Raw genomic sequence first — 133467 nt, 5'->3', positions numbered from 1 at the left:
TATCTTTTAATGCTTCTCAACATATGCATTAACAAAGCCACGAGCTTGAACACTGTTCAAAATGCATGTTAATCAGTGGAAATTAATCTCTTTTCGAAAATGATTCTCATAAATACTTAGTGTAGAAGACAATACATTATTTTTAGAAGTAATAAGCAAGTGCTGAGATGGAACAATGTGTTAAGAAGTCAATTAGATCGTCATTCTTCTTTCTTGACACCTATGCCTTTAGAAACATTAATCGAACAGACTCGTACGTTGTATAATTTATTATCTCACTCTCTAACAATTTTATGATATAAACAATGGTATATCATGAGATTAGCGAAGTCAAAATTTATTTCTTAATGATGTTTTCTACTTTATCTTTCGAGATATAAAGTGTATGGTATCACGAAACACCCAACAATTCATTCAATTTTAACTTAGTAGAATGGCTCTTGTTTACTGAAAATTATTCATTTTTAACAAAATTTATTGAATAACGCTCCTCTAACGCAACCTCTACAGTGTGAAAAAGCGTTTATGTATCGATCCCGTCCGTCGTTACTTCATCGTATGGAACTCGTGTTTTCTTATGATTAATATTATTATTCATTAAGTAAATTTGGTAGCCACGACCTACATTTTGATATTTTAAAATCGAAATCGTAGGCGTGAAGTTAGAAAAATTGATATTTATAAGATTAAAATGAGCGTAAAAATACATTAAATTCCCTCTTCCGTAATATATATATATATATTTTTTATGTAAAATCTTGCATTTAAGTTAAATTAAATCAGTTACAGGAATTGTCTTTTTTAAATATGTCAATTTTTAACAATGCTTTTGTAATTTTTAATTGTTCGATTCAGTTGTAACAATAAAAAAATGCATTAAAATTGAAATTTACAATTGTCATTTTTACAAGAAATTTACAATTTTCTTTTTAAAAATGTAAAAAGGACAAATTTATCTGAAAGTTGACAAATTTATGCAACTTTTTATTATATATTTTTCGTATATTACAGCCGAAAATATTAAAAAAAAAAATTTACAATTCTGATTCAGTATTAGATATTTGTAAAAAATTGTTATTGATTATACAGTGCATTCAACGTTAGGTAACGTTAAATCGAGTGGTATTAACAACATAGCAGTGGTTTATTACGCGTATCCTTTCAGTTGAAGAGATCCATTCACGCAAGAAATCCTCATCCCAAACGTTAACCAGTTGCGGAAATAAATCGTTTATTGTATATAAACTACACTCGAATAAGTAAAATCGAATTGTATAACTTATATTAAAATATAAATAGTTGTATATATTATACACGACCTCGTTATAAAGCAAAGCGTATTGATTGTATATTGTTAAATTGAATTACATATATTATCATATAAATTCGTTCAATTAAAAGTTACTGTTCAAGCAAGACATCTAATTAGCTGAAGAAAGGTAGCGTTATATTGAGTTTAATCTAATAGTGAGAATGCCAAATCGAATTATTTTGAGTAAATTGATTCTTGATACATAAAAAAGCAATGTTACAGTTTTGTTTTAGAATTAGGCCAACGGATAAACTATCAAATCTCAATTTAAATACACTAAACCGAAATATATATCTATAAAGAGATAGGAATTGTAACCATTATGTATTAACGCTATGTAGAGAAGAACGTTATAATGAATTTTGTACGGTATATAGAGAGATTTATAATACGAGAAACTGGTTAATACGATTTGATACTAACTTTTGGCATTCGTGTTTTGTGACTTTACACCAGGATTTTTTTACTTTGCCTGCAGTTGTTTAAGTGATGTTAGATTAATTATATAAATATATTATTATTACCGCGCGCACACAAAGAATGTATGGGCAATAACAACAATATATTATTGTCAAGCCAGTGTAAAACATTGATGTTTATAGTTTCAAACAATTTTTTAATTTTTCTTGTTCAAAGTGAGCTGGGGCACCATCTTGTTGAGTTTGAACTTTGACAACGGGCAAGCCACGCTGAATTTTCCGGATTTCTTCACGTGTTTAACACCTAAATAGGGATCAGTATCCTATAGAAAGTCGTCCCGGGAGGTACCCAAATCGGAAGATCCCCCTTATTACTTCAATTAATCTTGCTGGTAAACAGCAGCACTTCTATCTGGAAAGTCAGAGCAAGTTGATATTCCATTGTTTCCACGTATTTTTCAGCAAAATGCGCTTCCTTCGATTAAAAAAAAACGATACATTTTCCAGTGTCTTTTTGCTGTTGAGGTTTCGTACACCATAATGCTTGGTGGATTTTTCACACATTTGGAGGTGAAAGCGTTAATCCAGGCTTCTCCAGATGACCTGGCAGTTTTCATCTTCAAATAATTGATCCTGCATTCATTTTTCTAATGTCCTGGTGGCTAGTTGATGTGTTCCTTTGCCCATTTGAGTCTTTTAAGAAAATTTTTTTTCAATCTCTTTGACCATTGCTTTGCCTTGAAGTCACGATCAAGGCAAAGCAATTGTTACAGACATGCTTTTTGTCCAAGGTAAAGCAATGGCTTTACCTTAGACAAAAAGTACATGAACTAAACGTAGATCATTTTATTGTCTTTTGTGGTCATGCTATTCATGCAACCGAGTATTAACAACGTTATAACGAGTTAACCTGCACAGAACACGTTAAATCGAATTATTTAGCATGAATTGAATCTCGATACATGATTCTAAAACGGTGTTTTTGTGTAAGCCAACAATTTAAGCTGCAGATTCCAATTTAAATACGTTAAATCGAACTGTATACGCTTTATTATTCATAAATCCTTACAAGTACAGATTAAAAAAAGATTAGCTTTAAATAGCGGTGAGCGTTATAATAAGGTTTTAATTGGATAATATTATTTAATACTACAATAATAGAATGCATTAAATCGAACTATATGACGTGGAAATAAGTGTTATTATAGATTTATCAAGTCTCCACTCCCTCCCGTTATAACTTGAATTTAGTGAATAACTGACCAGTGTTTAAATAAGCGGTTCACCTTTTCTTTAAAATCGATTTTGTTAACATCAAAGCTAATTTGTAGTTTGTTTTTCCTTTCAAAAGAGAATTGTGTATTTTTAACATTATATCGAGTTACCTAACCTTGAGCACGTTAAATCGAATTGCACATTATATGTAAATCATAAATCATTTAAGATTATGTTACAAAATACACAATGTACAATATATAATCCATAGAAGTAAATCTAATATAGAATGAACGCTACATAGGGATGAGCGTTATACAGAGGTTTTATTGTATTACATAATATTTATACACTACAATAAATAGTATGCATTAAATCGAATTGTATAAGTTGAAACAACTATATTTATGAAGACTAAACCTTCTTTATAACGTAAATTCGTTATTTTGTGAATGTTAGACGTTGAATATTTCATCTTTCATTTCAAAATTGATTTAATCGTTATCAGTGTTGTTGTGTGTTTTTTACATTCATTCAAGAGTGAACTGAGTATTGCGAACGTTATATCGAGTTAACCTGTATAGGTGACGTTAAATCGAATTATTTAACAGACTAATTATTGACATGTACTCAAAACTGCAGTTTTAGAACCAAGTCACCAATTTAAGTGTTAAATAACAATTTAAATACGTTAAATCCAAATACAGTTCACAAATCCTTGTAGATACGATTAGCGTTACATATAAGGATAAGCATAATAACGAGGTTTTTCACAGTATTATTTTATATGAAATACGTTAAAACAAGTTTCGAAGGATGTATTTCACGTTTACTTATCACGTTTCCAGACGTTGCTTGTCTCAATCCCTGTTATAACGTCATTTCATCTATTTTAACGAATGTTGGCTCAGCATTTAAAAATTGATTTCGTTATCAACAAGGCTAATCTGCAGTCACCTCACACCCAAAAGCATCATTCAAAAAAAAACTCAGCTAGTGGCCAATTATAGGGGTGCATTAGTATTCCATCAGCGTTAAGTTGCAGCAGAATAGAACAAATTGCATCAATATTTAGAACAGCGCTGACAATTCCATTAGAAAAATCCAATATATTGTTTTTTCCACTGTAAAGAATTGTCTTTAAACTATTGTTTTACACGAAACAAACTTTCAAAAAATACAATTAAATTCAAATAAGGTGGAGAAGAAGGTAGAAGAGGAGGAGGAAGAAGAAGAAGAAGAGGAGGAGAAAAAAGATCAATAAAAATTCCCTCATTAAAATAAAACTAAAGAGGAAAAAAAAATCAATAATTCTTATTAAAAATATTATTTTTTATTATCTAAAAATGAATTTAGAGGTAGCTTTTTTAAAATTATATTTATATAACTTGCTTCTCAACAAAATTAAGATTAATAAAGAATATTAAAAAAAAAAAAAAATAGAAATTATTACGATATCGTCACAATTCCGGGCTGCAATTTTTAATCATCTTTCAATTTAAAAATTCACGTAACTTCCGGTCCAGACCGGAATTTCGTATATAATAGTTAATCGCGGCATCCGATCTCTAAGTTTTCCATATCTAATGTGGATTTTTATTAGTGTCTCGCCCCTGTAAATCACACTTCTCCTGATAGCAATCAAGTCATGCCGGTCATCTAATCGAGAAAACGTGGAATTGAAATCGCGTGACTTCCGATTCAGACCAGAATTTCGTGTACAGTTAATCCCAATCTCCACTTCTTAAGCTTTATATATCTGGTCTCGATTTTAACTATCAGTGAGAATGTACAGGTGTGCAATCTGAAAATTTCAGCCTAATAAACCAATTGAATTGAATACCTTTTAGAAAAGCGAAAAAAAATCCATTTATGTAAATTGAAAATACGTCAAAGTCAGTCTAAAAAATATATATATATTTCTTTTCTTTATATAAATAAATAAAAAATAAAAAAAAGAAAGTTAATAATGTTGAAAGGCAAGGAAGAAACTTTGTTCAGAAAGTTGATTTGGATCGATAAAATTCGAATAAATCCAATACTCGATATTGGTTTTTTTTTCTTTTAATGAAAAAAAAAGAAATTCTGTGAAAAATTTATTCGTAGAATTTGATAATTGAATAATTTATATATTTTTAAATACATTTATTTACTTTTTATTTTAGTTATTCATCGATAAATTCGAGATTCGGAGATGAATTGAAGATAAGATCGCATTACATTAAAATGTAATCATTTTTCGACATTCGCGAAACTATTTCCTTATATATATATATATATATAAAATAGAAAAAAAAATAACTTAAAATTTAAATAGAGTTTTCTATTTTTATTTCGATTTTTAACTCACTTTTCCGTTTCCTCTCAGGCTCTTTTCGTATTATAAAGAATTGAAAGCTGTTATGAAATTAATTACGTAAATATGTACATTTATTCTTAATTTCACGGCTGTTATACAGTGAACATTTTTACGATCTTCGAATTTCAATGTGTATTAATCTATGCTTGTGTGAGGGGCACGATTTTGTTCATTCACTTTCAAGCTTAATAACTTGTGTTCCTTTTGTCAAAATTTTCTGAAATTTTGCAGGGAGGTTTGCGTGTTAGGGGGATTGATAATTTGAAATTTTTATGGTTAAAAGGTTGAGGGGGTGGAGAGATAGAGAGGGTCACGTGTAACGTCTTCAGTGGAGTACGACTAAATACAGATTTTATTCGATATTACCATTTACGATTTTTTTAAAAAATAAAACTCGTCTCTACCCTTAAAATTAAGCTTTTTGCTATTTTACAATAATAATAATAAATAATATAAAAAGTTTTTAAAATAAAATCACAGATGGTGCCACCCGCAATTTGAACTCTTGCCGGGAAAGTTAGGCAACTTTGATCCAACTAAATCTTAATTTTGACGAAGTTTTTTTTTTTTTTGTAATAATTTACAGGTTAATTTATTTATTTCCTTTATATTTTATCTTAATTTTTTATATTATTTCCTTCCACGATCGTTATTTACTTCCTATCCTGATCTCTTGTATTAATCTTGATTTATACCATAATTAACTATTTACTTTTCTCTTTAACTGTCTTTTGATTTATTAATTCTCCTAATCTTCATTTATTCTTTAATTTAACTTCGATTTATTAATCTTTTGAATAAACATCAATTTATTTTCTTTTAATCTTTCATTCTATTATTATAATTTTAATTATCTGATCGTTTTTTCCCCCCTCTTTATTTTAGATTAATTTTCATAAGCAAATCTTCATTTCGTTCATACCGTCTTAATTTACTTCATTTATCTCCTTTGTCTTCATTAATTTATTTTAATTTCATTTACTTTACTCATTCATCGTAAAGTTGGTTTTTCCTCTTTTCATTTTAGTTATAATTTATCATTTTTTAATTGGCTTTCTTATATAAATATATACACTATATTTTTCTATTTCTAAATTTAAATTTATTATTATATTTGTTCATTTCTCTACGTTATTATAATTATATATTCATTATTGCAATAATGAAAATGAAATATTTGATTTGTTTATTTTTAACTGTTTCAACTGTTAAGATTTCATTTAAAGGAATAATTTTCTACATCATGTGAAATATATATTAATCAATGTCCTATTATAAGCGATGAAATATAGAATTATTTTTAAGCAATTTATATATTTTTACATATAATATGCCAACATTTCATGCAATTTATATACTTTTGAATACGCAGTACACTTAAAATATGTCTTTAAATATATTTTAATTCTTTAAATCTTCTATTTTCTTTTTCTTGCAAACTTCATATTATTATTATTATTATTATTAAAACAAATCTTGATTAATTAAGGCAAACTTATCATTGCCCTCTTTCATTAAATCACGATTCTCTTAATGTAATCGCACCGTAAATTTCTTTACATCATATAATATTTACACCGACGGTAATTGTAAATTCTTCATGAATTTCCCAGAAGAATTAAAAAATAAATGTAATGAAAATCTCGAGTGAAAGACCGAGTAAATTGTATTTAAAATTTATATTCCTCTGATGAAATTTTTATCCTAATATGTATAATTATACTTCCACTCCAATATTCTTCGTAATTTTCTGTTGAAATATTAAAAGAAAATATCTCTGTGATTATGTTTTCTTCCTTTCCACCTGAATGTTTCTCAATCATTTCTTTTTCCTCATCTCTTATCGCTTGATAACTCAAGCTACATCCAACTTTAACTAAAGAGATAAACTTTCAATGGAAATTTCGGATGATGATAATTTATTTAAAAAATTTTTGACCCATCGAATTTTACATATTTTTGGATTCGGGAAATGTCGAGAAATGCAAAAAAAAAAAAAAAACTTTGGGAGGATTTTTCTGTATGCATGGATGTTAGTGTGTTTGGGAGCACGATTTTGTTCGCCTTCTTTGAAGCTTAATAACTCCTGTTCCCATTTGTCGAAAAATTATGAAATTTTGCAGGGAAATTTGTATATTAGGGGAACCGATGCCGTTAAATTTTGGTGGTTAAAGGTCGACGGGATGGGGAGATAAAGAGGGTCACATTTCGTACCTTCGAGTGGGTTCGTACCATTTACATTCTTTTATTATTATTATTATTATTATTATTATTATTATTATTAAACCAAGTCTTCAAAATTAAGTGCTTGCTACTTTATAATAATTAAAAATATAAAATTTTTAGTAACGTATAACAGATGGCGTCACACACAACTTTAACTTTTTTGCCGGAAAAGTTACGCAACTCATTACTGGATTTTTTTTTTTGCATGAAGTAAATAAATAGTGAAACATTACAATTAATATTAATAAATGAATTTATATTATTATTTTGTATGCTTATTTTTATTCTTAAACAAATAAAAATTACGTAAAATTTTATTTGTAGGATGATTCGAAAGATTTGGTACATAGACAAAACCTTACTTTACTATGCAGTTCCTTATAAGCAAGGGCCGTGACAGACAGACAAGGCATATACAGGAGCGTATAGTTTAGTAAAAAGGCCCGAATCAGTGGTGAGATTCAAACTGCTCGCACAACCAGTTTTTGAAAGTTCCTCAGTTCGACCAATCAGAGGTGTGGTTTACTTGGATACGGCAATGTAACACATGCCTTCCAGCTATGATAGGGGAGTGCCTCTTATGAGGAATTTCAACTGGAAACTGGCTCCTCTTATTCAGATGTTCCAGTGGGCTGCCCAGGAGGACTTTCTATGGGAAATTTATCAACCATGCTGTTTACATAATTAAGTTTTCTAAGCGACAAGAGAGAATGTTTAATCCAAAAAAAATGGAGTGACAAGTTTTACTTGATTTCTTTCGAGGAAAACGAAATTCTCAAAGGCAAACATTCAACAAGCGACGTAATTCCTAAATCTAATATTGCTAAACCGGAAATGAATTTCCAATGTTTTTCCTAATTACTGAAGCACGAGGCAGGTCGAAGAATTCCAAGACAACACGAGGATGTGTCTGTCGACAATAAGAAATCAGAATGTTTTTAATGATCAAAATTTGATTCATTAAGAGAAGTTAAATAAAAAAGAAAACGAATGCTGGACTGAAAGTTACAATAATCTTTTAATTTTAAGAAACTCACGTGGTCCAGACCGGAAGTTCGTATACTCATTTAAGCGGTTTCTCTGGTCTCTAAGCTTTCCATTTCTAGTCTCGATTTTAGTAGTCTTGCCCCCGTACATTACACTTCTCCTGATAACGACCGAGTCATGCCGGGTTCTGAAGAGAATTTTGAATTGCAGTGGGAATGAATAGATCTTTAATTTGAAAATTACAGCCCGATAAATTAATTAATGCATAACTATCTTCAGAATGAACGTGAGCGTAATTATGTTCATAGTTTATTTCTCTTCCCCGACTAAAATCTGCAGTGACGCTTCTGCTTATAATTCTGTTATCTGACGTCAAACGTCGCATCACCCACCAACGAAACGTTGATTTTAGATGAAAGTATTAATAAATCAATGTGTTTGAAGTGTGTTAAAATAGTTTTATATTACATTCTTGTCGAAATTAATAATTATAATTAAATTTTATTGTCCGGATTTGTATGGAACTACAGTTTAAAAAACGTTGTATTAATTCCTTATGGGGCCCAAAAGATAGACTTGATTTCAATTAAAACAAAAAGAAAATTACCTATGCAGCTGTTTAAAAAAGTAAAAAAAAAATATGATCTATGTGAATGCCATTTAATTAATTGAATTCGCATATATAAATGCATTCCTCCCACTCGTGACAAACTCGTGTTACGTGCACAAAGCACGTCACTTCAGCTGTCTGTTTTGTGTGGAGTTTTAGTTCTTGAATAATCTTTAATAGATAATTAATTATTAGGTTTTCCGAAGTTTATAACAAGGAAAATCTCGTGTTTATAACTTCCAGAAAAATTAGAGATAAATGACTTTTTAAAAACAGAAAAATAGAAAATAATGCGTGTTAAGTAATTAAATTTCTATTTTAATATAGATATGTTAATAGATAATCAGGTGTGTGTGTGTGTTTGATAAAGGGTTCTATACCATACAACGTATCCCCACTAAATTTGGCGTTACAGTGGGGATACGTTTTATAAAGCAGCTAGTGTTTTATAAAATGTAATTTATATATTATCACACTTTAAAATTTGTCTTTAAATGATATTCGTGTACTTCATGAGTCAAAGTTCATGTACAAATTGATACATATATACAAATTGAATGTAAACAGCCATTAACGATATGAATACCAATTTACTCAATGAAAATGATATTTCGTCTCATCTAGAGAGAGAGAAGAGAGGTGGAAAGAGTAATAAGAGAAGGCGGGAGACAGAGAAAGGATTAGAAGAAGGGGGAGGGAGAGGAAGAGGAGTGGGGAAGAGATAAGAGAGGGTGAGGAAAAGGAGGAGGAAGGAGAGAGGAAGTGAGACAACAGGTGGAAAGAGAAGAGGAAGAGAATGAGGGAGGAGGTGAGAATTTAAATATTCTCTAATGTATCTTGAGTAAGATTACATATCTCGAACGGAGATAAACTCAAATATAATCTTCCTTTCCTATATTTAAACTACATTTATATGGTTTTCTGATTACTCAGCAAGTTATTTAGATTATGTTTCCTATTTTTTTCATTTAATTGAAATATGAGATTAAAAATCGAGAAATGCATTAGTACGATTCAGGAAAAAATTCGGGTTTTAACCTGTAACAAACCTCATAAATTTTATTTCATAAATCCCTTACAAAATCTGATTAAAACTTCCATTTCTTCGAGAAATTATTTAAAATAATATTTAAAATAAAGAAAAAAAAACAGACAGACTTACGGACGAACTTCAACTTAACTTTTAATGCGCTCTTCACTGCGTAATAATTATCTTTTAAGCATCAAACAATTTAAATTTATTGAAAATAAATGATAAATAATTTTTAAAAAAGAATTTAATTTTTTGAATTTTTTATTAAATAAAATTAAACTTTTATTATTGAAAATTACTTTTTTAATTACATTAAATCGCTTTAAATAAAAAATTAAATTGATCATCATTTTATTTATTATTATTATTATTATTATTATTATTTTAAATTTAAATTAATAAAATACAAATCTAAATTATTTATTTGGTATCAAATATAAATTTTAATTGCCATTTTATTATTTAAATTATTTTTAAAAAAACACATTTAAAATTTAAAATTTATTCACTTGATTTTATTTTTTAAATTCCAATTCGATTCTTGTTTGCAGATTAAATAATATATAAATAGGAATAAGTATAAAGCTTTTTAAAATTTATAATTTAGCAATTTAAAAATTTATTTATTTTTTATTTTTTTAAATAAAATTTAAATAAAATATTTTAAATAAAAATAAAATTTTCACAATAATTCTTAATTATGATTGATTAAAATCGTTTAAAATGTAATTAAAAATCAATATTTTAATGGAATTAAATTCATTTTTTTAATTATTTTTCCGTTTAAAATTTATTCACTAACTGATAACGATTTGGAATTTAATTAAAAAAATAAAATAAAAATAATAAAAAAGACAATTTAAAAAATTTTATTTGACAATTTATTTTCCGATAAAAATTGAAATAGAAAAGTAAATAAATTAAAATGTAAATTTCATTAAATTGTGTTTTTAATAAAAGAACAAAACTGAAATAAATTAATTTAGAAAAATTTTAAAATAAAAACAAATCAATTTCTTTAAAATTGCGTTTTTTTCCAACAATAAACTGAAACAGATGAATATTTAAAATGAAAAAAATAAAATTGTAAATTTATTTAAATTGCGTTTTTTCCAACTGAAACAAATTAATATAGGAAAAATATATTTTTTTTAATTCAATTTTCTTCCGAATTAGCTTAAATAAAATATATAAATACGAGGGTAATCCCAAAAGTAAGGTCTCTTATTTTTTTAAAAATACAAAGAAACGTTTATTTTCAATAATGTTCATATCATTTTAAAGCTTGAACATTTATCTATTTTTCTACATAATCGCAATTGCGATCGATGCATTTTTGTAGGCGCTGTGGCAGGTTTTGTATGCCCATGTCATATCAGTTCGCCGTCATGTCGCGGGTACCATCTTGCGCACACCTTCCGATATTAAAACTTTTCCGTTAAAATCCTATGAATGGTACTTTGGGGAAACTCCAGGAACCAAAATGCAGAGATCATTCAGAGTGATTCGCCGATCTTCACGCATGCTTTGCTCAACCGTCGCGACTGTCTCGTCGAAAATTGACGGTCTTCCTCTTCTTTCTTCGTCGTGAATTTCAGTACGATCAGCTGCAAACGTCCTCAAGTGGTGTAAAGACACCACTTGAGGACGTTTTTGACATGTATGCACGACTCGCCATACACTTCCGTCAATTGGCGATGAATTTCAATCGGTTTAACACGACATGGCGGCGAGCTGGTATGACATGGGCATACAAAAATTGCCACAGCGCGTACAAAAATGCATCGACCGCAATGGCGATTACGTAGAAAAATAGATAAATGTTCAAGCTTTAAAATGATGTGAACATTATTGAAAATAAACGTTTCTTTGTATTTTTAAAAAAATAAGAGACCTTACTTTTGGGATTACCCTCGTAAATAATTTTACAAAATGTAAATTTGTTTAAACTGTCTTTTTTAATGGAAAAAAAATTAATAATAATAAACTTGAACAAAAATTAATTTTAAGGCGTATTTTAAAAATTAAAAAAAAAAAAAAAAAAATACACTTCTTTTATGGAATAGCTTCTACCAGTTTACTGCAGTGTACAAATAAAATACAAAGCTACGCACTCAAATAGAATTAATTGTTCGATAACTGCAAAACACAGCATACAATTGTGTCTCAGACAGGTATGTTTAGTGTGGTACAGGTAATGTCACCAGAGTATTTTAAAATACAAATATCAATGTCTTATAAAATGCCTTGCAGAGGTTCACCGTATTCAGAATTTTCAGTGTAACTGTAGTTTGGAGGTCTTCGAACGCCAGGCGTGTCTGTATGATGTGATCAAAGGCATCAGGAACTGATATTCGAGAAAAATAGCTTCATCGGAAAGTAGGATGGCCGTTTCGCCGAATTTTCCGTCATCTAATCCGGTTTCAGGCTCTGTATGCCCCAGACAATGGGCAAACGACAGTTGCCTGGGGACCCCATCAACAGGGGGTCCCAAACCAATCTTTTATAAACTCATTACTGTACTAAGAATATCGAAATTTAAATTTGGGCCATATCTGGGGACCCTAGGTTGCTGGTGTGGTGCAGGCGCAGGGTGCGCAGAGGTCGCGTCATTAAACGAACGAGAATAACGGGGGATTCTCTCAAAATTCCCCCAACAAAAATGTTCGAAGTCAACATTATATGGGGTCCCCTAATTCAAATTTGCCTGAAGCCCCCATGAATCTGTAACGCGCCACTGGCCCCAGACTGACTATCGGGAAAGATGTCACATGTTACAAGCACGAATAGCTGCAACGGCGCCTTTGTCCACCATTCATAAACAGTGGAAGCTTCGCATCTATCTCTTCCTACTTCTACCCTCTCTGCCTGACTTAGCGACGAATTCCGGTTCAGTTTGGGAATAGACGACCACTTTGTTAGTGTGTGAAAGGCCACTGCTGAGCACTTCAATCTCTCGACTGTTGAGTGGCACACTGCCCTCGTTGCTGGAATGCTGGCCTGGGAAGCTATCTTGTGTGATGGTCATTCTCAGTAGGGCACTGTCGGCATCGGCACATTTGTACAGAGGGTTCACGAAATCCTGCACCCTCTCGTGTTTCCTTTGATGTCAGAGCTAAAAACAGCTATTTTCCAGCAACTAGGAGTTCTCTGAAATTATGTTCCAGTTACATTGCCACAATTGCTTGGCCTGCTCGTTCTTGGATTTGGTCGTCCAGCGAGCATCTGTGCGACCAGATGAGATGCCATTTTGGCCATTTGCGATCGTGAGAAATCTGGAGTGGCACTTTTACAAGAGCATGGAGGCCTATTTATGCTCCTACAGGCCGTTATTTATCACTATCTTCATAACATTTTTCACCTTGTTGGCGCGTAAATTTTCTGACAATGCGTATAATAATTACACTCATTGTACTTTATTTTAATAAAAACAACTATAATAAATTAATTTTTTTAAATGGCAGGAAAGTTGTCTTTTCTCAATAACAAAAACCCCGAAACAGGCACAGATTAATTTAAAAAAAAATATATATATATATATATACAGTACGGCGGTCGTGCTAATTCGAACTAATTGAGACCAGTCTTAGTTCGGATTATCAGGGGTATGATATTAGAGATGTGATGCTTACTTTTTGAGGCCATTTTTTACTGTTTTAAGATACTATACAGCAGCAAATAGATGTTAGAATTATTGTTAAGTCAAGCAGGGTCACAGAAAGAATGAGCAGCAATGCTCACAACACATGAGTTATGTTTATTTTACACGTGAACTGCAAGTGTACAGTAGACAAGTCCATTGTTTTAGTTAGGGAAATGGTAGAGGCTGGCTATTCGGATTACAAGGGGTTCGGATCAACGTGTATACTATCGTATACAGTACTTTATTTTTCAATAAAGTAGATTATAAATGTACTAAAAATTACTTTAGAAAACGGGGTGCGCATTATACTCCAGCAAATACGGTATATAAAATATAAATTTTGGATTTTTTACCTTATAATGTCAATCAACAAATCTAAAATAAAGAAACAGATGAATGTAAAAAATAATAAAGAATTTAAAAAAAAAAATAAACAAACGGTAATTTTTGTCTTCAATTTTTAAATAATACGACAAATAATATTGAATTTAATTAAAAATTTTCAGTTATGTTATTGAATTCATTATCATTTTTTTTTAAAAAAAAGAAAAATTCTCTCTTTTGACAAAATAAATGAGAAAAAATAAAATAAAAATAATAAAATTCAGCATATTTTTACGCACATTTTCTATTGTAAATATTCCATCAAAGAGTAAGTTTGATGGGATTTTTAATGATATAAAAAAAAAAGGAATGCGATTTTTAATTAAATTAAATCATTCATTATTCAACGTGTTTCTACATTTAAAAAAATTATTATTATTATTATTTTATATACTTTTATATTAACGATAAAAGTGTCAGGCTTATTTTCTATTGTAAGTTCTTGGGGCATGTTTAACAAGAAATTTTCAATTTTTCGATCAAAACAAAACTTGATTTTTAATTAAATTTCCTATTTTTAAATCAATAAATAAGAATTTATTTATTTATTTTTCTTTTCTCTCGCTTCATAAAACTATTTTAAAATGTTACGAGATGTATTTAGTAAATTTTTAATGTTTATATATAAATTTAAATAGTTTAAAATATATATACAAAAATCTAATACTCTACGTTTGTTTTTACTAGAAAATATATGAAATTTAAAATGTCAAACGATTCCCTCCTCCTTATATTATCCGAGACATTTTCTAACTCCATTAAACTCGGTTGAAATAAAATATAAGAGAATAAAAAGTCCACTAGCAAAAAGTATGTATTTAAAAAAGTTAAAAATATATATAAATAAATAAATAAAAAAATCTTCTTTAAATTTATTTTAATAAATTACTTGTAAAACTCTTATAATTATAAATTGTTCTGGGGTTCAATTAGCGTAGCGCCTAAGATGAAGATTTAGAATTATTATTATTATTATTATTGTTATTACCCTATTGTTAAAATGGTATTGTTCTAAATTTATCTTCTAGTTTTGACCTTCTCCATTTGGAGTAGCATTATCTTAGGGAGAAGAACCCATTTATTGATCAGTAAAGGTATAGTTAATACAGGTGTATGCAGCTCACAAAATTGTTCCTCTTCAGTAACCAGAAGGGTTATATTTTAACATTATTCAACCTAGAATAAATTCCTATTCTTATAATTTATTAAATTATTCGCTTAAGATAATATTTCCTTTAATATTTTACACGGGATAGGAGGAGAAAATCTGTGCTTTATGTCATTTATCTAATCTATTATGATGCTTAAGAATGTCCCTTTATTAGCTTTATAACTAAACATAATACGAAAAATACTGTTATTATAATTAAATATGCATTAAAACTTGCCTAAACATAAAAATAATTCTTCGGAAAGGAGCTATTTTCGGATTAAAAAACCCGTTTGAAGCGGAAACCTTCTAAACCGGAAAAAAAACATTGTGTATAATTTAAAGTTTTAAATTATATATATATATATATATTAGTTTATCTGTAATTAAAAATTTACAAAAATGAAGGTTTATTAATTATTTAAAATGAGATAAATTGCTTCAATTTTATAATTTATACAACAATAAAAATATATTAAAGTTGTTTACATTTTCAAGTTATTTATGGATTCGTGTTTAACGAGAAAACATACTTTATGTATTAGATAATGTATAAAAATAATCTATTTTTATTCGGTAGCTCGTATGTCTAAACGAATGTTTTAACCAAACTCGACCGTAATAAATATATAAACAATGCCGTGTAATTGATTAAAAAAAAAATCAAGCGAAATTGAGAAATATAAAACACGTTTAAGTAAGAGAAAAATTTTAATGAAATCGATTAAATTTAATTCTTTGTAATTGATTAAATTTAACTCCAGCTGTTGTAAATGATAATTAAAGTGAAATTGATTACAATTAGTTTTTTGTACGCGATAAATTTTAATTCCGAATGTCGTAAATGACAATTTGGATAATGTTAAAATATGTTTAGGCAACTGAAACATTAGATAAAATTGATTAAAATTATCTATTTGTAATCGATTATTTTTAAATTTTAATTGTTATATACTGTAATTAAAACGAAATAGATTACCATAAAGAAAAAAAAAATTAAATGAAACTGATTATGGTTGAAATATATTTAGGTAACTGAAGTTGATTACAATTAAACTCGTTGTACGTAGTTAATTTTAACTCTAAGAATAGTAACTGGAAATTAAAGCGAAATTAATTTTCAATAAAGGGTGAAACAACGTGAAGATTACCAAATGTGCTACAATAAATTTAGATACGATTAAAATAAATTATAAGCTAAACTAAATGCAAATAATACTAAATTCATATATAATTAATCATCATAAATGTAACCTTCATAATTCAGTTTAAAATATATAAAATATGATTTAAATTAGCTTAGAAAAAAAAAAAACAGGTAACAATGCATTTCAAAGTCTTATTCTATCAAATATGGGAAAAATTTAAGTACAAAAATCCTTTCTTGGTATAAAGAATCGTGTAAATTTTTCAAGAACACAATAAAAATATTAATTGCACAGCTTTTAACACGTCAAAAGGCAATGGCGAGAGAAGAATGTGTACCTTAACGGTTGGTAAACAGCTCTGTGCATTGAATAGGAGAAAGATTTGAAAGGAAATGATCGTTAGGACCATCTCAATAAAAGGTTAGAATATTCGTAATAAACGATGACGTCAATCGGATCGATAGTAAGAGAGTTAAAGCTGAAGTGTTGAGTATCTAGCTTATTAATTTAATGATATTACTTGATCGATATTGAAAACTTTTATAAAACATTCTCGAACACTGGATATACTATTTTTAACATGGAGATTTTTATTAATACATACAAATAATTGCTTTCCTTAATCGATATATGAGGCATAAAGTCATTAAGACGTCTATTCCTATAATAGGGATTAGTTAAATGAGAGTTCTACTATATTTATACTTCATAATAGTTTCGAGAAAGAAGCGATAATGTTCAGCCCGTAACAGAGAATTAATGACGCTGAACTTTTGCTGTAATTTCGTTTTACGCGTGCGTAGTAATTTTTGAAACGAAATAAATGAAATCGATCACGTGATTTCTATTATTTAAATAAAATTCAAATTTAATTGTTAACGATAAGAACACGCTTAAGAAACTGACAGATTTAAATGAAGTTCGATTAAACTTATCTTTAACCGATTAATTTCATTTCTGATTGTCGTAAACGATAATTAAAGTGAAATTAATGATTAAACGCGTTTATGTAATTGACAAATTTAAATGAAATTGATTAAAATTAAATTTATCGAAGAATGACGAATCTTGTTGGAAAGAGGACATTACAGGCGAAGATTTCTACTCTTAAAAAAAACAATTTAAATCCCATATAAATTTGGGATTATAAAGAACGCATTTTTTTAAAACACACGACTATGTCTTAAGTTTATTTATTACTCGACATTACTTGCTTAAAATAGCTTTTAAATATATTCTAGAAATAAAAAATCAAGTTTAATTTTCTGTTATTATGGTTCTCCGTACTTTTAAAGACTTGGCATTTGTTCATATCGGTTCTAATATCGACGATAAAAATTGCCTTGAAGTGCAGAATACTCAATCACTAAACGTGATGTTGCATCAAGATGAATGATCTCATTCCATATTTAATAATAACTCAATAAAATTCGAAATAATCGAAAAAGGGAGGGAAAAAAATGATTTTTCGAGACGATCAATTGTTTAAACATCGACTAAAATCCGTAGATTTTTAATTAATTATTTTCATAATTATAGTCAAACTTCGATTTAGCACCACCGTTTCTTCGCCTGTGAAAATCGAGTGAGGTGCTAAACCGAATTACCTCGAATAAAGATAATTTGTACGTACTTCACAAGTTTGAAATTCGTGTGACTTGATGCAAAAATCGTAGTAATTCGTGGATAATGAAAGGTTTTTCTATTTCAGGGGAAGATCCATTCGTAAGTATACTCGTTTAAACCTTAAGAAGACAGCGAAGAACCGATTTAGCAAGCGTTATATCGAGGTTTGACTGTATAGAAGACGAATAAGAGGATTATTCCGGTTAAGAGGAACGTATGAGAGGAAGAAGAGGACATATATTTTAATCCTTTATAAAGTAATTAAATTTATTTATCATCATTTATACAGCACAACAAACATCGAGATATTCGCATTCACAGGAAAGAAACTACAGAAAGCTTTATAAATGAATAAATTTAAATATTCTGATAACATATTTAGAGTTATTTTTTTTCTTAAATTTAAAGAAATATATATGTATATATATATTTAATTTATTCTTTTAAACTTCTGATTTTGGCACTGAAGTATACTAACTATGTAACAACATTTTATTAAGTATTATATTTTTTTTTTTATATAGCTGAATTAATCTCAAACAAAGAACATTTTGATCTTTCAACGCCGTTCTTTATATAACAATTCTTATTATTTATTTTAAAATCCTAACAATAATAATCTTATATACAAATCTTCATCATCGTAACAATTATTATTATTATTATTAATTCTTTTTAATAATTTGACAGCATTTTGCAACTCATTCTGTGCGTTAATATGTGCATATTTAATTAATTTTGAAAAAATACAGGTTTATTTTTAATTAAATAAATAAATAATAAGCCAAATTAATAACCGTGTGCGTTTTATTTTCAAGGCTTTATTATTATTATTATTTTAAATATATATATATATATATATATATATATAATATATATAATGACAGGCCGTATCCCAAAAATTGGCACAATTTAATTTTGATTTAAGAATTTTGAAATTAATTTGAATTAAGTAATTGATCATTTAAATGATGATTAATTTAATTTTAATTGTGTTTTCTTTTTCATTTTATTTGAATCAATTACATTTTTTTTAAACTTTTTCTTTTGAAGATGCCGAAGATGTAACTGATGATTTTAGGAACTACTCGGTTACTATTTTTTGAAAGTGATCATCAAATTAAAGGCGTAACTGATCAATTTTAAGCGTAAATGTCAATTGATCATTGCTTTTTTTTTAACAAGCCTTAAAAACAATACTTCTTAAGATATATCAGTTACTTCCTTTTGTCGAAAGAGACAGTCAAATTATAGTAGTAACTGATAAATAATCTTTAAAAATCAGTCGTAACCAATGGTACATCTCGGTTACTTCTTTGATTTAGTGAAAGAATCAGCACAAGAAATATATAACTGATAAATTATTAACGTTAACGATCATCGAAACAAGACTTAAAAATCAGTTATAAGCGATAAAATTTTTCAAACAATTTCAGTTACATCTTTTAACTTTATTGAAGCAGGAATTAAAGTAGAAGACGTAACTGGGAATTTTTAAACATTAAAATTAGTAATACAACGAAACAGAACTGGGAAATTTCATTTTCTACAGTGCTGTTCCTCGAGTTACATCTCGAGACTCCATAAAAACGGATAATTAAAGTAAAAAAATAATAATAATAAGTAAATTTCCTAAAAAATCACCAGTTAACATCACTAATCGTAAAGAAAACTTTTTAAAATTACTTTTAGCATTAAAAAGAATCTTCACAGCTTTAAAAAAAATGATTTTTAATGATCTTTAAATAGCTTCAAGTATGGTTTTTTTTGGTGCAGTGTTTTTTATTGTTTGATTAAAAACATTAGTGGTTACTTTTCTTAAAAGATAACATTCTTTGAAAATTCCTTCATATATCAAATGGCAGTATAAATTTTTAAGGATTTTTTTTCTTTTTTGAATTTTTTGACAGATAAATCAATGATTGCTCCCAGCTAAGAAATCAATAAAAGCAGTTTTTGATCGTTCGCATTAAACTTTTATACTGATAAATGGTACAGTTTACTGCACTTGTAAGCTGTTTATCAAATTTTTAAAGAAGAAAAACGGGAAACGAAAAGGTTTTCTGCACACTCTTTTCTTAGAAAAACTAAAATAATTTTTTTTAAAAATATTTTAGAAGTTACTCATGCATAATTTTGTTCAATTTTGGCCGAAATCTGTGTGTTTATGTATATATATATATATAACTAAGTAACACAGTGATAAATAGTCGAGAAGTGCATAATTCTTCTTAAATTCTCTTACCTGATTGGTTAATTTGTATACATTTTTTTTTATTTCTCGACGAATTATTGTTCGTTTTATGAGTCACAGATTGGCAATTTTAGTTTTCTATTTTTGTTTGTTTTTTTCCTTTGTTCCCAACGTAATCGAAGAGACGATCTTCTTATTGCTCCTCTTCGATAATCACCCTTTTGAACATATATTTAATACACATTATGCACATGGATATCTATGTATATTTTTATAGATTATATTTCTTAGCAGAAAATGTTTAACACTGAAGAACATAGAGTTTTTTTCTTTAATTTATTATTATTATTATTATTTTAAAGTATAATCTTCTAAGAAAGAACTTCCTCGTTTTCCTAGATACGGTAGAACTAAATTACGTGTGCAAATGAATAATAATTAATTCTCTTTTATGGTAAGTGCTGAACGGTAAAAAGTTCTCTATGAAGTGATTAGACACAAAGGAGAAGAATAGAAGGAAAATTTGCAGGTGAACGTTTTCCTTTAACTTCTGACGAACACAAACTCGTTATAGTGATTCCAGCGGTTCTCTTCGGAATCCATACCCGGTTTTAACGGTTCGTTACCGTTACCGGAAGTGCCCGAACCACATGCAGCCATGCACCGAAACCCAGCTTCTTGAAGGTTATCGAATGCCTGCTCCAAGAAGTTATGTTTTAAGAAAAACCTGGCCGTGTATCGGTCATCGTTACATCGGTCCGGATCGCGTGATTCGTTAAGTGTGTCACCAAAAACTTCACGGCACAGCGTGACCTTACCGGATACCAGGATACGTGTCAGTTTACGAAATTTCACGTCTGCCAGACCGTCACGACCGAATGCGAATGTCCCTCTGTAACCCACTGTTATGTATCCGGTGTTGTAATTTCCGGGCGATGTCGGTGTCACCGCCAAATTACTGAACTGCTGGTTAATCGGGTAGCGGGTCGGATAAGCTGACGTTATGTTAGAGATGCTGGCCACCATATCCGGTAAATTGAAGTACTCGGCTTCCGCTTTTAATCTCTCGCGCTCGTGGAAATTCTCGGGTAGCACCACCTTCAAATTTCTCAGGTAATCCAGGATGTAACGGAAGAGTACACCATCGCGATCGATAAAATACTTGCCCTTCGAGTCTCTGATTATGTTGGAACGGCCCTCTTTACTCCCGAATATCTGGCCTAGTAGAGAATTCGGATCCTTTGTCAGGGTTTCCAGCGAGGTGCTGTAAAACACTCCTCCTACGTTCAACTCGATGACTGATGGAAATCCACCGACGACGTCACCGCCATTCGTAGACATGTTTCGTTTTCTTACCCCTCTTGGTGTCTAGATATATCAATTTTTAAGTTTGGATCAAGGTAGGTTACGAGTCCTCATGGAAACAGGTATGCTGTTCAGAATGACAGTCTAGCTCTATCTATGCCTAGTCACCAGCTGCGCAGGGGTTGTACATCAGGATTATTGATCCATTCACTGCCATCTGGTGTTCGTCTGTGTTAATTTTTTCTTCTTCTTCCTCCTCTCCATCCTCCCTCCGTGTGTACTTGGTCGTAAGTTGATGCGACTAATTTGGTGTGTAATTAAAGGGATGAACAAACGTTTGTTTAATTAAATGATGCTTCTCTCGTCGTCAAATCCACCCCCCTTCTAGAATCGGTTAACGTCCACTGACAGATGGTTATACTGTGATGCTGATGAAAGGTTAACGATAATTTAATATAAAAGACCTTACTGATCCTATTATAGGGATAAAGCACGTGATAAGCGTTACTTACGGGTTAAAATTGCCTAGATTGGATTTTATCGACTTGCAAAGCTAATAAAAGTAATTAGTAATCCTGGCGAAACTTTCCTATTGATTTTTCCTGACTGCATTCTGTTTATTTTAACTATTAAAAATTAAATTTTGCCTCGATAAAGTGGTGCTTTTTCTTTGTTTACAACCGAAAACATTATCGAATTTAATTAAATATCGGTGTAAATTTTTAATATCGAGTTAAGGATATTTGAAAGTTTTTATCCCACTAAACTCTATCCACTTTATATTTAAGCAAACACAAAATAGGGTATAAATCGGTTAATTTTGAATATTTTAATTTCTTTCTTTGTAATTCTACGGCAGGATATATCTTATACGAAAATATTTAAGTTTATAAAAAGTAGCTGTAATAGTTTTAAAGTTAAACGTACATTTGTTGTGTGTGTCGATAATTTAATAGCGATAAACGAGGATTTTTTGTGTTATTTTTAACACAAAACTGTTTGTAGGATAAATATGAATGCTTGTGACGTATTAAAAGTGAGAAAATGTAAAATTAAATTGAAATTTTATTAATTTTGATTTAAATAACATTTCAAAATGCCGTTTTCTCAGCCAGTAATTTAGTAGAAAATTTAATTACAAGTTAATTTAAATGATTCATCGCTGTATTAAATTAATGTTAAGTTTGAAAGGATCACTTTATTTCACTTATTTTTAATTTATTTTCCTTATTTTACTCATAATTCCTAGGAAACTTTTGAAAAAAAAGATATACAGTAAAACCTGTGTAAACCGGAATCGCACCGAATATTTATTTTCGTTTTAAACAGGTTCTTTTTTTAACGTAAGAAAATTCCCTCCGTTCCGAAGAATTTTTCCCCTTTAGACAGGTTCCGTTTTAGACAGGTTTTACTCTTTATATATCAGTTCGTCACCATATAAAAAAAGAGCATATAACTACTCTAACAAATTATAATTTTACTTAATATTTTATATAATAATTTGTACAGTTTTATTTATTTATGCATGACTTTTTAAGGCTGCATGCAGCCTTAATAATTTCGTGCCTGAAATTTTATATTCAGGCACAAAATTCTAAACAAAAAAAAATTTTTTTCCCTTCATTATTTTTCTTACAGGTACAATTATTAACATACAGGGTGGCCCGAAAGTTAGTTAACCAGGTTTTAAATCGTAAAAAGGGCCAAAAATAGCATTTCTTTCGCCCACAAAATCGATTAATTACTTACGTAATCACGTTTCAAACAAATATTTGAGTAAGACAGGAATTTCGTCTTTACGATGTTAACTGATTTTTGGTCCACCCTGTATAAATGTATAAAATATATGTTTAAAAGCTTTTATTGAAGTTTATTGTAATCTCTCTCACGTCAAAAAGTGTAAAGAATTTTCCTTTTATCAACCCTATTTTTATAAATATCATCCTTAAAAAAGATGGGCCCTAAACCTCTGCTTAAATTCTTACACTTTTGAATTGATTTCTACTTATAAAAAGGGCCTCCTATTATAACCTAAGGTCTTACAAGTCAAAATTCATTCCTATTATTACGAACCAAGCATATTTAGAGATGAATAAGAGAAAATAATTGCCATAATCAAGTGTATATAATTCAAAATTTACCGTTAATTTCGCTTAAAAGGATAAATTAGATTGATTGTAAGTATCATGGTGTAAGTTTAAATTAATAATTTCATTTAAAAATTTATATAGAATGATATTCTTAAATTATCAATAATAATAGAGGAGTAGAATTGCCTCATTTATTTTTAATTCGGCAGATTAATTCCGTTTCCCACACGAATTACAACAATTAATAATTCAAAATGTCAATGTTTTATTTATTTAAAATATAATAATAATTAATTAAAAATTGTTAAATATCAATACATTTTTCATATTCAAAAATAATTGCTCAGGTTTTGATTAAATCTCCCTTTACTAAGGGCAGAAATTGCTGTAAAATCATTCTCTTCATCAACCCTATCTCCCCACCCCGTTGTCCTTCATTTACCAAAATTTAACAGCATCAATCCCCCTAATAAACGAACCGTCCTGCAAAATTTCGGGAATTTTCGACAAAAGGCCCAGGAGTTATTAAGCTTCAAAGTGGGTGAACGAATCGTGCCACGTTATATTCCAGCATCTATCAATACTGAAAATATTATCAAATTCTTTAAAATTCTCTTTAAATTTTATTATTTTTTATAAAATAAAAATGTATTATCTTTGAAGACTCTTCGTAAAAATATAAAATTGGCAAAGCAGAAGAATTAAAGAATTCTAAGAAAATCGTTCTAGTTCACGTCATGAGTTTGCCCCGAATATCCTCTTCCCTGTATAAGTTGTCTGCTGTACGGAGAAGTTAAAGGGGGAAATTTCTTTATTCTCTAAAAATAGGATTTGGATGGATTTTTCAAAGATCTTATTAACGCTCCTAGCATTGATGGTAAAGCGGATAAAACTTCTTAGTAATAGAAAAGTCAATCTGATTAGTAAAACTATATATAAATCAAATCGTTTTTCTTCACTTGAGCTCCTATACATACCCCTAAAAACTTCATGTTTAAATTACAAAAAGTCCGGAAACCAGTTACGTAACTTTCCCAGCAAGAGTTAAAATTCTGTGTGGTGCCATCTGTTATGAGATTTCATTATAAAAAAATATTATATTATTATAAAACGTCAAAAAGCTTAATTAAAAATCCAACCCCACTCGAGATGTGGCGCGTGATCCCCTGTATCTCCCCACTCTGTTGACCTATAACCACCAAAATTTAACATGATCAATGACACTAATACACAAACTTTCCTGTAAAATTTCAGAAATTTTCGACAAAAGGCACAGAAGTTATTAAGCTTAAAAGTGGGAAAACATAACGTGTCCCCCACACACTAAAACCATACGTACAGAAAAAAAACACCCCCCCTTCTTTTTCACATTTCTCGATGTTTTGAGGTCTCCCGAGTCCAAAAATGTAAAAACAATTTTGGGGGGGTTATTTTTTGATCGAAGGCCATACTTTCTCTCTGTTATATATAACACCAGGTGTGTAAAAGTGTGAAATGAATAAGATTTTTGGTTTTACAGGCAAAGAAAAACTCGCTAAGTAAAGATTAAACGCTGTACGTGTTATAAAATTCAATATAATCCATTCAAAATCAGCGAGTATGAATATTAGTAAAGTGCAGAATTGTATTTATTAGATCTTAAGTTATTTAAATATGCGCATATGTATCGCACAGAATTACGCACGCTTACGTGAGTACATGTTTGTTTAAACTACAAACACAGGCAATTAAACAATGATGAAGTTGAGCATTTAAGCACCCGTTTAATTACCTACGGTAATTTTAATTGTGATTTAATTTTTAATGGTTTAATAATATTTTAAATCACAATTAACGGGTAATCACAATTTATGGAGATAATTTAATTACAATTAAAATTACCCCCTAATACACAACCCTCCTCAACTTTGTACAGTACATAATCACGATTTAATCACAATTAAATTGATTTAATCACAATTAAAATTAACTACGGTAATTTTAATTGTGATTAATGGTGATTTAATTGTGATTAAATTGTGATTATTGGTGAGTTAGTTTAAATCACAATTAAAATTACCATTAAAAACCTCCCCCATTACAATTAAGTTAATTATTAATTATCCCTTCCGTAAAGTTCATTTACGTAACTGGAAAAGAAACGTGATGCAAAACAGAGTGAACGAAATCTAACAATTAAAATTACATGTGGGCTCATGCAGGAAGTAGTAAGATTACGTCCTTGACCTAATTCGGCCACGTGACCAGAAGTGACGTATAGATCCCGTCACGCGTGACGTCTCATAAAAAAATGGGAGGGATCCGAGTCTATTTATTCAGAGTTAGTTTACGCTCCTTTTCTTGTTAAGATTGACATTCCTTTTACAGGAAATAAATGATATTTGCTAGTAAAAGGAAAGTTCTAAAGAAAGAAAGTATTGTTTATCTTTCAAATAAAGATAAAGAAATTTGATAAATGTTACTACTCAAACATAAAGTATATGTGTTTATATAGAACTTTGTACATAATAATAAACAGACAAAGAATCAATTATTATTATTTTCTAGTGTATAAATATTCAATTTTAAGTTTCACTCCACAAAACATTTGTTTATACAATAAGTGTGGGGTGTAAATGAGTACGGCGATCAGCCAAAAAATGACCCCCAAATTTTTACATTTTTGGATTCGGGGGACCTTGAAAAATTGAGAAATGCTAAAAAATTTGGTGTGTTTTTCTTTACGTATGAATGCTAGTGTGTAAGGACCACGCTTTGTTCATCCTATTTGGAGCTTAATAACTCTTGTGCCTTTTGTCGAAAATTTCTGAAATTTTGAAGGGGGAGTTTTGTATTGGGGAGGTCGATGCTGCTAAATTTTGGTGGTGAAAGGTCGACGGGGCGGGGAGATAGAGAGAGTTCACGTGTCGCTTCTCGAGTGGGGACGGAGTAATGAGGATCGTGCTCGTTATTAGCATTTGTAATTATTATATAATTAAATCATGTAAGATTTTTCAAACAAAATGTCGTAACAGATGGGGCCACAGCGGATTTTAACTCTTGCCGGGAAAGTTACGCAACTTTTTGCTCGATTTTTTAAAGAGTAATATTATTATATAAACTCTATTTCACGCCTTAATTTGTCCAGCATACTGTTTATTCAGATATAGTTTCAGTAAGCATTTCTTATTATACATTATTATATAAATTACAAATTTAAAGTATGCAAAGCACACCCGAGCGCTGTATAGTAGAGCTTATATAAAAAGCTACAATAATTAATGTAGATGTACAGGACTGCAAATATACAGATGCTATTATGTTCCTTCGTGTACAGCATACAGTTTATATGTAAGTATTCAGGGAGGGAGGAAAACTTGGGCTTGATTCCCTAAGCTTTTTGCATCTGATCTTGCCCCTGTACATCATACTTCTCCTAATAACAATCGAGTCATGCCGGCCATCTAACTAACCGAGTTCTCGAGAAAATTATGAATTGAAACCACTTGACTTCCGGTTCATACCAGAAGTTCGTATATACCTCCTGCCCGAGCTTTCCATATCCAGTTTCGGTTTTCATCTAGTTAACTCCGTTAACGAAGAACAGATAGCCAGACGTCAGTGGGATTGTATATGTCTGCAATTTGAAAATTGGGCTGAATGGGCATTATTGTGCTGCAATTTAATTGCAGTACAATAATTCCCATTCAGTACACTATATGTGATATAATATTTTAGAAAATTGTCTATATACTATCATATTTTCTATAAAATTTTAAAAATTTAATTATTACTTTTATATATAAATACTTTCCTGCTGTGAATATTCATTTGGAAATTATACTCTGGTGAATTATGGTTGAATTTTTATATAAATTTTATATTTTTTTACATAAAAACAATCTAACTATTTTAATAAATTATTTAAGTGATGCAAGAGAAAATAAATTATTATTCCACACAGGGTAATAACAACAACAATAACTTTTTAAACATTTTTTGCAAAATATAATTATTTTATACATTTAAAACAATATTAAATTTAAAATTTCGAAAAAATAAAGTAAATATATAAAAATATATGTAAATATTTAAAAGTAAAATTAACATTTTCACTTATCGCTCGACAGATGGCGACACTAACAATAAGTGCCCGTTAGATGAACAAGCCAATCAGAATTATTGAAATGGGCATAATTTTTTTCAAATCGTTTATTGACCGTTAACATTAAATTTAAAAAATATTTCAGTTTTTAAAAAATAACGTAATATTTCTGAAATCTTTAAAATATTTATTTATTTCATAAAATAAACCTAAAATTTTACAGTAAAAAAAAGTTAGTGTTTACATACACAGTATTGCAGATTTTTGGAAAAAAAATTTCCATCAACGGGTTGCGTGACTTTCCCGGCTGTTATAACTATTAGAAATATGATAATTTATTAATATATTATTTTAAAAAGTCGAAAGCTTTACTTTTGAAGGTAGAGACGAGTTTTTAAATATATTGTAAATGTCAATAACGATTAAAAAGTTCAGGTTCGAGTTATGACACGTAAACCCCCCCCACCTTTACCCACTGAAATTTAACAGCATAAATGCCCTTTATATACAAGTTACCGTGCCAAATTTCGTTTCTTAATCTTACATCTTAATCTTAATCTTCCATCCAGCAATATTAAACGAAACACAACACACACACACACACACAAAGGTATCAGGTTTTTTTTTACATTTTTGGGTTCAGAGGTGTCAAAATATCACGATCCCAAAAACCCAGTAGGTCGAATATGACAGGATTACAATAAAAAGCCGGAAATGTAACCCACGTTTCGTTATAACAGCCAGGAAAGTAACAAGAGTGGAGTGGAAAAACACACTGGTCACAGATTCGCCCCTCACCAACAGGGTAGCCACGTGAATTTTTCTGGAATTTCTCCACACCTCTAACACCTGAATAGGGGAAAATTTTTCGTAAGTCCTCCTAAGAGGCACTCTCCTTTGACAGATCGTCCATACACTGTCTTACCTTATTACATCAATTCAATCCAATCCCTGACCACTCGATTGCCTCATTTGTGGGTCAACCGAGGTGGATACATATAAAAAGGGCCCTTTTAGTGTCTACAGAGAAGAGTAAAAAAATAAATGAAGTAACGACGTATCAATTCAAAATTTTAAATTAGTGTAAATATGTCCGAGTAATTTTCATTTCTAAAATCATTCTTAAAAACAATATATGAAATACAAGACTTGAATGTTTGTTTCAAATGATACATTATTATATGATCACAATATAAGATTTATGATAGAGAGGGGGATTAAGTGAGAGAGAAAGAAGAGAGGAAAGAGAAGAACAGAAGAGAAGAGAAAAGAAAGAAAAAAAAGGAGGGAGAAGAGATGAAGCAAGATGAGAGAGGGGGTGAGATTATTTTAATTTCAAAAAAGACAATTTAAGTTTAAATTTTAAATTATTTATCCATTAAAGATTGAGAATATTGAAAGTTATGAATTTGTATACTATAAATGAATCTTCATTTAATTATTTGAGTGGGCATTTAGTTAAATACTTTACTCTTTGTTTACTGTACATTTACTGTACAGTTTGAAAATATTTATCTCTTATTTTGAATCTTAAGTGGGGGGAAAAAATTGAAATAACTCTCAGAGATAAAGATAATCTTAATACGATTTTAAATAATTTATTGTAAGCGATAAACATATAAATTATTTAGTTTAACTCCCCTCATTTATGACACAGAGCTCTAAATTCGCTTTTAATTTTGTAATTTATTTAGAAGAAAGATCGTTTTAGCATTTTTAATAGGGGGGAAGAAAGCCTTTACATCAAGAATTCGAAGCATTTTTATATATCAACAAAGACTTTGTAATTGTTAAAAATTAAAGAAAATTGTAGTTTTTAAATTTTAGGATCTCGCTCTTATAGAAAATAAATGACTTTTTTTTTTCAATTTTAAGAACAATTTATAAATGTTTAACGCAAGAAAACGTTATTAAAAGAATGTTTTTAATTGACTAATCTGCAGCGGGTAAACAACAGAAACTTGAAAGTTTATTTGATAGATTGATAAATATATGTGTACTAAATTTAACAAAAGCTATTATACTGTTGATAGTCGATCTATAAATTCTTATTAGTGCCTTTTCTGTTTGCTGTACTTCATTGTCTTAAGTATTTTTCAAGGAAGGATTTGTCATTACATCAATCAAGTTAATGGTGTCGAGTGCTTTGTGTGCCTTCCACTCTTTTCCAACGGGAAAATATTTACAAATGGTTCTCTTTTAACGTTAGTTTTTCTTTGTTTATACATTTGTTTGCAAGTCTATATCCGTGTCATTTATATTTCTTTGAGGGTTTAAGGACGGGTTGTTGCATGCAATGGCTTACGACATGAACTCGCAACCCACTTGTGCTTGAACTCAGATTATTTTGTTTGGATGAACGAGTAATTATTTATTGTGTCGTATTCACAGTGCTGGGCTGAAATTCTTAATAAAGAAATCCAGCAACGAGTTGCGTAACTTTCCCGTTAAAATTGCGTGTGGCGCCATCTGTTAAAAAGTTTTTAAAATAAAATCTCATACGTTATTATTATAAAATGGCAAGAAACGTAATTTTTAGGGTAGAGATTAGTTTTAAAAAAGAAATTGTAAATGCTAATAACGAGTAAAGTCTTCATTAAGTCTGACCCCACTCCAGATGTGACACGTAACTCGCTCTATCTTCCCATCCCGTTGACCCTTTAACCATCAAAAATTAACAGCTTCAACCCCCTAATACACATACCTCCCTGCAAAATTTCAGAAAAATTTGGCAAAAAGAACGAAAGTTATTAAGCTTTAAAATCATGTCCCTCACAAACATCCATACATACAGAAAAAACGGCCCAAAGTTTGGAGGCCTCTCTGAGAGGTCCTAATGTTGCCACAACAGTTAGTTTTGAAACTGAATATGTACTGTACAGTACGTGATAAAATATATTATTGTACTGTACATAAATGTATGATTTTATAATAGATTTTTTTAAATATAATTTATACGTACTAAAACTTTAAATTTTAAAGAAAATAAGTTTGTTTCAAGATTTTAATATTTATTTAAAACAAAAAAAAATATTCTAATATTTTGTAACTTGCGTAAGAAAACTTTCTTAAAAATATTCTAGATAAAAATGGCATAAATATCGCATTCCTAAGAAGAAAATCTATAAGTTAACAAGGAAAATGCATTAAAATTCAACTTCTTACTCGGCCATTTTGATTTTTATCTCAAAAAAAAAAAGGAAGAAAAAACTGTGCTCAACAATTTGAATTATAGATTTATTCAAAGTACTTCACACAGGAAAAAAATCTTAGCGGATTTTTTAATAATTTTATTCAATTTTATTAATTTTATAACTACTTTTTTGTGTTTCTATTATTGATTTTGTAATTTAATATACGAGAATTTTTATTTTTTTGAAGTTAAATCATCGATTTTGAATTTTTCTTGGACTTCTGCAAAGTGGCAACAATTTTCTTAAGTGCTCGAAAAGATCCACTACTTTAAATCGTAACATTGGATTTTTCCCAATTTAATCGTTCTCCAGGGGTTGATGTTTTGTCCACAATAAGTATATTGGATGTAGGGGGAAGTAAATAGTCAGTTGGAAAAATACAAGTGGATTATCTCACGATTGAAAAAAAAAAAAGTCACTTAACTCATCAGATAACAACCATTTCTTTTTTATTTTTTTCCTTGTAAAACGGAGGTTCTTATTGATCGGGAGGTTTATTGAACTTACACTAAACTTTTTCTATTGTATTCATTAAAAAACGCCTGGTTTAACACCGGGTATTATCAAGAAAGGAAAATTTTAACGTGTAAAATGCTTAAATCGAATGAAAAAATGTCGAAAAATTAGGACGTCCACTGAACCCCCTTGTCCGATTTGTTATAACTCTCCTCCCTTCCAGTGTGAACGTCATTTAGGGACAGCCCCTAAGAGGCATGTTCCTAAATGACGTCCAAAATTTAATAGCATCGATGGTATTAAATTTTGGAGCACAAAACTGGAGGGGGGAAGTGTGCCGCATCTCGAGTGGGGGCGGACTTAATGAAAATTTTAGTCGTTATTGGCATTTGCAATATTTGTAAAAACGTATCACTACCCTCAAAAGTAACCGATTGTCTTTTTGTAATAATTAATAATATAAAAGTTATTTTTTTAAATAATGTCTCGTTACACATGGCGTCACATAATTTTAACTTTGAGCTGATGCCATAGTGTTTTTTTAAACTTAAATATTTTTATAAATACAGATATTTATCATAAATTTAACAAAGAAAGCTTAAAAGAAGTAATTTTATTACTTAAATTAAATGTCCTAGTATAATGGATATATTGATAATTGACTATTGTATCTCAATAACGTCGATTCGTTCTCATTTAAATAAAATTAATTAATTAACATTAATTTAGTGGTGTATTGGGGTGTCACCATTAGAAGGGAGGTCAGAAATAAGTTTGTAGAATTTTCTTTCGCCGATAGATCTAGAAAGGGCTTATACACAATGACGATTATAGCCATTTTCGGGAAAGCAGATCCCTATTTTGGCACCTCTCGAGCTACCAAGAAAAGATATCTCCTGCGAATATTTTCTACAATTAACTGGCCCTTATTTAAGTGTCTGGCACGTGAAGAAAACCCGGAAAATTCCACGTGCAGTTTTCCGTCCTGTTACTGAGGCGCGTGCAACTACCATTGTTCATTGGTTTTATTCACTAGGCCAATGGTGGGCATACTCAAAAAATATTTTATTAATCGAAATGTACCAAAAATGCATAAAGAACAGATTAAAAATAACACATTATCTGTCCTCACAAGTGAAAACGAAAGCATTAAAAAACTCAAATATGACACCTCTCTAACGCTCTGTACTACTCTTTCTACTGCTTCTTTACACGTATTTATGTTTAAAATTAAACTAAATTGCCTTAGAAATTATTTCAAACGAAAGTAAAACATTGTTCATCAGGTAAACGGCAATTGAATTAATGTGCTAATTAAATAAGCTTAATCTTCAGCTAATTGTAATCTGGTTGTTTACTCAGATTTATTCAAAATAGCTGAGAAGAGTCTACGTGTTTTTCTAAATAATGAAACACACAAACCTTTCACGATAATTACTCTAATTAAGAGTTTAATTGTAAAGATATTATTGAATTTATTAGGATTGCCAAGCAATTAAATATCCTGTAATTTAAATACAATAAAATAAAAATAATTACAATAATAGTAGATTTACCTTTGTCATTAATTTGTAAATTGTTTAGTAGATGATTATATTTAATTGTTAAAACAAATGTATTGTTTACATCAAAATATTTTAAAATTTTGTGTGTTGTGTAATATGCAATTGTAATTAGTTTATATAAATGGAAATTTAATGGACAAAACACAATTGAAGAAACAAATTGTTTAATATTAGTTACAAGTGAAGAGCTATCTTCATTGTAATTATAATTGAATTACAGTTAAAATATACAAATTTAAATTATAGTTAAAGAATTAGATAGATTTATTTGTTCAGTATAAAGTTAATTAAATGGCATAAACAATACTTAAATAATAGATACAATACTAAAAATAAACAAGATAAAAGTTATTACTCGTTTCCATATATAAAGAACGTATTTGAAAAATATAATAATACCCTTAGACAAAATAATGTGTATTTGGCCCCATCTTTAACCAAAAAAATATTTCAAAATGTATGTAAGAGAATTAAAAATAACAACAACAAGATTCAGAGAATGTTTAACTGATTTACATTGATATAATTAATGATTGTATAGTATAACACTTATAGTGCACTCCAACCTCACAATATACAATTCTACAGGGTGGGTGGAAAGTAACTAGGTATTTAAAAATCGAAATAACTTTTGTAATAATAATTCAATCATAATACAATTTATGTTTTATTATACATAAATCAATAAACTTGGTGTGGACAGTAACTGAGAGAGAAGTCGCAGTGGAAAAAAAGATGGCCGACCACTTCTCTGTTTGGGAGCGAGCGCAGATTGCTGCACGCTGAGATATAGAAATCGACTGACTTCCCATATATACATGGTAGTTTCCTTATTCACAGTGTTATGTAGCTGAAACCAATAAGCAGATCGACACTTTCGACACAAAGTAAATTTATTTTGGAATCTTTTATGTCCACTACTTGTTTGATAACATTCCTAATATGTTTATTATAAATAAACTTGGTGATGTCATTTTTGCTTTTTCGGTCACAACTAGAAGACACTGCAAATGAAACCAGGCCAACGTTATCTTCTTACATTAGCAAACGGTGAAAATTATAAAAGAAAGTTGATTGATTGTTGCATAGAAATTCGACATAAAAAAAAAATTTGCAATGTAGAAACTCATTGCTTGCATACACTCTTCTGTATACAAGTCCCATACGCGTCATTCGGACCTGTAGTTGTGCCCATTTATTTATGTTGCGAATGACGATCCTTAAGTAATTTTGATATCATTCTAATGCCTTTTATATAACGTAGAATTATTATAAAAAGTTCAAAATTGACTTACGGTCTACACCATTCCGACGAAACAAAAGCACTTATTGTTCTCTTTAAAGTAATTTACTTCGTAAATCCTAGATTTCTTCTATTTTAGATCCCTCGCTTCTTCAAGCAATGTACAGTACATACATTTTCTTTAAGATTTAAATCTTGTTTATTAAATGCAGGTATCCCTCGTATAATACGATAGTTACGTTCCATCTAGCACGGATTTGCATAGCACGACGCTTCGTGTTATACGAAACAAAACACTAATAAAAAAAAACATGGTATTCGGTTCAAAAAGTTAAAATTTTTTTATGTATGACAAAATAAAGATTTGCTATTAATTAAAAATTTGTTCTAGCGGATTGCATTTGTTCAGTCAAGTAGCGAGCAATTTTTTAATCCAGCATTTGTGTTCGAATACCGAAGTGTTCGAGTACCGAGATATCGCCGTATTTCGTTCGTTATTTTTACTAATGATTACTTATTATCTACAGTTTAAAAAAAGCTTAATAACACTTACCTAAATATGTTTAAATAAACTTTCTAAATACGAAGATTAATCTATAAAAAACAAAACACGGTGACAGCCGTCGGGACTTCGAATTAGGCATTCGAAGTCCCGATTATTTCGTCTTTTGAATTTCGAACTAACGAGAATTTCCTGTGTATATATAACCCATAATGGGCTTACTTAAAGAGGCCCTCTTAGTGTCCAAAAGGGCGGAAAGAGATTTTTTAAAAAAGTAAAAGATGCCAAAAAAATTGCGTGGATGTGTGTTGGCATCTATTTCGTTTAATATCTGAGGATGGATGGGGTGAAGATTAGGAAACGAAATTTGGCATGGTAACTTGAATGTAAGGGGCATTAATGCTATTAAATTTTGGTGGTTAAAAGTCGAGAGGATGGAGAGAGAGGAGGGTCCCATGTCGTATCTCGAGAGGAATCGAATTTAATGAACATTATACTCCTTACTAGCAGGTAGGCCCGGCGTTGCTCGGGCAAAACTAACGATAGCGAAGATTAAGGTTATTACGTTATAGTCAACCTTACCCGTTTTCACAGAATGCAAGAATTGGGTCCCCCTGTTTCCAGACTAATTAGAGAATTTTTAGATGGGTCTAAAAATATGTTCGATTTCCCGCAAAAACGAAAAAAACTGCACCTGCGTCTTGTACGTCGCTTTCTCTTAACAATTCCACTGTTGACACTTCCATTGTGGATGGAAGTGTTAAGCCTTAATCCTGTCCCTCTCCCCCGTGGGGAGGAATTTTGAAAAATCCCTTCTTAGTGTGCGTTCTCGTGACGTAACCTAACTGTATACTAAATTTCAACTGTCAACTCCTAACCATTTGGGTCTGCGCTGATTATTATTATCATTATTATTATTATCAACTCGTCTCGATTATATATATAGGTTAGCATTTACAATTCTTTTTTTTTTATAAAACTCGTCTGTACTCTCGAAATTCAGCGTTTAACCGTTTTATAATAATTAATAATATAAAAATTTTTATGGAAACAATCTCATAACAGCTGGGAAAATTAGGCTATTCGTTGCTAGATTTTTTTTTAATATCAATTAAATCGGTTGTCTTATTTTGAATAAAATATTTGGACAGACGGATGATCTGTTAAGATATAAGTCTATCGCTCTGGGGGATCCGGGATCGAATATAGGAGAGCAACTACAGGAATTTGTCGAATATGTCGAGCCCTTTCCCTCATCATTCGCCCGCAATGTGCGCCTCGCCGAACACACGATGGATCTGATGAAAACTAAAAGGGGAGCCATCTTAGTGCCCACAGAGTGATAATAGTAAAAAATGTAAAGACCATATTTAGAGGTCAGTTCCCCTTCGGAAGTCTTCCAGGCTGGTGTGATGATAAAGGTTAGCATTGTATAAAGCTGAGAAAATTTTCGTTAAAATATTTTTGAGGTTTTGTCCTCCACCATTTTTGAGCCTACCAATTGCCGCCAAATGGATAAAACTACTGAACACTGGTAGTCTGTCGTGGGTTTGAGCCTGGCCAACGGGCTGGGCACGTGGAGTTTTCTAGGTTTCCTCCACATTAGTAACATTTAAATATGGGCCAGTTTACCATTGGCCCAAATAAACCAATTCATTTATGGCAGAATACAGGTTTTATTTAATTTTTCCAATCAATTTCTGCTAATAGTAATGTTGTGCTGCCATCTGATGAGATGAAAAGACATTTTAAATACGTATGAGACGCGAACAAAACAAAGCTTCACTACAAGATTCTGTAAATTTATTCTTATGATTAATTATAATTATTATAACGGTAATATATCCCATATCGTTGCCTGGAAGTTTGAATTAAAATGGCTTAAAATGAAAAATATTTCCGTTTTTATGTCATGCATGATTTTGTCTTGAATATAACATCGAATTCTTTAAAACATGTAAAAAGTTAGCATGGCAAGGTTTTTTTGAACTGTTTCTATCCCATGGGCCTGAATAGAAGGCTCTATTAGCGAGGCCCCATAGGAAAAAAACGCCCATGAAAAAATTCCTAGGGTTTTTTGTCCTCCCACATTTGAATTTGATTGGATTATTTGTATATAGCAACGCGACACGTGGGCGACCTGCCAAAAGAGGGATGTCTCCCGGGAGGACTTTCTAAAGAAAACTGGCCCCTATTTAGGTGTTACACATGCGAAGAAACTCAGAAAACTCCACGAGGCTAGCGCGTTGACCAGGCGCGAACCCACGACCAATTATCAGTGTTCAGTAGTTTTATCTACTCCAAAACTGGTGGGTTGAGATCATTTTGACACCGTTACGCATTAAGGCAACGTTTCTCATTGTAACGCACACACAATGAGAAATGTTTTTAAGTTATAAATTTCTGAAATTCCAGGAGCAATATTTGCTCTATTAATATTTTCTCTGATTTTTATGGTTACCTTACTTTTTAGCCTGCAAAATCAATAATTAATGCCCATGAAAACTAAGAAAATTCGAAATAAAATTAGTTAGACATGTGCATTAAGCTGTTTTTAAATGACAGGTGAAATGTTTCATTTACATGTTTGACAGCTTTAACAAAACAAACCACTGCAGCTGTTGAGTTCACAAGGACTAATTATAAATGTGAATTTACGAAAATGGCAATAATTAAAATTTTCTATTTACTATACACAATCGAACCTCTGAAGAACGGTCAATGACGAGAACATAAAAATTATCGCTGTTAAGGGGTTATTTTCAATGCAGTATCGTTTGACATTACCGAAAAAATGGCTACCGTTCACAGGTGGCCGTTGTTAGGAGTTGGCCGTTATTGCAGGTTCGACTGCGTAATAAAATCCAACAATACATGCAAGATATAAATTTTATAAATTGCAGTTGCATATGTTATCAAGTGTTAAAAATATGTCACTAAAATAAACAGATGTAGAGTTTCTGGTACGTGCAGAAACTAAATTAATTCAGTTTTAAAATGAAGTAGATATTCCAGAGATTTACCTCGTTATAACGAATTAAATTTATTAGAAATACTGGTTTACAGTACGTTCGTCTTACTAAAATTCAAGATGGACGTATCGGAGTCTCGTATAACACATACACACACACACGTGGCACCTTCATATAGAGTACACTAAGGTAAACATGATAAGATTCTTAAAATATAAATTATTTTAGAAAATTTTTTTGAAAATTTGATCCTGTAGATAGTGAAGGTTGTTGTTACAACAACATTAATGTTACTGCATTATCCACGTGTCTATAGCAAACATTCATATTTAACAGCTTCTATCTTGAAACACCTACATCAAACGTACGGTACAGTACATATTGTAATAATACTGTAATATTGTTGTGGGCCTTGCGCTACATACAGATCAAGAGATAAGGTGAGCCTTACATATATGTATGAGTTGTAGACCCTAAGTAATATTTATTTTTCAAGTATTTAGGAATTGAGGGCCTACCAGTGACCAAGCGGTTCCGTTCCCTAAACACTGGGAGTTCGGTCTGTGGGTCAGGACGGGCTGGCCACGGGGAGTTTTCCGAGATTTCTCCACATCTGTAACGCATGAATAGGAGCCAAGTTAATACTCAGACATTTTCTAGAACTAATTCGTGTTATTGTTTAACGTTATAATCTCCAGTCTTAAACTTAAAACAACAAATCATCAAGTAATAAAAACTATATGTAATATATTTACATTCCTTTATTAAATTGTGGGCTCTTAATTAATATAGTGGCCACCCGATATAGTGAACTACGAACATAGTAAACAATTTTGTTGACCCTTGATGCTCTCTATGTATAAAGTGAACTCTCGATACAATAAATGATTTAGTTCAGTCCTTTGAGAGTTCGTTATATCGAGATTTCATTATATCAGGATGATAGAAGTTGAGGAGATAAACGTGCAAAGAATTTAGCGAAAATATTTATATTAAATTACAAAATATGAAATGCTCGAAAGTGAAAACGTCTTCGCCAATTTGGTACAAATATAAAATTTCTATATAGCCGACTCTCAAAGAACTAAGCTAAATCATTCACTACATCGTTAATTTACCATATAAACTAGCAAGAATTAAAAAAAAAAATGTTCACTGTATCGGGGATTACTCTATATAGAATTATTAGTAATGGACTGTATTGGCACATGGGCGATCTACAGAGGGGAATGCCTCCCGGGAGGACTTTTATGGGAAATTGGCTCCTATTTACGTGAAAAAACCCGAAAATCTCCACGTGACAGCCCGTTGTCGAAACTCCAACCCGCAACCAACTGCTAGTATTCTATGGTTTTATCCACTCGGCCACTGGCGAGCCGTTTAGTAATGTACTCGTTAGTATTACTCTTGTAATATTTAAAATTTATTTTAATTAATAATCACAAGTGAAAACGTACAGAAAGCAAGACATTTAATTAATTTTTGTATATTGGAAATATATAAATTCCATCTTTGTTACGTACACAAATTTCCAATGTACCCAACGATATACATTCCACACACTCGGTTCCACAAGGAGTTGTTATACAAACGATATCTTCGACTCTTCTGCATTTTTTCGAACAACAATCGTCGTCTTTTTCGCATCCTTCACCACTATAGAATTTTATATTTTAATATAACTCGTAACACAGTTTTAGTTGAGAAAATTTTATGTACAGTACTTACAATTCAAGGCATTTTTCCCCGCTCGTGGCTGTCGACAAGGAGAAAAGTAAAATTAAAATTATACGGGGGTATCCTATAAGTCTGGAGCAATAGAAATAACGTTGATTCTTGTTTATTTTTTAAAGAAGGGACGAATTCAAGTTATTTCAATAGTAGGGGCACGCAATCAGGTAGAGGAAGCAAAAACTGTAGTGAGGAACCACGCTCTTTACTCATGGATTTAATGAAGTGCTCAGGGCGAAGCTGCACCTCCGTTCTGAGGGTTTTTCTCGCGTAAAGCACGATATTTCAAGTATTAAAAATCCTGCAAAGGTTTATGTATACGATATTGCTCGGCACCATACTTCAGCCCGTGAAAGTATAAAGATCGACGTAACTCCTATGATTCCAGACTTAAGAGAAACCTGCATAATTTTTTGTAATAAAAAAATATAATTTTCTTACCATAAGGCAAAAGATAAAGGATGGCCATAGCAGCAAACAGGGTAGCGAAGTATGAATTCATGATAACTTGTTATGAAAGTTTCCTTGCTGGGGCCGTAATATGTATTGAATTATTATAGCCTTTAACCTAATAATAATAATAATAACAACAAAGATTAAATTAGTAAAGATAGTTAAAAATAAATTCGATACGATTTAATTCTTTGGTTATATTCTATAACCGTATTTGCATGATTTATACTGAAGCTTACCTTCGTAAATGTTGGACAGAAGGTAACCACCACCTTTTATATTTTTCAATACCAAATCTGGCAACATAACAGGAGTTACGTAAGCATTGCCACATTTTTAACAGATGCAGATTTATATATATAAATTTTTAATAAAATAATATTTCATGTATTGTTCTATTAAGAATTTTCAACACCGAAGTACGCCTCTATCAAAATTAACGCAATGGAAGTCATATGTACGGAGGAACAATAATTGTACCTGTATATACAACTTCCATTGCGAAATATTGTTGGAAATTGTTAATAGAACAATAAATAAATTACACATTATTTTATTAAAAATATTAAATATACAGTAAACCTGCCTAAACGTGAAAAATTCCTAGGAACGCAGCGATTTTCTGTATTAAAAAACAACATGTTCGAACGAAATTCCGGTTTACACAGGTTCTACTGTATGCAGTAAAACCTGTGTAAACTGGACTGGCGAGGTACCGAATATTCTTCCCGCTTTAGGCAGGTTTCCTTTTTGAACAGGCTTTACTGTATGTTTTCTTCTTATTATCCCTCACCCCGGCTGCCCCGTTGTGCGCCTGACCGAACCCATAATAAGATTGCTAAAGCGGCATCTTATCGTCCAAGATACAAATACCCCAATTCTTAAAATGTTTTTCTTTTTTTCTTTTCAAGAGGGGAAAGAGAAAGACATCAGGTTTTTCGAGGTGGTATTTGGTGGCATACGAAATGCTTCGAAAGGAGAAGAGGCCAAAGCTTTTCTAAATTTAGGGCACGTGGTTTATGGACGACCCCTAACTTCTTATAATTTAAAAAGTGTACATACAGCCGCACGGAGACAGCATGGGCTCCGGTAAAACCACTGGTCCCTTGGCCCCTTCTCTAACCACATTTCCCCACCACGACAGGTGGGGAAATTTTCCACCCAACGACACAACCGAATCCGATCGGAGGATTTTCCATATTCCCTTCTCCATGCATCACAGTCTCTTTGCAAAGAAAAAAAAATGAAATTTGCTTAAAAAAACGGGCTCTCGGGCCCCCGCAAGCACCTCGTTGCAGAGCAGTCTTTTCCCCTTTGTCAGGGCTGGATACGTATCTCGGTCTACGGCATAAGCAAGTCCAAAATGTAAACGGGTTCAACTGTACACTCAGTGGAACATTTAGAAATATGGCGTCCATATGCCTACAAGACGCGAGCCTTTATGAATTGTCTACGCAAAATTTTTTCATTGTTTTATTGTCGTTATTTTATTATTATAAAATTACTTTTATAATAATAATAATCGTATATAAAATCTCGTAACAGATGGCGTCACACACAATTTTAACTTTTATTCCGGGAAAGTTACGCAACTCGCGGGTGATTTTTTTTTTTTTTAAATGCCACGAAGCGTTCTGGTCGTTTATAATAATAATTGTATAGAAATATACTTCTTTTCTATTAGAAAATATTCAAATTATTAGTGCTAAGCATTTCATTGATATTGGATTTCTACGAAGTGACTACGTATGGGAATGGCTTATGTTTTGACATTCTCATACGGGAGTTAAAATTTCATTCTGTTAAAGCATTCATAGTGTGAAGTAAACAAAACAGGCTAACCAATTGTAGGATTTTTTAAAATCCGCCCTGTGAGCACTAAGAGGGTCTTTAATGGGGCAGAAGGGTGGTGATGGACGGGGTCCAACATACCACAAAACTCATGCGAATTGTTTTGGGGCCGATTGTGTAAGACAACCCTTCTAATAGCAACTATTTGTAAATAGACAAGTGAAATGTGTGTGATAAACACGAAAGATCAGACTTATGTATACTGCGAGAAAAACGGCTCTTTATTTTGCATCTCCCACTGACAACTTTCAAACAAATAAAAGAATCTTTACATCTCTTTTGCTGCACAGTACAATCGCAGCCATCAGTTGACAAGATTTAGGTTTTTATTGCTGAACGAAATCAATTTTGTGAAACTCATTACAGATTTTGTGGGAGTACGGAGGAGGAAAACAAACAAAAAAAAATAAATATATGTAGGAGAGCTCCTTGGTTGATTGCCTACAGCTAATTGTCTAGGACACATTGGAATAGATACAGTAAGTACACATTTATACCATGAGAAGAGAGGTGCTTTATGGAACTGGAGGAAAATAAAATAAAAACATGACAATATATAATATACTGTTTACACACATTCAAAATGTAATATGATATTTAATTCTTCAACTATATAACTCCGCCTTGTTAGAATTTCAATACTTTCCAAAAGGAAAGTCAACAATTTGCTAGAATTTCGACACACCGAAGAAAAGAATCCGATGATAACATGGTATTCCACACGGCCAGAGCACCATTGCCGGAAGAATTTTTTTTTTAATGATATCTGTCATTACAACATCAAAAACACTTGACACTGAGAAGTTTTGTGGCAGTATTCTGCCGACAAACATAGAGGAAAAATGTCAAAAGGATACTATATACACAACCATCAATATTGTAATAAGATGAACACTTAAAAAAGAAAATATGAAAAATAAACACACGGGTGCTAATGGAATATACTGATACAATCCTGGAGTCCGATCGGATGCAAATGTTCACGTCGCAGGCCATAATAACTGACAACAAATGGCAGTGACTTCTTCAGATCATAAAGATTTAGACAAGCAATGTTCTATCACTTCAAAATATAAATCATTCATAAAAATAACAACATCCAAGAAAAATACAATTACTATTAGTTATCCATGCCATTTATGGCACCATTAACAAATTGGTAACAGTGTAGTATAATCTATAAATTTTGAACAACGTATAAAGATCATGGCATATACAGAAATATATATATATATTTATATATATTTTGTTTTTCATTTATTATATATATATATATATATTTTTTTTGATAGTCTAATCTGCAATTTTGGGAAAATACTCATGAAACAAATGATTATTGCAAAGAATGGCATGTTCTTAGTAAGTACTGTTTCTTTATTCATTTTTTAAGAGAATTTTAATGCACTTTTTATTGAAAAACAATTTTTTTTCTTTGCATCTAAGGCAGATGCTTACCATCAAAACAAAAGAAAAAAAATGATACTACAAAACTAAAGCTATCCACAATATTTCAGACAATTATTATTGATGTGCGATTAGCAGGACTACACACACATATTCCACCTCCACTTCACCAAAATAACCATCTTAATAGATTATTTTTTTCTTTTACAATTTTAAAGTCACAATTACACTGAAACATTAACAGGTGAAAGAAAGTGAAATTGACTTTACAAAATTTAGAATATTCTGAAAAATATATAAACTCTGAGCACTTTTAAAATGAATTTACATTCTGCGATTCAAATAGAAAGACATTTTATAATATAATTTGTACTCAATCACACATAATATATTCAAAATCACAAATATAGTTGTTATTGACATCGGAGAAAAAATGACAACCATAATATAGAATTTTTAAAATGCGTAAGTGTATGTTTATATGTTATCTGGTATTGATATTTTTCCTTTTTTTCTTTTTTTTAATCCTTAATGTTTTGGAAACCAAGAAGTAGACTTGCATTCAAAATAAGGAAAAGTAAATGTTTTAGTCACGTGTTTCGCTACTCCAAATTTAGTTAAAATCAAACTTCCGACTTGCAACGATATTTGGATGATAAATAAATTACAATTTATAGCTACAAACCAGAATTAATAGAAATTCTTAAAAGGAACATACATTTTTTGTTTTGTAAATGTACAAATATAAAACAGAGTTTGTGTTTTTTTTTTTTTCTTTTCTTCTTTTTTTTTATAATTTTTAGTTGAAAATTGCAGCAGATGAGAGAAGACTTCTGTTTAATTGGCAAATAACAATAATCAAGACCACTACTGACTCGAGACATAAATAAATATTCCCTGCAAAATTATAAATGGAGGATAGATTATGGCACAAAACTTAAAAAAAAACTAACTTTTCAATAAATCTACATTGTAACAATCATACTGTACAAAAATACTTTTCGGTTTTCTGAATTCATTGCAGATACTGATGGACATAAATAAAAATAACAAAGTAATAGTTACCATAAATACTGCCATTTTACAAACTTATGTTCAGTTCATTATTGATAAAGGCTTTATACTAATTAAGAAATTAGTAACAACAAAAAAATATGTCAATTTGATTCTGAATTTGAACAAAAATATAATGCCGAACTCTGCAAAAATAAAGTGTTCGGTTTCCTAATCTTTATTCTTGAGTTATAATTTATAGAATCTTGGTGCAAATGCAGTTGCAAAATCTCATCATTCCTCTGAAACAATCCAATATGTTCTGTCACAGCAACATATTCTAGGGAACTTAATAAAATCTATACAAATCTTTGGCATGTAAAAAGCAAGATCTTAATCATCATCTCTCATCTGCTTAACATTTCACTGATAATTTCTCTGATGTTATCTCTGTAACTGCAACGAAAAATGGTAAAAATTCTATTAGTATAGGTAGACATATTATTTTAAATTGTACATAACAATAAATTTCATAAATAATAAATTCAAATATAATTTGTAGTGTGTGTCTATGACAAAACTTTTAGTCATTTCTTACCATTTTATGGCAATGGTACAAGGACCTGGACATAATTGACTGGAAAGAGACCTGTGCGGCCATTGATCGTTCCTTCGTACCAATTTTCATCGATCCGATTTAATAAATTGATAATATCACTTTCCTTGAAGGCTAGTTCTCCCTCATTTTCAGGTTCAAAGTCATACAGTGCTTGACAACAAGGCTGTTGACGAACAGGAGTCCTGGCTGGAGAACGGACAGGAGAAGGCAAAGGAGAAGCTGAAGAATTGTTGTTGCAATTTTTGTTATATTTAGTATATTTGTTAGTAGATATTGCTTTGAACAAAATATTTTATAAAAAGTAATGAATATATAATACCTATCAATAACTGAACCATCAAAATATCAAAATAATTATTTCAAAAATATTTTGTTCATGAAAATTAAATGTTTTAAGATATTTAAACCATTCAAATATTGCATTTTTAATTTTTTTTAAATAAGATACAGTGAAGCAGTCATTCCCAAACTGTGTTCCATAAAAGCTTCATACAGGTTCAAGTAAAAGCTCAAAAATCAAATTTAAAAAGGATTTTAAAATAAAATCATTAAAAATAATAAATAATTGTCTTATTTTGATAATTGCAAAACCAACTTTCTATGAGAAATGACATTGTACTCAACAAGTACCAGTCTTCTGTATTTTGCCATTTCTGCAAACCAATAACTCCACCTACAAACACAGAGTAAAAATGAGTTGAAAATTGAAGCTGATGTGCATGAAAACATTACATACTATTTAATGCATGTTGTGAAATCTCTGTCAGAATACTTTCCAAACACCAACATGGACTTTGACTGGGAGCAAAACCCAATTCTCAACCAAAATAAACCTCAAATGTTGTCCATGCCAGAGTATGAAGAGCTTACTGAAATTCAGTATTTCTCTGCTCTAAAAAAACATCTGAATCTGTGCCACAATGATTTTGGATAGGACTAATAGCTCAATACTTGTCAGTAGCTGAAAAAGCTATCCAAGTTCTGCTTCCCTTTGTCTCCACTTATCACCGAGAATTAGATTTTTCAGCTTATGCTTATGCCAAAAACAAATTTGGAAGCAAGTTAGATGCCAGCTGAATTTATGTATTCAGTGGTTGGCATAAAACCCAATTTCAAAACTATTTTGAGTACAAAAATAAAACAATTTCATTCATCACATTAGATATACGTGGTAGGTGCCAAAAGTTTCTGGTCTATGTTTTAGACTTGATAGGGATAAAATAATGATAGTATCAAATAGCACCAGCTGTATGTGGACTAATAAAACAACTTTTCTTGAACAATTTGCTTGAGTTGCTTGGAAACATTCATTTTAGTTAGATTTATTGCATTAATTTGCATAATGTTCACGTCTTACAGAACAATGTGCCATTGCCAACACTGATGTGAAAGAGTGTGGGTTTGAGGAGCTTGACCATCCACCCTACAGCCTGGATCTGGCTCCTAGTGATTATTATCTGTTTCCAAAACTCATAAAGACCTTCAAAAAAAGTGATGAAGAGTTACAAGAGGCAGTTTGCAGACAAAATTGCAGACTATTTTTTCAAGGGTATTGAAATGCTAATTCCAAGATGTAATAAGTAGGTTGAACTGCAAAGGGAAATGACATCATTGTTTTATACCTCTAACATCTAAAACATAGACCAGAAACTTTTGGCACCTACCACATAAGTCCAATATTTTGTTATACCAAAATAAAAGTTTGTGATATGTAAAAATGTTCTCTCTTTTCAAATCTATGTTATGCAAACAATTTGGGCATTAAATGTAGGTAAAAAAAGAAAGAAAATTGTGGGTTTGCAATGCTCAGTAGAATATCAGGGAGAGCATTCTGCAAAAAACAGTCTTCTGAAGAATTCTATGACTGAAAAAGTTTGGGAACCACTGCAGTAGAGTGTCAATTATCCAAAATAATTGGGGCAGGACAATTTCAGGTAATTGATCACACTTAAGGAAAGAATAACAAATATCTTAAACTATTAAGATTTTAATTTTAGTACAATAATAATAAAGATTAAGGCATAGAAATTTAATTCGATAGAAGCCTGTGACTTATTAATCCTACTTTTCTACTTGTACCATAAATAAAACCTAAACTACTAATGATAACAAGACAGCTCAATACAGGTCTACAGAAGATCATAGACAATTATTATGTAAAAACCTTGATAATTTCTGGAATTAGTACTCTTTGAAGTCAATTTTCATTAATCAATTATTTGGATAATCAACACTCTACTCTAAAATTATTAGTCTACAGTTTCTAAATTAATGCTATAAATTATAAGTTGTGGAAAATAAAAAGAGTTATTACAGCAATTATAGCCATAATGATTTATTAATTTTTAAAACTTGAGTATTCTAATACAAAAGGAAGTGTCTAAAAAATGGTTATAAATATCTATGAAACATTACATAAATATTAGTGTGTTAGTGAAAAATATAATTACTTATTGTACAGGTATCCCTTCATTAATGCAGTTAATTAATCCCTCAATGCCACCGCATATATCAGAATTGCATTAATCAAATACAATATCTATGATAAGTAAAGACAGCTAGTAAAACCACATTAATTAAAAATTCTACTGCATATATAAAGGGATTGCTGCAATTAATTTTGTGCGTTAATCAAATCCCACATTAAGCAAGGGATACTTGTAATAATTAATTAAATATTTTTATTGAAATCATTTGAAATTTATCATCATTAATTACAAATTAAAAGAGATTTCAATATAAATATAAAATTGTTCAATATTCAAAGGATTGTTTTCAATACTAAAATGCAAAGAACAAAATTTAAGCTTTTAATATAAATTATTAATACAATGATATAATTATTTGTCAATTGTAAACATAATCTTGCTAACAAAAACTATATAAAAGTTCATAGTCACAATGCAAATCTTATCAAAATGGAATATAAATTATTCTTAAAATATCTAAAATATATTATAAATAAGCTCATAATTTATTAATGAAGAGATAAGGAAGATCTTACATTAATCCTTAATTGCCATTGTGCTGTATCAGTTACATGTACAGTACACTGTCGTAGGATCTCACAAATCACTTATTTAAAAAATGTGGAAATTTTTTTGATAAGTTTTAATGTTTTAAGCTGTCTTTTATGTTATGAGATAAGTTTAAAACAAAAATATATTACAGATTTATTTATTTATTAATAATACCTTATACTTGCAACAAAAGTAACCCAAATTATAACTTAAACTGGGAAACAAAAACTCGAAAGTTCAACACCTTTTATTTTTGGAAATTATAATTCCATGTAAAAAGTCAATTAAAATTTAACATCTATTTCAAAAATTAGATATTCTAAATGAACATTTATAAAGTTATAATTTTTGATAATGTAACATGAGTACAATAATAATACAATTATTTTGCAAATTTGACAAAAATTTTTGTTGTGCATTCAAAACATATTGTCTTCTTGCAACATTTTAATATTTTCTAAATCAAATGGTACCGATTTTCTAATATAGTGGTTCTAAACCTATGAAAGGTCACCAACTCTTTATAAAAGATATAGTGTATTTTAGTGGACCTCTATTTTCAGCTGTTACCATTTGTTCATTAATTAATAAACTATAATAATAATAAGCATCTGAGGCATCTTATATCCTGACGAGTATCTTGTAGACCACAGGAGGTCCACAGACCAGTTTCAGAACCGCTGCTCATTTATTTCATTGTTGAAGAATGACTGACTTTTATCAACATTCTCACAATTGCATTCTACATCACTTAGACCAATAAAAGATGCTTTGTACCATTTAAAACGGCATTCCTCACAATCTGAATCCCCGTATCAAACTTATTTAGAAGTTCCAGAAAGAGAAGCCATTTTAGACATAAAAAATATATATTACATTCATACTGTGATGCAGTCTCTCAGACCATCTTAAATTTTAAACTTTTAAAAATGGAAAACTACTGACTAGAAATAGCAAGCACACTAATCAACCGTTCAGCACACACTAGCTTAAAAATACAGAAAACAATAAGCTTTAACATACCAGTGATGAATCCTACAACAATGAACATGTTGACAGCACTTAACGGTTATTAATTTAGAATATTCAATTTTTAAATGTATCTACTGTCTTAAAGAAAAAGTTCATTCTTGTTTTAATAATGTAAAACATGAAAGATTATCTTATATCCATGTAAAATAATATGCACATATTTAATTTTTTGTATTCCACATAACTGTATATTACTTATTATATAGTTTTTTACTCAGTAAATATAAAGTTACAAATATCATATAACTAAATAAATTTAAATTTATTCTTAAAATATTCAATTAGGATATATATAATATATTCAATATTTAATTAGAATATTTTATGAAAATCTGTTTTTCAATAGATTTAAGAATTTAAATAACTGATTTTTAAGTTCATTTACATTATTACAACACAGATAATCTATTTTAATTCTATTGTCCTCCTTTTCTCTTAATTAAAATTTATATTATTTTTTATATATAAATACTATAAAACTATTACAAATTCTGTATAAATAAGAATCTTAAACTAATTTAAATATTATACTAACAGATGGACTGTGCAGTTAAAAAGCCCATTATAAAAACTGTTAAGATAGTTAACAAGAGTAAATATTTGAAAGACATTTAGTATATTAATTGTAATATGCTAGAAAAATCATTTAAAATAATTAGTTGTTGTGAATTCTGACAGATAAAATACTGTACGTAATATTTAAAACAATTAAAAAAATTTGTGATAAAAGTAATCCTAAAGAGTTCGAGCTAAAGAAAAGAGAAGATTAAATAGAAAAATTTATTCCAAATTACAAAGAATTAATTAAGCAAAGCTGCATATAACACAATTCACATATAGGAAAATTATAGAAAGGAACGTTAGTACCGTTAGGAGAACGACTGGGGGTACGAGCAGGAGAAGTTGCAGATCCCTGACCAGTAGTGAAGCTACCAAGGAACAATGGTTCAACTTGACGTGGATTAACGGGTGAGGAAGCAGGAGAGCGAGCTGGGGAAGCTGAGAAAAGATGTTAATTATAGAGCAATACTTATAGATATCAGAAATCATAGCTGAGTGGTTGAGAAAAAAGTTTTTATAGAAATAAGACTTTTAATTTATAGTAATGTACTGTATATATATATATATATATATATATATATACAGTACATTACTATATATATTCCAATAATTGATTATAATCATATGAAGATTGTAATACATATTCATAATTAATAAAAGTTTTTCATATAAATCTATAGTACTGTAATATTAAAAAATAATTTCTATTAATAAATACTATTATTTTCTATTTATTTAATGCATATAAGAAGGTACTAATATAATAAATTAAAATTAATTTAAAATTTCCAATGCAATATTTGCATCAGACAAAAATGTAATAATTTGTACATTTTGAAAAACAGTATCTGAGATATAATTTGATTGATCATAAAACAATATTTGTATTTTATATTGCCGATATATGAATATTTATGTAATTATTTTCTTTCCTAAAATTTTCCTTTTACGTTTTCATCATTTTCAAAAATATTAATGAATGAATTCCTAGAAAGAGAATTTAAATATTGTCTATGGCTATGCAGATATATCAGTAAATATCTCTATATTTTTATGATTTTTGTTTTAGTTATACACAAAAATGACAAATATTTCCTTTTAATTAAAAAAAAAATTTTGATTTTGAAAAATAACTTTTTTTTTCTGTAAATTAAATGCTTAAATATATTGCTTTATGATAAAACAATTATAGCCAAATAATTAAAATAAGACTTCTATAGTCTATAAACAAGTTTGGATTTTACTTAAAAATAAAGTCTTAAACACCATTTCTTCACTAGGACTTTAAGATTTTAATATAACTTAAATTTTGAATTAAAGAATACTTTAACTTTTCAGATAGTTCAACCACAGAACTATGAATTTGATTTTCTAAATAAATAAATTATCACAAGGTACACACACAAAACTATGAGAGATGTATCCACATTAACATAATATCATGCCTTTATAAAATTTTACAAAATTAAAATAAAATTCCTGTACATAATGATTATCTTTAAGTCTTTAAATACACATAAAGCACATTTACTTTTTAATTTAAAAAAATACAGTAATAACAATTTTATATGAAAATACTGGAAACATCTCTAATACACCAAACATGCAATATCAATAAAATGTTGCTCATCATACTCAGATGTCATTCCAAGGGAGCAATGGAATCTACATACATGCGATTAGCAAACTACCTGTTACAACGGGATATGGAGGGGGTGCACCGTTAAAATGTCCACCTGTATCTATTTGTGGAGAAATATCATCTCTGAGACCTAAATCAGGGATGTTCAATTCATAAAGTTTCTTTGGTTGATATGCTTCTCGAGGACGACTATCTGCTTTAATCTTCCTATAAAAAAATACAATGGCAACTTTAATATAAAAAAAAGAATACATGCATACATATTATAAAAACTTTAAAGTATATTACATTAAATCATATACATTTATCGAATCTACAGATGCATAATATGTTCTTAAATATGTAAAATAAAAACAAAATCTGTTTATATTCACTTTAATTTTTAGTTTTATATGTAAACTGTCCATCATAATTAAACATATAGTAGCCATTCAATTATTATGCCTTTGTGTCCTTTATCATAGTTTAAATTTATCTTTGTATACTAAGTACATTTATCAATTATCAGGACTTATTCCAGTATAATAAGTCCTGATAATTGATAAATGTACTTAGTATACAAAGATAAATTTAAAATATAGTAGCCATGTTTAAATAATCACAAAGAATACTTAATGAAAATTATCCTTCATTAAAGTTATTGTTTCTCAATTCTGAGTTCCTATCACTAAGGTAAACAAAGGAGGGGAGTCCATCCTTTGTTTTAAAGAAACTACTTATGTACTTTGCAGTTTATTCTTTCAAACTTTCAATTTTACTAAAAATTACATTCTTTGTAGTTAAAAATAAAACATTTTAATATAAGAATTGAAAAACTTTACTCTGTTAAGTATATTGAATTTTGATGCACATTGCTAAATCTCTCAAGGTCATATTATGCAACAATTTATATAGTTTGATATTTATAATCTGTAAGACTATTGAACTATAAGCATTATCTTTTTTTTTTTTTATCACACATCTCTTTCTTTTATCTCCCATCCCATCTATGTGTGAACAATGTATATAGCCATTACTTACTATAAATATATTTATTAATGTCTTAATTAACTTACTGTTCTGCCAATCTTTCAGAAACTGTTTGTAAAATTTCAGCACATTGATTGTGATATTCATAAAGAGCTTCAGTTAGAGCAGCTAATTGAGATATTTGTTCTATCTAAATATGTACAAGAATTAAATTATATACTTTTTAACTGTCTATCTTTATATTCTTCAAATAAATTTTATAATAAAAGAAATTTACATCATTATCTAAAAGATTATACATTCCCATAGAAGCCAAATTAAAAGATTCTTCAAATTTATCTTCAGCTAGTTTTATTTCCTCTTCACTGACGTGTGTTCCTGATAAAAGAAAATTTATTCATTAAAACTTTTTAATTTTATAGTTATATATTTTATTAAGAATATATTAAAATATATTTTTTTAAATGTTTATTACATTATAAATGGGATCTTATCTCTTCAATCAGATTACAAAACAGTGAATAAAAAATATACACAATATTTTAGAAGTTTCTTTGAGTTGTATTATCAAACATTGATTAAATCTGTATTCATCAGCACCACACCAGATAGCAAGTATATGCATTCACAGTGAAAATGCAATTGTTATGGTATTTATATACTGTATACACCAAAGCAAATTTTATTCAAAATTTATCAATATAAAAAAATATTAAAATATTTTGATCCAAGTAAAGATGCTTCAAAAGCTGGAACTTTCTTATAAGCAACTTTCTTTTCAGTAAGAAAGGTGGTCTATTGTTGGTTATAACATTTTGATCTAACAATGTCAACAGTTTTAAACTTACTATATTTAAATCATAACTTTGAATTGTGACGTACTGTACATTTTTTGGAGATCAAAAAATGAATTCTTTTGAACTTCTTAGATATAAACTGGGGACTATTGCAATGGAAGTGCAACAGATTATATATTACATACTCAGATGATGTAGTTAGAATTGGGTTGAAAGAGAGATTTCATTTTTTGGTTTCCAAGAAAGTAGAGAGATGTACTGTACATGTTAAGATCATTAGAGAGTTAAACTTATCACATTTTTATACTTTTCATCTTCAATATTTTGTAAATTCTTTTTCCTACAATATTAGGAAATGTTTACGTTAAAATTTCTGAAATATTGAAGTGTTTATCATTTTAAATTTTCTTTTATGTTTGAGATTATCGTTATCAGTTTAAAGATTATCATAATGTTCACTTATCAGTTAAACAAATTGATAGTTCACTGCAGACAACTTAAAATAATTGAGCTTTGTGAGTCATCTTTTGTATACTTCTCATAGAAAAAGATGACTCACAAAGCTCAATTATTACTTTTCTTCAAGTGATAATTTGTTTTATTAACATAAACAGATAATAATTGAAATTAAAGAATAACTAGTTCTTATTCTAATAGACTTTCTAATTCATTCAATGTAAATACAATTTCATATCCTAAAATCAACATTAACCATTGCTTTTTAATGTAGATCATGTGACTGATAACTTCATAAAAATTGTATTGTATTTCTGTTATTTATATATAATAATATTCTAATTAAAAATTGTAAGTGCATGCACATACACAATCTTTCATCAGTAAAACTTAGATAATTCAAAGTTAAAAAGGTATTTCAAAATAAAAACTAATTCAGTGATTGGAAACTTTAGATATGTTTTCCCACATTCTGTGGCTTGCCCTCATTCTCAATCTCTCTCTTTTTAAAGCTAAAAGGAATTTTATTTTTAAATTAAGGCTACAAAACATGCTGGATACTGTAGTCTGGAATTTCCCAAACAACACTACCAGTGTTAGTGTATAAACACATGTTTTATTTCAATATTGCAAGTGATTTTTTAAAAAACTTCTCATAATTTTACTTCAAATTAATGAAACAAGCTCAGATTAAAGAGGAAATTTTTTGCATTACTTTTACATGAAATTCAAGGTCCAGAGAAAACATTTAAATTTTCCAAGTTCTAATGTATTAAAATGAAAAATAATAATAATAATAATATTATTATGATATTATTATTATATAAATCATAATAATAATATTATTATTATTATGAGTTTATATACATATACATACAATTGAATCTATTTACTTGAATTCAGAAAGAATTCAAAAAGTTCAAATTACCAAAACTTCAAATTATTCATTTTTGAAAATCAAACTTATTTTCTATAAGTTTCTAGCATTTGTCAGTATTTCACATTTTTTGTTGAAATTACATTTATATGTTTTCTTTATTTTCTTTTCTACTCCTTAAGAATCCTTTCTATTAGCTTAAAAAATTAAAGCAACTTTTTAAGCTAAAGATAAACTTGTACATGTTCCACACACTAAGACATTTTAAAAATATAGCTAAACAGCTTCACTCTTTAGACTCAATTATTGCATGACATATTTTGCCTCATGCCCAGGAGCAGAACATGTATCTGAAATGTATGAGACATATTGACTTCGGATTATCCAAATTTATACCGAAAAAATTTGACCTATTTTTTTTAAAACATTATTTCAAATACATTTTAAGGAGCATAATAGTGGATTTAAATTATGCAATAATTCAAATGAATCAGATTAAACTGTATGTATAAATTCCATATATATCTGTCATAATTACATTTGTTGATTTATGATTTGTTAACTTACTAACTTTGTATAATCATTAGAAATTTTACCAAGTTATTCATAATATATTACTTAGAACTGAAAAAATCTGAAAAAACATGCAAGCAACATATTGCATTCAAAAACTTTTTTAGCAATAAATACAAAAGTAAAACAAAATTATAATAAATAGCTTTACAATAAAATATATAAAACACTTTAAATTATATTGCTTTAAAATGATTTTAAGATTATAAAGAAAGAATATTAACTATATACAGTAAGTAATGAAAAGTCTGAAGTCAATTTTCTGATTCTGACATGCAAAATTTTCAAATATATATATAAAATAATTAATTTTGTTTAACAAACATAAATAAGGTTTCTCATTAACAGCAAGAAAAAAGTATTATGTTTGTTCAAACACATGAATAGTTGTTTTCTTTTGGGTGGGAAATTATACAGCTGATTATCACACAATCCATCTTTTCTTTAATTTTACAATTTAATTGAATTATTCATTTGCAGTTTATCTTTTTGAATGATACAGGGAAACACAAATATTCTATATAGTCTATAATAGAATGAAATTCCATTAACCCAGCATCTGGTATGCCAATGACCAAACCCGGCAACCTCAAGGTTGCTGGGTTATTGGTTATTCGGTAAAATTTTCATGTAAAAGCACTCAAAATGCATAGTTCGTAGAAAGGAGTGTGGGTTCTTTTTTAAAGATGTCAAATGATGAAAGGAATTTCTAATGAGGTTAACTCCGATCGACAGATGCCCGTCTAACCGCAATACAATGTTCCATGCAACTCTATCCATGATGGCTCTGCTGATAGAGTACAGTACCTGCCAGACATTTGGCAATGGGCATTACACAAGGCCAGAGACTATTTAGAGGGTGTGTAAAAACTTTAGTAAATATGACCCACTTCATACTATTTTATTCATTGCGATCAATAATTATGACCCGACCACTTTAATATCTTTTTAAAGGATATAAAATTAAAAAGTTTAGATTGCTGTGGTATTGATTTGCAAATAATTTTTTTTTTTTAACTTCAAGAACTAATTAAAACTTTGTATTAAACACAAGTTTTTGAAGAATTACTTAAAAAATATGAAACGTTATTCAATTTACTGTAATTTACATTATACTTTTTTCATTAAATAACTTTTAAAAAGTCTATATGTTAACTAAATTAAGTGAGTTTTGAATAATAAACATTGAATTTAATTTAAAAACTTAATTAAATAAAATTTCTTAAGTTTTTTAAACAAATTCAATGTCCTAATTCATTACATCTGTTTTCCAACAATACAGAAACAGATGTATGTAATTATAAAACATTAGGAATTAATTTGATTCTTAATAACTTGATTTAAAATATCTGCTGATAAAAGTATTAACAATTTTATTCTAAAACAAGTCCAGAATTTTTATTATTAAATTTTAAAATTCTAAAATACTGTCTGGATTGTGTGATATTCAAATATTTTATAAAATATAAAAGTAATAATATACCTAAAAGTGTTTTTAAAAATTTATTGATTTATTTTTAACAATAAAAAAATTACTACAACAATGAATAAAGAAAAGTTTAAAAAGATATTTGCAATAATTACATTATTATTGATATGAGTAGTTTAGAATGCAGATTTAAAGCAGGAATGTTTCTGATATTAGAAAATCTTAAATGAAATAATAATTTTATATCAAAGCAAAATAAAAGGATGAAAATGCAATCAGAGCATCCACATAAACTATCTTTACAATCTAGCATAACACATTGAAATTAATATACAACATACCAGATTTTCGAGGTTGTAAGGGTGATCCTATGGCAGAGATCATAGACAGGTTGGAGGGATGCAGAGAATTAGAAATACACAAACTTATCATGCATCAAAAACTTAATTTCATGCATAAATATTTATTATATATGCATATATAAAATTAAAAGCACAATATATATATCTAAGTTCTAAAGTCGTATTTATTATTAAATCTTTTTATGCTTGCCTTTAGCCTGTCTTCGTTTCTTACAATCAAAATCAAGTCTTCTGCCTTGCAGTTTTTTTCGATGATGCTGAAGAAATAATTTTATTTTTAATACAATCAAATTAATTTAATTTTAATCTTATGTTTAATTTACCATAACATCTTTCAAATCTTTCGACTGCAGGTGATGAAGTGGTTCCAGAAAATTTTGTTTCACATTATCTTCAAGGGCATATTTAATTTCTGCCATTTGCTTCAAGCCTTCTCCTGCTTCTATTAAACTTGTAGCTATAGTATAATAAATAAAGCATCTAAAACAGTAAATCGATGATTTCATAACATAAAAACAGCAAACTACAAACAAAGTATTTTCAATCTTATTACATGCTTTTATTAACTAATTATGGAGCTGAATACATTAAATAACTATCACTATTTGATAACATTTTAAAATTTGTCTTGGACTTTTATTTTATAAGATTTTAAAAATTAAAAGGTGAATATAATTAATCAGATCTTCCATGAATGTAAGTAAATTCTCTTAAATATCCAATTTATAAAGCTAACAGAAAAAGTACAAATGTGAATTACCATGATGCAGACACCTTGCTACCACATAGCATTTCATATATGAACTCTAACTTGTATTATTTTACTTCTACAATATATTTTATTATTTTATTTTCATTTTATTTAATTTTGTGTGTCTTTATTATGTATCATTTTCTGTTATATTTAAATTTATATATTCTATTTTATGTTAAAATTTTTATCTTGTATTCTTTTTGTTTGAACTTTTGTATTTCATAGTTCAGTAACTGAAGAAAACTGTTAATTTGGTCAAGAACATTTTTACATTATTAAACTTATTGAAATTTGTAAGGTTTAAATTTTTGCTTACAAGCATCTTTTCCTCAGGTTTTCCACTATACTTTCAAGAGAACACATGGCTGACATTGCCATGTGTTATATCGAAACAGAAAGCTATACCTACAGCAGTATTAAGCAGTACAGAAAACTAGTCCTAAAACTGTACAGGGCTAGGGTCAAGTGAGAGTATCTCATTCAATGCTGCCTTAACAAAGCCTTCCCATGTCAACTGACTATATTAGATTATTAGTTGGTTGTGACTTTCTGCTTCCTTGTCTAAGCCAGCTTTGTCTCAGGAAGGCCATAAGAATTGTATGACACTAGACATACACACTATTACATAAGCTGATAAGTTTTGAAGATACATTTCATACACAGGACTCTGACCTTTTGGCATTTGTAAATAAATGGGTTGTCAATTTGGCTCAACGGGCCTCCTCTTCTTTAAGATGGAATTATGAATGCAAGCTTAAATAATTTTCAGCATCAAAATAAGTGAATATAATTATTGAATTGTTTCATATACCCTATTTAAAATGACATTTTACCAACAAATATTTCTTAGATTATGCAATATTGTAAACTTACAAAATGCAGACTCTTCTCCTAAATCTTTTCCAAATTTAATCATTGTTTCACCAAGGATTCCTTCAGGTTGGGGATAAGCATGAACTTTAGCTCCACCTCTAAGTTTAGAGCTAACAGTCAATTTTGCTCGGGATGCTAGGAAATAAATTTTTAAAAACAATTACAAAATAGAAATTCAAAAAATTTTATATTTAGTATAATAAAAAGGTAAAACCAATAAAATAAATTATTTTAGTGCTAATTCTCATAATAAACAATATTCAAAAGAAACTAAAAATTCAATTTTTCAAAGACAGAATAAAATTATTGCTTTTTGAAAAAATTCAACATTTATCCATATTTTTCATAAATAAAAATAATAAATTCTCTTAACTGCACAACACCGAAAAGTAAATAAAAGTTACGACTCACCAACCAATTAACTGGTGTGAATAACGTTTAAGTGACGAACATTTTCATTACCCCTTCTGGGCACTTCTTCAGGTCAATTCTTAATTCAAATAGGCAGGATTTATTTTCGAATGTCAACAGCCAGCCTATTTGAATTAAGAATTGACCTGAAGAAGTGCCCAGAAGGGGTAATGAAAACATTTGTCACTTAAACATTATTCACACCAGTTAATTAGTAGGGAGTCATAAGTTTTAATAAATTCTCTTACTTCTTTCTTGATTTGTAAACCAAAACATTTGACACAATATTCTATGCCAAATTTCAATTGTCTAGAATCGTCATGACTAAATGAACAAGGCAAGTATTTGTAACATTATTTATTCACACTGTATATGCATTTCATATCACTATATTTAGTGATTCCTCTTGAGTATAACATCTAAAAGAAAATAATTGATACAATACTTTTTAAAAAAGGTACAGTAAAAATACAATTTGGTTTGTTACAGGGTAAAACATGATGCTTACAAGTATTTATGTAGCTAGCAGATGTGGCAATCCATAGTATCCAAATGCCTTGAAGATTAAACACTGGTAAAACACGGTGATGCTATGGTTTATCTAAAACAGCATCACCCATGTTTTACCAGTGTTTAATTGTCAAGGCATTCTGATATTACTGGATAGCCAAACCAACCAAATTGTATTTTTACTGTACCTTTTTTAAAAAGTATTGTATCAATTATTTTCTTTTAGATGTTATACTGAAGAAAAATCACTAAATGTAGTGATTTGAAATACATATATAACTACAATGCAAATAAATAATGTTACAAATACTTGCATTGTTAATTTATTCACTGTGATTCTAGACAATTGAATTTGGCATCGAGTATTGCACCAAATTTTTTTGGTTTATGAATCAAGAAAAAAGTAAGGGAATTGCTTATACTCCGAATCCCAGTAAAATAATTAAGAAAATAATAATAATTATAACAATTACTTTACTAACAAAAAAAAAAAACAATGCAATTATTTCATTATACTGTATATTTTCTTTACTGTACTGTATTATCTGTACTGTATATTTTCTTTCTGTAATTATACCCATGTTAAGCAAACCAAATCAAACTGTTAGGTTATTTTTATAGGACATTTTTAAGGCTATAATTTATAGCTCATAAATAATATGGCAGTTTGATTTGATTTGTTTAATGTGTAAATTTAGGTTGCAGCTTGGATTTGTTATATTTATGTGAAATATTGATAAATTATTACTAAACAATAAAACAAAGTTTATTTTATTCATTTAAAATGAATACATTGAGCTTGATTTCATTATTATTTATATTTACTGACAACTTTGGTTATTAGAAAAATAGAATTGTTTTCATACCAGATAGTTGTATCTCAAACATTAAAAGTCTTATGAAAGTAATTTGATATGACAGACATTGTATCTGCTGAACTAAAGATTACAGATAGTTTTACTATTATCATCTTTTTCTCCTTCTAATTTCATTTATTGAAAATTAATACTAAACAGTAAAAATAGAATGAAATTTGATGTTTTGAATCTGCGTAAAAATAATTGTTTTTATAATCGATGAAATTTATATTCTACAACAATCATGTATTAAATTTTCTTCATTTTATAAATAACTAATATATGTCTGATTGATTTTAAACAAGTTTTTTGTAATAAAGAAGTTTCTTAATGACTTGAAACCGTGTCACGCTTGATTCTTGTTAACTACGATACACAATATAGTGCTTTGACAATCACTTGGCTTTCTTCTCCCTTTTATTTAGTTGATATGTGCATACATAGTACAAAAAGAAAAAAATAGTAGTAGTAGTTTCTCCAAGTGTTCTGTATTCATAAATGCATATGTGAAAGTGTTTGTTTTGTAGTGTTATAATTTCAATTATTGAACATAAAGACAAAAAAATTAATAAAGTTTAGAATGGTACAAAAAATAAACCACAACTACATCATACTGTGCCATCATGATAAAATATGAAGATCAAACTATAACTTCTTTTTCCAGTTTGGACTCTCCACCCTATGGTCAGTAAGAATTTTTTCTTCAAATCCATCATGGAGTTGACCAGGCATACAATGGGACAACTGGGTGGTGAGGGACAGACCACTCAAACAGTTTCTTAAGTTTTGTCCCACCTGATTTCAATCCAGGGATCCCAGAGTGGTAGGCTGATACCTTAACTACCTCAGCCATCTGGTAAGCCAAACAACAATTTAATGTCTGTCATTTACCCTGTGATATAGAATGGAATGCTGCTTTCTATAACAGTGGTGCCTACAGCTCCTGAGTCAAATCCTGCTGCAAACATATTTGACGTATCACTTATAAATGATAAAAATAGGCTTACTTTGCATATATTTGGAATATATGAAATATTTGTGGCCTATCTATCTATACCATAAGTCTACTTATGACTTATGCACACTTTAACCTGCAATCAAAAAGTTTGGGCACCACTGGTCTATAAAATCTGTATAATAATGTTATTTAATCTGTTTGCATTTAATGTTTTATTATAATTTTATATATATAATTTCTAAGTGTAACTAATTATAAATTCTATTAAAAATTACTAAACAATTATAATTAGAAAACTGTTAGAGAAGTCAACAAATGGTTTGATTGGTATGAAATATTTATTTCTAGTGTCGATTGATACAAAAATTGTCCATTTTTCATTAGTTAAGTAGGAATGTTTAATTTGTATTTTGAAAAAATAATTTTATCATTTGGCATGATATAAAGATTATACAGGAAATAGACTTTGCAGCAGAAATATGCAATTAAATTCGAAAATACTAGCTAATGAATTTGAATGGAGATAGAAATCCTTTTAATACTGTAAAAACAACTTTTTGATTTTAAACATGAGCAAGGAAAAAAAATAGGACTTTTTAAATATAAAGTTAATTTTAGAAAATTAGTTAATAATGAATAATAAATGGTGCTGAGATTAGTGTCATTGTTTTTGTGTCACCTACTCATTTTTTATATAGACATAATAGATTTAGATAATTTTTCAGAAGTATACAAAATAATTCATATGAAATTTTAAAATTTCTTTAAATTAATTAAATGTATAAATAATTACTTGGGTTGGGTTGAAGATATTCTTTTGTTTTCACAATTAATTCTTCGACCAGTTCATTTGTAAGATCTGTTTTCTATTAAGAAAATAATTTCATATTAAAAAGGTTTAATATTTGGAAGTAAATACTAATAAAAAAAATAGAGCTGAAATTTTATATATACCCTTTCCATTTCCATATATTCATCAGTGAATTTTGTGCCTTCTGCTCCTCCAATCTTCTCACTCATATACTGAAATAGAAGTATTTTAATTTCAATAATAAATATAACATTTAGTAATAAATTTTCATTAATAATAAAATTATTATTTAAAATTAGAATTAAATTTAAAATTTAATTACCATCTGATGACATTCTACAAATGAATTTAAAATTATTATTTTGGTGTTGATGGAGAGTATACTAAACAGCATATATACCAGTCCCTAGTACTATCTATCAATGAAGTAAACCTAGAAGTGATGATAAGTTAAGGTTCAGCACAACACCATTCACAATGTGCTGAAGTATCAAAAGTCTCTATGAAGTAGGTACTGAGATAACTTACTCCTGAGCCGAAAGTCTCTCTGTTGAGTGGACATCTATAATTTGCTTCTCCAAAATTTCTAAATTAAAGGTGATAGATTTCTCTAATGTACAGTCACTAGTGACAAATGTTGGATCCATTATTTCCAACTTCAGATAAAGTGAGCAAGCAAGGAGTAAGCAACATCCTTTGCAACAATACCAAAGAAGTTCCATGTCACACCGTTGGCCAGAAAATCTATGCTCATATTCTTTTGGGACCACAAAGGCCCTAATTTTGGAGCAGCATTTTCCCAGCGAGACTACTGTCACCAGCAAATCAAATTGTCATCTCCTTGAAATTATTTGAAATCTACAATCAGAACTAAACATGACTTACTCAGTTCAGATATGTTACTACAGCCGCTTAACAAGCACCTCACATAACGAGTGTTTCGCATAGCAAGCAATATAAATTGTGAAAAAATGACTCGCTTAACAAGCAATGTTTTGCATAATGAGTGGGCAGGAGAGAGGAAGTCCCAGATTTTGTGGATGCTAGATCAATCTGAGTTTTGCACTCATTCCACTAGCATCTTAGTGTTGCTTGTGATCACATTTTTCCTAACTTATGTTCAGACATATTACATATAATCATCAACAACCATAGCCTGTTATATAATAAACACACCAAATGATATGCCAAATTCTTGGGCTATGTAAAGGCTATAATTAAATATTAGAAAATAATTAATTATAGCCTTTATATAGCCCAAGAATTTGGTATATCATTTGCCATATTTATCAGACATATTATCTGTGATTTTTTTTATTTTCTATAAATCAAATTCGCATTCCAGGTTGGTTCATTCCATGCTAGAAGAAAAGCTAAGATGATTCACACTTCTTAACAATTTTTATTGTATAATTTTCTTTGAATAAACAGTATACATAAAATATTTGAGTATTTTTTCAGCGTGGAATGTATTATCGTATTTTATATTAATTTATATGGAAAAAACTGTTTTGCTTAACGAGTGTTTCGCATTACAAGTAAGACTCTGGAAGTAATTATGTTTGTTAAGCAAGGTTCCAATGTATTATTAAAGTATTAGAAAAATCTGAATATATATATATAAGTAGGAACTTAAAAAATTTTCAAATTTTATTTATTCTGGTATTAAAATACAATCTGTTAACAAGTTTATTATTTAATTCTAAACTTAACTTTATTATATATTCTTTAAATATAAGAGAGTTATCATGTTACACATAAAAATAACAAAAAATTGAGAAAAGATTTGCCTAATGTTCCTTTTATGAATGTAATATGATAATTATATAACATTATGCATTAAAAAAATCAATGTATACTGCAGTAGAAAAACTGTTATTTCATACAACAGTAATGATATATGAAATTTATAAGTACTTTAAATAAAAGACTACATACATTATTCATGAACTACAGATGAAAAAAAAAAACCACTAAAATGAAATATTTATGCATATTAAATGAATTTTTTAAAGTTTAATACAAAATGTATGGATGTTCCCAGTGAGATATATGTTGACTGCCATATTACATATTGTTATACACATTTAACATATCTAATACATTAAAGAATGAATTTATATCATTGAATACATTGCATTTATTTATTTCTTCTTAAATATGTAAATGATAACTGCTATCATTAATGAAACCAATGAAAATTCTGAGAATACCACTGGTTCTATAAAATACTATCAATTCAGATGCTTTATGAAACAATCAGATAAATATGGTTTATATAAAAAAAAAATAATAATAAATGAATTTCTTTTCTCTTGGATTTGAATTCATAAAATATTGAAGTATATAACGTAATATTTAAAGAAAAAAAGTCTATTATGGAATTTCATATATATGCATCTTATACTTGTATAATCATTCTTATTTAGCTCAAAACAAACACAAAATTGAAGATATAAAAAAAAAAAATCCCATTTAAATATGTATCCTATATACATATGAGTAAGTAAAAATTATATAATTTTTAATCATTTATTATCTGATCGAAAACTAAATATATGTGGAAAACAAAATATATGTTTTTATTATTCCTTCCATGTGGTATTAACAAATGTTTCAGTAAATGTAGAATTATTTATAATTGATTTTTTCAAACAAATCATCATTTGCATTGATTATATATTTATTATATAACAACAACAAAACTGACAGTATAATAACTATTTACATTGTTAATTTTGCTGAATAATCCATAGAAAGCTTATAATCATTTTTATACTCTAAGATGAAAATTTCAAAATTCTAAATTATAGTAACATATTTTTTACAATAATGTTTATACATAAAATTCCAAAAATGTCAAGGAAGAAATAAAAATCTATATAAAGAAAAGTATCAATTAAACAAAGGAAATGTCTTAAACTTTCTTCTTTGTAAAGCCAAACAATTAGCCTGATTATCAGGCTATATTAAGGCTGATTTTAATAATTAAATATAAACTAACCTTTCAAAACCTTTGTATTTCCAGTAAGTTACAATGTTTACTTGAGTGAACAAACGTTTTCGAATCTCCACCAAGATCTGCTTCAGGTTTGATGGTGTTCCAACCTTGGAATGCCAGGAATTTGAATTTTAAAAACCAATTAAATTCGAGTATTCGAACTTTAATACACAATATTTCAAATATCTATGTCATACTGTGATATATAGGGCCACAGTCCTCATACTAATGTTTTGGCTAGAAACTATGTGAATAAAATGCCATTAATGTTGGGGATCTTTCTCATATGCAAATTGCCATGCATATGATATTGTGTTGCTGTCCTTGTAGTTTATGCAGTTCCCTGTTCTGTTAGCTTTATATATTTCTAGTTTTTCAAGAGTCCTTATGTGATCAGTTTGGAATGATTTCATTATGAGAACAGCGTTGTCCAACTCCGCATATATATCTGGGTCTGTCTGATGCATATGTTGCCCAGTGCTGTGATGTATTTACCCTTATCTGTCATATTTATGTTCTTTTAGTCTTTTTTGTAACAATCTTTTGTCGATCCTATGTACACAAACATTTTATCTAACGCTGCAACAACAACATTTATATAAAAAAAAAATTTGATTTTCTAATTCTATGATATACTGTAACATTAAAAACTGATATTAACAAAAGTTATATCAGGTAACCAAAAATGTCTACACAGTTTCTGAGGGTTAGTTAGATATTTTGGAAAAACCTGCATCTTGTTGGGAAATAATTATTGTGTTGGTGCATACTTTCCCGAATAAAATATCTTTAACTTTTATGTATAGTTTAATTTTACCCTCAAAAACTGCATGACGTTTTCAGCTATCTGATACTTAAAAATACATGAGAATGAAATTTAGTCTCATGCTATGTTCTAAACAATTCATTGTGTTCATATTGAAATTTATAAGATGATAAAAAGTTTGAAGTTTATGCTTCCAAATTTGAGATTATTTCCTCCTAGATAAAACTTTTCTGTGTGTAAATTATTTACTTTTTCCACAGAAACATCTATCAGAAACATTGTATTATTTTAATATGCTTTAACTACAATGTAAAATTTCCTACAATACTTCCTACTTTGTATTTACGTTATCATTATTTTAAAAATTTTAATGATAAATATTAACAATTAAAAGAATATTATATCATATTTCGAAAAAATATTTTGTTTTACACAATAAATATTTATGATATAGAATATTAGTATCATTTTTATTTTATAAAAATATTTTAAAATAAAGTCACACCAACTGCCATGTAAGATCGGTATGGCTTTATACTAATGAATCAGGTTTTGAGAGATGTTTATGTAAATATTTTAAAACATGTAACCAAAAAAATCGGATAGAATTGTGTTAAAGAAAATCTCTAGCAGAGCAAATAATGAATGAACAACAAATGACACACACAACATGCTGTGTTCATTGTACAAGACTCGCAGTCCTCTATTTAGTAAAGTTTCCAGTTCTTACAATACAATAAACTGGATCAAATGTATGTCTGTATATTGCTGACCAATGATAAAATACAAGAAAATAAAAATAAAACTTTGATTAACACTTCATTATGATAATCATTCATAATTATCACTTTAACAAATTGTAGTAAAAGTCACATATAAAGAGCATATTAAAATTTGAAATAATTATATATAAAACACAATTTTAATTAAATCTATCATCATTAATTTAAAAAGTTGTATTTGTTTTTATAATTAATACATAAAAATTGACAAATAGATTTTTACCTGATTAGCTTTATTAATTTGTTTCCTTAATCCAGCAAATGCCATGTTTAACTACTTTTTATTTTTGATTATAGAAGAAATTCAATCTAATTTTAATATTTAGGTGTTCCTATGGAGTGCTGAAATAGAAAAAAGTTTAGAATAAATAAATGTAATAATTCTTAACTATTATTAGGAAATTTATTAAAGTAATATTATCGTCATCAATTGTAACTTTTGCCAAATCAATTTCTGAATATAATAAACCTTTCCAAGTTTTTACTGTCTTTTCCCTTCTTCAAAAGAAAAAACTGAGTAAATAAATTAGAAAATTTTAATAATATTTTAAAGTATATATTAAATAAAGGATTTTATTGCAAAAATTGATAAATATTTCATTAAAGTTAGAAATATTTAACAATGCAGTAACTACTTTTAATATTAATTATGCTAAAGTTTAGCTTAACAGACTACTAACTGTAACCTTTGTAAGTGAATAATTAACACTACAGTGTACAGGCATTACAATCACAATTTATAATTAACATGTACTCGTTAGTACTTTTGACAGTTTACAGCCACCATCCTCAGGCAAAAAAGAAAAAGAAATCCTTTCTTTTTCACCTTTTGCAGTTCAAAACAAAAATTAGCAATCATTGTGAGTGGACTCATGTGGTGCATTAAGCATTGTTAATAGAAGTTTTGGTTATGATACTCAACAGACATCAATTCTAATGTGCTTTACTGGTAATAAATGTTTAATTTAAATCCTCTTTTAATGTTTAAAATACCTTCACGATGATGATATGATACAGAATTTAAATGAATGGTTATTGTATATGCAAAATAACTGCAAACAGCAGCTAAGCATTATCTCTTTCGGACATTTATATTGTTTTTCTGTTAAATTTTTTATTATTTTAAGTTTTATTAAGTTGTTTTTCAACAAAACTTAATAAAACTGGATATATAAATTTTTTTCCTTCATAAAAAGAAACCTTAAAATTTTATTTCAAAATTACATGTTTTAGAATTAATGGCACCTTTAAATTGAAGAAATATGGTAACATTACACTTTGATCTGCTAAGCAGTAAATGTTTTCTTTGCATGTCATATTTATATTTATAATAAATACAAGTACTGAAGAATTTATTGGAACAACTTCCATTATTATTATTATTATTTCTATTTTTATAAAACACCAGCTAAATCTTTATATGTTATAAAATAATAAATATCCCAATTCAATTCAAAAATAAATTTTGAATTGAATTGAAGTAAATTTATTACATATGGCAATATTATTACATTCCAATTAAACTTAACTAAAAACTGTTTAGTGGTTTCGTGAGAAGTTTCTGAAATACCAAAAACATCATCATCAAGTAAACAAAAAAAGAAATTATTTAATCAGTTTTTAAATCAATTTAAATCACATTTTACATAATTAAAATACAAGAGTTATAACATTCATTATTAATTTAAGATATAAATTTAGATAGCCAGATAAGGAAGACAATGTGACAGTTTAATAACAACGTCACAGCAATTAATTACAAGCTTCATTTGGGACGTACTGTCTGTTTCCAATTTAATTAGTCTACATTCATTTGTTTATAACTAATGTTATCTTTTTGAATTAAAGAAAACTTATAAAGTAAATGATTTATATTTTCTTTTAAAAAGAACAAAAATAATGAATAAAAGAATATATCAATAAAAAATTTTGAAAATATATAGCAAACCATAAATAAGATAAAACTGTCTGCTGATGTTAAAATAGAGAAAATTTGACTGAAAGTAGTTCTAACGGTTCAAATCACTTTAGTTACAATAGAATATCTTCGAGAACAATTGCCAATTTTAGAACAAATGGATCAAGTTCGTATAAATTACAAATTTTAAAATTATTTAAAAATTTGTAAAATATTTTAAGCAAGCAGTATAGATGTTTTTATGATATACATCAATTTATATTTCCCAAAGATACATGCAATTTTATATTAGCTACAGACTATTACTATATATATAGTAATAGATCTGTAAGATAACAATAAATATATATAGTAATATAGTAGTATAATATAAAGCTGCATGTATTTTATGGTCTAATAGTTTGCAATATATTCTTTCAAAATAGTGTATTTATTAATAAAGATATCATTTTGAAAGCATAATTTACAAAACAATGTATTTTCTCCTAACTTAAATTTATAAATAAACTTATTTTTTAAACTTCAAAATGTGATAAGAAATGAACTACAACCTAAAATGGTTTTGTTTACACATCTCTATTGCAATGTATCATAAGAATAGATACAAACTTATAAAATATAATTATTAATAATTTAACAACATTGAATTTACTTTTGAAAGTAAATTTTTTATAATAAACTATTAATGAGAGAATATTAAACTTACAAACAGTATATTTATATGACGAATATTAAAACTAATATGAGCACACATTACATTTATTACTTCTTCACCTGAATTAATTTTTATTAAAACATTTATTCTGTAATATCATGTATATAATTCAAGGAAATCATTACAAATACCTCATTTATAAAATATTAAATAATTTTAATGTATGATTCATTGTAACTTGCTATTTTTTATAGGATAGTATACCTTCTGTCATTGTATCTAACAACAAAAAATTTCACATCAAATGTTGATAGTTAAGTGTGGTCCATTTAGAAATTAATGGAGTGAACAGGTATGTTATTCTCATGCAATGGACAGAAAATGATATAGAATCATTTGGTCTTTCATTACATGACTGTGCTATAAATATTATATACAGTGTTTATTTTATCTAATATATCTTATAATATAAAAAAAACAAACAGTTTTCCTGTGATGAAGTGTTTCCAGCTGTTTAACAATTGTAAAATACTAATCAACATAATCAAGATGATCATTTATATTTCAATAAATATTGAAAATATACACTATAATTTAATTTACAAAAAAAACATTTCCTCTTTTAGACTCAGAAACTGTTTTTGGAAAAATATTTAGGTTCTTTTAGAGAAATTTGTTATTGTAATAAATGTCAATATAAAAAAAACTCGCCTCAAATTATGCAGCAATTATTATTTAATGAATAAGAGTGTTTTTGATTTGTTTGATAGGCCTTCATCAGTTGTTGAATATCTAATAGTTTTGAATATATTTATATTTTATTTATTTATTTTACATTAAATTTTGAAAATGCCATCGGGCGATTGATTTCCATCCCAGTACATAACAAGCCCAAAAGTAGTTTAAAAAAAAAAAACATAAAGCAATAACATGACATACAAAATTTTTACACTTTTTACATTTTTTTTATATTTCTCTGCTATATATGTATATATAGCAGAGAAATATAAAAAAATACAGATAATGTACAGTACATTCATTAAAATACACATAATCAGCAGTATAGTTAATAAAAAGTGTAATTGTAAAAATGTAAAAAGCAAAAAAGTGGGGATAAAAGATAAAATAGTAAAGAAAAAATTAAAAAGAAAAATAATAATTAAGACATTATAATACTCTCAAATCTTTTTTCTTATATATATATATATATATATAAGAAAAAAGATTTAAGAGTTAAGTAAAACATGTTGACACACTCACTTATAATAAGCAAATTTTTCATGGAGTAGACATTCCATTGGGCCCATGTTATCAGCTATTCAATAAAAGAAAGATCTACATGACAACAAATGGAAATGAGGGGCATGTATACACAGTGTTATGAATGTTTCTTCCAGGGATTCTTAAATTTAAAATTTTTAATAAATTTAATTCTCTTGAAAAAATCTGGAAGTCTTACTCTAGCAACATTTGGGTTATTGATTTACAGTAGGTTACTAAGCTTATTTAGAAGTAGGTAAAGTTTATAGAGTTCTCTTACTATTTCAGCAAGAGGGGACACCCATGGACCACATGGGGAGACAATATTAAATTTAATTTTGAATTGTATATATTCTATTCATCTTTAAGATATGAATATAACAAAATAAAACTAAACATAAAACAAAATAATTGCTGGAGTAATTTAAGGTGCAAGTTTATCATCCTGATGTTCTCCACTTTTAGTATTTTCATTATTGTAATAAATGAATCTCAGTTTATCCTCAGAAGAGTATAGCCCATATATATATTATAATGTTAACTAAAAAATATATAATGTGTTTACAGTACTTAGTATCTTGAAAGCAAGGAAAACTTGTAATGTGATAAACATTTTGGTGTCACATCACTACAAAATTTTGTAGCGATCTGAAACTGAGAAACTTTTCAGGAAACAAATTTGTTTCCCTGAAAACATTATCAAATTAAAAATTTTAAATACGAAGGCTATTTTTTAAATAAGGTCCGTTTTTTAATAAGAAGAAAAATACTATAAATATCGTTAAAATATATTTTTTTCCATATTCTACATACTTTTATCTACTTTTCTACATAATTTCCATTTTGTTTAAACATTTGTCATACCGCTCAACAATTTTTTAAATTCCGACTTCAAAGAAATCTGCCGCCTGTCAAGAAGCCCAATCCACGACTGCAGTTTTCACTTCTTCTTCGTCGTTGAAATGTTGACCACCAAGGAACTCCTTTAAGTATCGAAACAAGTGAAAATCACTGGGTGCAAGGTCTGGACTGTGTGGATGATCGTATAGTCAAAAACGATAAAGCACTGTCCAATTTTTTTGTTTTGTGATCGTCAGAAAGCAATCTTGGAACCCACCGAGAACACAATTTTCGATAATTCGGTTTCTCAGAAACAATGGTATACAAAACTGATCTTGAAATCTGTGGAAATACAATTGATAACATTGAAATCGTGAATCGTCGGTCCTCTTGAATTTTGTTATCCACATCACGAATCAAATCTTCAGAAATCAGAGAAGGTCGGCCAGGGCGTGGCTCATCGTGCACATTAACTCGCCCATCCTTGAACATTCTTACCCATTTTCGAACATTCACTCATAGCATTATCACCGTAAACTTCACAAATCTGATGGTGAATTTCCGCTTCTGCCAAGTTTCTTGCATTCAAGAATCGAATAACAGATCGTATCTCACAGTCGGCGGGAGACTCAATTTTCTTAAACATTTTAAACTTCTACAGCTCAGCATACAGACAGACGATATGGCTGCAAATGGAGTCAAAACGTGCGCCAAGCTTGCTCGGAGCAGAAGCGCATGCGTACTGCCGTGATTGCGCACTATTCTCACTTTCATTCACAAACGGACCTTATTTAAAAAATAGCCCTCGTATATTATTGTACATAGTAATTTTAATGTATTACTTAAAAAATAATCATCAATAGAAAAAAATATCATTAACAAAATCTTTCAAGAAAACATTTATTCAATATTAAAATTCACACATTAAAATTTTTAAAATTGTATCAATAATTTCTTTTTATCATACTATGCTTGCATGAGTAAGAGTTTTTCAAAGTTAGTTAACCACTGACAAAAATGTAAAGAATTTATTTAAATTTCATAAAAATTTAATATAATTTCTTTTTGAAGAATGAAACACTTATTATTATTTTCAAATATGTCCTTTTAATAATTATGTTAAATATACTTATAGTCAAAACTGTTATTTAATTTAAATAATTGCTCCATTAAAAAAAAACCTTCAAAAATGTTAATTTTTATTGAATTTTATTAGTTTGGAAATATTCATAATATTCAACCAAGCACATGTACAGTACAGTACCTGTAGTTCCTCTTGTAATGAGCTGGATTACTGTCATAAGGATAATTATGGTACATGTGCTTGGACAAGTGGCCAGTGGTGCAAAGCTACCATCTATAAGATTATAACTGAATGCCTCTAAGTCAGAATCCCCTATTCATAATGTTCACACATTTTATGTAATTCTGAGATTCTATTTCAGTCTTTCCATATGACACTAAGTAGGTTATGTCTACTTCTAAGTTTTGAGTGTTTTTCCTGAATGGCAACAACGAGGTCTCATATGTGAGACTAGGGGTGAGAAGATGAAAGTAGGATGGACATATGTGAGGAATGAAGCAGGAAAAGATGAGATTTGGTTAGAATTGATTCACTCAACACAATTTACTACACTTAAACATTTATTAAATGACACAAAAGTTGGTATAACACATTACACAGGGTATTTGCATTTTGCGGAGTGAGCGAGATTACAAATTTTCAGTACCTCACAAAATCAGAAGTAGAATCTCTGTTGAGGATCTTTGGAATGTGGTCCTTCAGTTAGCTGTTAGGAGAGAAGTAGGAGGGATGACGAGGATGAGAGCACAGAAAGAACACGAATCCAAAAGAGGCACACAAGCACAGTGATCAGAACATTTGAAAAAACAGGCAACAACTGACTGGAATTGGTCGTTCCTCATCATATTCAAAGCAGCAAATACCTTAGAGATGACCAAGAGTCGCAGGAAAGGTGTCACTACCAACTCTGAGAAAGTATAAGTTGATACTCTCTAGAGTCAGAAAGTTGACATTTATTAGCTTTTGATGAGATCATCCTTGAGTTGTTTTCCTTTTACTTGTTCAATTCTCACAATCATCAGAAAATAAATTTTTTGTTTTGTTCAAACCCAAGATTAAACACATTTTACATAATATATCTAATAATAAATGAAATTTATTTCTGTTAGTAAGAAAAATATATTTATTACAAAACTAATCTTTAAAAACAAAAACTCCCCAATTCTTAGATTTAAAGCAATCTAAAATATCTACAAAACTGTGAAAACTGGAATTTTGTACAGAATGTAAATAAAGCTGCTTTCATCAGGAAGCAAAATTTAATTATACTAAAATATCTAACCAATTCAAGATAGATACATAATGTAAAAACACAATGTCTTACTGTTGTTAATTTCTAATTATTAAAACTAAACAATGATAAAAATATGAACGTGTTTGACTTTGTTTAATTGAATACCAATTTATTTCTTTTAAATGTCTTATAATAAGTTACACTACATTAAATTAGCATAGATTCAAAAATATATCATCATAATTCATATCATTATTTAATGATATTAAAATCAAAAGATTGCTTAAGCATTTCTTTTCATAAACAATTAATGTATATTTTAACTGATATAAAACTTAATTATTTAAATAATTTATAAATCACTTAATGTTTAAAAAAGTTTTGAAACAGACTAAATCTAATGTAAAATTTATTTGACAGCACTATGATATAATCTTCATATTAATTTTTTTATAATACAAATTACTTAATCTTTACACAATATAATGATTTGTTTTCAGATTTATAACTGAATTATCATAAAATAGTTTGATTTAGAAATTAGATTTATGTGTAAATCAATTAGGAGTTAAATATTATTATTAATAATAAGCCTAAAGAATACTAAAGAATAGCTTAATATTTTAGTTTAATAATAGCATGATTCTTTAACATATTATTAGTGAATTCAATTTTGCTATGAAATAATAATCAGTTGTTAAGTTATATATAAGCAGATACAGAAATTATTAAAATATATTTTTCAGGAAAAATATAGTATGATAATATCTACACTATAATATTACTACAGTTAAAACTCTATCATAAAAGCATTGAAACAAAAACAGATCCATAAAATTTTATCTGTAGCAGCTTATTTTTATATTTTTTCATGTTATATATTGCAAACTCTGTCATAACATTACATTAAAAATGGACATGGTTCTCATTTAACTTATCTTTAGAATAATCAAAATAATAATATATAATTATTTTATATCTTTAGGTAAGTAAATCTATTCATATTTTGCATTAAAAAAATAATTTTTATTGTTCTCCTTTGATTTTAAATATGTAAATCCAAAAATAATTATAATAAATATTTTTATTATTTATTTCTTTATTAACAAAAGATTTAAATGTCAAATATAATTATACCCATTGAAAACTTGAAAGCATTTCAACTCTATATATTTATAAATGCATCTTCAGAAGTAATTATTCTGTCATTATCTTTGAATAAAAAAAACACTATTAAAAAACACTGGTGACTAATTTAAAACCAAGTGTATCCTTATATTAAAAACATATCTTTTATTTAACAACAAAAAACTAATCCTCAAAATATATTTTAACAGAATATAAAGTTTGATAAAACATTAATTTTTATTAACCTACAGATCACTATTTCTATAGACAGTAATTCATTATTAAAAATTAAATAATTTGATAAATTCATTACTCATTTTAAAAACAACAGAGTAACCTGAATAAAATTAATTATATTTACATATTAATAAAATTATTTAAAATAATATTCTCATAAAAGAGATTAAGGAGGGGGTGAAATCACAAAATCTGTTTTCTTTCTTTCTTCATACATTTCTGTATTTTTACCATCAAATCTTGATTTTCTATTACCCTGTAGAAAACTACCTATTCAGAAACATCTCTAACAAGTAAAAAAGAAGATAAAGTAACTATTATATACAAGTCTAACAAAGATAAAAAGCAGCATTGAACTGGAAGCTTAATATACTGTTTAAATTGATCTTAGAGCACATCAATCAATAAGAGGAAAAATGAGCTCTTGAAGATTTATAGATCTGACAGAGGAAAAAAAAATTACTTTTGATAGAATTTTTAAAATATTTTTTTTTAGTAGAAACAAGGAATCTTCTGGCAGAAACAATTTTATCAATATCAGATTAATTTTTTGCAATATATATGTTTTTAAAATAGATGTTAATATCATCATCTTCAAGCTTAGGGCCATGGGCCACATTAGGGTCTCCCGGGCCACATGTGCCCTGTGGGCCATGTGTTTTACACCACTGCTCTAAAGATTTATACAAAGGTTAATAAGTAATTTTTTTATTATTGATGAACCATAATAATAAATTGTTATATTGTAATATCTAATGTAACATGAATAAATAATTTATCACTAAATTACAGTACACACTTATAGTATTAATAATTGATTAAAATGAACTATTTATGATCTTAAATTTAAAGTCTGTTTTTCTATTAGTAATTACTGTGATTAAAAATAAATTATTAATCAGATTAGATAAATATATTTTCTTATTTTGTAATTAAAATAGATTTAATTATATATAATAGCCTCTATCATATTTTCTCTATATTAAAAAGAAAAAGAAAAAATATAGGAATTCTGAAAAGTTACTGTAAAGTGAGAAATTTGTAATGCCATTAAAGTTATATGTATTGTATTGCATACAAGACCTGTAAGTTGTATGTCCCACAGATATACAACTTACAGGTCTCATACACAATACCATACATAACTTTAACATCATTACAAATTTTTCAGTGCCCAGTAACTTTTGGACATCCTGTATTTGAAACTGTATAAAAAAAAGTATTCTTAAAATCCAAACTACTGTACTGTACATCAAAATTGATTGCCAGATTTTATTACCAAACTGATTTTAAACTGATTAAAAATTTATTACCAAATATCCAGTAATAAAATCCAGCAATTTTCATACAGTTTGGCTTCAGCTAAATCAATTAGAATTGTTTTTGTTAAATATTTTCCTGTCGAAATATTTTAAAGATAAGTTTAAATTTGAAAATGTCAGAAAACTGAACAACCAGAACAAACAACTCATTTACATAAACTCTCACTAAAACACCGGATTGTAAAAAATTCTTCACCCAAAAACCTAATAACCGGTGCCAGTCCACTTAAATTATATGGCAAACGTTTTCGGACACTTCACTGCGCCCTTCCTTAAGCCTTCTAATCTTCTTACAACGAATTTTCGAACAAACGAAGTCATATTTCCGTTACGCACGTGCCAACCGAATAAAATTTAAAAATTAAAAAATCAAAAAATTAAAAAATCGAACAACTCAAATTCCAACGGTTCAACTAACTTCTGTAAACGAAGCTTCCTCCGAACATTCTACTGTTTTGCTATTTACAAATTCCTACATCGCTCCGCCCTTCTTCTAACGAGTGATGACGTAAGCAGCTCTACGTCATTGCTAAACGTCGCACTTTTTAACTAATTTCAAAAACGCTCCTCCACTCTTTCAATAAAAGATCGTCATCCCGTTTCCTTTCTTTTACTCTGTCTCGTCTTTTTGCAGCAGGGCCTGCCAAGCCATCGATAATTTCATCTCATCTTTTGCGTTAATAGGCTGTGATGAACGGAAGGCCTTAAAGATTTCTATTTGTTCCATTTTTAATTTTTAAATTTTATTCGGTTGGCACGTGCGTAACGGAAATATGACTTCGTTTGTTCGAAAATTCGTTGTAAGAAGATTAGAAGGCTTGAGGAAGGGCGCAGTGAAGTGTCCGAAAACGTTTGCCATATAATTTAAGTGGACTGGCACCGGTTATTAGGTTTTTGGGTGAAGAATTTTAAACAACTCATTATAAACTAAATGATGTGCTTGTTAAAAAATGATCATCAATAATCAATTCAAATATATGTAGAAGCATTTCAGGAAAAAACTGAAAAAGTAAAAGTAAGAGAACTGAATGCTGTCATAATGATGAATATGCTTGATTCCATAAAAGATGAGCAAAGAAGGACACATGACATCTAATTAATTACAACTAATTAACATTTTAATACTAAAGTAAAATTAAAATGCAAAATTTTCAGAAAAAATAAGGAAAATATTTGAAATTGCAGGTGTGTGTGTAAATAAAAATGCCAATGTAAGAGGCATTTTTATTTAGCAAGGATTTTTGAAATTTTCCACAAAATCACAATGAACAATTTCTGTGTAGAAAATAGTAAGTGTGAACATTAGATATACCATACACAGTAGAGAGAATAGATGTTACTCATTCACAAATCATGGCTTTTTATATAACTAGAAAGCATAAATAGTAAATCTCATAACTGCTTTTATTTTTTAAAAAATGAAATTATTTATGATTAACTTTTCAATTAATAAAATATAATTTATCAATTAAAATGTGCAAAATGTTTCTTTAGGAAAACAATCATCATAAAAATAATAATCTTGATAAGATAAAATGATATCAAAGATTCAATTATATCCTGTTAAATTTATAAGCAGTTTATGTTTCAGTAGATATACTATAAGAAAAAATTCAGCCATTGTCATTCCAAACTTCATACTCTGTCATTCAAATCAATGAAATATGCAAATAATTGAAAGTTATAAAAACAGTATTATTTTATTAATATTGAATCTTGTAAGAACATTTTTGTGTATTAATTAATGTGAAATATATAAATAAATAACCAGATTTAGTGCCAAAATTACTGAATTGGGGAGACTGCAAATTTTTGGGGGGTTTTTTCCTCGATGTCCAGTGGGCACCAAGGTCACTTTATTAATAAAGTGACCTGGCACCCACTGGGCATGATGGTCTTGGCCTAAGCCATGGTGGGCTCAGCCAAACCCATGATAGGCTTGGCCTAGCCCACCACAGGCAACTGGGAGGTGAGGGACAGGACTCAACATATAGCTTAATAATTAACCAAAATTTAATTTTAAAAATCCATGAATGAGTTGCTTAACTTTTCCAGCAACATTTTAAAACTGTGCAGCACCCACCAAATGTAGGGGAAAGCTGCCTAAGTCGTACCAGTGCTTAAATCATACCTCAATGATTTCAAAAGTATTTTATCCGCCATACAAATGGCAACAGTGTATAGTTATATGGCTCGGTTGTACTTACACACACAGGCAATTGCATCTGCGTTTCAAGGAATTAAGACTGTTTTTGGTAAACAAATTCATTTATAGTCATTTGAGTGTAATTTTCATCTGGTGTATGGAAGCTCCTAAGGTAAGCAAACACTAGTTAAATACATTTTGCTTTTTTAGTATAAGTTACATATCTATTAGTGATTTGTTTGCCTCTTGCAGTTTTGTGAAAGAGGCAAACATGATTTTGGGGCTTTATGAATTGACATGCATGCTGTGTCTTATGTTGTACCCCCTTAAAGAAGATATGAAGCAAAATTCTGTTAAACATAAATTACAAAAAAAAGAATGTAAAACAAAAAAGGTGAAGAATGGTAAAAACAACGATTGGTTTTGTAAAATATGCAACGATATCCGTGAAGAAAACCTGATTCAATGTTTAAAATGTAAGTCTTGGATTCATGATGTATGCTACGTAGTTACAAAACAAACAAAAACATATGCTTATATTGACTGTAAATGAAGATATAGTTGTGTAGTTGTGTTAATAAAATATACTTGTTTAAACCATATATTTATTTAATTTTAGTTTGAGGTATGACTTAGGTAGCAGGTAGTACAACTTAAGGACTGGTTTCCTTAGTTTGTACCAATTTCAATTTTTATAATTTTATGAGTTTAAAGAAAATGTGCACAGACTATTTAATTTTTTTGCAATAAATAAAAGCAGGGTTTACTAAGGTTTCCAATGATACTCAAAAGTATGTGTTTACTAATATATTATCTGATTTCTGAGAACGTTTTTTTAAGGGGTACGACTTGGGCAACCTTACCCTACGTAACATTGTGGGTAACATGACATTGGCAAGTTTAGGGAGATGATGTTGGGACTGTAATCTCTCATAAAATTCAAGATTTTAAATAATTTTTAAATATTAATATCTTCTCTTTCAAACATTTTATTTAAGAATAAGAATAATTTATATTAATAATTCTAATTTAATTTAAATTCTACAAATATATATTGTTATATAAAATTCAAATAATATATTCTTAAATAAAATATTTGAAAGAGAAGATATTACAATAATATTTAAAATTAAATTTATTTTGTTGAAAATATAAAAATATTTTTTGAACAAGCAATTATTTATTATGACATCATAATGTCAAGCTGCAATTTTCAATTATCTTTTAATTTAAAAAAAATCTCATGACTTCTGATCCAGACCAGAAATTCATACATTGGAGTCTCTGGTTCCCAAGCTTTCCATATTTGGTCTGGATTTTAGTGGCGTCTTACCCCTGGACATCACACTTCTGCTGATAACAATCAGGTCATGCCAGTCATTTATCTAATTCTGTTCTCAAGAAAAATTTTGAGTTGAAATCATATGACCAAAAGTTCATATATAGTTAATTGGGGCTTCCAGCTCCTAAGCTTTCCATATCTGGTCTTGATTTCCATCCGTGTAAGTTCATTGTCGAGATTAACAGAGGACAGACAGCAGACAGAAAACAATGGAATATAGAGAACTGCAATTTGAAAAGTGCAGTTCGATTTACAGTAGTTTTTACTATACATAATATATAAAAAAAGTCTGAAAATGCATTCAGCAAAAATTTTCTGATTTAACAGAATAAATTAGTAAAAAATATTTTCATATTTTTAGCAACATTAGTTATTACAGAAAAATGCTCTCATTATTAAAATTTTTATGTTAATCTTATATTTATTAATAATATTTATAAGAAATATTCAACAACAGATTTTTAAACTGAAAGTGGCATCAAATGAAAATATCAGCCTATTTGTCAATTCATATATAATAAACACAATTGAATAAAGAATTTTTTCATTTCATTATTATTTTATATTCTATACAAATTGTTATTATTAATAGAAGGGGGTTATCTTAAAAATATGTTTTCATTTAATTAGTACAAAATTAAAATGTATTAATTAATTGTGTCATTAAACATTTTGACAAGGTAATACTTTAATAATTTAAAATATTTCTAAATACTGTACTTACTTTTGCTTCATTTAATCATTAAAATAAAAAACACACAAACATTATATAAACTACATCGTATATTTTTGAAATTTAGTTTTTATCCATTTACGACTGGCTATCCAGACAACAAAATTAAGAAATTAAGTCAAAATAACTCAACCTTGACTTTCTAATTACTGAGTATTTCAAAAACCTTCAGGTAACTATTAAAGAATTGAAAATGAATTAGTGCAAAGAAAAAAACTAACCTTCCTTAAACAGACATGCTTTATTTGTAAATTTTTAGTTTTGTTAAATTTTCTTTATATTTAAACTTAGGTAAAACATTTAAGGAAGTGATTCTCAAATTTCTACACAGCATATTTTCTGCAATAGTTTTACTTATATATCAGTTTAAGCAAAATTCTTTAAAACTGAGAAATTAAGCATTGAATAGAACTATAAAACAAGTATTCTATTTTATATTTTTAGATATACAAAATATTAAATGTCAAGTATTTGTTTATGAATAATTAACAGAAATATCTTAATTAAATCTGAACATTAAAACAACATATAAAGTAAATTTAATAATGAAATCTTATTTAGCTATTACACCTAGACAACAATGCATCTAATAAATGATCATTTTGAATATAAGTACAGGATATGAAGCAAAGAATTTGTACCGAGTAGCATGCTGTTTAACATGAGTAGATGATCTTAAACTAGACTGGCAATTGGCCAAGACAGGAATACTTATAAGACAAGATGATGCTTCCTAAATTAGTTGGTTTCATTTTTCAGCTGATACCATTTCTATGTTTGTTAGGTAAAGTGCATAAACCTGTGATATATCAAAAGGAAAAGTCAACACAAATTCAAAATGCAGCTATTATTTTTTAAACAATGTATATTGCGTTTACTTTACCAAAAAATCTGCTTAATAATATGTTTGTTTGTTTTCAAGAGTAATTTCAGGAAAACATTTTTGAACCCTTCAATGACTTTTAAAATAGGATAGTCTGATCAACCACCTGTAACAAGTTAAACAGGTTATTGACAAAGGAATGATAAACTTAAATAATATAGAAATCTTTTATTCTCAGAAATATATTTTGCTTTCTTATAGAAAATAAAATACCTTACTTTCAAAACTTTTTATTACTATATTATTAATATATTAACTATCATTAATAACATTCCTATAAGATCTATTTTAAAAATCTTTCTTTTTTCCTATAAAACATTTTAAATTGGCATTAATAAGAAACTGTTTTATTAGAGATAACTTTATTGAATGTTTGGGAGATTATTAATGTAAAATAATTTCTTATTTGTGAATTTTTTTTGAGAAAGGCACTTTCCCTTTTTAATTGAATTTATTGTTTATTTTTATAATTGTATAGTTTATCAATAGCAAATGCTTTATATGAAAAATAAAATTAAAATAAAAACAATAAAAAACAATGAAGTATATTCTAAATTCAAAACTATTGTATTTATATTTCAGATAAAATTTTAAAGTAGCTTGAATTTTCCACATTGAAAAATTTTATTTTATTAATACAAAAGATTCAGATTAAATAAACACTTAACATTTTACATAATTATAAAGCCATAAAAAAATTTAGCACCACTTTTTTTGAGTTATTTTGTATTAGCTTCTTAAACATTAGGAGAATTTAAATTTTTTTAATCAAACATTGCAACAATTTTTATTACAAGTATCTCAAATTGTTTTACTATCATTGAAAATTTAAATTACACAGAAAATTTAGCATATGTAGAATGTAATTAAAGTTACTATTCTTTACATATTCAGAAAATGAAAAAATAATCTCAACAAAATTCCCCAGGATTAGTTAAAAAATTTTACAACTTCTTTGTTTTATATTTTATAAGTTGAATCTATATTCAATATTTGAAATAATTACAACAGACAAAACTAAAGATACTTAATGTAATTAAAATCACTTTAAATTGAGTTTTCATAATTTTAACTCCTGATAAAATTAAAGAGAAGACTTTACAGATATTTATGTCAAAGCATGAGGAGCACCATACACACTAAATTAGTTTAATTTTTTTTTAAATAAAAATTCAGAAATTTTTAGTATATATTCTTATAAGATTATCTTAAAAATTAAATTTTCAAAAAATAAGCCTGTTTTTATTAATTAAAACATATTTGACATTTTTTTTGATTCCATTCCAATAATGTTTATACAGTAGAGCGTCGATAAGTGGAACGTCGGTAAGTGGAATGACCGGAAAGTGGAACGATTTTCAGTCGGACTGTGTCGTGCTGAATCGAATGTTTTTGATACTAAATTTACTTCTAAAGTATAATTTTCATGTTTTTTATATTCTTTAATATATTTATTTTGTTTGTACAAAATGCAGAAATAATTTTTAACGATACGATAGCCTCGATGATTATTATAAAAATTTTCGTTAGGCTTAAAATCGACGAAAATTCAACACGAAGCGACACGCAACGGAGAAAAATTCAACAGGAAGCGATACGCAACGGAGAAAAATTTGAACATCGGACTGGTTAATGTATTTTTTCCGTACAAAGTCGGAAACTGGAACAAATCATTAACTGGAAGGACCCCAGTCCCCAATTGGTTCCACTTATCGACGCTCTACTGTATATACAAATTTGAATCCATAATAGTCAAAGCTGGAACTAACACAGTATATAAAGACACTGTTTTAATTATAATTAATTGTTGGAAAAGTATGTAAGGTGTGTTCAGTGTCTTTACAAATTTGAAAAAATTGAATTTTATAAGATTTATAAATCGAAAATATACATTATTAAAAAACCTACAAATATATCAGTTGAAACAACATACTTTATTTGAGAACCAACAACTTATAAAATACATTCTACATTCTTTTCTGAATACTTTTGGACTGAAAAACCAATCACCAGGGAAATAATAATCTACCTCTTTTCTTGAATTTCAAAAACTTCACAGGTTTCAGGTTTTTGGATATATTTTATACATTAAGAATATATTTTATAAGTTGTAGTTCTCCAATAATGTAAACTGAGCTAATCTACTTTTAATTGGATTAATTACATGAACTTAAAAACATATTTTTTAACTTATGAATGTACTTCCCATATGAATGTATACTTTCCAAATCGACAACAGTTTTATTGTTTCACAACAATTCATAACTAGAATGAATGTTATCGTAAAGTCTATCTGAATTAGAAAAATGATATGTACTGTACTTTTCACTAGCATATGCAGAAACTGAAAGATGTTTAAATATAAATTTGTTGTGAGTTTTAATATACTTATTCAAGATTACTTATGAAAATTTACTAATTTCAACATAGTTCACTTCCAGCAAATCACTTTAATGACAAAAATGTTTATGTTTAAAATCTAGGGTTAATGTTACCTGTGGACTATGGTAGCAAACATGACAGCTGGTCTCTGAAACAGTGGGGATGCACATTCTAACCTATCCTAACCTATTCTAATAATTTGGTTGGCAATAATTATGGTAATTTATTAGAATAGGTTAGGTTAGGTTAGAACGTGCGTCCCCACTGTTTCAGAGACGAGCCGCCATGCCCGCTACCATAGGTAACATTAACCAAATCTAGATATATCAACTGACAAAGATTTGTTAAAGTATAAAATAATCTAAGAATTCAAATAAAATTGCAAAATTTAAGATTTGACTAAAGAAAAACTATTTAAAGTGTATTCACATAAAGCCAAATTTGATGTAAAATCTATATTGGGGTTACAATAAAATAGAATAATAAAATAAAATCATCATGCATGCTACTTATCATGTTACAATTCATATATAGATTTCCATAGATAACATGTCAGCATTCCAGAAATTAATGCATCATTGTTCCAAGTTGGCTTTGAAAATTTCCAAGATCTCCAAGTGTTTTAAGTTATATCATTATCATCATCAATCAAGAACAATCCGTGGTTGTGGTTGTTGTTATTGATGATGATAATAACAATGATAACCATTTTATAAATTTTGTTGTGTATCTATTGATTAGTTGATATTGAACATTTAAAAATTACTAGTTGCAATAATATACAACAGTCCAATATATAAATATGAATTTAATAAAAACTTTTAAAATCACTTGACAAGGATATATTTGGAAAACAATGTTACGTTCATGAATCAGATGTCATATTCATAAAATCAGTAGGTCTACCTATGTGAAGGCATAAACAGAATACTACAAATTCCTATGCATATGACATTATGATAAACAATTATAGTTAGAAGTAGCAGAATTTTATAAATATTTTCATCTTGTTCAAAAAAATTTAATTTATTTGTGTAAGTGCTACTTAAAACATTATTATTTTAATAGTTAGTTTTCCCAATTTATCTGCTTTGTGTCTTTATTTGTTTGTCTGTGTTAAAGTGCACCTGGAAGAGATCAGGTTCCTAGATCTACAGTTTTGTTTATACAACAGCCATAGTGATAAATTCTATCACTTTCTGATATTTATTACGATCTTCATCTAAAAATTTATATTTCCTGATAATGAAAAGTATTATAAATATGGAGCATTTAATCACATCCAGTTTTCTTTTTGTGTTTCTATTAGCAGACACTTATTACTAAATTTATGTAAATTTTATTGATCCTTAAAAGTGCCATAACATCTGAAAAAAACAAAAATAATCTAATCAATCAGAACTAAATCATTTTGTTTGCACTTTCATAAATATCAAATTTCATATAAATTAAAACATTGTACTAAGTCTACAGAATACAAATACCAAACAACTTTTTAAAAATGCTGTTAGTATCATTGAGAATTCACAATAATGGCAATATCAAGAAGTGGATCAATACCTAAGCCTGTTGCAAAACAAAGCTGTTAATTAACTGAACCTTGGAGAATTGTTCTTTCATCACAAGGAATAATATCAAGGTCAACTATTAGCCCTAAAGACACTAATGATATTAGAAAAATTGCTCTTCAAAATACAAATGAATTTGTAGACTATTTGAAATAAGATTAAGTCAAGATTTCTTTTCCAATAGCGAAACTAGTGATCTTTATCACGTCACTCTTAATTATCCACAATAAACAGAGACTAAGATTAAAACAATCCATTTGATTTTAGTTAAATAAGGCAAATAAAGTGGATTGATTTAATCTTGGTCTCTATTTATTGCAGATAATTAAGAGAGACATGATAAAGATCAATAGTCTTGCTATTGGAAGAAGAAACCTTTACTTATAGTTATAGGCCTATCCATTCCATTTAAATAATTTTATTAAACAGTTTACTAAGTAAGATTGTTCAATGTACATTATTTTTAACAGATAAATACAATTCTAAAAATTTTAAATTACATTTACAAATAGATTTGGCATATGAAGACTGTACCATTAATTACATGTACAATTGAGCCACTTTTGACTCCCTCCTTACCTGCTGTGTACATGATGTACCTTTGGCAAACCCCCTATCCTTTAATTACATGTATAATAGTTCATGAACTCTCCTTTGACAATGAATAAATAACTTAAATGTTCTGCAAATATTTTTTAATTGATAGTTTATTCACATGACTAGTAATTACTTTTAAAAATGAATTTGTATGCCACTAATACCAATAAAAAATGTTCATGTAGACAATGCCTTGATCCACTCCCCCATCACATACAATGATATACCTTTCAAAACCACTTCCTTAAATTGTAGACCTAATTAATGGACAGCCCCTAAATTGCAGTAGATAAATACGTTTTAATTCATAAAGTTTCAAAAATAATTCCTAACAATGCATAAACTGAAGATTCTCAGGAACCAAACCACAACACAAACTGATGAAAAAAAAAGATTAATGGATAATTTTAATTTGCAAAAATATTTTAACAAACATATCATCATTCAGAAACGAACAGGTAATGACATTGTTTCAGTAAGGAAAAAAAAAAGCAAGAAACTTGAATGACAGATAGTAACAGGGAAAGATTACATTGTTTTTTTTTCCTTTTTTTCCCTCCTCTTAGAAAGTAGCAGCCAATTTACACTTGGCTGTTAAATGTGTTAAATATGCCAACTTGCATCAACAAACTGATCAGGGCGGAATTAAAAATACTAGTTAACTCATATTTCATTTCATAAGTATTCTGCTGTAAAAAAAAATGTTATTTTTAAATTTAACAATATTTCAAAAAGACAATATGATTTCAAGTGAACTCGACATCTACTCATTTGAAATTCAAGCATAATGCAGAGATTGAAAATAATACACAGAAAAAACATCTATGGGTAAAGAAAAATGAGAGTTCATTAATAAAGGATAAACAGCGAGCAGAACGGGAGAGAATGCTAGCGAAATCAATATAGATTCTTCTGGAACTAATGGCTAACTTACTACAAATAGTCATATAATATGCCCACAAATTAGAATGAATCATTAATGCAAAAGTAGCAATAAACATAATTCTTAAAAAAACTGAAGTCTAAAATTACAATTTTCTTATATGTGAATAAATTTTCTGATAAAGAAATATGATAAATTTCCTTTTCTACATGACAGAAAATACTTATTTTGTGATATGCTAGGCAGCATTCTTGCTTTGTCAGGTGTTGCTATGGTGAATTTTTTATTGAACACTCAGTATATTTTTTTTTTATTGAAATAGCTTTTATATAAATTTTTAAAACACCTAAAACAACATAGATGAAACTTTACATTTTTTAAGTGATAAAATGCATTTTGTGAAATATAATTATGCTACAATCTTAAAACTTTAATAAACAAATTTCAGTTTCTTTAATGTATTTTATCATTACAAACCATTAGAAATAAAACAAAACTATAAAAAAAAATTTTGAAACATTCCATTTAGATCATTTTTTTTTCTATATTACCATTCAATTACCATTTAACCAATTATTAAATTCTAAGAATTTTATCACGGGATTTTTAAAACTTCAAAAACAATTTGTATTCTTAATTCGAAAAAGAAATAAACTAATTAAACATTATTTAAATACAATATAAAGAAATCTTATGCTATATGTGATTTTTTTTCTTATAATGTCCTAAAAAGAACTTGAAGTTCACATACATTAAATATTTTACAAGTGTCAATGTAACTCAAAAGTTTTTCAATTAGTTTAAAGATAAATGATGCACTGACTGCTGTCATTTATGTATTAAAATAGTTTTTATGTTTTTGCTTCTTTAAACCTTATGTTTTTTACATTCAGTATTCAGTCTCAAAATAAGTACTTAGATGACATTTATGTCAAATTACATTTAAAAATTTATTTATTCTAATATTAATAGCAAAGTTACAAGGACTAATAATGCCGTCCTCAATAATCCAATTAGTTTAAGTACTCATCATATCTTTTAATGTTCCGAATATTAACATTTATAAGAAGTATTTGCACTGTACATCCTGAATTTTCTGGAAAATATTCATAAAACAATATGCATTAATAAATGTTATATAAGTTTATAACACACGTAATTTACATATAAATCAATGTCAAAAATTTAAAATTATTCTGTTCCAAATATAATAAAAATTGTTAAAAAGAAATGCTAATACAGTATTTACACACCTTACTGAATACATTTATCAACAACAAAATTTTTTTAAATAATGCTCTTCCAATCTTCCATAGTTGCTTTTCTTAAGTTTAAAAAACACTTTATTGTACAAATTAATCAGTAAATGCATTGGAATTTGGAAATGAGTCAAAAAGTAAAGGAACTCAGTATGTTTCAATGAATAGAGAAATTTACTCTGAGAAAGTTTGAGAGAAATAGCATGCATTATAAAAGAAAAACATTAGCACTGTTTCATTGTATTCTAAACAAATTTATACACACTGATTAAAAAAATTGAGAATATGCACCATTCAGAATGGGCAAAAATATCAGATGATCAAGAAGAGTAACAGAAATCGAAAGAAGTGAAGAAAAATGCTAAAATTAGCACATTGAACTTTGGCAAGTGACATTGCTTCAAAAAATCTGGAAAAAGGTTATGTACAGAATAAATAAGAAAAGTGATCAGAAGAGAAGGATATAAGAGTAGTAAATAAAATACCATTCTTAAGTGAACAGACTAGAATGAAATGCCTAGATTTTGCTATAGTATTATATTGGATTACTTATATAAACGAAGATAATACTGGAAACTTTTCTGATTAAAGCAAGTCTAATTTATTTTTATGTAATGGAAGAACAACGATCTGCAGAAAACAAAATACAGAATTAAATAAAAAAGTTTAGTTCTTACAGTAAAGCATGGAGGTGGTAATGTCCTTGTTTCTGGCTACATATCATACAAGTAGAAAATCTGGTATTTATTGATAATATTATCAATATAAAAGGATAAAATATTATCTTTGTTGATATGAATACTAAAGCATGTTTAAAGATAATGCAAGGTAATTTAATGGAAAGTGCAAGACAAATGGAATAAGAGAACAATTTTATTTTCTAGCAGGACAACACTTCTAAACATATTTCCATGAAGTAAAGGAATGGATGTTTTAGAAATTAAGAAGAAAATTTCTCCATCCACCCAAAATTCCAGACACCAATCCCATTGAGAATTTACAACACATTTTGGATATAAACAAAAGAAAATTTAAGATAACTAACAAAAATGATCTCAAGAAATACTTGATGGAAGAATGGGGAAAACCAGTCTGCTGTGAAATTACTTTTATCCATGCCAAAACTATTGCAAGAATTGATCAAAAGAAAAAAATTCATATAGAAAATTTCATTAGCCTTTCAATAGATCTCTATAAGGACTTCTGATTCCAAGTGTGCAAATACTTTGACTGTAGATTTCACTTTTTTTTTTTGTGAAACTTTTCAGATAGAAATTAGTGTTATGTAAATTATCTTTATTTGTCATACTTAAAAAAATAAGTATATCATATTGCATGAATTAAAATGTTTTAAAAATGATCTGTACAAAACATATCTGTATTTATTAGAGGAGGCTAAGGAGTTTAACAATTTATCACTTACAGTTGTATTCCAATAAAATTCAGGGTGTGAAAATACTTTATCGATCCACTGTGTAAATAACTTATTATATGAATGATAAAACATTCAATCTTTCATTTCATAATATTTTTTGTAGAAATCTGAGTAAGAAATCAAATAAAAATCTGATATTTATATTACTAAAAAAAATAAGTTAATAGATTTGTTAAATATTTAATAGTTTCTTAGATTCAATGAAGAAATTTCACATTTTTCATATTTAGATAAATTTGAAAGATAGTGATTTCAATAATGAAAGAAATGTTTACATTATTGATAATACAACACACAATTCATAAGATGTATTATAAACTGTTTGCCAAATACAATAAGAATTTTTAATTTAAAAATGCAAAATTATCATAAGATTATAAACTGTGTCACAAATTTTATTGATGTGTTTTCAAAAATACACAAATTTATTTCTGGAAAAAAGTCCAATGAAATTTTTATTTTTATAGAATTTCCTATACATGTATTATAATTACAAATAAATATTTAAAATTTCAATGCAGTAATTTTCACAGAGAGCAAATGTAATTGAAAAATGATCTTTCTATTTTTCGACAATGTAAAGGAAATTCCATTTTCTAGCTTGGTTGTCATTATTTTCAAGGTATTAGTAAATTTCATTTAATATTCTCAAATTAAATCAATAATGAATTCATTTATGTAACAATTAATAACTTTATAACAGGATAATTTATTATTAAAAAAGAAACAATATCACATTATAGAAAATTTTAATCAATATAATTGACCAAATAAAAGCTTATTTTCTACTATATTGCACCTGATAATAAAGAATAAAATTTCCTCAATGTCCTCAGTCATCACTTAATAATGTCATCAATAGGTTCCAGAAACAACAACATTAAGTGAAATGGCATTTAATGAAACTAATTTTACAATAGGCTAAATTACATAAACAAGTGTTAAATTTCCTATTTGGTTATATTTTCATTTATTAAACTTTAAATAGAATTTGATAAATTTGTATGTAATATATTATAATGTTATATTTTAATGACTTTTTGAAAAATAAAAAAGTTGGTTCTTTTTATTAAATCTTACAATTTATTAATTCTATTATTTTAACAAAATTTTTCAAATTAATGCAATCAAAAACTGTCAAAAAAATAATGTGTGATGATCAGGTACTTGTTATCATTGTTGTTTATTATTTAATTAATGACTACAAGCTGACAGCTGAAAATAGGAGCCCACACAAATACATCTTTTATAAAAGGGTCTGCAACCTTTCAAAGTTTCGAAACTACTGCAGTAAACTGTTATGTTTTATCAAAAAATATTGAAATTTTGGTTGCTGCATAATATTTCTGAATTATAATGTTTATAAAATTAAACTACAAATTATTATTTTTTTATTATACTAATTATTATTATTTAAGAAACGTAAATAATAATATCCTAATATGCAGTGTGAGCTCTCAACCGGGGGTGGCTAGTAGCTTTTTGACTTGCCCACCACTTAATCAGTAAACTCATCGCTAATCAACAAACTCTCATAGGTCATAACCAATGGCTTCTGTCAAATTGTGATATCAAGGGTCTGCAAGGATCCTCTTACGGTTTGTCTTCTCCTGACACCAGTTAACCTATTACAGTAGAGCATTGTTTATCCGAATCAATTGGAGACTGGGGTTGTTCGGATAACCGATTATGTACGAAAAAATATATTAACCTATCTGAGGTTGAAATTTTTCTCCGTTGCGTGTTGCTTCGTATTGAATTTTTCTTTTTTGCATGTCGCTTCGTGTTGAATTTTTTTGTTGATTTTCAGCCTACCGAAAATTTTTATAATAATAATCGAGGCTATTGTATCGTTAAAAATTATTTCTTTATTTTGTAAAAACAAAATAAATATATTGAAAAATATAAAAACAAAAAAATTATACTTTAGAAATAAATCTAGTATCAAAAATGTTCGATTCAGCACGACACAGTCCAACTGGAACTCTTTTGGATAACCGGTTTTCGGATAAACGATGCTCTACTGTAATTTAGTGGGCTAACACACTATGAAACATCTCGCAGAATAACGAGTGGGAGGGATCGCGAGTAGGTTAGAAGAAGGTCGTTTGGTATTGAGTCAGAGCACAGTCCATTTAACAAGTAACAGAAGTAAATTTAATGGAATTCAAGATAAAATAAAAATATAAATGAATACAAAAATGAATCCTACAATAAATGGTTTACGACTTACACTATCTTAAGTCTAATGCCTAGCACGCGATGAGAGAGAGCTTACAATAATATTCCCGAGTTTCATAATACCTCATTATACTTGTAGATTCTAGACATTTTCTATTTAGAGTTCATAGTCTTCTTCAAATGGCACATTATTAAACCTTTAATCTTCTACTAATATTAGGCATGCATATGGAGGTCCCTTATTCATTTCTTCTTAGGTTGAACTTAAAATATAACTCGTAGTCAAATATAAAATGGATAACCCTCACTTGCTTTAGCGATGAAAGCTGCTGGCGAACTCCTGGATGAGTTTCATGGAGAACACCTTGTTTACTCCTTTCTCTACTGAGTTTCCCGGTGGACTCTCTCTTCAATGTATATGGAGAACCCCAACTACACTTCTTCCTATTTAGAAAGCTTTCAGTGGACTCCTAGATTTTAGCGCGAAATTCACTAATATTCTTCTTCATTATCCAATCAAATTACTTTTTCCATCACATGAAAGGGGTAAAACTGTCAATGTGTCATGAATCTTTATGATTGAAACAATGATAAAAGACTAAAAGGGGAATAAAAAATCCCTTTCTTTACCTATGGAATTTAAAGAGTTTGTCCATTATTAGGTGAATTTAGTATATCAATCAAGTTAGTCTATCCTCTAACATATATAGGTTTAAATTTATCACACTTATATATCCAAATAATAACAATTTGACTAAAAGAGGGGTAAAATGAAAGTATTGTGCGCTTTCCATTATCAGATCGTTTTATGTCAAACTTCCTCCAAACTTTTGATAAAATCTTGTCAGTTAAATAATCTTATAAGTTTTAAATAAAATATAATAATTTTAAATAATTTTCAAAACAATAAGCCCCTATCCTGACATGCAGCAATTATATACTAAAATTTATTTAGAATACAAAGTCAAAATTATATTTTATTTATTGAATATAAATAAAATGTAAAAATTATGGTAATACATTCAAAACATTATGTTAAGAAAATAAGTTGTAATAATTTGAGAATTTATATATACATATATATATAATTAAAAACTAGTTATTAAATTATTAATTTTATTTTAAATCATCTCTGACAATTCAACTATTCAATGTTAAGTGTTATTTCAGTAAATCAAATAATAATCTGAGAATTCCCATATTAATCTCAATAATTTAATTATCTTCACAACATTTAAAAACATCCCTATAAAATCTGAATAAATTTCTTCAAAGTTTACTTTAAAATTCAAAATTATCAGATGACTTCTAATTAAGTATGTACAGAGTGGAATGAGTCAGAGAGCCTTTTAATCATTCTCATTGTGGGATTAGCCAGACTCACAATGAAGTAGCCAGATAATGAGATATGGGGCATAGCATATCCAAAAACCATTGGGATTTCAACCCTTCTGATTCATTTCCTGATGGACTCTCTCTTCAATGTATGTGGAGAACCCTTACTACACTTCTTCCTATGTAGCAAGCTTTCGGTGGACTCCTAGATTTAAAGGATGGAGCTGAAACCGTAACACCATTCATCCATCTGGCTATTGCAATGCTCCTGCTCAGATGTTTCTTGCTAATATATTGATTTGTTCATATCTATGATAAATAACCCTTTCTATATTATTAGATTTTGAGTGTTGGTGAGTTTTTGAGTGAGCTGTCATTACTGAACTTTAACACTTTGGGTATGGCTTTTTCTACAAATTGTGTATTTCTTTACTTTAGTTTTACTAAAGTTTTTGATATATATTTATTATTATGTGCTTTATTACTAATTGGAGGCATAGAGTCTAATCCTGGCCCGATGTCTCGCACTCCTCCTTCCTCCCCTCCTTCAAAGTCGGCCATATCATCTGTTGGCAAACGACAAAGATCTCCTAGAAAACCAACTCTAAAATCTCAACGACTGGAATCTTTCTTTCCTCTTCTGGCTTCGTCTACTAATGTACCACAAAATTTGTTTTCTTTCTTAGAGGAGAAATTTGATACCATTTTGACTAAACTCGAAGATTTATCTACTAAATTCGAATGGCTGGCAAATTTGCATAAAGACTTCGAACAGCGTCTCCTCAATGTGGAGAAGAAGGTAGAAGAATTTTCTAACCTAAATGTTTCATCTACTACTCCAATATCCTATTTTTTATATCTCTTACACTCATCGTCTAACGAACGTCAGAGGAATAATATTGTTATTGCTGGATTAGAGGGAAATTCTACTGAAGTTCTGTCCTTGGTTTCCGACATTCTGCCATTTGTTAAAAAATTCAATGGCGACTCTATTGTGGTGAAAGATCTTAAATTAGTTTCAAAGAATAATTTGGTGGTGGCTGAACTCGATGTTGTCTCCGATAAAAAACTCATTTACCGAAATGTACATAACATCCGAAAGAGAGAAAAGTGTTCTAAAGTAAAGTTTTTTGATGATTTACATTAGAGATCGAGAATTAGGAGGAGAAATCTTGTCCCTTTTTATCGAGAGGCTAAGGAGACAGGCAAATCTGCATTCATGAGAGCTGATTGTTTAACAATTGATAGAGATAACTTTACGTTTGACTTACTGAATAATAAGCTGATGAAGATTGAACCTTTTTTACTACCAGGGAAGTCGCTGGATCGTCGAATGAACGAAAATTAAAAACTTTACGTGTTATTCCTTACTCAGAAGCTTTCTTTACGTTAAAGGTGTTGTCCTGGAATAGCCAAGGTTTATTGTATACTAGCTTTACTGATAAGAGTTTTGTTGATTTTATCTTATCATATCATATTATTGGCATAACTGAATCCTGGATGACATCATCTTTGAAAACCCTTCTTTCATCATTAGATTCTCAGTTCTATTTTATTGAATTTCTAGCTCATGAATCTGAGAGACCTGGAAGACCATCTGGTGGATTGTTATTAGTAATTTCTCGGAAACTTGGTAAGTTAGAAATTTGTCATCTCTCCGATAATTTTATTATCGCTAAACTTACATTCGATAAACGTTTGTTCAATGATCGTCCTAGACTTCTAATTGTCCTGGTTTATATTTCTATCAATAAATATGACTCACTGATTGAGTATCTTGATAGATTGATTCTTGATTTTAAAGATGATGATGACATTTTGATTCTTGGTGATTCTAATGCTAGAATTGCTTCTGAAATAGATACATTATATACAGGCTCTAATCTAAATTTTTATAACCTTAGAGAGTCTAAAGATAGAATCTTTAACCGTAGAGGAAGAAATTTTTTGAATTTGGTCAAATCTTATGGCTTGATTCTTTTAAATGGTCGTTTCGTTACTGATTTTCCTGCGAACTTTACGTTTATTTCTTCTTTGGGCACATCAGTTATTGATTTGATATCCACTAATTCAGAATTTGTAACTAACATAGTGGACTTTAAGGTTTTGAATAAATTTGATTCCGACCACCTCCCAGTTTCTATCGCTTTCAGGTTTAATTCTCTTCCTCTCAGTAAAGAACTGCCTACTGAAACTTGTCGTTATGTGTGGAGACCTTCATGTTTGGATAAGTATTTGTGTAATGTTACCAAGCGTTATATAGATCTTAAAAGTGAATTCTTTTTGGATTCTTTTTCTTTTTATTCGTCCTTTGTTGACGTGATCCTTGAATCTGTGATTCAAAGTAATATGTATGTCAAGTATGATTGTCTAAGAAAATTTGCAAAGTCTTGGTTTGACGCTGATTGTTTATGATCGAAAAGAGAGAAGAATCGTGCTCTATGATCATTTCGGTGATCATAGATCTAAGCAACAATTTATTACTTACTCTAACTTGGAAAAAACCTTCAAATCCCTCTGTAAGGCCAAAAAGAAACTATTTTGGAATAAGATTAATTTTCAACTATCACATATTAAAAACTCTACTGAATTTTGGAAGATTGTTAATAAATTTAGAACTAACAAATTCGTGCATAATAACATTTCTATTTGTGATTGGTCGGAATATTTGCAAACTTATTTCTCTGGACCATCTTTGACTGTACTGTCTATTAGTACTAATGACAATATGGACCCATTACTTGATGACAAATTTTCTTTTGACGAATTACAATCTGTAGTTCGCTCTCTAAAAAATAATAAAGCCCCTGGCTTAGATGCTATTAAGGCTGAGATGATTAAATTTCTTCCGATTAATGCTTTGAATGATTTGCTATCTTTATTTAATAATTTTGAAATGAATTATTCTTTTCCTACTACTTGGAAAAATATCTGCTTAAAAATGATATATAAGAAGGGTGATCGTCTCGATCCTTTGAATCACCGTCCAATATCACTAATTAGTGTAATTAGGAAAATTTTCTCTACGTTATTGGCTAATCGTTTGCGACTCTGACTCAAGCGATCTCATATTATATCTATTAGTCAAGGTGCTTTTGTAGCAAATAGAGGTGTTGATTATAATCTATTTATATTTCTTGGAATTTTACAATTAATTTTGACAAAGAAACATAAAAAAACTTTACGTTGGATTTATCGATTTGTCAAAGGCATTTGATACATAGATCATGATATTTTATGGTCAAGGATCTCTCAGATAGGTATATCATCATCTTTTATTAACCTCATAAGACAATTGTTTTCTGACACTGTTTTCCAAATCAAAGTTAATCGTTGTCTTTCGGAAGCAGTAACTGCTAATAAAGGTCTTCCACAAGGTAAACCACTTAGTCCTATTTTGTTTAATTTATTCGTTAATGATCTCCTGGACTTTTTTTGCAGCCATAATACTATGGGTATATCTATATCACCAGAAGTAGAATTGAACTGTCTTTTGTTTGCCGATGATATTGTAATATTTTCGTATTCATCTATTGGCCTTCAGAAGAAATTTGACCTTCTACAAGATTATTGTAAGTTTAATAAACTACTAATTAATGAGACTAAATCTAAAGTAATGGTTTTTCGGAGCGGGGGCAGACTAGGGAAGGCTGATAAATTTTATTTATCTAATTCTGAGTTGGAGATTGTCTCGTCCTACAAATATCTGGGTGTTTATTTTACTCCACAGGGTTTATTTTCTTTTCACCTGAAAAAATTGTTTTTGAAATATAAACTTCAGCTTTCCAATTTGATAAAGCTTATGGTTAAAATGAAGCAGTCTTCCATTAAGTCATACTTCCGATTGTTTGACTCCTTAATACGCTCAAGTTTAGGATTTATGTTCCCTATTTGGGGATCATCTCTTACCGATAAACTAGAGAAGACTCAACTGAGGTTTATTAGATTGATATTTCATATTAATCGTTCGTTGCCTGGACCTGTTTTAAGATTTGAATTGGGCCGTCCGCCAATGGCTATATGTTTAACAATGGCCATTTTTAGATATTGGATTAAAATTTTAGAGTTACCAGATTGTGATCCTAGAAAGTTGGTTTATAATAAATTGAATTTAATAGATAGAAATTCTTCGGTTGTAACTTGGCCTTCTTCAGTTCAACGTTTATTATTCAATTTAGGTTATTCTACTGATTATTATACTCAAATTTCTGATAAACTATTTTTAGCTGAAATATTTCAGTCATTAAAAGATAAATATTGGGCCCAAGATATTCATTATATTGAGCAAAAGCGTAGTTTTTTTGAAACTTCTTTAGCATCCCCATGGACACCTCAATATTATCTATTATCAAATCTAAATTATAATATTAAATCTCTAATAATACAATTACAATTAAATGATTATACTATTGTATTAAATGGGCGCAGAATGAACATATCGGCTGATTCCAAATGTCCACTATGCAACAGATTCTGTGAAAGCGTCAAGAACCATTTATTTGTATCTTGTGAACTTACCGAGCACTTAAAGGACACTGTTTTGACAACTGATTTTGATATGTTCTGTCTATACAATGATAATCTAAGTTCTAATATGTTATATAAAGTTTATAAATTTTTCTGTTATTCACTAAATATGTTAACATAATATTACTAATTAAGTTATATCATTTATTATTTTTGTAATTATATATAACAATGTCTGGAATTATTAATGTCATTATGACTTTGTAACCCCCTTTGCAAAGGCGAAAGCCATGGCAAATAAATGTTGATTGATTGATTGATTATTAGATTTTATATTGTATTCTTTCATAACCTATAATTAAGAGTACCTGTACATATTCAAATAAGTTAGCAAATGTTGATTGATTACAGTACATCGTAACAGTTTATAATTCCATACTGTTATATTTTATCACAAAAACGTATTCATCATCATAATTTTCTCTAATTTTGTTTTAGCTTTAAAGCAGTGTAATAATATCCAATAATGTATTAAAAGAAAAAAAAAAGCAAAAATTAAGTAAATTTGGAACTTGGCATAGAAATAATGGTTTTCTGTTTTACAGCACTGCAGGAAACTTATGACTAAAATAGAATTTAAAAATTAAATTTGATATTTAAAGATCATCATTAATATTTCCTTATTATTAAATTTAAGAAAAAAAATTATGAGTAAAAACAAGTACTTCTACATATTTAATAGGCCATTAAATTAGCCTTTATTTTTGAGACATTTACTGATATTGAAGAATTTAAAGTACAGAACATGAAAATTTTTTTAAATTATCAGTATCACAAATTCATCGTAACAATTAAGTATATACCTGTATCTTTTATACACACATCTTTAATAATTTTATAAATAAAATAGGGAATCAAAAATGCATTTATAATTATCCATAAATTTATTTTTCAATTATAACTATATAAGAAGATAAAAGGTATTAAATATGAATAGACTGAACTAATTCATTTGAGTATTCATTGCCATAGATCCAACGTACATAAATATACCAAAAATATCCAGCACAAATTATACTTACAAAAACTAATAAAAAAAACAAACATTTTCGACAATTTTTAAATCATCATTATCAGGTTAAAGGCAGTTGAATATCAATGTGAAAATTCAAAACACTGATGTAAAATTGACAATTATTTTTTAAGTAATAGTAATAAGATTTAATTTATAATTTTGCCTCAAAAATAATCTCCATGCTTTGGAGAATGTATCCGCCTCCCTGTAATTTATGGCCATGTCCTGAAAATTAGTTTGTATATTTCAAGAATCTCTAAATGTTTTAGATTAATACATCCTAGTAGGAATGGGACTTTATCTTGTTTCATTGAGAAATACCCTTATATTGTTTTCAGATGCAAATGTTGCTAACATTGTCACGGAAAGGCTGTTTTGGATAGAATAATAGTGCTCCTTGATACACTTTTAAATAGATCAAGCTATTTACAAGCATATCAAGGAGCACCATTATTCTATGGTATGAAATGGTATAGACAGACACAGAGCCTGTAATGATAGCGCCACCTATGTCTGGATGGTGGACATAGATGGCGCTATCTGTGTATGTGTGTGTCTGGGCACCATGTGCGAGTTCTCTCTCCTCCACTGATCCAAATACCTTGCAGTGTTGTCAGAACATCCTAGGTGGTGGGCTATTCGATGATATGACCATCTGGCTTCTCAATCCAATGATCCTTCCCCTCTCTAGATCAACAGGTGGCACAGAGCTGGGAATATGGGGACAAGACAACAACCTTTGTGGTGACCAACGACAGTAGTATTGGATCATTCATTAAAACTATGAACAGGATTTATTATCTACCAAGTCTGTAATTTTATATAATTATTCTGTATATAATTAAAGAGTCAGACTTTATTGTATTTGCCTCACCTTTTTTCTTGGTAGTCATGCAACTGCCAAAATATTTAGATCATTGACTTTCCTTAGAATCCTTAAATATTCATTGATCAGTGTTGAAAATCTCATTTAAAAGACAAGGAAAAATATTTTCTTTACAAAATTAAGATGTCTTTCAAATAAGAAATGGGAGTCCTTATTTGGAAAGTAGCCTAAAGGTTAATGTTGTAATACAGGTACTCCTCACTTTACAATGACTACATCGTTAAGCAAATTGGTCGATAAGTGAGGAGCTTGTGTCGAGAATATAGGATTGTTGTAAAATTATACAAATTATGCAACAAATTTCAAATTTATTCATAAAAAGACTATTATAGTACGCTATTAGCCTATTATAGTACTATAGCTTTAGTGCGCATGTCACCATTCACCACTGACTGACACTCAAGCTGAGAAAGGGGATTCCCTGAATTTCAGGTCGAAACTCAATTGGTCGTAAGTGTGAGTGGTCGTTGAGCAGATAGGTTGTAAAGTGAGGAGTACCTATACTGAATTTGAAGAATTTTGTCTTAATTTTTATTAATACAGGGAAACCCGGTTATTGAAGTTTTGATTAATGCAGTTACTGATTTGATACTAAAATCCTGATTACTGCTCCAAAAATTTCAGTTATTGCAGTTTTTTGCTCAAAAGAAAGTTTTTATTTAGTCTCTTTTTAGCTCAAAATATAAAATGTTGGGAAATTGTTTTTCACAATGCAATACATTTTGACATTCAATTCAATCTTTTTTTCTACTTAACACAGGTAAAATGCAAAAATAATTTTTTTGCAACCATTCCAATGCAATAAGATTTTCAATAATGCTTATTTGCCATACATTAAGATTTATGGTAAGATTCAATAATTTTTGCCTTTCTTCATCAACAGCTTCTTAAAAGCATTTTGAATTTCTTAGATGAAAACTTCCTGATCAAGTAAATTTGAACTGACAACATCAAAAACAAAGCAATTCATTTTGCAACATAAATTTTGAATTTATAATTTTAATTTTTGATAATGCTCCTGGTCATCCAATAAAATCTAATGATTTGTGTCAAAACATTAAAGTAATTTTTTTTTACTGTCCAATATGACCATTACTCTAGCACAATGGTTTCCAAAGTGGACACTACAACCCTCTGGGGGGGAGTGACTAAACCTAGGAGGGCAAGAAGAAGCAAGGGGACAATAGGAGTGCTGGTCCTGATCAAACGATGACTATAGGCAAGAGTTGAGGTCAGGGTCACACCATGCTATGATACGGAGAGGAAGCATTGTAAGGGGGTGGCATAAGCAGCATTTACGTGGCAGCATTTCAAACTTGTATCATACTGAGAAAATCTACCACACAGCCTTGGTTGAGGTCACTGACAACCTATCCCTTTCCTCCATTAAAATGGGTAAGAAGAAACATTTCATTTAAATTAATGGTTTCCATATATGGAGGACAATGCATACCAAGGACACAAAGTGTGAGGTTCATAAAGTTTTTCTAAGAATATTTCCAAGCCTTTCTCACACAAGGAAAAATGAAGTTAGGAAGTGTTGGGGGCATTGGATATAAGTTTATAGAACCAGGGGTAGTGGCTCAAAAGTTTGAGAATCACTGCTCTAGCTTGTAGACCAGAAGTGCAATTTCAATATTTAAAGCGCAATATTTTACCTGTGTATGACTTTTAAGCAGGCAATTGAAAAAACAACAGGAGAACTTTGATAGAACTTTGAAAAAATTTTAGCATAAAAAATGTTCATGAAAGCATTGATGAAGTGTGGAAAGAAGTTACAGTAACTAACATGAGAGATGTCTGGTAAAAACTTATTCCAGAATGCATGAATGATTCCTGGTGATTTGACTCTTAAATTAATGTTACAGTAGAAGAAATTATGCAATTTGCATTGGATCATGGACTAACTAAAGTGGATATGGAAGATGTTCAAGAATTTATCTAGTTCTATGATGAAAACCTTACTGATGAAGCACTTATTAATCTGCATGTAGAATGAATGCATGAATCTTGAAGTCATAACATTGAAGATAATGAAATTAAGATTGCAACAAAGGAATTCACATTAAAAAACACTAAATATTTCATGTGTATGAATCTCTCATGCAAAATATAATGAATGGTGATCTTAATGTTGAACATTCAATGAAAGTGTGCTAAGAAATAGAAAACACTGTTATTAAGTACTGTAACAAGAAAAGAAAGAAATTTCTGAATTAAAATGAAAATTATTTTGAAAATAACTATTATTAAGCAAAAACATGTTTTAAAACAAAGTTTCATTTAATTTATTACATCTTTTCTTTAAAGTATGTACACAAATAAATATCTAATATAATATTTAAAATTTTAAGCATAATTTTGGAAAATTCTTGGCAACAATGTTCTATTTCTCATACATTATTATTCTCAATTATCATGGTTTTGATTATTGCAGTGTTTTTCCTGGCAACATTAATCACAATAACTAGAATTTCCTGTATGTAAAAATTTATCTAACAAATTTTAATAAATCATTTGCATGGAAATGATTTGAATGAATAGAACACAGTAAAGTTAAAAATATGACACCGCCATCAAGAATAGACATCAAAAGAAAATTAAAAATTTGAACTCAATTTATAAACAAAATTTGAAGCATTGTTTCTTCTACCTTAAAATAATCATGTTTAATTTGGTATTAGTATGCCTGAAGATCACAACTAAGTAAACATTTTAAACAAAACAATATTTAAGAAATAATTACTAAAATCAATGAATAGTTTAAAATCTTATAATTTTTCAGTAAATCTTGCATCCTAAAATATTTAAATTTTAATCAAACTACCTTATAACTTTCTCTTCAATTTCTACATAGACTGATAACATGATATATAAATTTCTTAGTATAGATCAGTGGTGTACAAACTATTTTCACTTCTGACCCCCATTCTGTGTAAAATTTTGTTGCGACCCCTAGATAGACAGTAGACATTTTTTTTAATTGTCAATGTTGTTAAAATGAAAGTCTTTCTGGAATTTGCACTTATGTTTCTGCCTTATTAGAGGTCTGAATAAAACATAATTTTACTGGTACTTGATACTTGTTGAAGAAAACAAAAGCCTTATATTTTTTATTGTCAAATAAATTTCTTTGAATTTAGCAACCCCAAAAAATTTCGTCTTGAGTCACAACCCCAAAGGGGTTGACTTTGGTCTTGAGTCATACTTAACTTTACTGTGTTCTATTCATTCAAACCCTTTGGTCTTGAGTCACAACCCCAAAGGGGTTGTGACTCAAGACCAAAGGGTTTGAATGAATAGTTTGTGCACCACTAGTATACATAAACTAAGAAATTATATAAAATATGAATCAGAATTAATCAAAATATGAAATTTATAAATTATAACAACAATATTTATAGTATTGGAAAAAAATCACATTTTAAAGATAACTAATTATTAATTAGTTGCCTATCTAACTACACCTTTAACTATCAATGTTTACAATACAATAGGAATCCCCCCAAACTATAACTAAAAATGACTACAGTGAAGGTACTTTTCATTAACTTATCATGTTGGAGAGATTTAATTTCAAAGAAAATGTGTATTTTGTCTGCAATATTTTCAGCATATCTAAAGAAAAATGAATATATGATGCACTTATTTCTAGCAAATATGATTATTTCATGTAACATGAATTTAACTAGGATCTCAATTCTAAAATATAAAAACATTTCAAAAACTTTCACATTTCTAATTCTGAAAAATACAGCACAGATTAGTAAATATCAATATTAAATAGTGCTCTTACCATACAAAAATTTATCAAAAAATTTATTTCCTTAAGTCATTTATGTTATTTTAATTAATCCATATAGCTTTTTAGTCTTAAGAATAAATTTTATAGAATTATCACACAGTAATATACAGTGACTTAATATACAGCATTTAGAGCCTACTAGATATACAATAATAGTGAATCATGAATATTTTGAATAATACGATTTCATTTCTTTGAAGTAAAAAAATATTAGTAATACTAGCAGATAGGCCCGGAGTTGCTCGGGCAAAAGTAACGATAGCGAAGATTAAGATTATTACATTATAGTTAACCTTACCCCGTTTTCACAGAATGCAAGAATTGGGTCCCCTTGTCTCCAGACTAATTAGAAAATTTTTAGATGGGTCTAAAAATATGTTCGATTTCCTGCAAAAACAAAAAAAACTGCATCTACGTCTTGCATGTCGCTTTCTCTTAACATTTTTATTGTTACGTAACACTTCCATTGTTGATGGAAGTGTTAAGCCTTAATCCTGTCCCTCTCCCCCGTGGAGAGGAATTTCTAAAAATCCCTTCTTAGTGTGCATTCTCGTGACATACCCTAACTACGTAACAAATTTCAACTTTCAACTCCTAACCGTTTGGGCTGTGTGCTGATTATTATTATTATTATCAACTCATCTCGATTATATATATAGATAATATAAAAACTTAAACAGCATTAATTTAATATCTTATAAAAATCATATTATCTCCATCAATATTTTCTCTCTCTCACATACACAATTTTAAAAAAGTAAAATCAATAATACACACAGAAAAAGTAGATTTTAAAATTTCTATGAAAAAAATGAACAACAAGAACATTCAATTTTGACATTCATATTATCAAGAAGTTTTTTTCAAATAAAAAGAAATTAATTTTCAAATCAAAAACACTATTTTCAGTATAATAATAAAATAGATCATTTCATCTACAAAAAATACTGTTTGTATCCAATATTTATAAAAAACTGTTTACAAATATTGGATGCTTTTCTAAGTATTTGTTCAATTTCATGCAACTAATTTTTAAAACTTGAGAAAATAAATCAAATAAAAAGTTTGCATTATTACATCATCATATAACTCAAATAAGAAATTCAAAATTTATTTACTTACTTATAAACTCTGAATATCAATAATATATAATTGCAATTTATAGATTTTTTTGATATAAAGTCTATTCCTATTTAGATTGTAAATCAATTTCAATTTACCATAAAATTAAAATACAGATTTAGAGTGCAAAAATTTCATAAACCTAAATAATTAACTATATAACGTTAAATTACTCATTCATTTGTAATTAAATGCAAAAATATAAATATTTGATAGGAATTTAAAATATACTATCTAAAGCAAAAAATCTGGTTAAACAAATATATTTTAATTATATATACACCATAAATTTCAAACAGCAATATCATACTGTAAAGCTAAAATCAATTAATACTAGTTTTATTACACTACTGAATATCTTAATGAATTTAATTATTAAAATAAACATTCTATGACAAAATATCTTTATATAGGCAATATTTGAGTAAAGTAAAAATTTTTTTCTATTAATTAAATATTGCTTAAACTTTAGTTATAGTTTAATAATAATGTATATATACATATACAAAAAAAAAGTTTTCAAGTTAAAAATAAAATTTTGGAATTATAGATCTTGAAGCAATTTGAAAAACCTAAACAAACTAAAAGAATAGTGATAGTAATAGTAATTTTTTAAAGTAAATTTTCAATTCTAAATTGTTTTGATGATAAATTATGTTGAGAAATACTTTATTAGTGCTATATATAAATTATTAGTAAGTTATAATTCAAAAGTAGTTAATAATTATTAACTATCACACTTTCAAGAACCTCTTACCGGTGTTGGATACAAAACAAAAGATCGTCGTAAACGTTTTCGAACTTGGTAGCTCTTCTTCAGACGGTAAAAAACTAGTAATGCAGATCGAATAATGGAACAAATTATTTTTAAACAGAAGTTATTAACAATCATTAACTGTTCACTAATAAAACATAATGCATCAGTTTATTTAAAGTGTATAAAATACTAGAAGTGAGATCATTTGTTTTTATGAATCAACCTTGTCATTATCAAAGGTAATCAATACCATCAATATATACATACAATGAGATAAGCAAATTATTCTGAATTAACTATATAACGTTAATTCTTATTGGTGTTCGCTACACTCAGGTTATCTTTTAGATCCTTTGGTGGACTACATCCTTGCAGCATAAAAACTGCACGCCAACATCAAACATCATCTTACAAAATATTTTTAGCAATGTCTACATACAAAAATTTCAGGTAAACAACATATTAAAAATGTTCACTTTCTTTTAACATGTAAGTTTATTTTATTTTCATTTTATTAAAGAACAAATACTATAATCTCTTGTATTCTCTTTAAAATTAACATATAAATAAAGTAATACAATGCCTGCTTTGCATCCTGTAATTTGTCTTATAACTAGCTAAGTTCAATATGACTGTAGTATATTAACTTAATGACCTTGACTTTACATTTTAAGTGAAACATCCTGTAACTAATAAATAAATGAATTTAAATATTAATATCTTTTTTTTCTAATTAAATCTCTATTAACTGTAAATAAATTGGATAAGGTATACTGTACACTACATATACTCAAGATAAAGCAAAAATCAGTTTTTTTGTGTTAAATACAATTAAAACTTTAATATGAATACACAATATTTTACATTGGAGAAAAAGCACAAAAAATTGCTGTGTCAAACTTTGTACTTATCATACAGAATACACGTGACAAAAAGAATAGACTTTATTTAGTATCAGACCCTCTTCAGATCTTTTTTGTACAATTATGAATTCTGCATAATAAATTACATTAAACTTAATGTTTATTTATATTAAATATGTTCAAAACCCAGAAAAAAATTAAGGTTTTGAACATGTACAATATAAATAAATGTTAGGTTAAATGTAATTTATTGCACAGAATTTATAATTGTACAAAAAAAAGGACTGAAGAGGGGCAAATAGCCTGAAATGCATAGTCACCCCTTTAAAAAGGCACAAAAATTGCAATAAGCCGCAGCAATTTTTGTGCTTTTTTTCCCAATGAACATAGAAACAACAAGAAGCAATCAAGTATTAAAATATTTTACACATTGAACATCTGATATTGAAATATTCAGGTACCATCTTCAGAAACAACATAATTAAACCATTTGATTATGTTACTGCAGATTTTCAAACACTGATTTAACCACAACCAAAATAAATTTTACTTTAGTTTGAATTGTATTACCTAAAAATATTTACATTAGAAACTTTAATTATACCAAACACTACACACAAATTTTTATATACATATATACAAATCAGGCTCTGGTCTAATAAATTATGTGAATTCTTTTTTCTTTTTGCAAATATTTTTTCGATTACAAATTTACTTTTATTATGCATGACTTTTATATAAAAAATCTAAATTTTGCAATAAAAGATAATCATTATAATAGTCAAATAAAAAATATATTTAAGTCCATAATTTTTCATTTTCTAAAATATACAGTTTACAGCAACAAAATTAATTTCTGTAATTTCATAAAGTTAATAATAAAAGCAATATAAAAATTAATAAATTTTATATTTTATATACATAACTATAAACAAAACAGCCTAGTATTTATAACTGTCTACATCAATAGAATCCAAATATGATGTTATTAAAATAAAAATATATTTTATAATGACTGTATATATTTATTTGTAGTATAATATTTTACTACTGTTCGTTATAACATTTTTTTTTTATATGAAAAACAAAATATTTTTAGCTGAATAAGAGCTAGAATTATATTATTGTAAAGTTTTAACTATTTGGCAAAAAAATACTCTTATATTTTTAAATATTTGAAATAAGTAATGCCACCAATACATACATACATACATACAAGAAAGACATTGGCCATACACATGCTTAGGCAGCAAAAAAGAGGGTAAGGGAAAGGAAAGGGGAAAAAGAAGGGAGAGGAGATAGACATTAGAGAAAGGTAGGATCCCTCTGAACGGCATACATGGCTACAGTACCCTGTTTGATGTTGGCGTGCAGTTTTTATGCTGCAAGGATGTAGTCCACCAAAGGATCTAAAAGATAACCTGAGTGTAGCGAACACCAATAATTGAGTGCTGCACGAATAGCTAAGTGTAAAAGTTAGTGCCAAGTGGCTGTTAGTAGGAAGACTTATATCTACTTAATACTAATTAAACTGAACGCGATTGAGAATCTTAATACTACTTAACAGCTAGACAGACAGTGCAAAAAGGAAACGAACACAATGACAAACTAGATGAGATGAACAGACCGACAGAGACAAACAGGCAAGACCCCAATTTTTTTTTTTTTTTTTTTTTTTGCATTAATGCCATTAATAATAGCATTATTTCAAATATCATTAATTCGTTAACTGATTTTATTAAAATCAATATAAATTTAATACCATCAATAAATATTAGCTGAGGTAAGTTTATTAATAAGATAGACCAAAGCCAAATATAAAATGTATTTTAAAGTTTGGTGACTCAGCAATACTACTTAAACAATCCTTTTTATATAATACAGTGTATATTTATTTGACAACAAAAATAAAAATGATTTACACAAATTAATTTATTATAAATAAATAAAATTAATAAACCATACTGAAATTCTTATGTAAAATTCAATAAAAATATCAGTGATGAAAATTTTTCAAACTTTATAGTTTTTTCCTACTTATATTTATTATAGTCTTTTATTGTACACGTACTTTCTCTCATACTGAAATTTAAATTCATAACAACGGTCTATCATTAATTAGAAATGATCAAAACATTACTACTTTGAAAAGAACAATAAGAAATTCTGGAATTTTAAATTTCTCTTGAGAATCTAATATTAGATATAAATGTGATGTAGATAGTAGGCCTGTAATCTAAAATATTTTCCAATTCAGTTCACTTCCAACTTAAAGAGAAAAAAAATTATATATGTCCTAAGTATATTACAATAAAATAATAATAATACTCACTTTTAACAAAATACTTTAAACTAAAACTTTATAGAATTACATTTGTTCAATATTAAAATTTTAAACTATTAAACTTTATGATTTTCTGAAAAATCTGAAAGTTTTCAATGAATAAAACATTTATAGTTGAGATTTAACTTTTTAAATTCATTTTTAGTGTAAAATATAAATTTATATTTTTTTTATTAAGTTTTTTTTTTTTGCTATTAAAAATTGAGAATTTTAAATGAAATATCTAAAGAAAGAATAAAATATGAATTAATTCCTGAATTTATCATAAAACAAGAATTTTCTTCTTAAATTATCTTTAATTGTATGCAAATAATACATACAGATATTTAAAATGTTTCTATGTAGTAATCATTGTGACTCATTAGCTTACTAATATTTCAAAGAATTGTATAATTATATTGTTATATATATTTTCAGTTTAGCTGTGAATAAAATTTCAATATTTCTGGATATTATATACATTTCCTTTAACATTCTTAGATCTTTGAAATAAACCAAAAAGGAAATATTTTAAGAATTTTCCAAATAAAGATACAAATAACTCTACAACATATAATAAAGTCACTGAAGTGTACACAAAAGAAAAAATATTACAATAGGAAAATTGCATTAACATTTAATTTTCAAGGCATCATTTTTTATTAATAAATAAAACTTAAACAATAAAATAATGATTTTACATATACTTTCAACTTCTACTCAACTTTTATAACATATTTCTCATTTTAATCAAAAATTAATGAATTTTCACTTAAAAAAAAGTATTCAATGAACTGTTTTTATTTCATCTTACTATATATCTTTTTTTTATATCAGAAGACACTTTAATTTTAGTTCATTTATAGAACTAATTAATAATTAACACATTAACGACGCCGGTTAATTAAACAACAGTCGTCATTAGTCAACTATTATATAATAATAATTATTTTTTTAATGCTTGCAGGCATATCATTTACGAGTTTGCCGTATTAAAGATCAAATTGCACTTTAAAGAATAATTAAAATGTTGCTAATTTCCCGGAAACTAACACATTTTTTACCATAAATATCACGATATAAAGCGTGGTATTTAAAAAATCTGCATCGGTGAGACTCAGGATTTAATCTCGGGGATGCCGAGCCAAACATATAAGACGAGTCAATCCGTTTAACACGGGATTAAATGCGAATTCGATGAAATTCCCACCTCGTGCGACCGCTAACTGGTTTGTGGTATAGAAACAGAAGACGCCACACAATATACAGATTTTTAGTGTTTCTTTCCTCATCTTTGGAGGTGAGTAGTTTAAAATTATATTAAGTATCATTTGCCCCTTTCAATCATCTTCACCGCATTAACAAGAACAGAATTTCAATAGCATTATGTTAAAATGTATTTTTCTTTTGCACGTTATTTAAATTTATTAATCCATTTCATTACTTACCACTTTAATTACTGCAACTGTATGCATGAATAATTATCAAATTTAACTAATTGTGAATTATTTTTAGTGTTTTAAAGTCGAAATAAATGGCACATTGGCTTAAATAAATGCAAAGGAATTATCATTTCCATGCAAAAAACGATAATATTGTAACATATCTGTTGTCATATAGTATCTTAATACTTATTACTTTATACGAATAGAATCGAATTATTTCGCTAAATACAAGTGTTTATCGATTAAAAAGATAGCTTATTTAACGTAAAATCGACAAAATTCTATAATCAGTTTGCATCTTACCTTCTAAATTTAACAAAACTTTTTACAATTCATACAATTGATCCGAAAACGATCGGAACGAAGTCACTGCAGTCGACACGACACCCCCTGGTGTCGATAGATGGCAATTTTGTGATGGTTAATGTCGTCTGCTCTTTTACTTTTTTTTTTTTTTTTTTTTTTTTCAGTTACTTTTTCAAAATTAAAACGAAAACTGAAGTGAGTAAAAATCTAATTATGTAGTTAAAGGTTGTTTATTTTTATATACTTTCAATTATGTTAATTTTTTTTTTTTAATTGTGCAAGAAAAGGTAATGTTATTAACTATTATTAACTACTGTATAGTACTGTACATTAAGTGAGGGAGAAAGATGCGTTGAGTGTGAGTAAATGCACTTTATCGATCGATTTTTTATTCAATTTTTTCGTATAAAACGACGCAAAATGTCGTTGCTAAACATAGAGAGTAAACAATTTTATTAAATATGAAAATTGTATATTCGTGTTTAATAGCACACAATTATATTTGAACTGTTCATTTCAGATTTTGGAAATAAGCATTTTCCACTGATTAATACAAGTCACACTACAAGAAATGAGCATCTCCAACTGACTAATACAAGTCACATTACATGAACTTTAAGCAAATAAAGACTATTATCACACAGGAGTTTGAGGCGTTTAACCTTTCCCATTTGGGAAGTATTAAGCATTAAATATGCTGTATATAACTTATACGGTATTTATTTTGTACCCGTTCAGTTCCTCCTCAATCTACTGTATAATGTTACTTTACACGTCTATAAATAAAATTCACGTCTTAAAATATGCTCCAGCAACAAAGTTTTTATTTAAAACTATAGACTTAGGTCGAAAACGTTTTTTACTGTGTTAAAATTTGTTGCTGGAGCATATTCTCTATTCCTATATATTAAAAACTAATAAACTACAGTATAAAAAAATCGTGTTTTTTCTATAACCCCAACTTTTAAAAATCCTGCACAGGGGCTTAATTTTTATATATTTATTATTACATTTAATAAATATCTGAAAACAGTGTCAATACGCAAATACGTGTATTCAACACAAGTATTTAATAATAATAATTGATTCTTGAGATGATTTTGAATACATTTTTTAAAAATTTCATACAATTCTAAATCTTACAGCTTATAAAATATTAAATGATTTATTTTATAAAAAAATTGATTGTTTTCATATTATTATAAGTAATTTAATATATTATATTATTAAAACGTTTTTTTTTTTTATTTTTTTGGTAATACACAACAGTAAAGTTATTTATTTATATAACAAAACAGTATATCCAATTCCTTATAACAGATTGCACTTTATCATAGAACTAATATAGAGTTATTGGTCCAGTGATAAAACCAATAAAATGATTATGAATTAATATACATCATCTTTCTGCATATTATAACGATGTGCATTTAATATTTAATAATAAAACCATTCTTGAGTAATCAAATTTAGTTCTGTACATATTCTATGGTATTGCAGCTTTTAAAACACATTAAAAAATGTATTTAATATTAAAATTTTATTGTATTAATTTTCAATAAAAACTTTTAAGCGATGTTTTTAAACCTGTTTTAAATTATATGAATAATTTTATCCATATTTTGTATAAAATATTTAGAAAAACCTACTTGATCAAAATATTATTTGACAATGCTCTCATTATATTTTTACAAAACAAGATTCTCTTTTTATTTATAAAGAGGAATCTTGTTTTCGCAATCCTACTCTATCATTCTGGGCGATTGTAATATCAAACCTGGATAAATTGTTTGTTTAGATAGTAACTATCGCATGAAACAGTTTAAATTCGATGATAAAATATTGGAATTTGACACATCAATTTTATGTTTAAATTGAAATTTAAACAGAATTTCAAGTTTTAATTAATTTAAATAATTAAATAAAAAACTATAATTAAAATTAGCTTTGCTAAATCCTTAAAAATCTTTAAAAATATTTAAACTATATTTAATATTTTATTGAATTCGTATAAGTTAAATGAGTGACTTCGCCAATATATTTTTTTTAGATATTCTAATGGAATGCATGTTAAAAATATATTGATTACTACTGAACATGTTAAAGTACTTTTTGTTGACATTTAAAGCAGAACTATCAAATTACTAGTGCAGGCCATAACAATAAATTCATGAATGAAATACGAGAAATATTAAACTATTTTGGAACTATTCCAAACATATATCGTCTTTAATTAAAGTTTATTTTTCAGGTTAAGTTTAATATCCTTTTTTTCAAGTTACATCTGAAAATTTGGGGTAAGATTTTTAAATAAATTATGCAATTAATTATATACTTAATTATTAAACAGATTAAAGAAATCACCCTTTTGATTATACAATTCCAGAGATCATAATTAAACTTTTAAAATTTTTTTCAATATGAACTTGTATATACATCTGAAAATTTATTATTTTTAAGTTAAAATATAATACTGCATATAAGTTCTAGCAATGAGGTTGATTACTAGGTAAAAACCACACCCTATCCCTACTGACAGTATGTAAGCATAATGAGATTTCAATATATGAATGATAGGGCAAAACTAAACCTAGAAACAGTCTGAACAGTGTACATGTAAAAAAAAGACATACAAAACAGAATATAGCATAAGCATTAGCATTTAATTAAGTAACACAGCACACTTAATATTATGTTGTTTTTTATAATCGATAGATAGAAAGAAAATTAAGTTTGTGAAAGATTTTAAAATTCTATGAATAAAATTATATTGGCAAATTCAAATTTATTGATGGATATTTCGAGGATAAGTGAGTTTTTTTTTTTTTTACCTTTTTTATTGTTAAGTTTTATCATAAGATGTCACAGAAAACATTCCCTAACTACAGTAAAAATTAGAAGATATTTCAATATTATATATTTTAAAATATAGGAAAAACTAAAATTAGTATGTAATAAAAGGAAAATAGTAAGTTTAACCATCATTGAAAGGATAAACTTCCTCATTGATAAAGGAAATGAGAAACTTCAGACATCAGACTACAATATTTAATTGTGTCATTAACCTGTTTAAATAATTAATATAAATTTTTTTAGAGTTATGTGGCGTATTTAACAAAATTTCATATCTAAGTGTTTATATTAATATGTTTTAAAAGATATTTTTAATAAAGAACTTCGTCCATTTTGTAGATAAATTTAATATCAAGAAAAATAATTAGTGAGATAATCTAAAATCAATTTTCGTTCTGGTTAAACTGCTAGCTTAATATGAGTTATTCCATAAGAAGAAGGAAAAAAATCACAAAATTAGTTTTTTAATACAATATTAGAATCTAGGTCAACATTATTGAATTATCGAAATTTTCATGTGCACGATGTTCAATATTTGACTGGTGTTAAAATCATAATTTATGAGTGATACGATCTCAAATTCTTGTAACTTTTTTGTGGATTATCGATTTTTCATTGAGCTTCACAAAATATGCACAATGAGCTGAACAATAATACTATGAAGTTAATAATTTCAAGTGTAATTTATACATTAATATTAATTGAATTTTTCTTTTTTTTCAAACTTATTATATTCGCCTTTAATTATATTCTTTACCTGCTCTTATCGCCTTATATATCAAAGTTCTAGACGTGATTATGATATCCAGACCATTTGTCATTTATATAATCTACATCACATATGCAATTTATCGACGTCTTTACCGAAATACAATCTCGTCTAGCATATTTTATAAAGATATAAATAGTAATAATTAACAACAATAAAAAAAATCATACTTCAATTTAAAAACGTATACTCGATTTTTGTCGAATGTTGAAGTGAAGAAATAATGGCCTACTTATTTTATCTACTTTAAAATACGGACGTGATTTAATTATTTTGATCAAAACAATTTTCTAGGAACATTAAAACAATTAAAATGTTTTTGATGATAAAATTATTTGAATTAATTTCACGAGAATAACTTTTATTTACATTAATGAACTTTTATAGATCCACTAATATGACACTTTAATATTATGGCAACTTGCGCTATCACAAGATGGCACTGGTTGCAATTGATGCCAAGTTTTGGTCAACATACGAAGAATTTGCGTGGGACAATAGACAAATATCGTTCATTAGTTTCTTTTATATTTGCAGAATAGACTAGAAATCAAAAGTTTTCTGTTGTTTGTTGATAACGTAATTTTGGAACCCTAGAAAAAAGGTAACACTAAGTGGAGGGCATATGACCCAAGTGCCCCAATGTACGGGCGTCACTGTATACAATGAACAGACCGAACAGGGTCTAGGTAAATTAAGTAATTTCCTATAAAATAATTGTGACACAACCGGAGAAGTAACCAAACGAAAGAAACCTCACCTTGTATAATTTCAGCAATTTTGAATTATTTTCTTTGCGATTAATGTTTTTAGAATGTTCTTTTTTAAGTTTGTTGTTCCAACTGAAGAAGGCCTATAGTACAGTGTGTCCCAAAAGTATATATAATTAACGTTTTACTGCTTTACAGAATTGTTAGGGAATTAAGAGAAATGAAAATTACTTTACACTGATTTTTGATAATTTCAAAATTTAAGATCATTATATTAAAATCCCAAAAATATAGATAGATTGAAGCATAAAAAACTTAAAATTACAAAAATAAAAATAAATGACATAACATTTTTTACTTTGTTGTCAAGTAGTAATTTAAATACTGAATCAAAACTTTTCAAAATTCCACATGGAGGAGAGTTTAGTATGGAAGAAATTGCATAAATGTGGAAATTAAAAGCAGAAGACTGTAGTGTCAAGGAAATTACTGTTTTAATGAACAGATCTACTTCTGGAATTTATAAAATTTTGGAAAACTCATCACTAATATTTTCTAAACATCGATGAGAAAGGCCCAAAATAATATCTAAAAGGGATGATAATTTAATTATACGTCTTGAATCACAGTAGGATAAATCAGTTCGTCAAATTTTGTGTTGAAAGTGGGTTAAAAATAACAAAAAGAACACATGATGTGGAATGACTAATAGCTCTCAGTCCTTTTCAGTGATGAAAAAATAATTTAATTTGGATGGGCTAATTACTGGCATGATATTGGGAAAGAAGAGCGCAGTTTTTCAGCAGGCAACAGGGTGATGGTTTTGTTATAGTGTGGGGCTGCCTTTGATTTAATGGTTTTCAAATTTAGTGATTTTAACTGGTAGACAGACATCTAAAAGTTATCAAGAAACCCTAAAAAGTAATTCATTACCTACTGGAGAAGAAATTGGAGGACCTGATTGGATTTTCCAACAGGATAATGTCAATATTCATTGTTCACGCTCAATAACAAAGTAGCTTGAAGATCATAATATTCGAGTTATGAAGTGGTCTGCAAGAAGCCCGGAGATTAATCTGATTGAGAACTACTGGGGCATTTTTGCTCAAAAAATGTATGCTAATAACAGGCATTTTACGACGGTTTCAGAGTTTAAACAAGAAATCATTGAGTGCTGGTTTCAAATGGATCCAGAAATCATACAAAATTTAATTAAATCAACGTCTAATTGCATTTTTGAAGTCATTAAGCACAATGGCAGTTCTATTTCATATTAAAATAAATTTAATTAATTTATGTTATGAATTATTGCTGAAAGTTTAAACTTGTCTATACTTTTGGGACATCACAAAATAAGTATTTTGTGTTTAACACTTTATGCAACTGTCAAATATTGTAAAAACAATTATATAACATTGTACTGTGCCATAAATAAACAATAATAACCTCATGCATTGTTAAGAAATACTTAATATTTAAAACATATAAAAACATATAGGTCGAAAGCGAATTTGGTTAATTATATATATTGCTGGAGTTATACAAGGTGTAATGTTTCTTTCGTTTTTTAATTTTCTATAACTCACATATAAATAAATGAAGTTTTAAGTGAACAATGAACATCGTATCATTCGCAGTTTCTTCAATAGGGCCCAGTAATAAATACAGGGTGTTCCATATATACATTTTGATTGTAAATAACTTCTATCTTTATAGTCTCCACTTTAAAAACTAGTTATACTTTAAAAAATCCAACAACGAGTTGCATAACTTTTCCGGGAAGAGTTAAAAATTGTGTGCAGCGTCAACTGTTATGATATTCTATTTTAAAAACTTATTATATAATTAATTATTATAAAATGGCAAAAAGCTTAACTTGTTAACAATCAAAATTTTGTATGCATTATGTTTATAACAAATAGAATTTATTATAAACATAATAATTTATTTGTAAAACACTTTAATACAATAAATTTAACACTTTATATGCGATCTATTTAAATACTCATAGCTATTTTTCATTAATATCAAAGAATAGAATTTAGACAGAATTATTCACTTACAGGCTACGAGTTTTATTCTCATATACAAATAGTTATAAATTATTTAAAATTTACTTTGTATTATATACACTTCAAACACGAATATAGATGATGTATATAGCTTAAATATTAGTTTTAAGCAATGTGAATTCATTTAATTTACCAATATTTATACTAAAATAACATAAATGAAGCATATTATTAATCATTTGTACTTGTAAGGTATCATATATTACTAGATATCTGCTTAAAAATAAAGGTTTTATTATTAAATTCTCTACAGATTTCATTTCTTTAATTATTTTAAAAACAGTTTAAGATTTAAAATTCATTAAACGTATCAAATAATTAAAAATTGAAATTCTGTAGTACAATATAAACACAACGAAATGAAATTCTCGTTTAGTTATTTTTCATAAATAAACTAATTGCAGTTTAAAGATATTGTAAAACATTTTGTAGAAGTTATTCACTTGAAAATATATCATGCATAAGGTTAATGTTTAAAAACGTATTATGCACCAATTATAGAAAATTTCCTATAAAACTAATGAGAAAATACTTTCTAGTTAATATTACATTCTGAATATTAGAAAAAAATAAAATGATTTTTTTCATTATAACATTCTATATAAGAGTAGAAAAAATACACATATACACACACATATATATATAATCCTTCATACAACCTTTTGATAATAATTTGCCAAGAATATTGCTGGCAATTCTCCAACAGTTCCTTTAGCTGGTAGAATAAATCGCTACGTAAGCCATAAATTGCGTGCTTAGGCTTTATCATTGATATTTTAATAGTTATAAAATTCGCAGTATTTTTAAAAGTAAAAATACTGAATGAAATATAATATAATTTATATTTAGCTTTAGCATTACATACTACAGTCGAGCGTAGTAAACAACGCCAAGTGGAAGTGAATATAACGTTAAGTATAAAGGTTTATATTTCTATATTATGATTACAATATCAAGAACATGGGCATACACAGAGAGGGAAAACGTGTAAAGATTATAATCATAAAAGTGATTGCACCCTCGACCGTGGAACTTTTGTCTGTCTTTTTGTATTGATACAATACCGTATTGTATAATCTACTTGAGAAAAAAAAACCAAAAAAATTTATTGTCGTCTCCAAAGTTTTGCTTCCCATTATAATGACTCGGGAATATAATTATTTACGAAATTCTGTCAATTTTGTTTATCAGAAACGGATATACCACCCAAAGGAAGTGCCGCATAAGCTAAACATCCTTTTAATAGTTAGTGATTTTCATATGTAATTGAAAAATAGCAAAATATTAAAGAACAATTGTTGCTTTTTAAAAAAAAAAAATATTTGAATGGGAAGAAATTACTATTATATTTTAAAGAATAGTCTAAAAAATAGTAAGAATTATTTTCCTTGTTAGATCTAAGTCTAAGTATAAATTAATACGATTTTTTACAATATCCTGTTAAACGTGAGTATTAAATTTATATTAATTTTTAATAAGGCAAGGAATTTCCCACCCTCTTTAATATTCCAGAAGTATTATAGAAATTCTCTTTACTTCTTTAAATAACAATTATCCTTAATACGATGTCGTTTATTTAGTTAAACATGAAACTTATTAAATATTAAAGCATGTTTATACAGTATCGTAAAGGTCGACAGACTGACGTGCAACAAAAAATGTCACGTAGTATTTTAAGAAAGACTGTACATCTGTACAACGATGAAAAGTCACACGGACAAAATTTCTCGAGTTATATGACTCTTGAGCATAAAACGGGCAATAAAACAAGCGAATATAAATTTTATCGGATTAAGAAACACGTATAGAATTAAGAAATAAATGATCATGTTCATGAATTTATATAAATCGAGTTAAAGAATTCAATGTTTTAGTTATAAACTTTAATTTTTATTAAGTAAAATGGCGTGGAAAAACTTGAAAAATCCTGGAAAAATCAGGTCACTGACTAAAATCGATTTTACTCGAAATACCATAATCTGTTTACGGTTTATAATAACCTTTTACGACGGGATGCTTTTGGATTTAATTTTAAAGTTCTGTAAAAAAACAAATAAAAAAATAGTAATAATAATATTTAGCACATAATTTATTCTTCCAATTATGTTCTGATTACTACCCATATGCGTATTATATTAATTAATACATACTATTTTCTAGTATTTTTAGGTTAGACAAAAACATATTGAAATTTAAATTAATATGTACACGTATAAATTTGAATTTTTCTGTAGAATTTAATTATTCTCACCTATAATTGATGCCCTACTATTCACGAGACGACTAACACGTGGACAAACGACGTTATGCGGACAACACGAGAGTAGCGCGCGCATCATGCGTCAGAAAGGGACATTTGCCATCGTTCAATACTGTTTGCTTGTCCTTGGGGACATTTTTATGCCAAATTTTGAAATTTCTTAAACTTGTCTTAAGAGTATTGTTATGTAACTGTGGTTAAAGTGTAGCAGCTCTGTATCTCAACACACCTATTAATAGAAGGTAGCCAAGTCCTATAGGCATTGTGCCTTACATTATGAAAATAATTATGCTAGAAATGAAAGAAAATTTTGTTTTTGAATGCAATTTCATCATTGATAAATATATTTTTTGTGTTTGATTGGATTTTTATTTTATTTTATTTTTACAGTTTTGGAAGTTTATATATTAAACCAGTTATATAAATAGAGTGTCACGTTGATTTGTTTGATAAGAGATTATATGTAACAGTTGCTAAGCAACCGTGGGATAAGATTACAATATAAAAACGTGAAAAATAACCTAAAATAAATAAAAACAAGTTATTGCTATTTTATAAATAGGATATCTTTCTCATAAAATTTACACTTTATTTTCTATTTTAATAATTTATATAAATTCTGTGACTTATGTATTGACTCTGACAATAAACATATTTATTTTATTACTTTTTTTTATAGCCTAGAAGATTGAAAATTAAATTTTCTGGGGCGAAGACATGCCTTTAAAACCGTCTTTCCTCCATTCAATTGAGATTCGCAGTGAAGCCCACGCAGCATGAAAATATCATGAATAATATTAAGGTTGTTTACATGACCTTTACAGCATTAAAGTTGAATATCAGGTTAGAATAAGAATAAATTATTTTGAATTCGTACACAATAATACATAAAGTTTAAAAGAAATTATCGCAAATCGTAATTTTTTAAACTATTAATATAAAATATATGTTAAATTAAGCGAATAAAGAGTTAAGAACAAGATAACTTACTAGGTAATTGTCGGGAATGGGAAGCGGCGGACTATTGCATTGTGGTGGTGGCTAGATTCGTGTGTCTAGCTTAGAAATCAATACTATATTTTCACAAAAGGAAACCATTCATTGGTTCGTTATTCGCTAACAAAAGAAATAAAACATATTTTAAAACAATACAAAAACAGTAAATATACAAACAATCATTTTCGGTTTATAATATACATTTTATCACCATTATCATTCATTCTTTCATTTATTTATTAAAGATTATTGTTTTAAAAAATTCGTTAAAATGAATCTTGTCATAGGCTACACGAATTCTCTACTTATTGACTTTAATATCTTAGTAATACGTTAAAAATAATTAGTGATACAGTAAATAAATTCTCGTAGGTGTAAATAGTATTATGTAAATATTTGACTGGTGCCTACGTGAAATTAAAGAATCGAAATCATAAGTTAAAATTGTAAATGAGAAAAATAATAACGAAAAACTCACGTAATACAGTTTTATTTTAAGAATTTTTATGTGATTTTCATTCTCTAAATCGTAAATTTTTGCATTTTTATTAATTATATTCGCTTTAAATTCGGTAATATTATTTGTGTAATGAATTTAAATTTTAAATTACATATAAATTTTTTGAAGAAATAAATTGCAATATTAATCATGTAAACAATTTATTATTAAGTATAATTTCTTGCATAATATCTATGCTAAATAACATTACTTAACTGTAAAGACTACCTTTTACAATTTTGTTCGTAAAACGAAATAATTACTTATATAAATAATAATAATAATAATAATAATAATAATAATAATAACTCTCCTGTGGTCACCACCTGGTCGTGGTGGGAGAGCCCAGTAATTTTACTGATCCATAGGGCAATGCAGGCTGGAGCATAAGCTCCTGGTAGGGACACCCATGCCAGTAAGGTCTATGGGGAGAAATGAAGCTAAGAGTGACCACACCCACATTCTGTGGAGATATTTATTATGGTAATAACTAGATCAAAGTGTGATACCGGCTCGGACGTCGTCCGGGTTAACAAGGTCCGCGTTCGTGAGTTAGGCAGAGGCTCACGTTCGAAAAATAGGCCACAGTCTCCCCTGGTTACCGGTGGCGAAAGCAGCACCGGCCCAAGCATGGCTACTGCAATGCCCTCAACAGATGTGAGGAACCAACCCAGCCTTGGTGTTTCTGTGGCAATGCATCCACAGACCACAAAGGCTGGAAAACCACGCCAACGGATGAAATGGACGGTAGAAATGAATGAGTTTATCATCCGTACTTACTACACGATCACAAAACTCGAAACAAACATGACAGCATACAGACAACAACTATACCATAGATTCACACAACAGTATCCTCATCTCACTGTCACCGAACAAAGGGTTGTTGATCAAAAAAGAACAATTATACACAACAACCTTATTCCACAAACAACACTTGAACTTTTCAAACAACAGGTTGCTGATCAAATACATCAACAGACAGAAACATCTAACATTAATGAAGATCATGTAACCTGTCAGGATAATCCAGTAACAAGCATTGATAATAACACACATACAACAATTAGCACTAATGATACTACAGACACTTCCTCATCCATCACTGATAACATAGACATGGATTTAGTTAATACGCTCTCACTTATATTTCAGGAAACACTCACTAAATATACAGGTACAGATCCCACACAACGACCACGAATACCAAAAATCAACACGTCAAAGGAAGTAGGAAAAACACTAAATTATGTAAACACTCACTTACTACCACACTACATTCATTCAATTTCTACACTCGCAGACATTCATACATTAGTTTATGCTGGGGCAGTCACAGTAGTGACACACCATGGACTGAAAGTACAATCACAGACAAATACACAGAAAACACAATTCTATCACAAGCCTGTCTGGCAGAAAAGAATAGAAACACAAATAAATGACATTAGACAGAAATTAGGTAGGCTAACACAATACACTAAAAACAACATAACACCCAAATTAAGGAAACAGCTCAAAAACATTTTCAAGAAAATAAAAACACACACAAAACATGAACATCACAACACACACATTACAGAATACATTGATACACTAAAACAAAAACTTGCTGCCAAAGCACGTAGACTCAAACGATACAAAACATGTACACTACGAAAACAACAAAATAAATTATTTACAAACAATGAAAAACTCTTTTACAGACAAATCAATAACAAAGCAAACACTGATACACAGCACAGTGGCACACCAACAGAAGAAGAACTTACAACATATTGGTCTTCTCTTTGGTCCAGTGCTGTCACGCACAATGCTGATGCAGGCTGGATCGAGGAGGAGAACAGAAACTTGCACAACATACCAACTATGCCCTGTGTTGAAATAAACATACATGATTTCCAATACACTGTTAACAGAACACACAACTGGAAGACACCTGGTGTAGACAACATTCACAATTTCTGGTACAAAAAGTTCACATCACTGCACCAGGAACTAGCTAAACATCTAACACACATCATCATCAATCCACAAGACATGCCAAATTTTCTTACTCAGGGCATCACCTACATGAAACCTAAAAACAACAATACCACAGACCCCACACAATACAGACCAATTACATGTCTTCCAACACTCTACAAATTATTGACATCCTGTATTGCAAACAAAATATACAAACATGTTGAAGAACACGACATTCTAACAGAACAACAAAAAGGTTGTCGTAGAAACCACAGGGGATGCAAAGAACAGTTACTCATAGATTCAGTCATTCTACGGCAAGCACACAGACAACACAGAAACATACACATGGCATATATAGACTACAGAAAAGCATTCGACAGTGTTCCACACAGTTGGCTGCTACATATCCTACACATGTACAAAATACATCCATCACTCATTGCATTCTTTCAAAACACTATGCAGCACTGGAGAACAACACTACATCTCAGGGTTAGTAACACTTCCATACAAACAAACCAAATTTTTATTAGGCGAGGAATTTTTCAAGGAGATTCCTTGAGTCCTCTCTGGTTCTGCTTAGCCCTGAACCCATTATCCAACATGTTAAACAACACGCAATATGGTTACAATATTAGACACAAAAAAACAACACAGTTTACACTGTCACATCTCATGTACATGGATGACATAAAACTTTATGCATCCACACAAAAACAACTTCATCAACTCCTACAAATCACACATTCATACACCAAGGACATACAAATGGAATTTGGCCTAGATAAATGCAAAACAGTTCACATAGAAAAAGGAATCCTGAAGAAAGAAGATTTTGCACTTGGAAATGGAGACATTATTGAATCCATGGAAGAGGGCGAGTTCTACAACTATTTAGGATTCCAACAGGCCAAACTAACAGAACATACACAAATAAAGCAAAGATTAATTAAAGAATACCAAAGTAGGTTAAATGCTATTCTCAGAACACAATTAAATGCAAAACACACAGTTAAAGCAATAAACACATATGTCATCCCAGTACTCACATATTCTTTTGGAGTTATACATTGGACTCACACAGATCTTGAGCAACTCCAAAGGAAAACAAGAACAACACTTACTAAGCATAAACAACATCATCCTAAATCCGCCACAGAAAGATTAACCCTTCCACGTAAAGATGGCGGACGTGGCCTGATTGACATAGTTAACCTTCACTACAAACAAATACAGTCACTGCGAGAGTTTTTTTATGAAAAACAAGAAATATCACAATTACATAAAGCAGTAACTCTAGCAGACTCGAATAACACACCATTAAACTTACACTCACATCATATGGACACAACACAACATATAAAAAGCATAGACACCATTAAGCAATCGTGGGCTCGAAAGGCACTCCATGGCAGGCATCCTTACGATCTGGCCCAGGATTTTGTTGACAAAACTGCGTCAAACAGCTGGTTAGCTCGGGGATGCCTCTTTGGGGAGACGGAAGGATTCATGATTGCCATACAGGATCAGGTCATAAATACTAAAAACTACAGAAAACACATACTCAAAGATGCAACACTCACAAATGACACATGCAGAAAATGTCACATCATGCCAGAAACTATACAACACATTACCTCTGGTTGCAAGCTCTTGGCACAGACAGATTATTAACACAGACATAACCAAGTAGCAAATATAATACACCAAGAGCTTGCAAAGAAACACAAATTAGCAGACATCCACGAACCATACTACAAATACATTCCACAGACAGTATTGGAAAACGACACGCACAAAATGTACTACGACAGAGCCATAATCACAGATAAAACAATTTACCAGAACAGACCAGACATCACACTCATTGACAAACACAATAAAATCACATACATTATAGACATGTCCATTCCAAACACTCACAATATACAAAACGCATGCGCTGAAAAAATTAGCAAGTACACAGAACTCGCCCAGGAAATAAGGCATCTGTGGAGGATGGATAGGGTGCTTATTGTACCTGTTGTTCTCTCCTCTACAGGTGTCATACCACACACACTGCACAAAAGCCTGGGCACATTACAATTGAATAGAAACACATACATCACACTACAGAAGGCCACTATATTGAATACATGTGATATTGTGAGAAAATTCCTGAATACAGACACACACACTGATACACTTCTTTAATTTCTGTTTTGGTTACTATGCCTTGACTTTGGTCCGGCATAGTACACCGAGTATATCTCACTTAACCCAACAAAATAATAATAATATAATTTAACTGTAATATATTATGTTGGGTTGCATTTAAAATACACCATTAATAATATTGGGATTCAATCAAATTTTACAACGAAGCAATCGTAAACGTATCTGCATTCTTTAGTATAACCAAAACAAATAATATTAATCAACAAGTTGAATCAAAATACACATTTACATAATTAAACTAAAAGCATGACTAACGAGCAAAATTTCACATAAAATTAATTGAATTATCATGATTCAGGCACAATATTCACACTTGCAACTATTAATTTTATGAAATAAAATTTTATTTTAACATCCAAATAATTAATATTTCATCATTCGTTTAAAACATTTTATTACATCCCAAATGACAGTTTATTTTTAATGTGTCGTAAACAGTGTAATTCTCGACTCTATTTTTATTCTTTATTCTTTGTCTTTCGTTTCTTAATGTGAAAAAAATATAATATCAAGAGGCTACTTCTTAAGTTTTATTTTACAAGAAGGATTTAGACCTATTCTTTTAAGAATAGTCCTCCTCAGTTGGTAGGAAGGTTGTAATCCCACGACTACTACTTAAAAATACAAAAAAGGAATAAAAAAAATTCCTGCAAAATAAAATATATACAAAACCACAATCTGCATCACACAATACCCATGCAGATTGTGGTTTTGTATATATTTTATTTTGCAGGAATTTTTTGTTCTTTTTTAGTTTTCCGGCTGTTATATATATATAACAGAAGGAAAATATGGCAATCATTCAAGAAATGACCGCAAAGATTTCTACATTTTTAGACTGGGAAACGTCGAGAAATACAAAAACACTTGTGGTTTTATCTGGGGAGGCGCGATTTTGTTCAATAACTTTCGAAGCTTAATAACTCTTATGCCTTTCGTCGAAAATTTCCAAAATTTTGCAGGGATGTTCGTATTAATATATGAAATTTTATTGGTTAAAAGTCGAGAGAATGGGGAGATAGAAGGGGGATCGTGTGTCATATCTCGAGTGGGGTGGGACTTAATGAAGATTTTACTCGTTATTAGCATTTACAATTTTTTCTAAAACTAATCTCTAGCTTTAAAATTAAGCTTTTTTGTCATTAATAATTAATAAATATAAAAAGTGTTTTAACTAAAATATCATCATAACAGATGGCGGTACCATAATTTTAAATTATTTTTTTTGGCCGGGAAAGTTACGCAACTCGTTGCTGGATTTTTTAAAGTGGCCATGGGATTATAACCTTTCTGTCTACTGAGGGGAGCTATTCTTAAAGGAATTGGTCTAAATGCATTTTGTAAAATAAAGCTTAAGAAGTAGCCTCCTGGTATTACGTTTTCCGTATAAAAAAAAATTTTAAAAATAGTATAGAAAATTAAACTGTCTACAACATATTAAATTCAAGTTAATCCTCTATTTTTATTTGTGGATTAACAACTTTTATTATAAATATTTAATCTTTCTTCATCTTAACAATAGACCTATACGATTTAAGTAGATTAAAACAGAGACGACTTCGTTATAAATATATTTTGTGACTTTAATTTTTTTTTCTTTTTCAAAATATATAATGAATTTTCATTATCGATTTGTTGGGGTTCAATTTGGAAAAATTGTACTTATAAATTCCCACTGTCGTTCGACTGTATGTTTGTCTGTCCTTCCTAAATCTCGAGAACGGAGTTAGATAGATGAAAATCGAGACCAGATATGTAAAGCTTAGGAGCAGAAAGCCCCCGTTAACTATATAGAAACATCAGATGCAAACCGAAAATCACGTTATTTCAATTGAAAAATTTCCCCCGAAAGGAGTTAGATAGATGACCTGCACGACTCTATTGCTAACAGGAAAAGTATGATGTACAGGTACAGGGGCAAGACACTACTAATTTGAGGTGGAGGACATTTACAATAAACCTTTTCAGTATACGAAATCACTAAAACTTTGAAAACCCGAGAGATACATTTATTATTAATTTTATTAATGTTAATATAAATCATGGTGATTTCCGGTTCAAACCGGAAGTTCATATATAATTAAGCGGAACCTCCGGCCCCTATTTGGTCTCGATTTTCATCTGTTAGATTATTACGTTTTCGAGATTAATGAACGACAACGGACGGAAGAAGGGATGTAATCTGAAAATTGAAGCTTAATGGGTGAGTTATTATTGTCCTGATTAAAAAAATACATATATTTAAGATCTACTTTTTAAACTTTTTACTATAATTTTGTAAGTTGATATTTATATTGTCTGTAGTATTTAAGTTACTTGTAATGATGATAAAATATGCTGCCATCTGTTGACAAAATACAAAGGATTTTACATTTAAATATTTTACATTTCGGCACTATTTGCAGTTTAAATGTAGGCCTTTTTTCTCTATTAAAAGCAGAAATGTACTGTATAATGTGCAATTTTTAAATATTTTCTTTTTTTAAAGTATTTATTATTTGGTCTACTGCAATATTACTTTTTTTTTAAATGTAATCGAAAATTGTCTCTATCCAGGTATATTTTATGTAGATACACGAGTATTTTAAGATAATATTTATTATTACTGTTGTAGAGTACAGTATGTGTATAGTAAAATTCCATTCTTTATTATGAGTCAGCAACAAGTGAAGTAAGGAAGGAAGTGAATTGTTTGTCCTTGATTCTTTTAAGAATTGTATTCTCTTTTATATTACTCGTAATATAATACTCATTTAATACGTCAAGGATCGTTCGTAAATTGCCTATTTTTACACTTTTCAACTACCCCCTGTAACGCACCCCTAAAATTACGTAAGGAATATCCCGATCAACCACCTTTTTACTAAGGAATAATACATAACAGGGGTGCTGAACGTTAGATTATTATTAATTTGGTGTTCGTTTTTGGCGAATTATAGCCAAATTTGAGAAGTTGTCGCCGTTTTCTGCTTATTCCCTACATATTTAACAAGAGACACCAGTCAAAAGACCCGGGTATTAAGTAACGTTTTTGTAAACACCCCGTTGTAACGCATCCTTACGATTACCTGCATATCTACCCACCCATATCTGTTGCAGCCCCCTCATATTTAAAATCATAGTTTGGAAAAAAAGGTAATTTTACTGAAAAATATTATGATTAATTTTTCGTAGATTTAATAAATAAGTAGGCCCACGTTATCAAAATAATAATAATAATAATAATAATAATAATATTAATAAATAAAGATAAACGTTAGCTGGAGTTTACGTCTTTAAATAGTAGCACAATTAATAAGTATTCCTACATTTATTTCTTTCAGTTGACTTGTAGAGCAATATATTATCGTACTCTTGAATGGCAAGAAATTTATGGGTTTAAATCTCGTTGAAACAATATCCTTCAATGGACTTCCGTATAAAATTTTCCAAGAGGTAAAACTAGAAGATAAATTATTACATCACATAATTTTTACTTAACTTTTTGAGATTTTTATCCACAAGTAGATCATAGAATACAGTATTGAATCAATACAAAAAAGACAGACGAAAGTTCCACGATTGAGGGTGTAAGGATACGTATCTCAATCACATTTTACCATTATAATTTGTGAAATCTTTACTCGATCCCGGGGGCAAGTGCTCCGTTTTTCCCCTCATCGGATACCCTTCCTGATAACTTCGAAGATCTAATCTTGTATACTTCTGCAAGCCTTATTATAACCAAACTGTTAACATGGTTTAGAGCATTCTGAAGAGCATACAAGGCTGGAAAATAGATCATAGACCACATAAATCAATATTTATATCCATAAGTAAAAAGTTATTTACAATTAGATTTTTTGAACGATAATTATGTAAATTTTTTCCTTAATTTTCACTGTATATCATATATTTAAAAATGATTTTGATTAAAATAAGCTTAAAATGTAGGTGTAATGTGAACGAGAAAGTATCACTGACAAAATGATTGTATTATTTATAAAATGGATATTTAATCTAAAATGTCTTAATTTATTCATTCCACCAATTTACGATTAAACAGGTGAACGTGTTTATAAATTCAATTAAAATCGCTTGCTGTTATTGGTTGTTCCGAAAATTATTAGAGAATTTATACTTCATTATGTTTTGACATAATGAAGTATAAATTCTCTAATTAATTAAATTCTAATTAATTGTCGACGTACTTTACGTATAACAGGATAAAATAAATCGACACAATTAATCTATCTTTATTATTAAATCAAGTAGCATAGCTTCTTTAGCATTAATAACTACATTAATTATTGAATAAATAAATACATAAGCTCATAAGAACCTGGCAAATATACCATAGAGATTTACATTTATAATTTTTTTTTTAAATGTTGCTAATTTTAAGCTTAAAATTTCGCGTCATTAAAGATTTATTTGCTTTTTTTTCTTTAAGTTAAAACTTTAATGTTTATTTTTAAAATGTTTCCTTTAAATTTGGCCATAATTTTAATTGATGAATTAAATAAGATGGCTCATAAATGAATGAACAAAATTTCTACGATAAAAAACAATTAATTGCTATAAGAAATGAGGTTTTAATAGTTTTGATGGTATAGTTAAATGTAATATAACTAAGAAACTGCTCCGGATTGAATAGATTGAATATATAGGAAGCGAAGGACACATAACTTTCAATTAAGTGAAGAATTAACTAATTGTATCCAAGTACAAAAATAAAGTCCTTTTATGCTTCCCAGTTTAAAAATTTAGCTATAATTCATGGAAAGAATAAACTTTTACGGTAACTATTGCATATTTGTGTGGGTGGGCCAATTACAAAAACAAGTAAACAGCAACGGTTATTATTGACAAACAAACACACTGATCATTTTCGAACTGTAAACTATACTGGAACAATTGAAACACGATACGAATAAAACGAATTTCTAGTATTAAAAAAAAATTTATATATATATATACGACGCATTATTTCAGCAAATATATGTATCTGTAAAGATGTATTTATTTGTTAGAATAATTGAATAATTGACGGTAGAAGGAGCTTTCATTGGACATTAGCCAATCATGAAACGTTTCCAATATAGTCATACTTTAAGAAAGTAACAGAAATGGGTACAGAACAGGCACGTATTTTACCGTTTTCGCTTTAAATCTATTATTTATTATAATTTAAATTTTGAAAAATAATTTAGTTTCGAGAAAATTTATTCGATTTCTGAATTCGGAACTTGTCTGTAAAATTTTTCTTTCTTTGTAACTTATTACCAGTGCAACAGCTTATAAATAGAAAGTATTAAGTAAACAATTTGAATTTTACTGTTTTAGAATGAAGGAACACCGGGTTCTGTACAAGTGACAGTAGGAAATGATACCGAACAGCAAACTGAAAGTAAATCTGTTTTATTTATAGCATTTTTTTTATTTTAAATCTATAAATCAATTATAATTTTTTACCTTTTCAGGTGAGACTAAGAAAGGCTTTCTCGATAAAGTTAAAGATGCAAGAGATAAAGCAGGTAAGTTATTGATATTTTAGAACATTTAGAGCACTTAATAACACTGCGAAATGTATTTTATTAGGAAAAGCCATCTTGATGATCGATTTCGTTGTCGTTCTCCACATCGTCATGATCATTATTGGTAAGTACAGTATTATATACAGTATTTAAATGAAAATATTAACACAAAGTGATGACATATTTTACACTACAGGCTCCATTTACGTCAAGGATTGCCCTGCTGAACGTTATATTCCTATTTATTTGATTGTCATGGGTGTGTTTGGCACTATAAGGAACTTGCTTAATGTTTTCGAATTTTATCGAAGCGAGAAAGGAAAGAAACCTATGACAGAATTTCACAACAAAGTTATCAATCTGTTTATATTTTGCTGGTTTATTGCAGGTAAATATCGAATTTATTTATTAAAACACGTCTTATTTCATTAAATTCAAACTTCCGAAGAATCCCCTCCCCTTAGAAATACTTCACATTACAGCTTACGTTATTTTGCAGGTTGCGTATGGGTCTACAGAGCTTATAAACCTAATTTCGATTCTCCGGAGAGTCCTCTATATTGTAACAAAGTAGTATACTGGTTTACTTTCTGGTTAATTAATCTCACTTTTATTCTGATCGCAATTATTTTCTTAGTATGCTGCTGTTTTATATGGTTTATAGCAAAGAAAGCCTCGGAATAATACGATTTTTTTAAATGCATTTTTATTTGTATTGCAATATTGTCAATTCCCTGCTTATCAATATCGCAGTTAATTTGCATAATATGCATGACATTTTACAAAATGAGTTTTGTTTTCTGAATATTTTAATAAAATTTTGATCTTTCGAGCCATTTTATCTTTATATATCTCTTTTTTGAATGTTTATTATTTTTTAGATTTTTTAAATTATTCGACATAAAGGTTGTTCCGATTTACATAAATGTATGCCCTAATTTGTAAACAGGCCATTTTCAATAAAAGATAAATTTAGAAAACTTAAAACATTATTAGAAAACAGTATAATACAGTAAAAATACCAGAAGACATACTGCTTAATCTCTCTCCTGAGATTTAACCAATAAGCAAGCGTAACTCTTACGAGAAACATGAAAAATGTATAAATCAAAAATACTATTGCAATATTGTGGGTCGAGGTACTAGTTCCCACTTGTAAAATAACAATATTGTGAGCTTTGAGGATCGTAATCAGGGTGTAGAGACGATAACAGTGCAATACATGAACAAATTCGGTTTACAAAACTATGTTTGAAAAGGACAGTCACATTTTACACTAACTCCATATACACCAAGCGAATTTAAATGAAAATAAGATCCACATAAGATCTTGTAAAACAGAATTCTCTTTACACTCAAGGATAAAATATCACTCGTGAACATTGCTCCTCCTCCAGATAGTAAATATGTAGCCAACAAGATTTAAACTGGGGATTTCATTATATATAAACAACCTGAAGCATTTACACATTAATATGAAAATATAAGCAAATAGAAAACGGTAAATATCTATTACTTTGCTTATTACTATTATTGATATAGGCGTTCCTATAAAATATATAAAGATTGGCAAATAATATATGAAAAAAAAATATTTCGTTTACAAAAATTTATATAAAAAAAAATGTTAATTGATCTGAATTTAAGATATTTCGGTTTAATATTTTTAAACTGAAATAAGATTATTCTGGGAAGGTTAATGCAAGTTAGGCTAATGGAGTTTTTTTATTACAGTACAGTATAAAATAAATTTAGTAATGTTTGCCAGATCCGTGATTTCGGTTTTTATTAGAAATTCAATAATGAAAATGGCTAAAGTTTGAGAATAAACATTTGTTTTTTTCCCTTCGGAAGACAAAAACAAAACCACTTTAAAAGATTGCACAAAATACTTTCATTGATAGGAATTTTGTTAAAGTGAAAGATTGGCCCAAAGTAGATATATGCCAGTCAATAAGTACTTGTCTGTATTTTTTCAATTGTCTGTACGTATACAAACGTACAGACAATTGTGTTCAGTGCTTGTTTAGGTAGCTCAGTCATGCAGATATTCTCCCGCAACATTCAACATTCCCTTCCTCATGTGCTAACTACTTTACACCTACTTTTGGCTCACCCTGTACATATCTATACATAGAACTATAAACAATTTTACCAATTTCTCATCAAGTTATATATACTTTCACATTTTACATAAATTGAAATTAGTAAAGTGTAAAATGTAGCTTTACAATATATTATTAGATAATATCGATTTAAAAACAGCAAGAGGGAAATGAGGATTTTTCCGAAAACCACAGAAAATTTAGGATCCCATAGTTCTTACCCTTATAAATTAATTTTATTTTTACTGACAAAAATAAAGTAGTTAAGACTTCTTTCTGCTACTCAAAAAACATTCTATGTATTTCATTTTATTTAAAAAAAAAAAAAAAAAACATGGCATAAAGGGGCCCGTTCTGTCCCTAAATAACATGCTACAAACTCCTTACAATTAAAAAAAAAAAAAGAGGTTTTAGACCTGTATTTTATTATGTAAATTAGCACAAAATCATACATCAATGTGAAGTCGATTATTTATACTTATTTTTTAAACATTTTAACGACAATAATAAAGGAAACAGAATATACCAGAGGTGCAGCTAGCAAAGGGCAATGTTTACAGCTAGGCACTTTTCGAAAAATGCGTATCTACCTTAGTCAACATTGACAAGAGGCGAGATGATGGTAGAATTTTAAATACAGGTGTCCATCGTATAACACGATAGTTACGTCCCGAAAAAGTGTCGTGTTATGCGAATCCGTGCTATACGAAACAAAGGACTAATGAAAAACATAGGGTTAGTTTCAGAACTTAGCAAAAGTATACAATTTTTTTTTGTTACTAAGAGAATGTTTATATGTTACTAATAAATATGTTTATTAAACTATTCAATAATTAACTAACAATCACAGTTAAAGTAATTATTACGCTTTAACCCATCACTGTTTTTATCCAAGAATTATTCCAGTAAGTAATGACAGTTAGTCCACTGTTTCTTTAAGCTTTTTACAAATTTCAGCACTTTTTTTTTTTTTTTTTTTTTTTGCACTCGTTCACAAATATGCCCATCAGAATCTTCCAGACAACTTTATACATTACATAATCACATACATGAACCAATCTTCCTGAAACGTTCGGTTCGATTCTCCAAACTTCGAATAGCTCTCTTTTTAAAATTCCGTTCTCCGTCACTAAAAATTTAATTTAAATAAAGAAAAAGATAGTTCAACATGATCATAAAGCAAATATACCAGGGGTGGGCAAGCAAGAGTTCAGTGAGAGCCGAAATGTAGGTTTTGCAAAATGCATGGGAGCCGCAGTTCTGTACTGTCGTGGCAGATAGTATGGTAAGGCTCGTGATTTTATTATATAATATAAATATAATATAAAACAAATATTTAATTTTTTTAATAAAACATATTTTCACAAAATTATAGAAATAAAATTGTAAAAATAATAATAAAAAACAGAAATTAACACTTTCAGCAAGAGCCGCATTTGCCCATGTCTGAAATATACACTCAGATGACTAGAATGTTGAATATGGTTTCACAGCAGACTGTTATTGCAGGCCTAAAAATTTAATGAATACCATAAAAATTGAAAGAAATATGGCCTTAAAAATACGTAGACCAAAACAAAGAATAACAAACAATATGTAAAAATTTTAAAGTTTATTAAAACTAATGGTACATGAATATAGTTATATTTATTAAATATCTTTATTTGATCAATCACAAATTACGTGTACACAAGGAGAAAATCATAAGATAATGCCGGCCGGTGTACTCGTAAATGATGCAAAGATTGCAGTGCTAAATAAGAGACATTTGAGTACTCCCGTGCGAATCCTGTTAACTTTAACATTGGTTAATTACTTG

General features: G+C 28.5%; 3 protein-coding genes and 1 long non-coding RNA gene across 14 annotated transcripts; 1 reads left to right on the top strand and 3 right to left on the bottom strand.

The window, feature by feature from the left end:
- Positions 1-19817: 19817 nt before the first annotated feature.
- On the bottom strand, positions 19818-21831 carry LOC136981929 (BTB/POZ domain-containing protein KCTD16-like). Its single transcript, XM_067278329.1, has one exon. It carries the CDS (start codon positions 21645-21647, stop codon positions 20850-20852), a length of 798 nt encoding a protein of 265 aa, XP_067134430.1. The 5' UTR covers positions 21648-21831; the 3' UTR covers positions 19818-20849.
- A 17340-nt stretch (positions 21832-39171) lies between these two features.
- On the bottom strand, positions 39172-40332 carry LOC136981956 (uncharacterized). Its single transcript, XR_010881814.1, has 4 exons — positions 40141-40332; positions 39890-40016; positions 39446-39473; positions 39172-39373 (listed from the first exon to the last, which is right to left on the bottom strand). It is a non-coding gene; the product is annotated as an uncharacterized lncRNA (long non-coding RNA).
- Positions 40333-41945: 1613 nt separating this feature from the next.
- Positions 41946-119411, bottom strand: EndoA (endophilin-A). 11 transcript variants are annotated; one of them, XR_010881811.1, is made up of 15 exons: positions 109678-109797; positions 66433-66551; positions 61804-61872; positions 61643-61715; positions 58114-58248; positions 56810-56943; positions 56677-56743; positions 56466-56492; positions 52270-52370; positions 52079-52182; positions 51073-51230; positions 49688-49819; positions 44748-44987; positions 44110-44605; positions 41946-44053 (listed from the first exon to the last, which is right to left on the bottom strand). XR_010881811.1 is itself a non-coding variant. In XM_067278361.1 (14 exons), the coding sequence occupies exons 2-13, from the start codon at positions 66475-66477 to the stop codon at positions 44752-44754; spliced, it is 1281 nt and encodes a 426-aa protein (XP_067134462.1). In that variant the 5' UTR covers positions 66478-66551; positions 119335-119411; the 3' UTR covers positions 41946-44605; positions 44748-44751. The 11 variants fall into 11 exon arrangements, 10 of the variants coding, with proteins under 10 accessions (XP_067134462.1, XP_067134463.1, XP_067134461.1 ...); XM_067278361.1 differs by lacking the exon at positions 109678-109797 and adding an exon at positions 119335-119411 and having other exon boundaries at positions 41946-44605; XM_067278362.1 differs by lacking the exon at positions 109678-109797 and adding an exon at positions 118336-118471 and having other exon boundaries at positions 41946-44605.
- A 9628-nt stretch (positions 119412-129039) lies between these two features.
- Positions 129040-130379, top strand: LOC136981951 (transmembrane protein 272-like). Its single transcript, XM_067278378.1, has 6 exons — positions 129040-129150; positions 129353-129416; positions 129490-129543; positions 129608-129667; positions 129740-129931; positions 130043-130379. The coding sequence occupies exons 1-6, from the start codon at positions 129136-129138 to the stop codon at positions 130225-130227; spliced, it is 570 nt and encodes a 189-aa protein (XP_067134479.1). The 5' UTR covers positions 129040-129135; the 3' UTR covers positions 130228-130379.
- The last annotated feature ends 3088 nt before the right edge of the window (positions 130380-133467 follow it).

The sequence above is a fragment of the Centruroides vittatus genome, unplaced genomic scaffold, assembly GCF_030686945.1.
Source record: "Centruroides vittatus isolate TY-2023 unplaced genomic scaffold, ASM3068694v2 contig_799, whole genome shotgun sequence".
Lineage (NCBI taxonomy): Eukaryota > Metazoa > Arthropoda > Arachnida > Scorpiones > Buthidae > Centruroides > Centruroides vittatus.
This window is presented reverse-complemented; position numbering and strand designations above follow the sequence as displayed.

Excerpts from the sequence above, each read along its gene's own strand:
- LOC136981929 (XM_067278329.1), bottom strand. The coding sequence starts at position 21,647 with ATGTCTACGAATGGCGGTGACGTCGTCGGTGGATTTCCATCAGTCATC.
- LOC136981951 (XM_067278378.1), top strand. Across the intron at positions 129,417-129,489 it reads TACCGAACAGCAAACTGAAA|GTGAGACTAAGAAAGGCTTT; the intron begins GTAAATCTGTTT and ends TTACCTTTTCAG. Across the intron at positions 129,544-129,607 it reads AGATGCAAGAGATAAAGCAG|GAAAAGCCATCTTGATGATC; the intron begins GTAAGTTATTGA and ends GTATTTTATTAG.
- EndoA (XM_067278361.1), bottom strand. The coding sequence starts at position 66,477 with ATGGCATTTGCTGGATTAAGGAAACAAATTAATAAAGCTAATCAG. Across the intron at positions 58,249-61,642 it reads ATATCTTCAACCCAACCCAA|CATCCCGAGCAAAATTGACT; the intron begins GTAATTATTTAT and ends TTTATTTCCTAG. Across the intron at positions 56,744-56,809 it reads AAGATTTGAAAGATGTTATG|CATCATCGAAAAAAACTGCA; the intron begins GTAAATTAAACA and ends TTATTTCTTCAG.